We start from the raw sequence: 130860 nt of genomic DNA, 5'->3' as shown, positions 1-130860 counted from the left end.
CAGACTGATAAAGACCAAAGGTTAGGTAGGCTATGCTGGATCACTTACTCTCCAGTTTGTCATTATTTTATTAGAGTGTTGCATAATGGAGATAGGGAAGAAAGCTTTTGACACTGAAAACCAGAAGTAAGCAATAGAATTACTCTTTCTTATCCAGGCAGTAGTCTGCTGTGCTGTCAAGTATTTTAATAACTTCTGATGGCACGTCTACACTGCCCAGCATATTGGGCTAGTGGGTGTGAATTGCAGCATGCACCAAAGTACTGTGCTGTAACTTCCCCGTGCGGACACTACAGGTGCTGCAGTTCACACCCCCGTAGTCCGAAATGCAGGGCAGTGTAGATATGCCTCTGACTTTTCAGTTTACTGTAAGTCAGTGGGGAGTATGTGGTTTAATCTAAAGTTTTCTGTACACTTCTGAAGTTGAAATCAAATACAGTGTAACTTAAAAATACATCTTTCATTACAAATTATTGATGGATTAACTTTGCACTTAAATTGCCAGTAGGTGGCATATTTTAGCTTTTGGAAGCGTTGAAGACAAGTAGATTTTTAATATTGATATTTAAACTGAACTGAATATTTGGAGAAGATGTTTGTATAATTGGAGGAAAAGACCAGGAGCATGAGAAAAACATGCAGCAGTCTTATAGCAGCATCGATTTATCGCATCTTCACCAGATCCACTAAATCAGTGGGAGAGTGCTCTCCCGTCAAATTCAGTACTCCACCTCAATGAGAGCCAGGAGCTATGTCGACGGGAGAGTGTCTCTCACTGAGATAGCATGGTGCAGACACTGCCTTAAGTAACTTAATGTAGTTTACATCGACTTAAGTTGCATCACTTACATCGCTTCAAAGAGCATCCAAGTCTACTTGGTTTAAAATGGCAAGTCCAAGGCAACATCAGAAAGGTTCCCAGTACTGCTAAATAATAGCTTTGCGCGCTCCATGATTTATGTCAAAAAAGGAGGGGGGAGCACATTGCTGTCTCTCTTCAGTACTGTAGATCTGGAGAAGAGTTATTTCAAATTCTTACTCCAGGAACAATATGCCTGGCAACAATGTGTGACACTGCTCCTAAAAGAGCATGGGTTGACTTGAAGCAGGAGGAAATATAGAGAATAATTGCAGGTGTCCTAATGTATAGAGGAAGGATCAATTAATGTAGTTTTCTGTTTTATGTCTATCACGAAGAACAAATGGGTCATTGTACGTTCTCTGGGGCAGGGAATGTTGTGGAGCTGCTGTATTATAACCTAAGACTATTGATCATAAATTTTGTGAATACTCTAGGTGACCTGGTCAGTGAGGAAAGGTGACTGTAGTTACATTGCGTTGTTAGACTTTCCTGTATGACTATATTCATCTAGCTTAGTAAGCGGCAGTTGGAAGACCAAGCAGAAAAGCAACACAATGGCTATATATAAGCAACCTCACAACAAACGCTTGGGGACGCGGGGGGTAATTCCAAGCATGTTCTAGTTCCAGGCTGCAGCCTGAAGTTACACAGCTTTTTGCCAAGGCTGGGTGCCTAGGGATCAAAGAGACACTAAAGTAGCTTTGTGGACCTAGGTGCCCAATTCTTAATTTTAGGAACCATGTAATTCACAAAACTCTTGCTCAGCTGCCACCTAACTCTGTAGGCACCTAAACTTACTTGGTGCCTACATTTTCAGGGTAAACATTCCCAAGGCACCTATATTTCAGCCTGTGAGCATGCACACTTCTGTCACAAACTAGGCATCTGAACACCTGTCTCCGACCTAAGGCCCAGAGTGCCCCACAAGCTGGGGGGAAATTCATGGAGGAGCACCTATATTGCATTTTGGGCCTGATCCAATAGGTGTACTCAGAGACCACCTAGCTCATGGAAGTCCCTTTGTAGATCTGGGCCTGAGTGGCTAAAAGGACTGGCAAGAATGGCAGGTGGGAGTTGAGTGCTGTTCCTGATGAGAGCAGACTGATGAAACAGACACAGGTCCTGCAAGGGTGCCTGAAAGCAATTTGCCCTTCCTTGGCTCCCTGGAAATTTTAAGCCTTAGGGAAGAACAATGATGCTTGGGTTAAGATTTATTTTCTCTGAAATGCTTTTGATCTAAATAAATGATACTTTGTTGTAAGAAGGCTGCCTGGTTACTGGAAATTGTCATAGCTCCTGGTAGGAGCAGAACTATAGTTACTGAACCTAAGCTGACCTGCAGAGGTAATCATGGTTGATATACAGGGGATTGCAGCCTAGGCCCTGGCCTGAGAGTAAGAAAGTTGCCTGATTCCACTTGGAGAGGTGACTGCACAAGGCATGAAACCAGTTCATAGAGACTGGGGTGTATGTCAGAGGTGCAGTTAGCCTAGTAACTGACAGCCAACATGTTCTATAAAGGCACATCTGAACAGGGCTAGCCACCTCCTGAGCATCCTCTTGTGGCTAGAAGTGGCTGTGCAGCACTCTGCCTCAGTTTCCTCTTCATTCAGGCACCTCAATAACACTACAGAAGGGTTTGTCCAATAACATTCCTTCTTGTGGTCTGGTTTATTAACATAAAATGAACTAAAAAAAATTAAGGTTTTTCTGCCCCAATCTCTTAGTGTGCACAATCTCCACTCCACCACCCAGGTCTGACCACCTTCAAATTTCCAAGCTGGTCACAGCTTTTAGGCCCTTCCCAGGCTCTGCTTTGTCACTTCCCTTAATCCACTCTAGACTACTTTAAACATTGCCTGTGCTCTTCTGAGCATTCACTATCAGGCATGGGCTGCAGGTATAAGAGGCTAAGCCTCCCCAAACAGCTGGCCCGCCGCCTCTGGAGTCCGCCACCATTGAAAGGATGCCCAGGCTGTGGCCCCGCCTGCGTTTTGCGCCGAGGCTCCACTCCCACTTGTCCTCTTCCCCCTGAGGCCCCGCCCTTGCTTCGCTTCTTCCCATCCCTGTTCCATCTGCATAGGGGCCTCAGGGGAGGAGGGGAAGAGGCACACGCAAGTGGTGAGTGGTTTGGCAGGAGTGTGGGAGGGCCATGGGGAAGGGTGGGGCAAAGAGTTGCAAGCAGTGGGTGGGCAGGGGGCTCAGGGGAAGAGGCACGAGAGGCAGGCAAGAGGGGTCTCGGGGGAAGGGGCAGGCGGGGGGCTCAGGGGTGGAGCATGGGCAGAGCTTCAGGGGGAGGAAGTTGAGTGGGGGTGGCCTCAGGACAGGGCCACAGTCTGGGCACACCCAGCCTCCCCAAATGGAGGAGTCACGCACCATCCATGCTCTAAGGCCTTCCTACCTGGAATCTTTTCTTTCCCAGGGGAGATCCATCACTCTCTGTGCTGTCTGTTTGTCAGCTTTTAAAGGTCAGCAGGCAAGCATCTCTACTGCTCCCCTGGCCCTGGCCCTGGCCCTCACCCTTCTTCAGCCCTCTGGCCCAAACCCTTGCCTCCAGGCAAAGTTCTCCTACAGGAGCCTTCTGTTTTCTGTAGCCTCTGTCATAACTTCCTCTTCCCCACCAGTGCTTTATAGAGACTATCTGCCATCTGTCAGGCACCATCAGAAGGTTGTTAACGAGACACAGATTGGCTAAACCAGTTCCACCTTAAAGCGCCCTGTGATATATATTCACCACCTTCACAGCTTCCTTCATTATCAAGTTTGATAATAAATCTATTGATATTAACATACTATACCACAGACTATTCTCTCAAGCTCACAAAAATAAAAAAAGTTAGTAATTCAGCCTCTGTGTTTGTTAATAAATAGCTTGGATTAGGGTTGCTTTAGTTTGCACAGGTGACTCACCAGCCCCTGGCTGGCCCCGGAATAGAGGAGCGCATGGGTAGCATGCCTCCACTTCTCCACTCTATTTTTGAGCCAAGTGGAACTCAGCCAGAAGAAAGAATTGAGGCCTGTAAGTTTTGTCTTGCTGCTGTTTTGTAAAATAACGAAGATTGGACTATCAGGCTGCTTTGTTCTGGAGGACTTGCTGTTTGTTTGTGTTATGCATTGATATGTGTCTCCAGAGTTAAATAATCCATCTCAAATCAAATCAAAAGGATTCCCAACAGAAAATATAATTGAGGCTTCACTTTATTATATCCCTGCTGCTTGAGGGATCACACATGAAGCTCTTCCTTAAAACTATCAGATTTACAACGAACATATATAATGTTTTTGCCTTACCTTAAAATTTGAATGTGTAGAAGAAAGAATCTAGGTCTTAGAGCATATATAAGACATTTTATAATGTTTATAAATAGGGAAAACAAAATGCTATATGAGCACCATTTGCATGACTATAATGAAGTACCTTCCAAAGTTCCTATGTTTTCAGTGCCTTCTGTTCTATCTGCATTTTTGTATCGCAACATTTTGTCTGAGCATCCAGGGTTTACTCCTCTTTAAAAAAGAAAACAAAAAACCTCTCTTGTAGTTAACCATCAAAAAAATGCTATAAAATGCACAAAGTAAACACATGGAAAATAGAGTGAAATATTTTTGCTTTTATTTCTCTGTTTCAGAGTGTAAGTGGTTGGTTACTTGTAACGATAGTGGGTACAACATTTTCAAATGGAAAATATTTTTCTCTTAGTTGAGATCAGTTTTTAAAAGTGAAACATAAAGATTTTTTTTAAGGTGTTTTACATGTTAACTCTTAAAGGAGTCACTACTCATATGCATTGAAATTCTCTCCCTCTTCCCTCCATCAAATATGTCTTTAAAAAGTGAATTGTGTGTCTGTATATGTACATTGTGTAGTTTCTTGTGAATTCAGACTTCTGCTATGTAGACTTTGATGTCATGGAACAGGGTACCTAGGAAGCTCTTATTAAATAAGGTCATAAATGCATGGCCCTTTGCTGGTGTATTATAGCTATCTTTAAACAATAAAAGATCTTGTAAGTTCTAAATGTTGCAGTACAAAGACACAGCAAGAGAGGTTAAAGATGGAGTTTCAGGTTAGTGTTTGTGAATTCGATGCTTATCCATGTAGTCCAGAAGTTTTCTTCCACAGAGTCCTAAATGAATGATTTTTGCACTACGGAAAAGTGTTTTCTGGACAGATTTGTAGAATACACTCTAAATATTTCAAGGCACTGCCACTTCAAAAGGTGTATCACTAGAAACTAAACTGTACATAGGGGAATTCCGTACACAAATTCACTGGGTAGGGTGGGAACATGAGCCATTTTTCAAAAAGGCTGTCAAAATAAAAGCAAGTCATTTTCTAAAAAGCTGTTAACAGTAGTTTCAGGCACTGTCTGCTGAGTCCCACTGCCAGTTTTTGTTTTTAATATCACTCTCTCCACACCCCAAAAGCATCTCTCCCCTGTTGCTTTCTAGAAAGTTCCCACATAAACAGAAAACTGATAGACTACATAAGAGAAACGTGGGAATTGACGATACACAAAGTACTGCATAGTGCATCATCCATAAAACCAGAATTAGAGGGTTCTTTCCGCTAATCTCTTTTGGCTATGGTAATATCAGGGAGTACTTGGGATGATATTAAATAAGATATCAGACAGTGGGATGATTACTTTAAGTTGATCCCTTTACATCAGGAGTGGGCAAACTTTTTGGCCCAAGGGCCACCCACATCTGGGTATGGAAATTGTATGGCGGGCCATGAATGCTCACAAAATTGTGGGTTGGGGTGCAGAAGAGGGTGAGGGCTCTGGGTTGGGGCCAGAAATGAGTTCAGGGTGCAGGAGGGGGCTGGGGCAGGGGGTTGGAGTGCAGGGGCGGGTGAGTGCTCTGGCTGGGAGTGGGGCTGGGGATGAGAGGGTTGAGGCACGGGAGGTGGTCAGGGGTACAGGCTCTGGGCGGCTCCTACCTCAAGCAGCTCCCGGAAGCAGTGGCATGTCCCCCCCCCCTCCGGCTCCTATGCAGAGGCACAGCCAGGCAGCTCTGCATGCCGCCCCATCTGCAGGCACCGCCCCCGCAGCTCCCGGAAGCAGCTTTCCCCCCCACCATCCAGCTCCTACGTGGAGGTCCGGCGCTGGCTAGGCAGCTCTGTGCCAGGCGCTGCCCCTGCAGCTCCCATTGGCCGCAGTTCCCAGCCAATGGAAGCTGCGGGGGGGAAGCGCTTGGGGCGGGGGCAGCATGTGGATTGCAGAGCCCCCTGGCTACCCCTATGCATAGGAACTGGAGGAGGGAAGTCACTGCTTCTGGGAGCCGTGCGGAGCCACGGCGCATGTGGAGCAGGGCAAGCTCCAGACCCCGCTCCCCAGCTGGAGCAGGACAAGCCCCAGGCCCCACTCCCCAGCAGGAGCTCCAGGGCCAGATTAAAATGTCTGATGGGCTGGACACAGCCTGCAGGCCATAGTTTGCCCACCCCTGCTTTACATGCTAGTTGTTGTTGTTGTGGTTTTTTTTTTTTTAAATCTCTCTCTATGATGGAGACTGGCATAAAAGTACTGTGGCATATTGTGTACCTGGGTCATGTTAGTCATCTCTGGAGCCAAAGGTAGATAACTTAGAAGATGATTTGAAAAGTTTTCTTTTCAGATGTCTTTTAATAACACTCTGACACTAATAGACCTGTATGTTTGAGGTAGGAAATTGTTTCTATTGCAGTTGAGTTACTTTGTTTCAAACAAAATGTATTTATAGAAATATTATGCCTAGATGAAGATTAACATATTGGAAAGGTCTACAAGGAATTGAAAGGCCCCAATCTGCTCTGATTTATGCTGATTTTATGCTGGTGTAAATTCACTGACTTGAGTGGAATAACTCCTGATTTTAAACCAGTGTAAATGATAGAAGAATCAGACCTTAAGAATCTTAGTAGTATGGCTCTATTTGGTAGGAAGAAAGAATGCACACTTTAAAAGTTGCATCACTGGCCCATCAGAATCTAATGAAACGCTAAGGGCTGGATTGTGGAATACAGTAGAACCTAGAGTTGTGAACTTACCAGTCAACCACACATCTCATTTGGAACCGGAAGTACACAGTCAGGCAGCAGACACAAATAAACAAATGCTTTACAGTACAGTACGGTGTTAAAGGTAAACTACTAAAACAAATAAACAAAAAAAGTAAAGTTAAAATTTTTTTTTGACAAGGTAAGGAAACTTTCAGTGTTTGATTCGTTTAAATTAAGATGGTTAAAAGCAGCATTTTTCTTCTGCATAGTAAAGTTTCAAAGCTGTATTAAGTCATTGCTCAGCTGTAAACTTTTGAAAGAACCACCATAATGTTTGGTTCAAAGTTATGAACAGCCTCCATTCCCAAGGTGTTTGTAACTCTGAGATTTTACTGTATAGTAATAATTCTTTGGGAGCAGTGCAAGTTGTACATTGCCCCAGTGAGAGCTCTAGCAGGCTTTGTGCTTGCTTTAGGAACAATAATCCAGAATTACAAAAGTATTTAGGTGCCTAAATAGGCGGATAGATGCTTAATGGGATTTAAAAAAGTGGCTAAGCATATTAGGTGCTTAACTGCCGTTGAAGTAAATGGGAGTAAGCCACAACACGGGCTTAGATGTTTTTTGTAAATACAGTTAGGCACCTAAATACCATTTTAAATCTGGCCCAATGTCCCTTGGAGCTCCAGTGAGCACAAGGGAGTACAGATGCTGCACCTCCAGTGGAGGCCCTCTCCAGTTTCTGCTCCCCTTTGCATCCAAGAGCTGCTTTTCAGACAGGGGCGGCTCCAGGCACCAGCGCAGCAAGCGTGTGCCTGGGGCGGCAAGCTGCAGGGGGCGGCGTGCCAGTTGCCGTGAGGGCGGCAGTCAGGCTGCCTTTGGCAGTATGCCTGCAGGAGGTCCGCTGGTCCCGCCGTTTTGACGGCAATTCGGCGGCGGGTACGTCGAAGGCGCGGGACTGGCGGACCTCCCACTAGCATGCCACTGAAAGCCGCCTGACTGCCGTGCTTGGGGCGGCAAAATACATAGAGCCACCCCTGTTTTCAGAGGTCATTGCCAGCAGCAGCATTAGTCCTATGGAGTCCTTATGTTGTTTGAGCATAAGGACTCTCCATTGTTCTGGCATCTGCATGAGGTTCACAGGAAGTGGTGGATGGAGAGGCTCCTTGAAGGTACAAACTGGTGGTGCATGACAAGGAGACCACTTGCTACCCGGATACTGTCATTAGCGTGTTACCAAGATGCAGTATGCTTGGGATCTGATTAAGATTACAAAGATCCTTATTCTTCCTCATTTGCATTCATGGTTAATATCTCTAAGTACTGTGAACAGAACTTTAATACTGTTGCATCCATTTTAGAGCAACTCTTTTAGTACTGGCATATTCTATTAATGAAATAACTGCAGAGCTGTGGGGATATAGTCCTGTCTTCATACAGTAGAACTTGATCTTCAGTACACCTTAAGATAAATACACATTCCCTAGAATGTACAGTAACTGTTTCTCATTTGTAAGACACCTTTTTTTACCAGTTGATGGAGATTAAGATTTCCAATATGTTTAATTTTAAATTTCACAATATGAAGTATGTTCTTATAGCTAGTTACAAATTAGGTTGCTTTTCCTTGAAATTACATGCAGTGCTGTGTTGAATCAGTTTGTTTTATGGTAACACAGTGAGTCATTTATAGTATTAACCTTTATTAGCTATTTTATGCATTAACTTGCAATGCCATTAATAATGAGGTCTGAATTTATGACTAGTCAGAATTTTGTCACTTCTGCTAAGGGCCAGCTCTACCATTTTTGCCATCCCAAGCAGAAGCAAAAAAAAAAAAAAAAGCTGCTTGGACTTCCGTCCGAACTGCCGAAGCCAAAAAAAAAAAGAAGTCGCCCCGACTGTGCTGCCCCAAGAATGGATGGAATGCCGCCCCTTGGCATGTGCCGCCCCAGGCACGTGCTTCCTCCGCTGGTGCCTGGAGCCGGCCCTGCTTCTGCTATTTCTGCTCAGTTGGATGCTGCCTTTCCATTTTGATGGTCTTCCATTATTTATGAATTGTAGATCTATTGGCACTATTTTTATAGTGCCCATTATCATAGTATCTAAGCACTATTTTTACCCCCACACATCATCCAGCTACTGAAGGTTGACCTCAGATAGAATTAAAGCATTATGGGAAAGCAATACAAGCAAGGGGGTTGAAGAGATGAGAAATTTCCATACTAGGAATGTTGGTGAATCGAAAGGAAAAAGGTGGTCATATGCCAGTCTTCCTGCTATAGATAGATAAATGGGGCACCTTGAGCATGAGCTTGTGTAACAGCACCTTAATTATGTTGCAAATATTGATCCCAGATTTTTGTCTCATTGCTAAGCACACTTCAGATTAATCTTAAAAGAAAATGAGGTTTGGCTGCAGTTGTGCACCAGAGATGCTGCTCTGAATTGGAATGGAGAGACAAGAGAAAACATTTAAATGGGTTAACAAGTTACTCTGGATTTTGCACTTGTAGAAATTTTTAACTATCAGTTCCCAGTGTAGTTGCACTATGTAATATTATGCTGTGACTTCAAATGTTTGGCCCTCCTGCAAGTTTTTGCTATGGCAGGGCATGATGTGGACATAGGTTAGAAAACCATAGCACTAGAGTTTCTGTGGTATCATGGGTGTTTGTTTGGCCACCCATGTAATGGGCAGAGAGTGTTGACCTCCAAAGTAGGTGCTAAAACCACTTGCTATATGACCATTCTGCTGCAAGCATAGTAGATTTGTAACCAGCTGCAGCTACCATAAATGTTCATCATTGAGGTGACCTTTTAAAATATAGCTCTTATTGGCATGGGAATCATTTGTGCATTTGAAACAATTCTTGTGCATTGCCAAGACATGGATACAAAGGGAGCATGTCTGTCTCTTTCTCTTGTCTTCCTGCCCAAGCTTGAGAATTTTGAAGAGCTCATAAGTTGATGTCCTCACTCCTATACAGGATCACTTTCTCAGTAGTTGCCTGGTGAAATTGACTAGGACTGTATGATCCTTATCAGCTTAAAATGTCCTGACCCCTATGATCCTGGGAAAATGCTATTGTGCAGGAACATAAGTGTGATTGAGCTGATAAGTTTCTTCTGCTTTGAAGAGAGACACTGACCATTAAGAGGTGTTGGATCCTGGCTGGGGAGGGGAAAGACTGGCAGAAGATGACTTCAGCATGACAAAGCATCTAATAGGGTGGTTCCCCACTGGCAAATGTGGACCACTTCCATCCTAATTGGAGTATCTTAACTTCCAGTTGGGATAGAGTACAGCAACCCAGCATGACAAAATTGGCTGCATCAGGATGAAGATGATTAACTGATCCCTCTGATCTGGATCTTTTAGTCAGTCTCAGCCTGTGGAGACTGCCTCCTTTTACCTCCATTACGGCATAGTCGTTGGAGAGTTGAGTTAGGATCAGATTTATTTATCTCCATATCCAGGGCTTTCTACTTCGGGCACAGTAAAGGGTGTAATCAACTTCTTAGGAGCTGTGGTAGAGGTTATATGAATGCTTATTATTGGTTTCCTATCATCACAGCTGCCTGGGCCATGAAGCCATAATGACATCAGTTTCATACATCCCCATTAACTTTATCTGCTGTCAGAATGTGACACAGTGACAGCTTGGAGAGGGATGTGGTGTGGAACGTTAGTTCACTTTTATTTTGTCCAAAGAAAACTGAATATCAGTTGACTGGTGTGTTGGAATGTAGGTCTTGCCATACTAGTGTAGGCCATCTAGTCTATTTTCCTGTCTTGATAGAGGCCATTATCAGGTGCTTCACTGGAAGGTGCAAGAAACCCTGAAAAAGACAGTTATGGAAAATTTCATCATAGAAGAAGTTTCTTCCTAACCCTGGTCAATTAGTTGGCTTATGGCCTAAAGTATGAAGGCTTATGCTCCATCCCCCTTTTTAAAATATCAGCTAATATGTGAATGTTCTCATTGTTCATATAAATATCTAATCCTTTTCTGAATCCTACTAAATTCTTGGCCTCAACATTTAGTGGCAGCAAGGTTTAGACTGTGAAGGGGGAAAAAGTTAATAACAGTTCAATTAATTATTGTTCAGTTTCTTTGGTTTTCCCTTTGTTGTTGTACTGTGAGAAGGTAAATAAGAGCACCTCTGGGTTTCTTAAGTCATCTCTAATCTTGACTAGTGTAAATTAAGTTTTCCATCTGCAAATTTTGCCATCTCGCTGTTCACCGCATCTTCTAAATAATTGCTAAAAATATTTAACACCACCAGTTCTACTTCATATTTTAGGGGCATTCCATTGTTAACTTTTGCAATGATGCAAGTAACTATTTTATTCCTTCTGTGGTGTATCCATTTTCTGATCCATGACAGTTCTTTAACTCTCATCCCATGACTGCTTAATTTCTTTAATAGCCTTTGACTTAGTGAAGAATTCTATTACTCAAATCTTTCTGATATTTAAAATATTCTCCATTCTTTTGTTGAAAAAGAAAGAATTAGAGTATACTGGAGAGGCACACTCTTTCCTTTACAAAAGAAGCCTTTATTTCCTTCTGAAATTTAGGCAGGTAATTCTGTGCTAGCCTTTGGCTCTGCTTCATAACATGTCACAAGATCAGTATAAAGAACAGGAGTACTTGTGGCACCTTAGAGACTAACAAATTTATTTGAGCATAAGCTTTCGTGGTATACTTCTCCTTTACAGTAACCCTCCTAACAAACCAAGAAGCATGTGCATTTTCATCTCCAGTAGCTCAATATTGTTTCTGTAATTCCATGAAGTATATTTTTTGTCAACATGATAGCTGAATATGAAGGTATTAATGGAAATGATTGCATCACAATTATGTATTGCCATATTCCAGAGTAAGATTTAGGAAGTAGGTCTGCTGGGGCCAAAGAAGGTCTCTAAGCATATGTGATATTTTATGGGCCATTGCTATATTAGAGAATATGGGGTCTCCTAACCTCCTACACCTAGGAGTAGGAGGGGAGCACCATGGCTCTCATGAGGGGAATCTAGGATTCATCTCAACTAGCTAAATTGCAGTAAAACTACAGCTTGCCCAGCTTGTGCTAGAGTTTTACATATGGTAGCTATCTCATTGTAAAAACGTACCTTTTCTTACTGTAGACATATCTAAAGAGATGCTGTCCTTAATATATTTATTACAGAAATATGAGCAAGTGGTTGTGCTTTACACTGCTTTGCATTTTGTTTTTAAAATATGTAGGATAGGTTCCTTTTATATTGGTGAGGTACCTCCTTTCTGTTTTTCTTGCAGAAACTTCTTTTTAGTAGGAGTCCATCAATTATACACATGTGGGTTTAAAACAGTGTTAAAATATCTTGTCAAATCTTTTAAACTTGCTCTCTTCTGCTTACGTGCTCCCCACCATTAGTTTGGGTTATGCCATTCTTCACTAGATTAGTCCTTTAGTACCCAATATTTTCTTTCTGTGAAAGTACTCATACACAGTACAGTAGAACCTCAGAGTTATGAACAGTTACAAACAGACCAGTCAACCACATACCTTATTTGGAACCGGAAATATGCAGTCAGACAGCGCGCGCACACACACACACACACACACACACGCAAATACAGTACAGTACTGTGTTAAACATAAACTAGTAAAAAAAAAAAAAAAGGAAAACAGCATTTTTCTTTTGCATAATAAAGTTTCAAAGCTGTATTAAGTCAACGATCAGTTGTAAACTTTTGAAAGAACAACCATAACGTTTTGTTCAGAGTTACGAACAGCCTCCAGCCTTGACCTGGTCTTGGGGCTTTCCCACCCTCTGGCACACTTCACAAGACCAGACATAGGTAGAAATGTCCTTGCCCATCCCCTCCCAGTGGAATGACTTCCCCTTGGTCCTTGGTTCTGTTCACCGCGGCGTGGCCACTAGGGTGATCGTGGGCTAAACTTAAGAGCTTTTCCCTATACTTAGTTGGAACTACCAGCTGTCTCTGAGGATGCCAGTCCTCCTTGTGCCCACCAGAAAGAGTCTCCTTGTATAAGAGTCCTCCTTCTATAACAACCTGGCTTGACAGGCTGAACCCTTTGCTTGCCTGTTCCCCCTCAGGCAGCAAAGAAAAGAAAAGAAAGGGGAAAAAAACCCTCCCTGGTTTTCAAGCAGCCAAAAGGAAAAATGTATCCTTTTAAAATCCTGAGGTCTGTGCTTCTGGTTCAAAATGATCCCACTGCTCTGCTACCATGTCAAGGCTGAATCCCCACTCTGTCACTTTGAGTACAGAAGATGGGGGCCCGCAAGGATTTTAAAAAATAATACTTAACACTTCAGGCTTGTATTAAACTCCCAAAGCTTTTCTTTGACCTTGGCTTGGTAAACGCTGCCACCACCCAAATGCAAAAAAACAACAACCTTGGACCCAGGAAGGAACACTTGGGAATTCCTCCCTGTGGGGTACCCTCAAGCCCTTTCACCCCCCCTCCGGGGAAGAGCTGAGAAAGAAAACAAAGGAAATTAGCTGTGCTACCAGCTAATCAAACAACATGCACAAACCTCTTAGGTGAGCTTGCTCTTTAATAAAGTATAAACAGTTGGGGAAGTGTGCCAACCTACAAGCAGATTATTACAAAATGCCTCTTAGGACACCAAAAATCCAACCTGCTCTTAAAAAAGGTAAATTTTATTAAAAACAAAAAAGAAGAAAATACATCTGGAACTTAGGCTTTTGCTAGATTTCAAAAGAGTAATTCCAAAAATTAAGCACCCAAAATAGCTTTCTTGGGGGTTCAGCTTAAAGGTTACAAGCAAACAAAAGCATCAGGGGTTAGCACAGAGGAGATCCACAAGTCAAAATAAGAAATAAACCTGATTGTGTCTAACCAAACATTCCATATCCAAATAATTTTTTCTAGGTATGGAAGATACTTTTTCATACCTGGTTCAAACCTTACACAGCATTTCTGCTCATAGCATTGCTGCTCCGTGTTCCTGCAGCCCAGAGAACAACAGACAAAGGGAAAGTTTCTTTCCCAATTTTAAAAAGTTCTACCTTTCCACTGGCTCTTTTAGTCAGGTGCCCACTCCTTTTCTTTTATCTGTGGGCTTGTTAACCCTTTACAGGTAAAGCAAGCAGAGAACAGACACCAAGAGGGATTTTACAGCTAACTGGCTGGGTGTCCATAAGGGAGCTACCCCCCGCCCCCATCCTTCGGTTATCACTGCATCCCTCCCCCATCCCATCCTGCCCTGTACCCTTTACACCCATCCTCTCCACCTCATGGAGCTGCCGCCCCCATGTCCCTCACCCTCCACAGCCCTGCACCCCATTCACCTCCATACACTGCTGCACTCCCATTATGTCCCTATACACCCCTGTGCCCCCCACATCCTCATGCACCTGTAACCTTCTGCCTCCCCCTGCATCCCCATCCACCCCACATCCCCTCCTCTCTCCTTCATTGCCACCTCTCATCCCCACCTTGCTCTCGTCCTTGGCTTCTTTCCCTCCCCATCCTCTCTCCTCCACTCACACACCCATCTTTTCCCCTCCAGCCCACCCTCCTCCCTTCCTGACTGGGTGTCTCTGTGTAGGCAAATGTGTGTATGCATGCATTGTTTGTGTCTTTGTGTAGAGAGGTGCGTGTATTGCCGCATGTGTGTATACCTGTGTGAATAATAATTGCAGCCTAACTCCTTCTGCAGCCTAACTCCTTTTATTCCTTCTGGCTTGTGCACAAAAAAAATTGATGGCATAAAATGTGTGTATTTATTTCATAACAAGTTTTTAAAAGAGGAGGGAACTCTAAAAGAAATGTATTATTTCTTAAAAGTGAATGTTGATGACTAATAATTGCAGAAGAGCCAACGTAGCATACGTTTCTCCCCACCTTTGTTTAGCTACATTATAAAGTCTTTGTTGCAGTCTCTCTCTTTTTATGTGTATGTCCAGCACCTACCACCCTGGAGCCCTGATCTTAGTTGGGGTCTCTAGGCACTAAACAATTGTAATAATATGGAAGTATGTGTTAGTGCATGCTAGATGTGTACACATGAATACACGTGTGTATCTGCATGTAGGTGTGGGAGTCAGTTTCTACAGATTTATTTATATAGGTATATGGACAGGTGTGCATTTCTGTGGTTGTGCTCTATGGATTTGTATTTGGGCTTCAGGAGTGGGCCTTTAATGTACCCATTGCAGCTGTGATAATGTATGGTCCTAATTCCACACATAAAATTACAATAACTTTAGTGAGCAAAAAACGTGTAGCTGGTTACAAAAAATGGGAAGAGGGGAGGGAAAGAATCATGAAAACCTTTGTGAAATTTGACCATGATAGGAAACAACTGTAATTACTGTAATAGTAGCTTTTTGACTGTGGGGCCTACTCCCAAAATGGCATTTTGTATTACACAATAGCATTGTGTAAAACAGATGTCTGTTTTAATATTTTTCACTGCATTGAAACTTTGTAATATTGACTTAGTGGATGTACATAGTGATAACATGTACATAGTAATAGCATGTATCGTCTTTCAGTACAGTTGGACATACAGCAGGGGTGAAAGTAACTTAAAGGACTTACCAGTACTCTGGAGTCCTTAGGAGGGGGCGGGGCCTCAACCAGAAGAGTCGGGGCCTCTACTGGAAGAGGCGGGGCCTTTAAATTCCCAGGCACTTTAAATCACCATCAGAGGGGGCTGCCGCTGCTACCCCGGCCTCTGGCAGAGCTTTAAAGGGACCGGGGCTCTGCTGCAGTAGCGGCAGCCGGGAGCCACTGGCCCTTTAAATCACTGCCAGAGCCCTGCCACCACTACCCCAGGGCTCCAGCAGTGGGGCTCGGGTGGTGATTTAAAGGGCCCCGGAGGTAGCAGCAGTGGGAGCCCCGGGCCCTTTAAATCACCACCCGAGCCCCACTGCCGGAGCCCCGGGGTAGCAGCGGTAGCCGGGGGCTCAGGCGGTGATTTAAAGGGCCCGGGGCTCCAGCTGCCGCTACCAACCCAAGCCCTTTAAATCATCCCTGGAGCCTGCCAGAGCCCTGGGGTAGTGGCGGTGGGGCTCCGGCGGCAAGTTAAAGGGCCTGGGGTGGTATTGGCGGCCAAGCCCTGGGCCCTTTAAATCGCCGCCAGAGCCCCGGGGCTCCAGCAGGCTCCGGGGCGGTAGTGGTAGCCGGAGCCCTGGGCCCTTTAAATAGCTGCCGGAGCCCCGCCACCGCTACCCCAGAGCTCCGGGGACGATTTAAAGGGCCTGGGGTGGTAGCAGCCCCGCTACTGCTTCCTTGGGGCTCTGGCGGCAATTTAAAGGGCCCAGGGCCCCAGCTGCTGCTGGGAGCCCCAGGCCCTTTAAATTGCCGCCAGGGGAAGCCAATCCGCCCCGGTACGGCGCACTGGCTTACTTTCACCTCTGACATACAGTCAAAACAGACCCATAGCTGGATCAGTGACATCCTTTGTTTTTTGGTTACCATATAAGTGAAATACATTCAGTGACAGGAAAGTAGCCTTGGTTTCTAAAAATCATAAAATCTGTATTGAAAACTTTGACTTTTGAGCCTTTTGAAACCATTTGCACTGGAAGACACAGTGCATCTGTTTTACCACTGTCTTCACAGAATAGACTATTTTGAAAAAGTTTCCAATAAGACAAAGGAACATCAAATCTACTGTTGGCAAAACATAAACTCCAGAGTCAGAAAATGTTCCTGCATATTAATCTTTGATAGGAGCCATATAACCTTAAAGAAAGTAAACATACTAGGAAAATAACACACTTCAGCAAATCTGCTTACTTATGAAAAATATGTTTAAGGTTATAGCCTCCCTCTCAGTACTGGGAATCCTACCAATTTCAGATCTGTTTTACCTTTTGTGTTCATAGTTGTTAGAGTTGATCTCTGTTTAATAGTAACCTATTTGGATTTGGCACAGATTCCCCATTACACAGCAAATGACAGAGAAAATTTCATGTAATGTTGGAAGGTAAAGAAAGTGTAATTACTATCCTTGCTTGAGTCAAAAGTTTAAAGTATATTTTGAAAATTTTGTTTGTTGTTTTGAGAATACCACCTTCCACAGTGATTTATTGAAACAAAGCCAAATACAAAGCATATTTAACAGAGAATCTCAATATTTAATTATTTTATTGAGCAAGGCATTATTAAGAAATACAGAAGACTTCAGGAACATTTTGAGAATCCAATATACTAATAATAAACCAAACATCAGACACAACAACATGCTTATAGCTTTTTAAAATTAAGGAGCATATCTGATTTTTTTTGTGCATAAACCTATTTCTTTGATATTGGTTCACTTCACTATGTCTTTAAGGATACTTTCAACCTTTAAAAAAATGTTGAACAAATTATATGCAGTTAATCTTAGAGGTCTGATTTTCAGTGTTCTCGTTTCCATTTATTGAACAAATATTGTGAAAAGCTTTAAATTGTTGTTTCCAGATATTGGTGTATAGTAAATCTAAACATTTAGCAGACTTTGTAATGCATACATTAATCTGTGGTGATCATGTGTGTTGGGTAGGAGAAACACAATTCAAAGAAGGATTTAAGCAGCAAGAGAAGGATTTAATCTATATAAAGGAAGCCAACATAGACAGTTGGTGAGCTTGCTTTTTAATAAAGTATAAACAGTTGGGGAAGTGTTCCAACCTACAAGCAGATTATTACAAAATGCCTATATAATAAATATTTTTATATAACTGTAGACCCAAAAATGTGCTAGATGCTGAACAGACATAAAGGAAGACATAGCCCCTGCCTGTATAGTGTGGGGAGGCGGAGGTGAAGGTATTTTAAAGATTTCATATTATTTAAAATGACTTCCTGATCCTTTGGCAAGTGGTTCCTGAAATGCTGTGCAGGCAAGGAATAAAGCTGAGACATGAGCACAGACATTATTATGAAGTGATTTTTTTTTTAAAATACTCTTCTACAAAAGGCTGGAAACCTGAGGAGGAGTGATGATAGACTAGCTGCCAGCAACTGGCGCCCTAGGTGAACCATGCAATCGGCGCCCCCCTCCCCCAAGCCCCAAGGGCAGATCTAGTCTGAGGTTTTTGGTAAACTGGGAAACATTTTGCCCCTTTTTTCCTTTTAATGTTTTTTAAGCGTTTTTTTTTAAACAGAGGCTTAATTATTCTGTTTGTCCGTCCATCTGTCCAACCAATGTTTCTCAGATTAGATAAAATAGAGACACAGAATAGATTTGTACACAACAGCTAGATGATACTTCAGTCCAATTTCAAATAAAAATGCATTAAAAATGTTAATTATAATTTATTATTACAAATCCAAAATCATCTATTACGCTATCCTGCTTTAACTGCCATTACCACCACATCCAATATAGAAAGAAATAAGAAAACTCTTCAATGAACTTTAACCTGTATTTACAAAACACTCTGTGTTCTTAAAACATGACTTTTCTTGCTTTCTAAAACATGCTGTCTTTTGCACCATTGTTGAAAGCAGATATGTTTTTATCAATTTTAACTTTGAGAAGCTACATTCCCTACTAGCTACGGAAACTGGAAAAGTTAAAAGAATGCATAGAGCTATAAAAATGTTTGGAAAACTGTCTGAGAGTTTATTTTCACAAACAAACTTCAGTACTTCTTCAGGAGTTTCTCAAGTCGACTTGAAAAAGCCTGAAGCTCACTACACAAATCTGTAGCATCAATGTCTTTTAAATTTTCATGACTCAATGCTGACTACAGTTTTATACAAAATTTTCTTATCTGTTTTGCTGTTTTCTTTTGCAAGCTGTGGATATCATATAGAAAGCCAAATACAGACTCTAGCTGCCGCATCTGTTGAAATCTTTCGTCAACCAAGTGAATCAAGTATCAAGGACTGCGAAGTAGAAATTCACTTTGAACCTTTCTTTTGGGTTCTGAATGAGTATGTCTCGTCCTTCATACGAAAACTGCTGTTTCTTTTGCCGAATGCGAACTGGCTCTGGTTCAAATTCTGTTGGAAAGTCTATTTCTTCAGCAAGCTCGAGAGAATCTACCAGTGTTCTTTCAAACCCTTCATCACTTCTGAATTCCTCCAGAATATTTTTAGTTTGCCGCAGTTTTTGAATAGCAGAATGTATGTTCAAGTTCTTTTCCTGACGCTGCTTACTAGTGAGGTTAATCTCGAAAAGGATATTATACCACAAAATGAGTAAAGTCACAAATTTGAACTTGGAAAGGCCATTTGCAAGAACTTCTGCATCTAAACGTGCCGTATTGCCAGATGATTCAGTAAAGGTAGTATCATCAGAAATTTCAATTAGGACATCATAAATGTTTCCAAGTTCCTAGCGAAGAGGCTTCAAAGCATCAATGCAACTCTCCCATGTTGTCTGATTAAGTGGTTTCACAGTTAGAGAATTCACATAGCGAGTCAGACTCTCGGCATGTTGAGCCTGAGAAAAAAACATAAACACGTTGCACCAGGTCAAAGAAACTGCTTGCCTCCAAATAGCATCTAGCAGCATCATTGACAATAATTCAGAGAATGCACACTGCAAGGAACAAAAAAGGCCTTAGGATTGATTTCCATCATTCTCCTTTGCACACTATTGTCTTTACCCTTCCCATTTACTCCCATTATCATAGCCTTGGCCATGTAAGTTTTCAACAAATAATGACACTGTTTCAAGCTCTTGTAGAATAGTTTCAGTCATAAATGCTCCAGTCTCCTTCAGTGGTACGAAACCCAAAAAATGTTCCTTTATGAGCACTTCAACATTATCTTCATCTGCAGACTTTTCCATATCCACAAAACAAATGATCATCGTCATTTGTCCAACATGACTCACATTTGGTGTACAGTCCAGTATTATTGAAAAGTATTTTGCAGAATGGGCAGCTTCTACAATTTTCTTTTTAATGGTATTTGCTAGGATTTGAATCAGTTCATTCTGCATATTTTTTCCTATGTAATGAACCTATGTTTCATGATCAGTTATTTTACGTAGATGCTCCTTCATGACTGGATCAAACAAAGCTAGGTATTCAACAAATTTTAAAAAGTTTCCATTACCTGGAGTGTATAATTTTTCATTTCTACTGCAGCTGCAGAATGCTAAATTTTGCCCACCGAGAACTCTCACTAAAGCTCTAATATTTGTTGCCAATATTCTTCTTTTTCCTTGATCACATGTAAATTTTCTTCTTCGATCGTTTTTCCTTTTTTCAATCGTAATTCAAATTCTTTCCAATTTTGAAAACATTCCAAATGTTCTGTACTTCTTTCATGTGAAGAGAGAATTGAAGATATGTTTTTCAGTCCTTCGAACCATTTTCAGTAAGTGATGTACCAATTGCTTGATTTCTAAACAACTTGCAGCAAAAGCAAAACAGAGTCCTTCGACACTGAATATTGTAACCAGTTTCGATGAATTTCTTCCCCATTAATGAGTTTCCTCTTGTAATGCTGAGCAGAGAATTTTCTTTTAGGGAAGGGAAATTCATGAACTTGTTCAGGTCCATGTTCCACGAGAATTTGCTGCACACAGTCATCACATCTGGGCCATGAAGCTGGGTCCCCAAACTGTAACTTGTTGGTAACTTTCTCATCCTTTCTTCCTTCTACTTCATTTACTTCAATTTCTGCATGTAGATTTTCTCCACTTCCATATCAGTCTGATGCTGTGAGCTGCCTTCATCTAGAAGTAAGTTTCCATCATCTTGAATTTCCAAACTGCTTTTTTGTGGATGTGAGCTACCCTCCTCTGCAAGTAAAATTCCTTCATCTGGATGCTGTGAACTGTCTCCATCTTTATTTGGATTAAAGAGAAGATATTTCAGGAAGGATCCCTGCTGTTTTGCTTGATCCTTTTCCTTCTCAGCCTTTTGTTTACGCTATTCAGCTCCTGAGGGTTTTCTTTTTCCTCTTTCTGCCATGGGGCATTTGAATATTATGTACTGTGCTCCCGACTGCAAGCATTATAGCGTTAAGGATGGCTGACACACCCATGACATGGTTGGTGATTTAAACCACGTTGCAGCCATCCCGACACGTCTTTTCACTGCTTAAAAGTTCAGTGATTAGTAACATACTCTCACTTACCTATTAACAGTTAGTGTTTAAATGGAAACAAAATGACCTTTTTCGATGTTCTAATCCGGTTGTTTGGAAAGTAATCCCCTTCCTCACGGTTACCCGCTTAGAGTGTGATGTCATCACTTTCGTAGTCTATTAACGCTGTTACTTTTCTTTTTATGGACCTTATTTATTACATGTGAACCGGTTATAACAAAGAAAAGTTCATAATTATATAGCCCGAGAATAACGCTAAGGTTTAATAACGCTTAAAAATACTCACATTTTGGATTTATAATGCTGAAAGACCATATTCTTTATTCTTTGGCACCAAGAAACACAATTTTCCACAGTATTCGCTCGATTCTTAACCATCTACCTGCAATGTGTGTTAAAATGACCGTTTGACATGTATCAACTCGCGATATCTCTGCTCTACATGAATTTCCAGCTATGCGACCTTGATGTATATTAGAGTTAGGTGTCACTAGCATTGCAGCTCTTGCCGCTGGTGGATGTGTTTCATTGTGGCTTTATTTTTGCAGTAAATAAAAGATTTGACATGTTAATACATTCTCAGAAATGTAGAGAAATGAATTATAATTCATATACCTTCCATATGCGCATGGGAATTGAAATAATGACATCTTTGTTATTTTATTTGTATATTTTTTCATCTTTTTCATTTTTTTTTATTTGATTTTTTTCCCTCGAATTTGGTGCCCCATTTAACTTGGCACCCAAGGTGACTGCCTAGTTCGCCTATATGGACAGGCTGCCCTTGAGCTAAGGCTCTGCACAGGATGTTGAGAGGGTACAAAAGAACATTATCTGCATCCAACAACACAACAAGAAATCTGGTTAGCATTACAGCATACAGGATGTAGCAATATAATACAATTAAAATATTTCATTTAACATACCAGCAAACTGGTATGTTAAATGAAATGGCACTAAGGTGTCTTGCAGGCTCCATGTTTTTGGAAATAGATGGATTAGTTCATTTTAATAATAATGCTCAATCATGAAACAAAAGTTTTACTTTTTAAAATGACCCTTGGGTGCTCTGTTTTGTACTTTAATGAATAATCTATTTTCTCCAATTGTTGCCCATGGTGAAGAGCTGTAAATTTTGAAATCAGCCTGCTGTAACTATTATATATAACTTGTATATGTTTCAGTGTGAAATAATGTTTCTGTCAAGTGTGGAAGTGTGTATGTAAATAGTTCTAATGCTGAAATTCTCATAACAATATGTCTTGCAGCATTGTTTAGCTATAATTCGAGGTATGCAGAGACACTAATTTATTTCACTAGACTCTAATTTGATGCAATATAAAATACAGGGCAAAATATTTGTACTGGAAAAATGTATCAAATACTGAGTGGGAACATAGATTAATCTAACTAACGTCACTTTTTTATTTCCTTCTTAACTATCAACACTTTCTGTCTTTGGTTTCAGGCAAAACATAACATGATTGCATTACATCTTCTGCCAGTGTTTTTCTTAACAAGCTTGAACTGAATAGCAATAAGTAACAGGAATGAGGCAATTTTCTCCCCATATTCAACAATTTGTTCTTAAATTTGAAATACAAATATACCAATTATCTCTAGCCTGCTTCCAGATAAGCAGTTCCTTATGATAATCCCAATGCATGTCTTTTTAGAATAGTAATGAAAAGCAAATAAGGGCTAGCATTATACATTATGGAAGAGGCTCGAAAAACTATGAAGATTACATCAAGAAACCGCAATTTCTAAAAGAAGAAAGTCCTGGTATACTTCAGTGAGATATTGTCCAGGTTAATATGTTAGTACCAGAGCAGGGTAGTGATCCAGTTAATTAAGCAGGGGACAATACATGATGATCCCTTCATGGTTTATTTTCAAGCTAGCTCTGTTCTCTCTTTAACAGTTAGCTTGGGTTTTCATTTGTTTTAAAAACACACAAATAAAGTGCAACTATCTGTTTTACAGTAATATCACAATGGTCCTGACATGGTATAATCTGGCTTTGTAAAGACCAGTAGAAGTAGTTCAGATTTGGATTTGTTAACATACCCATCACAGTTACCAGTGGTATATTGCTTCAGTTTTAAATTTGGAAAATGACTTCAACTGCTACTCTGAAACCTAGCTTGAGAAAGTGACCAGCCATATAAGTACAATAGTATTGTCTGTGTGTACTGAGTTCAAGATTTATTTTATGGTAACTACTGTGTGCTGTTGCCCACATTATTGCTGCTGCATGAGGTCTCCATTTTGCAGTCCTTACATAAGTAGTCCCATTAGTGCTAATGGATGCCCTAATGTGAGTAAGGTTTACAGAATTGTGTAATTCTAGTTGCCTGCATAACTATTTGTTGCTTAATCTCAATTTTTCAATGAAATTACACACAGAATACCATTAGTTTTATGTCCTTGCAATAAGATATATCCCAATTAGAAGCAACTTATTTGATTTATTTCTTATAGGAGTGAATCTAATGAGATTCTAATTGTCCTCCAGATGGCTTTATCCAGAGGTTCAAACTTCCAGGAGCTGGAGTTTTTTATTTCAGTCTTTCCACATGTTTTTCAATCTGTTGTATGCATACTATACTGTGAACTAGTTAAACATCTGTACAGGGCTGTTAGTAGAGATAAGTGGAACTAGTCATTTTGGATAGAAAGGCAAGATTTATACCAACATCTGTGAAGGTGTTTTGGTCACAACTCTGACTTTTTGTCTTTTTTCTTAATGGTTGTTTTTAGTAATGTCACGACATTTTAATTGGGTTATGGAATCCACCACGTTTAGGATATAGAAAATATTAATATCTTATTTTGTATAATTACTTTGTTAACATTGCAGACCCAAAAACCTTGAAGGAGATATGAGGAAATGTTGACATTTTTTGTTTATCTGCCAGGCTGTCTAGTAATTTCTCAAGGTTAGCTTTAAATTAGGAAGGTTCTTGTTCTTGACATGCAAGTTTTATTGCACTTAAAAAAACCCCAACACATTAAGGTCTTGATCTTACACCACTTAAGTCAATGGGAATGGGAACTGTCTTAATTTCAGGTCAGATCTTGCCTCAGCTGACCAGTTTAAATATCCTAAATAGCTTAAGGAGGACAGAAAGGGGGAAACAAACAAAACTAAATGAAGGAATAAAATCTTAATATCTGGCCTTAGGTTATTTCCAGTTAATTAACACCTAATAATTTAATATCCCCAGATTTGGTCCATATTTCATGTGGTCCTGTTTGTTGTCCCTGTCTGAGGGCATTACTGACTGTCAGGATAAGGGGTCAAAACAATGGGGGATGGGGAGATCAGGAAAAACTCTCTTTTTATTTGCAAGTAAAGACGCTAAAAAGAAAGTTGCATGGTTGTTTGTTTTTTTTTTTGTTTTTTAAAGAAAAATATACAAACAATTACTTATTTCCAAGAAATTAAATCTAAAGTCTGCCTGCTACTGATGATTCACTATCTGATTAGGAAAATGAAATGGGTTTTTAGCAGGCAGGTGTGTAGTATTGCTTGGGTCTAGGCAGGGGAAAATGTGCTGAAGTTCACTGCATTTTACCAGTCATCAATCAGATTTCTTTTTTTATGCCTCATCACTTTCACTGACTTGATCATCAAAGAAAGAGAGTTGACATGCAGTTTACAGTGAATTTAGCCTAGGCTTTTTTATTGATTTTGTGTGTGTGTGTGTGAGAGAGATCAATGTGATTTCTTGTGATGATTTTGTTTACACTTCCAAACTTACCAACTTGTTTTGGAATATAAAAATTATCATTCTTCCCTGACAATAAATGAGAAAATAAATTGTTAGCATGTTAGACTTTGAGTGATATTTTCACCTGGTTTGAAAATATATCGTCAACCTCACAATTTTTTTTCTCAGGTTTTTCTTTGAGAACTGGTCTAAAATATTTATTTTTTCCATCTTCTCATTTTAGCAGAATAAAACCCACTGAAAACAATGGCTGTATTTCTACTATATACAATAAAGCTTCAACACTCTTTCTCATTCCACCATCCTTCCCTTCACTAGGGTGTTGGGGAGAAGAATCACTACATTTGTTGTATGTCTGACAAGATAATATAGTAATGTTTATGGCATTTCTAATGCATTTTTCTTAAAGTAACAAGAACAACTGTTTTTCCCTCCAGGTGATATATGCTGTAATTCAGGAAATAAATTTTCTCATCAGTTTGTGTGTACCAAATAAAATCTAACAAGATGAATGACATAACAGTGTCAAGGAACATTGGAACCATCTCACTAGAAAAAGGAATTTTTGCTGAGGGTATTGTATGCTGTATGTCTATAAGCCAGTGTGTTTATTTTTTTATGAAGAGGCAAAGGACAACATTTATTATTAGTTTAGGCTTGTTTAAAAACAGCAACAGCAGAAGAAACAGAACAAAGACTGATCATAGCATAAAACTCCCCCCTCCCCATTTATTTTTATAAATCAAGAACCTTCGTACTGGAGTCAGTCCTGCTGTTAGTGGTCTGGGTGAGATCAGGTTCACACTTTTTTTTGGGGGGGGGAGGGAATTCAGGTAGGGGAGAGGTTCCATAAGGACCAAATTAAGCCGTGATATAAGTGGTGGTGAAAGTTGATCAGAAAAAAAGTGTAAGTCAAAATAGTGTAATGTGCACCAATTTTGCATGCCCTGGTTGTACAAAATAGGTGGAATAGGACTTACTAGGTGAGTGAAGATAAGTAAGGCCCAGCAGGAACACCACATTGGTTCAAGTTACATTGCTTACCATATGTATCCATTTTCTGATCAGTTTATGCTATCATTTATATCACTGTAGAATTTGGCCCAGAGAATTCTGTAGAATATGCATCTAGTAGCCTGGCTAAGGGGATCTCTACAAAGCAAATGCACTCTAGAGGGGGTATTGTTGGTCTCCTCGCTGGAGAAAACTGATCACGGTACTCTGCTTTGATGGGGAAGATACACTCCTTCAAATGCAAGAGGATAATATTCCCCCCGGAGGATGCTATGTGCAAATATAGTACATCCCATCTTTGATATTGAGAGTTCATTTTCATTTAAAAATGATGCTACTCTTGTCCAACAAAGGCTAACTTGCAGATAAGAAAACTGCTACCTACGTAGGCATTAGTGAACAGTTCCGCCTAAGAAATCACCAATCTACTGCTTTTAGCACTCAGAATTTTCCTGGCATGTCTCCCATTTTAAAAGTCCAGTCCTACTAACAATGAGTTTTGCCTGTAACTTCAATGGGAGCCAGATGTGGTGGTACATACTGGTCACTTTAATTGTTCTTCCGCACAAGCCACACCATTTAAAAACTATAAGATGAAACATAGGGTATTAAAAATGGTTATAGTGTATTTTGATGTACTCTGTTAAGCAATACTCTTAATAGGAAATTTAAAACCAAGAGTTAAAAATAAATCTTACAACTTGTTTTAATGCTCTCTCCAAATTTTTCTCTACTTTTGACACAAGTTTGTATGTATGTGCTCATGTGTGCACCAATGAAGAGGACTACAATACTCTTTTAGCAGATAATAAATGAAGACAGAATCTGAAATGGGTATGAAGAAACCTCATCACTGACTAGGTTGTCTTGCTTTAACTGCCCAATCACTGACAAAACAGGACATGATACGGTGTGCAGTCATCATAACCTTTTATACAAGATCATTTCAGTTTAAGATCCCTGCTTCCCAGGTTTTATTTCTGCTTCAATGCTCTGATTGTTTACCTCTGAAGAATAACTTCATAGGGCACATTATACACTTGAAGAGAATAGTGAAAAAATATGAATTAATAGTTTTGTCACTGAAGTATTTATTTGTTAGACTGTCTTTTTAAAAACTTTTCTACTGAACTTTCAATTTTTTATTTTTATTTTTTTCGTCTTAAACTAATTGCTTTGTTTTGTCTGTTCTGCTTTTCTTTATCTTTGTTCTTTATCTATGTTGGAGTAACTAGATTTCTAGAAGACTTTGTACTTCATAGCAGTTAATCTTTGCAGTAGTCTCAAGATTGTTAGGCCTATACATTGACTTATAGTAGCCCGACAGTTTTTTTTATGCTAAAGGCTTTCCCTGAAGAATTCTGAAATGCAGGATTTTTTCCAGGCTGTCCTTGCTCTCTCCTGTCCCTCTCGTCCTGCAGATCTCGTAAATGCTGTGTGAACAGGGCAGAGCTTTCTTTTTAAAAACCTCAGGAGGGCTGTGGGTGGGGATTGGGTGAGAGCCCGTGGTTTGGGTGGTGGCTATTCACTGGAATCCTGTGGATCCCATGAGGTGTACAGGAGAGAATCCTCAGTGAGTTTTAAGAGTGTGTGATGGCAACAACCCTCCTAGAAAGTTTAGTGAAGGAATAGGAGCCCTCCCTACTATGCTTAAGGAGGCTAGTTTCCAGCCCTTGTGTGTGATCTGTTAGTTGAAAAGATTCTTCTGATTTCATTGACAAGTTTCCATGGCAGTTGGGTTACATGTTGAGATGTATACCTCTGCAAGAAAATGTCCTAGAGACTTCTTTCATTTAAAAAACAAAACAAAAACAAAAAACTTACAGGCCAAATCCTTCAGTGCTGAGGTATGGGTGAACAACTTTAAATATAAATATATGGAGATACACCTATCTCATAAAACTGGAAGGGACCCTGAAAGGTCATCGAGTCCAGCCCCTGCCTTCACTAGCAGGACCAAGAACTGATTTTGCCCCAGATCCCTAAGTGGCCCCCTCAAGGATTGAACTCACAAGCCTGGGTTTAGCAGGCCAATGCTCAAACCACTGAGCTATCCCTCCCCCCATTTGGTGTCTGTATCAAATTAAGTGGAGCCAATGTTTTGTAGCAACATTGCTAATAATTTTGAGTTTTGAAATTGTATTTTAATAAACTAAACTTTAGTACTGGACACTATCTATTAGCTAGGGGAATCCAGTAAACTCAATCCTGTCCTGTCTTTGGGGGATAAGGGTTTTTTTTGGGGGGGGAGAGGGGTTTTGTGTGTGTGTGTGTTACAAAGTGGCAAAAGTTAAACTTCTTGAATGGTGGTGAACACCTCTCTTCTTAGAGTGTCAGAATTCATGAACTCCTTTTCAGTTCTTTTCAAATGTCTTGAGATTTTTTTTAAAAAAGTGCCTAATTTGGGGGGAGAGAGGTATGAATTTGAGAGGAGGGCTAAAACTGGACTTATAATAGAAACTCAAGTTCAACCTTAACTATATAGTGGCTACTGTTCTCTAATAACAATACGAGAAAGAGGAGATGGGAGAGCCCTCAAATGTAGGGACAGATTCTGTCCCTTGCTCCCACCACTATATATCACTCTGGCAGCATATAGGGGCTGTAGTTGGCTGGAGGAGCATTCCCTTGGCACAGCATAAGGCTGCTGTAGTTATCATACACTACCTATCCCTTACAAGCCTCAGGGCAAGAAGGGATAGAATCATAGAATATCAGTGTTGGAAGGGACCTCAGGAGGTCATCTAGTCCACCCCCCTGCTCAAAGCAGGACCAGTCCCCAACTAAATCATCCCAGCCGGGGCGTTGTCAAGCCTGACCTTAAAAACCACTAAGGAAGGAGATTCCACCACCTCCCTAGGTAACCCATTCCAGTAATGCCATGACACATGATACTGAGGGGATTCTGGGCTAACATAAATTAGAGCAGCCATGTGCTGCTCTAACTTATGCTGTAGGCTGCTCTGGGGGCCCAAATATCCTATCTGGGGAATGCAAAGATGGCATAAAGCCATCTTTTCCCTACCCTTCCTATATCCTGGGCTGCACATTCTGTGCTGTGCATCTTAGAGGCACAGCACAGAAATGAAGCTATTGCCAAGAGATTACATCTTGTACAACAGTCAAGTTGGATGAGTCTGTCATTTCAGGGGTTTACACTTCATGTGTGTGGTGTGGTGTTCTTTCAACAAGCGGTTTAGAAGCAACACGAATATAAAGGATTTCCTTCAGTGCAGTGTTGTGCATTAAATTTGATTGGTATTGTGAAACAGGTTTCCTCTTTATTTTGGTTTATTCTATGTAAATATTTTTGTAATTAACTTTTAGGTTTTAAAAATTTTAGTTGAGTTATTTTATAGGGAGCATTGGTTTTGCTGTGCAGTTATAATAATTGTAATTTCTCTATGTGCTACAGTCTGCAGTTTACTCAGATGAAGAATGCTTGCAAATAGGCTAGGAAGAATTGCAGTATAAACTATTTAAACCTGTTTTGTTTTAATAACTTGCTACTTGTGGTCTGGAATCCTGATTCTTGGTACCAAGGTATTAATGTTGCAATAACTGGTGACTGCTTAGTTCTATGACAAGTTATAATTTTGTTGTAACTTAATCCTTTTTAGCGTATTTTGTAGAAATGACTAATATTGATATTCTCCTTTCCACTTGGTTTCTATAATTAAATAACTATTCTTTGGAGACAATTCATAACTAAAATTTGTATGCATATGTTTATGAGCCAGGACTCTTAGATTCTACTTCCTGGTATACCACAGACTTTCTCTGTAACCCATAATAGTTATCTAGCATCACCAAAAAAAACCTGTGCATGAAACACACAATGCAGGGGCACAGATTGGTGTTCATATGAACATCATGGGATATGTATGTGCAAATTCCAACTTGCATGTGTGCACTGAGGGTTGCATGCATCCAGGCAAGTCATGCATAAGTTGTTTTGAAGATGTAGGCCCTAACTTCTGAATAACTCAAGGAATAGTGAAAATTGGTTTTTTTTAGGTTAGAAAGTGGAAGGTACTATGAGTGCTAAGTAATACTATTATAAGGTTGCATCAACCATGATAATTGTGGCTAACAAGTGCAGTGGATTGACCCTTGGACAGAATCAAAAGATTAATTTGAAGTGGATATACAGCTTATGATTATTTTGAAATGTGAAGATATTGTTTCTTTTTAAGAAGGAAAAGAAAATTAAAGGAGGAGTTGTATTCCTGCCAGAGGAGACTACCTCCTTTCACCGCCTAAACCCCTTTTGATCAGGGTATCCTCCTTGCTGCTGCACATCACCTCTCCCAAGCAAGATGACTCCTCTGCAGTTGTGCTGCCATTAACTGGCTGCCTTTCAGCCAAGCCTGTGTCCTATCCATTCCTCTGGGGAAACAGCATGAAGTGTCTTTTCTTGCAGAAATACCACAAGGTATAGTGTGGCTACTCTCTCCCTCTGTCCCAAAATATCATTCTGACCTGCAGAACTGCAACAACATGGTGCTCAAGAGGGACTTCCACAAGCTCAGGGGAGATGGGGATGCATCATTTTGTTTTGGCTCTGCTTCTCACTTCTTCTGTACACTAATGGTCCTTTGTATATTTCTTTTTCCTGCCTTTTTTGTTCCCTACCGCACATCACAGGAGAGGGGAACATAGGACCCAAATTCTTTTGATAAACACTGCCCTTAGACTCTCTAAAGAGCACTGCAAGCTAAATACCAGATCAATGTAGAAGTGGTCTTTTTTTCAGCAAATAAAATTTCAAGCACTACAGCAGAAAACAACAAAATAATCTAAATTATTAGTAATTTCCAGCCCTATCTACCATTGCTCAACTTGTCAGCAAGAGAGTGCTATTTATTCTTCACAGGTTGTCAAAGTTGATTAAATTACTGCAGATGAGACTGTTCTCCCACAAGATTTTAATCAATGAAATACAGGTTCAAATAATGTCTTCTGTGGTTTGACATCATTGTGACTGTCTTAAGAAGAATCAATGGAAATGATAAGGATGATTTACCCCTGCCTAATTAATAACATTATCAGTTCACAGGCACTGACTGCCTTTTTTTTTTTTCTTCTCCATCTGTCACATTTCATTTTTTTCAAATTGATTTCCTTTTACTGTAAACTGTTTACATGTTCCAGGCTTCAAATGCTTGAATATCCCTAGAGTTTCTCTCATCCAGAATATTAAGTAACTAATAAATATATTTACATTAAAGTGGAAAAATCATTTTAAATAGGTCCCTTGGGAGTATTATAAAGTTTGAACTTGAATTGCTATTAATACTAATTTTAAAAATTTCTTCTCTTCATTCCAAAAACAACATAAAAACTTACTCCTATTTGTATGAACTTCCCATGATGATAGTGTACCAATTTTACATGTGTGCACATTTGCGTATGTGCACTCAGCTGTTTACAAAGGTATTGTTTTTGTTTTTTTTATAGATGATCCATAGAGTTTTATGCCTATAGGCAGCTCTTCCTCTCCACTAGCATTTGCTCCAAAAGTCAGAGGGCCTGATTCTGGTTTCACTTAAATGGATGTAAATCCAGGAGTAACTCCATTGATTTCAGTGAAGTTAGTGTGTAAAAACCAGTATTATAGGAAAATTGGTCTAAAGTTTCCTAACAACATGACCTGAAAGTAATCTGTTTGTTCAGGCTTTCCCTAAAGGGGTAAGTCGAGTTGGGGGATTGGGGGGGGGGGGGGGGGGGGAAGAGATATTTTATTTCCTTATAGTTGTGTAATATATTTACTTAAAAACTCCTAGAGACTATTATATGATGCTATAATTAGAAAATATCTACAGTATACACACGTATATTAGAGCAGTAAAGGCTGAAATGCGAAATAGAGTTTAAAAAATGGGTGTTGAGTATTACCAAGGTCTTTTTGATTTTTGTTTAACTCAGCTGCATGAATCCAAAGAGCAATGTGATTAGTTTAGCTAGAGCATTCTTAGGTCTGTGCTGCAGAGCTGATTTACTTGGGGCTTGTCTACACATAATTTTTGCATTGATCCAACCATAGTGGTTTATAAATCCATATAATTAAATCAGTGCAACCCTCAGTGCAGATGCAGTTTATATGAGTTCTTCTGATATAAAAATCTTACAATAGCATAGCTTGTTTCTAAACCAATATAGTTAGATTGGTACAAAAACTATGTAGAGCAGCCGGTAATCTTCATCTAGAAATGTTGCACAGGCAACCTTAATTCTGGCATTTCCTAACTTTTGAGTGCTTGACTTTGTAAACTTAATGTTCTTTTAACTTAGTTTTGTGGAGATATAAAAATAAAATCAGGGATATGATTAATTGGTTAGTGGTCCATGGATGAAGGCTGGTCATATGGTACTATCTCTTCTTTCCAGCTAAGAGAATCTGAGTAAATGGGATGGGGAGAAAAAATAAAATATCAAAAGTAGAATAATTGGTTCCAAAGAATCCCAAAATACTTATCACTGTTATACCAAATAAAAATCCATAAACTCTAGAACCATAGGGTTGGAAAGGATTACAAGGGTCATCTAGCCTAACCTCTAGTCAAGATGCAGGTTTTGTTGTGTTTAAACCATCCCAAGCCAGATGCCTATCCAGTCTCCTTTTGAAAACCTCCAGTGAAGGAACTTCCACAACCTCCCTAGGCACTGTGTTCCATTGTCCTACTGTTCTTACAGGTAGGAAGTTTTTCTGTTTTCTTCTTCTACATAAACAATTCCATGAAGAAATTAGATGGTCACAAATGGAAGGGGAAGTCCTCAATTACACCTGTGCAAACTCACTTAGGGTACACAAATGTAATTTAGGGTATAATCTGTAGACCGTGGAGCTACACAGGTACAACAGAGGGCCTGATTTGTCCTGCAGAATCTTTAACAGATAGTTATGCAAGAGGTGGAAAGAGAAGCTTAGGGTGAGTTTGCAGAGCTGACTGTTAAAGAAAACATCTCTTTACTTGCAAATTTAAGATGGAAATCAATGAAAATGGAACCCCATGATGCCAATCTAAAGTACATTTTAGGGTAGAAATGCAAGATAAAAGAAGAGGAAACTTTGGCAACTCTTCAAACTACTAAAATCACGATAGGGCTGAGAATGATGGGAAGAATTAGAACTGCATATAAAAACTGTACACTGCATGCACAAGTAGGAATGGCTGCTGTTAAGATAATTCCCCCCTCCCCCCCCCAAAAGAGATCTTTCTTCAAAGTATACTATTTCTTTCATAGGACATAATCTCTAAATGCTAATAGAGAGCTACCGATTATAGCTTTTACTTACATGGATAGTCATTTTGAAGCTGATAGGTCTATGTGAATAAGAGTTTACAGGATTGGACCTATAATCTTAACGTAAAATTGAATGTGTGCAGTTAGAAATGATAGTGAACAAATAAAGCTGTGTATTGTATAATATTTGCATTTGTGGGTCAATTGGCCAAGGAAATAGTCTCTCAGACCAATGACGTCAATCTAGACAAGATACAGAATGCATGTTTTAAATATGCACTTTACCTATTTTTAATTACTTCTTATCTTGTGCATGGTTCCACACTTTAAAAGTGATGGTTTTCAGTAAAGCAAACCAGTGCTCAGGTCACTTTTAAAAGCCTTGCTCCTGGTTTTGCTTTTTTAATTGGAAAAGAAAATTTAAAAGATACTTGGCTGCAAGTAAAGTTGTAACACAGCAAGGCTCACACTTTTGTAATAAAATCTGAATATTTAATAGTTTGGGTGTTTGTCCTCTGTGACTGGCATTTTTCAGTAGAACATATAAAGAAAATAAAAAGCAACAGGCACCTTTAAGACTAACAGAAGTATTGGAGCATAAGCTTTCGTGGGTGAATGCCCACTTCATCAGACGCAAGTGGGCATTCACCCACGAAAGCTTATGCTCCAATACTTCTGTTAGTCTTAAAGGTGCCACAGGACCCTCTGTTGCTTTTTACAGATTCAGACTAACACGGCTACCCCTCTGATGAAAGAAAATAAACTAAGACAAATCACTAAGACTAGCAGCTGAAAATGGAATATTAATTTCAAAGTTGTGGTCAAACATCCAATTTCAAATCTGCTTTTAAAAAATATGTTGTGCTTAACAGTCAAAGCCTTTTCCTACATGAAACTGGTGTTGGATCCAGGTGTATTAAAGTCAGACTAGCTGACCACCGTCATCATTCCTGGCTCTCCAATCTATAAATAACACTTTAAAAATATAATTTAAACTAAACCTCTATTAACCATGTATGTGGGCCTCAACAGGATATTTCACTAAGGGCCCTCCATTGCCATTGAAGTCCGTGAAAACTGAGGGTGCTGTCTTCAAGCATATCTAGTATTAGTTAAGTCTTTCAACATCCTTCTGAAGTAGGTGGTGATCTCCCAGTATTACAGATGGGTAAACTGAGGCACAAAAAAGATTAAAGCCTAACTTTCAGAAATGCTGAGCACAAGTCTAGGGATCAGAATGAAAATACAAAGGTGATGGTACTCTTCCAGGCTCTGCATGTGAAACAAGTTCCACTTGCATAATACTCTCTGGGCGTGGCTGACTCTCTTTGGAGTCTGAATATATCCATGGGCTCTGCTGGGCTCCTCGTGGTTGGCTTCCCCTCAGAGAGGCTGGGTTTCTTAAACTTGTCATCTCCCCTTTGGGGGCACCTCAGCTGCTCTGCTGAGCTCCTTGTGTTTGGGTCCTTCTTGTTAGAGGGGGTGGGGAAATGTGACAGTTCTGTTACTGGTGGTGCAAATAGCTTGTTTTCCAGTGAGTCTGGGAAGTAATTTAAAATGAGAAGCACTTGAAAAACCCTCAGCCTTTGAATAAGTAAAAAAAAAAAAAGTTTTGGAAATGAATATGATACTTGTCAATGGTTTCTGAGGCTTTGTAATTTGGCTAAATCAACATAATTTTTTAAGGGGGGAGGGTACATCTGATTGTGGGTGGGAGTGACTCTGACACTGGTTGACCTTAGTTGGGAAAGTCATTTAAACACTCTGTGCCTCAGTTTATCCATTTATAAATAAAACAGAGGATACATGGTATTTATTAATAATTGAAAATATCTTTCGAGACTTTCTGATGGAGTTGCATTGCCTGGGACAACTGTGGCCTGGGCTGTGTCTGTGTTTTCTCCTTTAAGGATAAGACTGAAATCAGTCAAAGTCACCTTGACCTTGCCCTGAAAGATTTTGTTTCTAGGGCTGCTGAATCTCTCCCTCAATCACCCCCTGAGTTTTCCCCCATCAGGCAGCACCTTCTGATTACTGTAATATTGCTGTTGTATGCCTGCTGTTTCTGTATAAGGAAACCATACTAAATGATAACTAAAATAACCTATTTTGATTTGTGAAAGGGGTGGAGAGGATGAGTATTTTCAGGACCTAATGTATGATAAGAAAAGCATAATAATTATTTCTGGAATTTAAATGGTTTGTCATCAGGTTATACTCATTCAAAGATACTGGTTTGTCTTTTGCAAAGAAGAATGCATGCTAACTTTATATACTTTGAGAGAGAGTGTGTGAGAGAAAGAAAGACACCATATTATAGAGCTACATAAATCTGGGTCCAAATCTTAGTAACAAGATTGTAAAGGTTTTTGTTTAACACGACTATAAATGCTCAGGCATCTTCTAATAAAAGTCATCAAGCATTTTTTTTAATAATAATATTTTTTGTGTAAATAATGGACTAAATTCATCCCTGGTGTAAATGCCATTGAAGTTAATGAAGTTACATCAGAGATGAATTTGGGCAAGTGTCACTAGGTTTTGTTCATGCTGTTTCATGCTTTGATTTAGTTTTTTGTCAAGGTGGAGTGTCTGTTCAGCTGACTTTCACTGAGCATTTGAGTTGTATTTCTTGCTACATTGATAAGATACTTGTTTATGAAATCTCTTATCAGTGAGAATTAAAATGTCCTTCCTTGTAATTAACCAAGGCAATGTGTGCAAATGACTATTTTCTAATTTTAAGGAACTTGAAATTTAACCTTTTTACATGGAAGGAAGAACAAGACTCTATACTTTTCACAGAAGCTAACAGCACGTTTGAATTTACATGGTTACTTTTGCAAAAGGGCGAACTTCCTTTATTATAAGTAATACAAAGCCTTTTATTTTTGTAAACTTGTGTTTTGTAAGCCAACGTGGGAGCAGAATTAGGGCCTGATCTAAGACCCATTCAGTTCAGTGGGAGTCTTTCCACTGAATTCAGTGTCCTTTGGATTAGTCCCTTTGGGAGGAATTATATGAATAAAGAAAAATTTCTTGCCTGTAGTCCAGATCTTGATGTCTTTTCTCAGGCAGAATTTCCACAGTCCTTATTGGGAGTTTTGCCCAACAAGGATTGCAGGATTTGGCCCTCTTAATTTATTTAGATGCTCCAGTGAAATCCTGCTGAATCAAATTAAGTAATACAAATAACATTGAGTATTATAGCCTATGTGCACATTTTGGCAGGGAGCAGCTTCTTGAGAAACCTCCATTTAGCTAAATATGTGATGTACCAAAGAGGCCCAGTGGTACTGGAGGGTACATACTACGCTGGGATTTAATGATCTCTGTCACTGATTCTCTAAAGTTTTATGGTTCCTTGCAAAATAGCAACTAATAAAAGTACTGTACCTTTGTTTTTGAGATACCTCAAAACTATTAGCACTATATTAAAAACTACATTAATACACTTAACTGAATTCCTAATACATGCCTTGAACACTGGCACATTTGATAAATCTTTGTTTAGGAGTAGTCTGTTCAAAAGTCAAAGAATTAAAAATGTGTGTTTGGGGGCAGGAAATCTGCATAGAAAATTACTAGACTTGTGTAGGGTTAGCATCTGTAGTTAGTATTTGCTGTAAGTTTAATAGTATACATTAAGGAAAGTGTTTTATTAAGAGGTCATGGAGGAGTATGAAGAATATTACTGTACATAATCTGGGGTTTTGTTTTTAGCGTATAATCCAAGTTTTAGTTCAGTGGTTCTCAACCAGAGGTAGGTGTAGCCCTAGGGGTACTCAGAGGTCTTCCAGGGGGTACATCAACTCATCTAGCTATTTGCCTAGTTTTACAACAGGCTACATAAAAATCACTAGCAAAGTCAGTACAAACTAAAATTTCATACAGACAATTACTTGTTTATACTGCTCTGTATACTATACACTGATATGTAAGTACAATATTTATATTCCAATTGATTTATTTTATAATTGTATGGTAAAAATGAGAAAGTCAGCAATTTTTCAGTAATAGTGTGCTGTGACACTTTTGGGTTTGTGTGTGATTTTGTAGTTTGGTGAAACTTGGGGGTACGCAAGACAAATCAGACTCCTGAAAGGGGCACAATAGTCTGGAAAGGTTAGCGCCACTGTCTTAGTTTATAGTAAATGATAGTTTTATAACTTGTAAACTCAAAAAATAACTCTGGGCTTCTGAAACTTGACATGGCAGATTTATAGAGATGTGTTCATCTGACCTTTTGTGCCTGTAATTCAGTAACTGGTTTTCCTCCTTTTGGTACGTGGATTACAATGCACCATCAAAGTATAACTTTTATCTTTAAAAGTAGTGTTAATATCCTATCTGGTTTACTTTTTGTACTAAAATTTTCAATCTTTTATTCGCTTGCTTGTGACTAACTGTTGCAAATTAGATTGTACTTGCTTTTCCAGTAACTACTCTTTAGCAAACTTCTGTTTCTGACGCCTTCAACAGATGTTCATGCATCATATCCTCTTCCCTTCTCCCACCACCCCAAATCAAAGACTCATTTATAGAACTATGCATTTTAGGAGCACAGATTATTTATTGTTATTCAAGCAAACAAAAAGGCACGTCTATATTTTCCACATCAGTGTGTGTTGTGCACCAATAACCAAATTGAGAGGAAAATAGAGGTAATTATATTGATATTTTATATATAATTTTGTCTTAGTCATTTCAGCCCTCAACAGTTTGCCAAACCTCTGATATTAGGGTCCACAATGGAGCTAATTAACAAGCAGTGTTGCTGCTTACCTCAGGTTGCAAATGTCTCATGAGTGACCAAATTAAATCTAATTATTTTGATATTTTATTAAGTAGTTTATGAGCCACTACATAATTACCTCTTCTGAAATTAAAGTGATCTGAAAATTATGGCTGTCCGGAAAATTAATGGATGTTGATGATATTTGTAATAAGAATTATTCTTTTTCCAGACTTTTACTCTCCAGATGTAACAATTTGCTGAGACTTTACTGAATGGAGCTTTTCCTATGTACAATTAAATTTAATTAAATCTGTCCCTTATTATCTTTAACAAATTAATTCTACTCATCTGGTATCTTACCTGTTTATAAATAGGATGGCAAGATCAGCATAGTCTGAAGGAAATAATCAGTAACAATTTAACTTAAATTGTTCTGTTCAAGTTACATCCATAGTGATGTAGATAACTAAATGGGTGGGAAACCACTTACAAAAGTATAAAAACATTCTCACATTAGACAGTAGGTAAAAATAGTACATCTAATATACTAGATGCATAACAAGGGAACATTCTGTACACTTACTCTGTGTTCTTAATACTTTTTTGTCTCTCTCCAGAAGGTGTCATTCTTCTTTGAGTAGTGTCCTTGCGGGTGCTCAACTTTAGGTGCGCATGCACTCTGGTGCCTTTGAGCAGAGATTTTTGGTAGCAGTGCTCATTCCACCCATGCGTGCACCCTACATGTCCTTGTGCCCTGTACTGAGGCTATATAGGGCTGCATAGGAGAACCACTCTCAGTTCCTTCTCAACCATCTTCAGCCAGAGATGGAGTTTACTGTATGCCTGTTCATGTTCCCTCTTGTATTAGTGTTTTAGTTTTTATAGTTAGTTCTCAGCAGTAGTAGATTTAGTACCTTATAGTTGTTGGAATTTGTGTTTTCCCCGATTTTCTTAAAATATACATACGCATACACACACACACACACACATTTTTGTTTTTCTTTTTCCCCTATTGAGAAGCTTGAACAATTTTCTTCTGTCAGGGTTGCCAGGCTCCCTAGGCCAGTGGTTCTCAACCAGGGGTACCTGTAGCCTTGGGAGTACTCAGAGGTCTTCTAGGGGGTACATCAACTCATCTAGATATTTACCTAGTTTTACAATAGGCTACATAAAAATCACTAGCGAAGTCAGTACAAACCAAAATTTCATACAGCCAATGACTTGTTTATACTGCTCCATATACTATACACAGAAATGTAAGTATAATATTTATATTCCAATTGATTTATTTTATAATTCTTTGGTAAAAAACGAGAAAGTAAGCAATTTTTCGGTAATAGTGTGCTGTGACACTTCTGTATTTTTATGTCTGATTTTTAAGCAAGTAGTTTAAGTGTGGTGAAACTTGGGGGTACGCAAGACAAATCAGATGCCTGAAAGGGGTACAGTAGTCTGGAATGGGTGAGAGCCACTGCCCTAGGCTTGGCCTGTCTTGTCAAGAAGCAATCTCTGTTAGTGACAGGCACTCCCAGTACATTCGTTGTTTGGGAGACACTCATGTTCCTAGCAAGTGTAAGACCGGCTCTTCTTTTAAAGGAAGATCCCAGAAGAACAGGGAAATAAAGTACTACCTCTTAATGGTGGAGCAAGTTTTGAGACTGGCCTCTGACCTGAGGGCAGAGACCCCCCACCCCTTCTGTCAGTACCCTGTCATCATCGAGATCACGGTCACCAAGAGCTTCCAAAATGAAGACAGCATTGAAACCCCATCTCCAATACTCCCAGAGTGAGGTACCAATAACAGTGTTGCTGATAGCGAGAGTGTCCCACTGAAAAGAATAAGGAAGGCGATAAGAGGAGCAGACTAGAGAGGTCTTCATTAAAGAATATCCAGTCACCAGACATCTCAGGCCTCAAGAGGACTACTAGTGAGGCTCCGAGTACTTCAGATACCGTGAAGCACACTAAGACTTCCAACTAAGTCCCATACCTCAGCAGTAAAGGGCTCGGTACTGAAGACTACTATTGTCCAGGGACTGGTTTCAATGGAATCCTCAACCCATTCAGTACTGACGTCAGTGCCTCGCACAACAGAAAGACCTTTTGGTACCAAATGAACCTGAATCTTCACTCCTGGCGACCTCTGGACACCTCTTGGTACAGAAGTCAGGTCACCGACTGCTGACATGTTTCCGTGAGACCTACCTCTTTTCTCTATCTTCTGCTATCCAGGAGGAGGGATTGTCCCCTCTGATACAATATGTTGGACAGCATTCTGACTCATCAGACTCGGGACTTTCTGTTCAAGGCTCTCCAATTTATTCCAGGAGACATTATTTCCCATTGCAGATGCAACAAAGGCAGGACATCAGACCCCTGCCTGCCAACATTTGGGATGACTAACACTGGATACCTCCCTCCTCCCCCCATGCCATATGGTCTCTCTCATTGGCCTTACTGGGATCTATGGGCAATGTTCTTCCAGCAATTTTGAGCGGCGTCAACTACATGCCACAGGGAACACAGAAGATCTTGTTCCCCGATACCATGTATCTCTCCTCCCCACTCTGAGCCCAAAGAGACCTTTGAAGGGCAAGAGTAGACAAGGAGGTTACCCCATCTTACAAATATCTCATCGTTGTCACCTGATGAGGCAGTAATGCCACCTCTGCCATCATTAGCTGATGACTTTAGGCAATTCCAGGACCTGATGAAGTGGGTTGATGACACCCTGCAAATTCTGGAAGAAGTCCAGGACTTCCATCACAAGCTCCTGGACATACTGCATACCTTTACCTCAGTGCAGGTAATAGCTGATAATAGCCCACCGTAACTGATTACTCTCATTATAGTTAGTATAGTAACACCCATTTTTTCATGTCCTCTGAGTGTATATATATCTTCCTACTGTATTTTTCCACTGCATGCATCCGATGAAGTGGGTTTTAGCCCATGAAAGCTTATGTTCAAATAAATTTGTTAGTCTCTAAGGTGCCACAAGTACTCCTCATTCTTTTTGCTGATACAGACTAACACGGCTACCACTCTGAAACCTATTTCTAAGGTTTTTGCTTCTGGGTAGCACCAACAAGGTGTTTAGCCAGCACATTGTGAAGGAACTACACCTCTACCCCGATATAACGCGACCTGATATAACACGAATTCGGATATAACGCGGTAAAGCAGCGCTCGGGGGGGGAGGGGGCCGGGCTCCGTGCTCCAGCGGATCAAAGCAAGTTCTATGTAACGCGGTTTCACCTATAACGCGGCAAGACTTTTTTTGGCTCCCGAGGACAGCGTTATATCGGGGTAGAGCTGTATTTGAATACCATGGCCCATTAAAGAACACTTAACTCACAATGGAAGATGCCTTTCTACTCTTAATGGAATTTCCTGCTATGACTAAGCGAAGTCATGCATGGTCCTGTGACTTGCTCATGTGACTCCAAACTCCATCTTTTACCTGTGATTTTCCACTAGCTGAGCTGAGGCCTTTGTCTGAAGACAATGGGTTTCCCTCCACTTGGTAAAAGCCATAAAAGGCCATAGAAACATCTTAATTTTTGCCTCTTTCCTGCTCAAACCTCTGGACTATGGACTTATACTAATGGGAGCATTCTAACCAAGGGACTGAGGACCTTCCAATGGTTTGGAAGCAACCAGAGACTTGACTTAAGCCAGTAGTTTATTCCAGCACTGCTACAAGTGTGAACCAAGAACTTTACAATTGTTGTATGTATTTGATTCCTTTAACCAATTGTAACTCTCACCTTTCTTTCTTTTTATAAATAAACCTTTAGATTTTAGATACTAAAGGATTGGCAACAGTGTGATTATTGGGTAAGATCTGAGTTATATATTGACCTGGGTGAGTGGCTGATCCTGTGGGATCAGAAGAACCTTTCATTTGATGAACTTGGTTGTAAAGAACCACTCATGTTAAAGTCTAGTGTTTTTGGTGGTGATACAGGACTGGAATGACTAAGGAAACTGCTGTTCTGACTTCTTGTTAGCCAGTGTGGTGAAACAGAAGTTTATTTTTGTTGCTGATTTGGTATATCTTACACCTGAAAACTGGCAGTTATTCTCCCTTTTATCTGCCCTATTTCTCAGCAGTTTGTCCTGAATTTGGTATTCTCAGTTGTGACCTGCAAAGGCACGGTGATGGGGGGGGGCATGCTTTCTTCTGATATTTGCTAATCTAGAAAATCCTTTATCGTAGGAATACTGGTATAAACTGTTCTAACAATATGAATTATTAGAGAAGACTTATCTCAACATAATAGTGTTAATAATTGCCTGGAAAGAGATGAAGACCAAAAACTTCTCACTAGAGTTGTGTGTTGATTGATTGAAAGATCTGCTCAAACTTTCAGATTATGAATTACTTTGTTTTATCTAATTTTCCTTTTCTTTTTCACCTACCCTCAGCTGGAAAGACAGATACTGATGCAGAGTCAAATGCGAGAGAGACAGATGGCTATGCAGATTGCTTGGACAAGGGAATTCCTCAAATATTTTGGAATATTTTTTGGACTTGCTGCTGTAGGTCTAACTGCTGGGTATGAAGTTCGTTATGTACTAGAAAATTCAAGTAAATTAGTTGTAGTAATTCCTCAGTGGTCATTGTCTTTCTCTTGCCTGTTCTTAAGTAGGCTTGTCAGAATTTGATTTTTTTAATATATATATTTAATATATATTTCTACAGATATCAGTGTTTAAGTATTTTTTTCCTATTTTTATCTATTTAAATTTTCACAATTGTGGGAAATTATGGGGGAGGTCAGCCAGTAAGTATTTAATGACAGTAAACATTGAGATTCAAAAAGTTAAAGCTTTGTATCAGTTAAAACACAGATTGTCAACATCACATGCCAAAATATACAAAGTAAATATCCTTAAATCAAACTCTGAATTCTCAAACAGCATTTTTCTTACTTTGCTTATCTGTAAATTTCAATTACTTATTGATGAAATTATTTTTTTCTCATTTTTCTGTGTACGGTGAAGTACTGACATTTACTGATTTAAAAAATCTAATCCTTCCAAGCCTATTCTTAAGTAATTATTTTGAAGTGTGTGTTTCTGATCAGAGAAGTAGAAATGGCATTTCCTTCAGCTCCCTGTATATCATATCTGCTTACTTCAGTGACCAAATCAAGTTGTGTTTGGTATTTTTGCTGTTAATACTGAAAGGCAAATATATCTGCAGAGGAGATAGCCATATTCTTATAAAATTTAAGATTTTATATAGTTCTTTACATATTCAAAGTGCTGAACAGACTTATCCCTCACAACTCTGCTATGAAATGGGTGGTAAGTAACAGTATTCCCATTTTACATAAGGGGAGATTGAGACATAAAGGTTATACTGTGCCCAAGGTTACATCAAGAATTAGTGGCAAAACGAAGTTAGAATTTAGGACTGCTGATTAACAGCTTTTGTACTAATTCTATATCACTCTCCCTTCCTGTACTGTTTTACCTCCTGTATCGTCAAAAGTATCATCTCAAGTCAGATTGCAGAATCTTTATTGCTCATTAGTCAGAACTTTTTTTTTTCTTCCTGGCAACTAACATTTTTTCATTTGTAAACTGAAAAGTGACTTTGTAAAATGGACGTATTTCTGTTCAAGTTGGTATTTTGCACTTGATTCTATAGGTAGGCTCCTCTGTCAAATTCAGCATAAAATCATTGCTTACAAAGTTTGTACCACTTTCTTTCCTGTACTATGACTTAATAAGATGACTGTCTATTGCCAAACAGCCCTACCTAGGTTCTCTGGATGACTAAAAAATATAAGTCACTGAACAATGTATATATATTCTCAAAAAACTCTAAAGTGCATAGGAAATGACTGTGTGTAAGGTATACATTTAATGCACACCTATGTGTGTCTTATATTCTACATGTGTGGTGGATCTGGTGCTGTCTAATAATTTGTGAATGCTATATTTCTATAGGTTTTGTGTGTAAGGGGGTTTACTTTATCTTGACAGGCTATTGTGATGTCTACTGTATGCATATATTGAGTTAATTCAATACTGGGATTGTCAGGAAATGTACGCAGGAAATGAGAAGAAAGTGGAACCATATGTACACTTTCCAGCGTACACTTGAGACAAAACAAGAGTAATTCATTTTGATACTCTGCTTGACCTCCTGCTAGGCCTGCCAGACAGGTTTTCCCAGGAGTGACTCTGTCCCTGTGGGGAGGGAAGTTCAAGGCAGCCAGTAGGGATTAAGACTCATGCCACCTCAAGAAGGGTCAGACGAACAGGTTTTTGAGAGCTAAGGTAAATCCACACTTCAGAGGTTAGGAGTCCCAGCCCGGGGCCCTAGCAGCGGCGGAAACTCGCTGCTGTCAGTGGGGATCCTGGCCGCAACACACTGACATAGGCTCTGGCAATGCTGCAGCCAGACTGGGGTCAGCTGCCCCCGGGCTACTTCCACTGTCCCCCTCTGGGCCTACCTGGGGGCTGGTGTCGGCCTCGGGGGGGATCCTGGACCATGGGTTCGTCAGGCCAGGCGTCATTCGGCAAGTCCGGCAACTCCTCTGGGTAGCGGGCGCAGGGCAGGCCCGGCGGCTCCTCTGGGTAGCGGGCGCAGGGCCGCGGAGGTTTCCCAGCCCCGAGCTAGGCTGGAGACGTCTGGTTTCTTCGGTGGCTGGGGCCTGACTGAGTTCTGAGGGCCAGCCTTTATGCTTCCGGGTCGCCGCCTGACCCCCTGAGGGGCGGGCTCAGAGCTCCCTGGTTCCACCCACTGCGGCCTCCGGATGGGCTCTTCCCCATCCGGGGCGACAGGGAACCCCACCGACTCACTACAGTAATAAATAGCCTGTATTGTGAACATCAGACTCTTTTTGTTCCGAAACACACGCATGCTGAACCAGTAGTTAGTAGCACTTTAAACTTTTCTGGAGCACAAGAAAGGTCTTTCATTTCAATGTTTGTTTTGTTTTGTTTGTTCGTTAAATAAATGTTTCTTAAAATGTGCATAAAACAGGTTAATAGTCTTCTGAAACATATTTGGCTCTGTCTCTAGAGTAGCTAAATACCTTCTGTATGATTAGTGAAGCTTTTAGGCTGCTGCTGATCTTACAAAACTTAGTTATTCCCCTCCCCTTTTTTTTTTTTTATGAACAGAGCAATAAAAAACAAGAAACCAGGACTGTTCCTTCCAATGGTTCCCTTAAGCTTTATACTTGCCTACCAGTATGATATGGGCTATGGAACGCTTTTGCAAAGGATGAAGGGTATGTATATGGAAGTTGTTGAGATTTGTAACCAAGCCTAGCACCATTTGGACTACCTTGTTCTTGACCACAATGTGCCATGCCAGTCCCTTTTGCAACTCCTTCATTTCTGTCTCCCTTAAAGTCAGAATTGTTTCCTTCTGTCTGAGCTTCCCCAGCAGAGAGTATTCCATCCTAATAGCCTTCACCGCCAATTCAGGTTGTCTTAAGTAAATACAAAATTTGAGAAAATCAAGAGAAAAATCATAATTAATATTTAATTGGAATGTAAATACAGATGGACAGCTTCTGTTTTGAAATGTAATAAAACAGTCACCCTATGTACGAATGTAAGTGAAATTTACTGGTGCACTTCCCCAGGAAGTTAGTCTTAATCATGTGCATCCTAGAGAAATACCTGATGATAGAGCCTATCAAAAGTAACAATTGAAAGTAACATTGCATATGGTTGGTCTCTTTTTCTACACTATAGAAAAAGGACAATGAGGAGCTATTAGTGTATATTTAGAGCTGGATTCAGAATATGGCTTGTCCTTAGTATATGCAGCCCTTGAATCAAAGTAATGATCAGTCCAGATAACTTTCTGTTAAGCACAGATGAGAGGCAGGTGCAATAACCTCTAATGGAAAATATAAAATACAAAATACTCAGCTATAAGATTTATTTTCAAATGTTATACAGCATTGAGCATATATGTAATTGCACACAAAACTATGTTAAAAGGACATTGTTAAAGTTCCACAGTCAAGCACTCAAAAGTTAGGAAAAAAACAGAATTAAGATTGCCTATTCAACCTTAATTTGGCCCCCTTGTACATATAAATTATGACAGTCATACATGATCTCCAACACAGAATCAATAGTTTTGTCTTTAGAGCAGTAAATAATGTGCAGTAAATAAGGCCTAAAGCCACACAGTGAACAATGAGGATAAACAAAATATTAAATAGCTTGTCATTAACTGAGCATTGTCCATCTTGTGCACTGAATGAGGCAGTGGTCTGTGGGAAAAAATAGTACGATGGTGTAATTAAAGACTGTATTAGGCACATGGGAGCTGAATTAAGATTCCTTAATTCTAGTATTTTTTTTTAACTTTTGAGCACTTGATTTTGCAATCTTAATATTCTTTTTACATAGTGTTTTGTGTGCAACTTCCTAGATTTTTAAAAAAGCAAACTGAAAACAGAAATTCTATCATGTGGCATCATTGACACCCACATGGGTCATCAGCCCGATTGGAACCTTTAAACCTAGTGCACAGAGATCTGTCACTTGAGCTAACTGAGTAAATGCAAGCAGTGATAGGTTATCATCCTTTATGTGGAATTGCCCTAGAGGGGGGACTGGACATGTTGCCAGTGAGTTTCACTGTGTTTGCTGACTGCAGACACTTAGGAATCTTGGTATCCATTCCAGGTTCTGGAGAAGAGCATTCTCAATGGAAACAGATTCTTCTGCCCTGTCCCTTCCAATTTGTCCCAGTCAAAATTCTGTCTCTTCCCCACCCCTGGCTCCTGTCCCTGTCACCACTCCTCAGGCTTCTCATCCCAGCCTCATTGCCCAGCATGTCCAGTTCTCAGCCTCTGGACTCTTTTTGTTCCAGTCCCTATCTCCTCGCCCAGTCCCCTCTATCTCCCTATCCACATTTTACTTGATTGGTCAGTCTCCATCCCCAACCCCACTTCCCAGCTCCTTGTTCAGTCTGTCTGTCTTGCTGAACACATTCCCACTTTTTCTGTCCTCAGTGCCTACCAATCAATCTCCCTCCCCAGCTTCTTGTTCAGTCTGTTTCCCCCCAACTCTTCTCCTTGTGCAGCCGGTCTGTCCCCCCACTAGCTCCTCATCCTATCCCAGTCTGCCCCTCCTTGTGTTGGTTCCCAATCTTCATCCCCCTATCTTCTGCTACCAGTTTTTATCCCCTGTTCTCTCACTCCTCTTCTTGTCTGTCTCCCTGCCACCAGCTCTTTATTTCATCCCAGTCTACCCCCAGTGATGTATTGGCTCCCTGTTTCACTCCCCACTCCCTGCCATCAGCCTGGAGTTAGATCTGTGCCTCCCCTCCCCTGGTTCCATTTTCCAATTTACCCCCCACTACAGGTCTGGCCCTTGTCTCCTCTGTATTCAGATCAAGCAGCTTACTCCTCCACTCAGCCTGGCCTGTCGGGATGGGGTGGGAGTCAACTGAGAGTACAGGAGAGACAGTATCCCTGTTCTCTGTTTTGGAGCCTGGCCCACAGTGGGACAGAGCCATACCTGCATGGAAAGTCCTACTCAGTCCTGGGATGGAGCATGTTCAATATGAACAGAATCGTAAAGAAATTTAGCTGAGAAACTCTAGCACATCTTTGTTGAGCGTGTGCAAACTGCCGTTTTTCAAAGGCTTATAATTTAGCCAAATTTGGGAGAATTTTCCTGGGAATGGGAAAAGCATATCCCTGACACAAAGGACATCTGCTAAATTTCATGTCCTTGCTCCAAAACATGGGGGCACTAAAGCTTCTCAAAGAAAAAGTTGCCAGAATTTTTTAACATGGGCAAAAAAACATTTTTCCTTAGCCTTGTTCTTGGAAATGAATGAAATTTTCCAAACAAATTTAGCCTAAGGCAGACACATGGCATGGAAAATTTCAGCCCAAACATTTGGCAAAATTCTAAATAACTGAAAACAGGGTCTTATAATGAAAAGTGTTGGGCAACCTTAAAAGTAAAGTGGTACTACCAGCCCCAGTTATAATTATTTGAGTAAATATCTAATATTCTTTAGTTATTCAAGCCCTCAAACAAAATATATGCAATTTCTCTGAAAACGTTTTTTTTGTTCTTATAAAAGTGCAAAGATGCATTTTTTTTTTTTTTTTTTTTTTTTTTTTTAAAAGGTGAAGCAGAGAACATACTTGACACAGAGAACACCTTGCTAGAAATGCCAAAAGGAGCCCTCACTTTTGAAAGCCTTGAAAAAGCCAGAAGAGCTCAGAGCAAGTTCTTTATAGAAAAATAAGAAGACTGTAACCACTCAGTACTTCAAAATACAAAATTATTTGTTTGTAATCATGTTGCTGACTTAAAATATGTCAAATTCTTAGTTTTGAGAACATAATCTTTTTAAAATAAAATGAATTCATTTAAAAATAGGGTTTTTTTTTCAAGGCAGTGTTTTTTCTTTTTAATATTTTATGTATTTACTGCAAATATTTTAATTTCAGTAGTTCTTGTTAATCCCCTAGCATGAAACATCATGAATTCCCGCTCTTCAATTCTAACTTTATTATTACTTAGTTTGAAAATACCTCTTTCCTCTATAACCAGGGGTTAAGGAACTGGCCTATCGACTATAGCGACTTTTTTTTTCAAATTTAAGTACCTACAACTGTATTCAGGCACCTGTACTAAACATGGACTAAGTTTTCAGGCATGCTAGAGCACCAACAGCTCAAACTGACATCAATGGGAACTGTAAATCAGGCCACTCTTTCTAGCTGCTGAATTAGAGGCATCCAAGTTTGCCAGATTTGCTTCAAATTTTAGTATAAAAACTTTTATCAAAGTTCAGAAATACAGGTATCACTAGTTAACAGTGGATATGTCAACACAGCAAAAGCTGTGCAGCTATCTTGAATCCAGCTACTGTGGGTAGCAATAGCAGTGAAGACAGCACAGCACAGGTTTCAGCATGGTTAGTACAAGCTCTGCATGGTCCCTGGTCACTTCCCTGCTCTGAAGCCTATGCTGTGCTGTCTTCACTGCTATTGTTACCCACACTAGATTCAAGCTAGCATGGGTAGGCTAATCTGCATCTTCCAAGGAAGATACTAAACCGATACAGGACCCTGAGCCTAGAAAAAGGAGGTGGGGTTGGGAGTGCCAAGCATGACTGCCCAGCATCAGTGTGTGTTGACAGACAGAGAAGGGGAGACACAGAAAGAGAGAATGCTGCGAGAAGGACAGTCTGCTTGTCCAAATTCAGAGATGGAGGTAACTGGGCAGATGAAACATACTAAAGCTTGCAAGGAAATTCTAAGGGTTAGCTATGGAGAAATATGCATAGAGACCCTTACTATTTTTACATTTTGCTCTATGTGCTTTATACGTATAGGTGAATGATGGTTTGTTTTGAAGATGCTGTTTCTGTGACACAGCAAACCCTTCAGGAGCTTGCAACAGTAATTTACAGGTGCCAAAATTATTTTGGCCTGTCACATTAACATGGTTGGAGTCTGTCCTTCAGAGATTCAGTCCCAGAGGGGTTGAACTGCATGATGCTGCCCAGACTGGGGTGAAGGCAGCATGGTCTAGCCCCACAGGGATGCATGTGAGAGGGACTAAAAGGGGTCTAAAATGCAGTTTGCACTGTAACTGACACCACTTTTTACCCCCATCCCCTCAAATAAAAGCCAGTATCAAAAATACGCTGCTCTTCTCACTTTGAAACTCAAATGGTCTTAACTGCAGGACTGCCTCCAACATATCACAGACTGATTTTTTGTTTGTTTGTTAGACAGTGAGGCGATCAACTTGAGGGAGAGGGAAAATACTTGTCCGGGGCCTGACCTAACCTGAGACTAGAACTACCATCCTAATCCTGTTGATTTTTCTCTCCTGTGATGTCTGATAGCCATCCTTCCTGAATCAGTGTCACTCGGTTGGCCGCTCTTCACGGGAAAGCGGGAGGTAAGTCATAATAAAAAAGTTAAAACTCTACCAAAACCTCGCCAGATATTCTGTGCAGGATGTGTCTTTCTTGCCCTCATCAAGAAACTCAATTCTTCCAATGCATCCTGGTTCTGATCCATAGTACTATCTGCTCTAAATACCTCCTGGCTGGTTCAGACCTGCCCCATCACTCCCTACCCATCCTCACAACTCTAGTTCTGACAATGCTCTTTGGGAGCATGGGCTAGGGTTTAGAGGAGGGGCATAGTCATGGCATCTGGGTACTTGATGCTCTCCCTTTTTCTGTGTGACCTTGGATTAATTCTCTCTCTCTCTGTTTTCCCATTTGTAAAATGGGATGACGATTCTTACTATAACTACAGCTCACACAGTGGCTGTGAGAATCAATATTTATAAAGTGCTTTTAAATGTTTAGATGGAAGGTTCTGGACCTCCTAAACAAACATACCCAAACTAGTTGGGCTTGCGTCCCCCCTTTATGATTATTATTTGTATTGCACTTGCACCCAGACCCCAACCAGGATTGGGACCCCAGTATGCTGCATACTGTAGAAACATAAAATAAGACCATTCTTTCCCCAGTGAGCTTACAGTATAAATGGAGGCAAGATGTGACAGGTGGGTGTGGAACACAAGGAGTTGGGTGGAGAGGGAAGATGATGGTTTTTATATTCGGTTATTTTGTCCTGTTTCTTTGTGCATCTTTAAATAAGTGGTATTTCTTCAAGTGATGGTCCCTGTTGTATTCCACTGAGGCATTCCACTGAGGCCTACGTATGCACACCATGTGCCTGGAGTCGGAGATTTTGACATAGAAACCTGTGGCTACAGCAGAGGGAACTAGGAGGCAGTACTCCTAGATTATAAGAATCACAGTATAAGCCATACATTCAAGAGTGGTGAGAATTTTTTATTCCCTCCATGGATATCAATATGTCACTTTCTGGAGTATGGCCTTGTACAAGTGTTTGCCGGGGCTCGACCCTCTCCGGGGCGGCGGGGAGCCACACCGACTCACTACCCACTGGGGCTAGGGTACTCTGTCTGGCTGCAGGGTCTCCCCCGACAGCCCTTGTAATCCTGAAAAGATACCGTCAGCCCGACCCTGGCTCAGGGCGGGCACCAACGTTATGTCAGGGCTCAGGCCCTCAGTCAGGTCTGAGCAACAGTAAGCAAAGTATTTAAGCCCAGGCCCTAGGTCAGGGCAGGGCAACAAACACTGAGTCAAGAGCTCAGGCCCTCAGTCAGGGCTGAGCAACAGTAGTAGGCCTAAGCCTCCACAGGCCTGGGAAACGGGGAGACTGCCACCCACGGATTGGGTGGCAGGGGGAACGCAGGCCCTCCCACTCCACTGCATCCCAGCCCTGGGCCCTAGCAGCGGCAGAAGGCCCGCTGCTTGGTCAGTGGGGATCCTGGCCGCAACACACTGACATAGGCTCTGGCAGTGCTGCAACCAGACTTGGGTCGGCTGCCCCCGGGCTACTTCCACACTCCCCCTCTGGACCTACCTGGGGGCTGGTGTCAGCCCTCGGGGAGATTCTGGACCATGGGTTCGTCCGGCCAGGGATCGTTCGGCAAGTCCGGCAGCGCCTCCAGATAGCGGGCGCAGGGCAGGCCCGGCGGCTCCTCCGGGTAGCGGGCGCAGGGCAGGCCCGGCGGTTCCTGGTGGCCGCTCCGGGCCGCGGAGGTTTCCCAGCCACGAGCTAGGCTGGAGACGTGTGGTCTCTCCGGTGGCTGGGGCCTGACTGAGTTCTGAGGGCGAGCCTTTGTACTTCCGGGTCACCGCCTGACCCCCTGAGGGGCAGGCTCAGAGTTCCCTAGCTCCGCCCACTCCGGCCTCCGGGGCGGCGGGGAGCCACACCGACTCACTACAGGCCTGAACAACCCTTTCTGAGATTCTAAAATGCAGTGTAAGTCCTGTACAGATCAGATTTAGCATCACACAGAGAGATCAATTGGGTAAGAGGTAGAGGACGGAACTTTCAGTAATGCCCAAAGCTACAAAACTCCTTACTAACAGAGATCAGGCTGAGCCCAACTTGATCCATGCTTAAGATATCCTGCAAAACTCATCTCTGTATGAAGGCACATCCCAAATAATGAAGTGGTAGAAAACTCTAGCAGCACTCTCTGAGACGGTAGGGCTGAGGATTTCAGTCCTATTTTGGCTAAAATTTATCATACATAATTTTGTAGTGGCACTTAAGTCTGGGGTAGTGGGAATTTTAGAAATGCTTATAGATAACATTACACCATTACACTTCTGTTTCACTCATGCCATTCAGAATCTCTTCCCCTCAAAACAACATGAGTCAAGGTATAAGTGTTAGAACATATTTGCAAATTTGGTGTGATTATGGTAAAAAAATCAATTACATTCAAATAGGAACATATTAATCATCACATCATCTAGTGCAACAGCTCTCAACCTTTCCAGACAACTGTACCCCTTTCAGGAGTCTGATTTGTCTTGTGTACCCACAAATTTCACCTCACTTAAAAACTACTTGCTTACAAAATCAGACATAAAAATACAAAAGTGTCACAGCACACTATGACTGAAAAATTGCTTACTTTCTCACTTTTTTTTATCATATATTCATATTCTAGTTGATTTTATAATTATTATACTGACATTTCAGTGTATAGGATATAGAGCAGTATGAATAAGTCATTGCATGACATTTTAGTTTGTACTGAATTTGCTAGTGCTTTTTATGTAGCCGGTTGTAAAACTAGGCAAATATCTTGATGAATTGATGTACCCCTGGAAAGAATGTTCAAAGCACCTTATTTGTGTTTCTATTCTGTTTAGGTCCAATAAAGAATAGAGACAACTATACATAATTTTTATTATTGAGCCTGCAAAAACAAACAAACAAACCCTAGATAGATAGATTAGATTATAATGCAGAGGCATTTACAATTACAGTTACAAGGCAGAGAGAGCAGGATGTGAATGGAAGTGAGCAGGACCTTTTCCTAACTTTTACCCATGCTATTGCTTGTTGCCCAGTGGCATTATGTTAATTTTTTCTTCTTATCTCACTACCATATTTCACTGGTTACTGAACATTTTTACTTTGTCAAATCTACCTCATATCACTTTTCCACCTTCTTCCTATTATCTCTGATATACTTTCCTGTGGGGAAAATATAATGTAATTCCCCAGTGCATAGATGTCTAACAGACATGTTGATGTTGCTGAGGTCAGAAAGCACTGAGGTTTTGTATTATGATTGGATGCTGCTCTGTACAATTTTGGAGTATATGGGGTGCAGTCTGTGATTGAAAATGGTAAATTAATGTTAGCAGTTAAAGAAGGATCTAAACTGGACTTTTCCTAGTTTTTAAAGATGGGTGTGGATGGATATTTCTTTTAAGCAGTTTAACAAACCTTTTCTGTGTGGGAGTTTGTGCAAATAAATTATAAGGACATATTCACCTTACCTGATACTTTCTGATCTCTCATCAATGACATGCTACTGGGAAAAGGCACAACTGTTTAATGGTTACAAGTCCCAGGAGCCAATACACAATAGTATAGTGTATTGTATTTCAGAAAGCACAATAATGTTATAGCAAATAAATGTTTTTTGTACACATACTTCCACCAAAAAGACCAGCTGAAACTAATAAAATGGACAACATTATTTTGCAGCAGCTGGCCACTTCTGGGACCACATTTTTTTTTTAAAATATTTTAACTATATTCCAAGATTAATCTTAATAAAGTTGCATTTATAAATGGAGCTCCTTTCTTAAAGAGATAGCCCCAGTGCTGCTTTCCACTACCTATCCTGTCTTTAGCCCTAAAAATGTAAATAAAGGTTGATAAGCAATTGAAAGGAAATGGTTACAGCTACATACACAGATCTAGGAAAGATATGAGGTGTAGCAGTGATTATTTTTGTTTTCTTGGTGGAGTGCAGTCCAACATTAAGTACACATGAGGGTTTTTTCCCTTAAAATTCAAGCGTGAGAGTAACTTCTAAAAAGAATTACTTATACTGGAACAACATACTGACTATACCAGTAACATCTCTACCAGTATCTTACATTTCTCATGAATAAACATAATTTTGCTTCTTTGCTATTGCCTATATAATTCTATTACAAATACTTGAACACAAAAAATATATTACTCTAATTTGTTAACTTGCAATACAACTATTTTAGCTCCTTTTCTTGTGTATAGATTTGTTTTGAACAGCTTTCCTGCCTGTGATTAACAGCTTCTGTGACTTTGCCTCCAGTTAGAATGAAATTAATGGCAAATTATTGAAAGAGTGTTCGTTATGCTTGCTGTATAAAAGTTGATTTAAAGTTACACAATTTATATAGCAATGCTTCTTTACAACGCACTATTCAAGATATGCCTGTATTCAGTGGTGGTTGTGGATGATGCAAAAGTAACTAGGGCAATGTGACTGAAAGGAACATGCTGCGCAGGAAGAGGGTATTGTTTTAACATCACTTGCACTAGGTGGTTATCAATGTCAAGTTACTATCAGCTCTGGCCGATGTGCTCTTTATCGCTCTACTCCACTACCTTTACCAGTGTGATACATTCATTCCCTTGCTGCCCGCGTGCACTATATTCAATCACACTCAGAAGAGCAGGGGGCAGTTTTACAGCCACAGCAAGGTGGCGGAGGTGGAGGAGCAGAGTGCTCCACTGCGGTGGGCGCTCCAAGACGCAATTCTGGTTGATGCAACATGGTCCAGCAGTAGCGCTGGCACCACGGGCGAGGGGGACAGCAGGGCGCCCCCTACTACACGCATCTCAAAGGACGTAGCTGTGCAAAGGCGAGGGTCTGGTGGGACAGCGGCTCGTGCTAGCGCTGCTCCGTTAGGGCTGGTTTGCAAAGGCGGGAGGGAGGGGTCTCCAGTGTGGGTGTGGGGTTATTATGGGAGCGACGGGAACGCAGCGCAAGCCAATAACTCAGTGCGGCCAGGCAGAGGGAGGCGGTGGCTAGCCGAGCTGTGCCCCCTTCGCCCCCGGAGCGGGGCTGTGCTCGTGGGTGACTCAGCGCCTGCCGCGCTCCGCACTCTATATAAGGCGGGAGTCAGCGAGTGCCGGGCGCGCAGCACGAGGCGGGCGGTTGGCGCGAGGGCCGGGGCCGAGCAAGGCGCGCGGCGAAGCGGTGTGTAACCGTCTAGCAGCGGGTGTTAGGGCGGGTCCGGGCCGCGCGCCGGGATGGGGCTGACGCTGCAGGTGCTGTGCGCGGGGCTGCTGTTAGCGGGGCTGCCGGCGGAGCTGGGCGCACAGCGCGCCCCGGCTGCAGCAGCAGTGCCCCGGGGCGGGCCAGGCGGCGAGTACGGGGTGAAGCTGTGCGGCCGGGAGTTCATCCGCGCCGTGATCTTCACCTGCGGCGGGTCCCGCTGGAAGCGATTGGCCCTGCAGGCGGGGGAGCCGCTGCCTGGCGCTGGTGAGTGACCGGGAGCGCGGGGGGCTGGACCGGGCGGTGCGGGGGAGGACGGCGTGCGCCCCCTGCCGCCCCCGTCCGGCTGCAAACGGAGGGGCTGGCACGAGCGGGGCACCGCGCTGGGACCCGCTCCCCCTGGAGCCCGGCTCGAGGTGGGGTGAGCGGGCCAGGCTGGGGCTGGGGCTGGGCGGCTGCTGATTGGACGGGGCAGAGTTAGGCGCAGTCTTGGCTTTTCAGTCTTTTGAAAGCGAGAAACTACGTCGGCGCCCTCCCCCCTTCTCCTCTGCCCGGCTACGGACGATGTCCCTGCCCCTCGTTCTCGGGGAGCCTGGTGCGCCTGCTGCGCCCCTTGGCCCGGGGACCAGCGCGAACCCGACCCGTAGGCGCGAGGCAGGTTAAGACACTAACCTGGGACGTGGCAGCCCCTGCTCCCGCGCAGCCTTCGTGCGGGACCTTGGCGAGTCACTGTGCGCCTCTGTTCCCGCGCCCTTAACTGCGGCCATTCGCGCACGGGGCTGCCCCGGGGGAACGTCATTCACATTCGCGTGTGCTCAGGTGCTACCCTAATGGACGCCATACAAGTACCTAAGAGGGTTACTCCATTTAACAGCTAGGCTCCGGCCACCGGCGAAAGTGGCACGGTTCTCAATAAGTTTCGCTGCTACTTGTAGGCAAGGGCAGAGAGAACTTTCTGCCCAAGAAGGTTGGCTGACTTTCAAGCAACACCTTGGGGAAACAAAGGGCTGCTGTACACCTAGCTTAGGTTGACCTAGCTCTGTTGCTCAAGGGGGCAAAAAAAATTCACACCCTCGGGAGCTGTAGTGAAGCCTATCTTAGCCCTGCTCTAGACACTGCTATGCTGACAGAATTCTTCTGTTGACCTAGTTTCTGCCTCTTGGGGGTGGATTACCCACAGACACAGCAGGTGCCTAACACAGCTGTAATGCCTGCCCTAGCATCTGTAGTGTGGGCAAGGTCCTGTTCAGTGTTATCTCTGCTTAGAATCTAAACAAGTGAAATTAACCCCATACTTATGAGCACACACTTCAGAGAAAGCTCTACTACCTCCCACCTCTTCCATCTTGAATATGGTGGTAGTGGGTTGCAGCTGATGCTACATGGACTGACTGAAGAGCAAGAACAGAGCACTGTCCCAAATCACCTAAAAATCTACAAACACATGGGATCACTTCTACTTTGCTAATGATGGGACATGTTCAAATAAATGCTTCTATTAGTGAAACTTGTTTAATCCATCATCCCAGGAAAAAAAAACATGGAATCATGGCTATGCTCACAGCATTTCTCCAATGCAGCCACCAGGGGCTTTTCTTGCAGCCACAGCCTTCTGGGTGGTGATGGGGGGGAGGAGGGGGGGAAAGGGTGCAAAGAAGCAGCCCCTATCCAGGAGCCACCAACAGTGGTTAGGCTCTGCCCCACTCTGGAGACACACAAGCTGGAGGAGCAGGCAGGCAGGCAGTGAGCTCCCTACCTTTCCGAGGGCAGTGGGGTCAGGCTTCGGCCCTTTGGTGGCAGGCTCCAGCCACGGGGCTCTAGGCTCCATCCCTGGGCCCTGTCCCCTGGCATGGGACTTCAGGCTCAGTTCCCTGACTGCATGGTGACAGGCTCTAGGGCCAAGCTCCCTCCCCCTATCACTTCTGGCCCTCTGCTGCCTCCTCCAGTGCCCCATCGCCTCTAGTGCCTCTGTACCCACCTCCCCATCCAGGGCTTAATTTGTCCCCAGGCTTGCCGGGGGCTGAGTAAATCTGCTGTGGAAAGTGATATTTGTATGTTTGTTAGTATCACCTTTCACAGCACACATAGGAGATAGCAAGTCTTAAAAAAGAAAAAGAAAAGGGAAAAGAAACAAGAACATTCAAAGCACCTTATTTGTGTTTCTATGCTGTTTAGGTCCAATAAAGAAGAGACAGCTGTACATTATTTTTATTGAGCCTGCAAAAACAAAACAAAACCCTAGATAGGTAGATTACAATGATTTGGACATGTATATGTGCATAGTTATTTGTTTTTCCTAAAGTTAATTAAGTATTTTAGGAAAAATTGTCAAAGGGGCCATCAGCAATAGTTGATGGCCGCATTCGGAGGCCACCAAAAATTTTTGAGAACCCGTCTCATAAAAGGTGTATTTGCTTGAACAACAGTGTTGTTGTGTTTAATCTTTAAGTCATGTTAAAATGATTCCTATTGTGTAATCAGAAGTCAGAAATAGCAACTGACTCTAAAGCACTTCCTAAGACTTCTGGATTAGTCAACCTGTACTGTATTTATTGTTAGTGTTTAGGAGTTTTAACAACTAACTGTTGAACGAAGTACACATTTATGGCCATGTCTCTGTAGTCACATTATTTCCTGTTTTTTTTATTGTATTATAGCAGTACCCAGAACCCCCACACATGGCTCAAAATCCCACTGTGCAAGGCACTGCAGAAACATAACTCAAAGACTGTCCCTACTCCCAAAGAGCTTACAATGTAGCTTTTTGATAATTAATCCAGCTAAGAGATTGTCCTGCGTACAGACGAACTGTTATAGTTCATAACTATTCATCAGTTTGATGCGCGCACACAAAGGCATTGTTTCTATCTGATACTTATGTGATATATACATGTACAAACTAATTGATAAACCACATTTAAAGCATTGTTTTAACAATGAAAAAACCTATTACCATAATATTTGCCACAGATGTGCTAATTAGGGTGTGCTATCTTTGGCCACTGATTACACTGGTCTACAATTTTTGAGAAGTCGTCTGCTTCAGAGATAAAATGTGCTATTTATTATGTATTTTGATGTGCTGAATTCAAATATGACAATTAAAACAACTGGCTACTGTTTCTAAGATATTTAAGTTTTTACATTTTATGTCTATGTATATTGTGTAGATAGTAGAATTTTAATCATAAATTGTAAACCTAGGTCTTTTCATGTGTTTATGGTTGCTTTACATGATATTTCACCTGTCCTGTTTATGTAACACTTTAAAAATCAGCAAAAGGGTTATATAAATAAAATTTATTATGAAACAAAAGGCAAAAAACTATTCTGTACATAGTTTAGTCCTATTCAGTATCTACTCGGCACTTCTTGGCTTGTCTCTTGAATTCATTAAATGGAGCATCTCTTGTCACTGTCCAGCAATAGTCTGCAAGCATTGATGGGCTCCATTTGCCCTGATAGCGTTTCTCCATTGTTGCAATGTGCTGGTGAAATCGCTCGCCGTGCTCGTCGCTCACTGCTCCACAGTTCGGTTGGAAAAAATCTAGATGAGAGTGCAAAAAAATGTATCTTTAGTGACATGTTGCAACCAAGGCTTTTGTATGCCTTGAGGAGGTTTTCCACCAACAACCTGTAGTTGTTTGCCTTGTTGTTTCTGAGAAAATTTATTGGCACTAACTGGAAGGCTTTTCATGCCGTCTTTTCCTTGCCACGCAGTGCATGGTCAAATGCATCATCTCGAAGAAGTTCACTAATCTGAGGACCAACAAAGACACCTTCCTTTATCTTAGCTTCACTTAACCTTGGAAATTTTCCACGGAGGTACTTGAAAGCTGCTTGTGTTTTGTCAATGGCCTTGACAAAGTTCTTCATCAGACCCAGCTTGATGTGTAAGGGTGGTAACAAAATCTTCCTTGATTCAACAAGTGGTGGATGCTGAACACTTTTCCTCCCAGGCTCCAATGACTGTCGGAGTGGCCAATCTTTCTTGATGTAGTGGGAATCTCTTGCACGACTTCCCATTCGCAGAGAAAACAGCAGTACATTGTGTATCCAGTCTGCAGACCAAGCAAGAGAGCAACAACCTTCAAATCGCCACAAAGCTGCCACTGATGTTGGTCATAGTTTATGCACCTCAAAAGTTGTTTCATGTTGTCATAGGTTTCCTTCATATGGACTGCATGACCAACTGGAATTGATGGCAAAACATTGCCATTCTGCAGTAAAACAGCTTTAAGACTCGACTTCAATGAATCAATGAACAGTCTCCACTCATCTGGATCGTGAACGATGTTGAGGGCTGCCATCACACCATCGATGTTGTTGCAGGCTACAAGATCACCTTCCATGAAGAAGAATGGGACAAGATCCTTTTGACGGTCACGGAACATGGAAACCCTAACATCACCTGCCAGGAGATTCCACTGCTGTAGTCTGGAGCCCAACAGCTTTGCCTTACTCTTGGGTAGTTCCAAATCCCTGACAAGGTCATTCAGTTCACCTTGTGTTATGAGGTGTGGTTTAGAGGAGGAGGATGGGAGAAAATGTGGGTCCTGTGACATTGATGGTTCAGGACCAGAAGTTTCATCCTCTTCCTCGTCTGACTCAAGTGAGAATGATTCTGGTGCATCAGGAACCGGCAGTCCTTCTCCGTGGGGTACTGGGCGTATAGCTGATGGAATGTTTGGATAATGCACAGTCCACTTTTTCTTCTTTGACACACCTTTCCCAACTGGAGGCATCATGCAGAAGTAACAATTGCTGGTATGATCTGTTGGCTCTCTCCAAATCATTGGCACTGCAAAAGGCATAGCTTTTCTTTTCCTGTTCAACCACTGGTGAAGATTTGTTGCACAAGTGTTGCAGCATATGTGTGGGGCCCACCTCTTGTCCTGATCTCCAATTTTGCAGCCAAAATAAAGGTGATAGGCTTTCTTAACCATAGTGGTTATACTGCGCTTTTGTGATGCAGAAGTCACTTCACCACAAACATAGCAGAAGTTATCTGCTCTGTTCACACAAGTACGAGGCATCTCTGCTCACTTTGGCTAAACAGAAATGTGTCCCTTTGCAAAATCAAACACTGACAAATAAGAGAGCACGACACTGTATGATTTCTAGAGCTGATATAGGGCAATTTGTTCAGCAGAGTGATGTAAGCTTTGTTATGATTGCATCATCCATGACTTCTAGGAATAACATGATGCAATTCATATCATGTATGATGCAATACCAGCTTCAGATTGCATCATTCATTGTTTTGCCTAAAAAGCAAGTACTGTCCAAACCCAGTCATAGATTTATTCATAGATCCAGTCAAATATGTATTTTAGTCATTTCTGGTTTAAATTGCGATCCCTTCCCTTTATAACTCACTTATCCTCCGCCATTCCCAAGTCAAGGGTCGTATATACTGACCCAATAGCATATCTTGAAAACTAGAGCCAATCAACAATTTTAAGCATCATTTTCGTTCTCAGTGACCCAGAATTAGTAAAGTTTGACTACATTTATTTCAGAAGCATTTTGGCTGTAGAGCAGTGTTATTCTGACAGCCTGGTTTTACCAAGTGCCTGTTGGAGCATGAAATACACTTTGAGCTGAAAAACCAAATAATATTACTCCACTGTCTTGTGGTCTTCCCAAACTTATTTCAGCATTCAGCATGTCAAATAGAGAAGTTCCTTTTTCTGTCTAAAAAATGTAACACTGCTGACTTAACTGAAGTGAAAGGTATAAGAGTAACAGGGTGAAATTGCTTTTTTTGGGAGGGCTGTTGAGTGGGGAGAGATGACTAGTAGTATCAGACTCCAAGACTTGAAGACTACTTTGTGGAGCTGAGAATTGGAAAGTGATCCCTTCTTTCAGTAGCACATTCTAGAACAAGTTATATTTGGCCCCATTCTTATTCAGCAGGATACAATTAACTCTTATGGCCTTCAACAGGGTTTACTGTGTTTTGTGGCGAGAGAACTTGAGTGTAAATCCACAAAGGGACTTGTGTGGTGCAAGGCTGAATATTGCAATGCTTAACTTTTTAGGCACCTAGCTACCCCGTGGAATCCTCAGACCCAGAGTTCAAGGCTGCCCAGAGGATTCAGGGGGCCTGGGGCAAAGCGGGGGAGCTGCGGCGCTTGTATTCACCCGGCGGCGGTCCGGGTCTTCGGCGGCATTTTGGCGGCGGGAGGCCCTTCAGTCGCTCCGCGTCTTCGGCAGCACTGAAGGGGCTCCCCGCCGCCGAAGACCTGGAGCGACTGAAGGGCCCCCACGTTGCCAAAATGCCGCCGAAGACCCGGACTGCCGCCGGGCCAGGGCTCGCAGGGCATTTTGGTGGCGGGGGACCCTTCAGTTGCTCCGCGTCTTCGGCAGCACTGAAGGGCCCCCCACCACCGAAGATCCGGATCACCGCCAGGCCAGGGCTCGCGGGGCCCCTGTGGGGCCCAGGGCAAATTGCCCCACTTGCGCCGCCCCCCCCCTCCCAGGCGGCCCTGCCGGAGTTAGGCATCTAGGTTCTGTATACAATGCATGGAAAGAGTTACACACCTGGGAATGGGATCCACAAAAACCAGCACAGTGGTGGTGGGGAGCTGAAGAGTAGGGTGTGTCTGAAGCACCATCTCTTTCAGGGAGTTAGATGCCCAAGCTTGAGCTAGAGGAAGGCACTTAAGGTCCGCAGCCAGAAACCCTGTTCTGATATCAGGCACCTAATCTGTTTCTCGCAAGGACAGTGGCGGTGCACATCTAACTCCACACACAATGGTTGGGGATGGAGGGTGAGAGAGAAATAGGCCAACTCCCTTATAAACTTTAGCCCAGTGGTGAGGGCATCCTCCCAGATGTGGGAGTTCCTGATTCTCCCTGAAGAGGAGGGATTTGGATGGGGGTTTCCCACCTATCACGGGAGTGCCCTGACTATTGGGGTCTGGAATAATCTGCTGTGGCGCTCTCTCAAGTTTTCCTATTGAAGCTTGTCAAGGCTGTATCCCCACTTTGAACTTTAGGGTACAAATGTAGGGGTCTGCATGAGGACTCCTAAGCTTAACTACCAGCTTAGCTTTGGTCCGCTGCCACCATCTCAAGAATTCCCTCCCTGGGAAGCCTTGAGAAACCTTTCACCAATTCCCTGGTGAACACAGATCCAAACCCCCTTGGATCTTAAAACAAGGAGAAATTAACCATCCCCCCTCCTTCCTCCCACCCTCCTTTCACCAACTCCTGGTGAATACAGATCCAAACCCCCTTGGATCTTAAAACAAGGAGAAATCAATCTGGTTCTTAAAAAAGAAGGCTTTTAATTAAAGAAAAAGGTAAAAATCATCTCTGTAAAATCAGTATGGAGAATAACTTTACAGGGTAATCAAACTTAAAGAGCTCAGAGGACCCCCCTCTGTCTTAGGTTCAAAGTACAGCAAAACAAAGATAAACACTCTGGTAAAAGGTACATTTACAAGTTGAGAAAACAAAGTAAATCTAAGACGCCTTGCCTGTCTTTTTACTTACAAGTTTGAAATAGGAGAGACTTGTTTAGAAAGATGGGGAGAACCTGGATTGATGTCTGGTCCCTCTCAGTCCCAAGAGCGAACCACCCCTTAAAACAAAGAGCACACACAAAAGCCTTTCCCCCCCCCAAGATTTGAAAGTATCTTGCCCCCTTATTGGTCCTTCGGGTCAGGTGTCAGCCAGGTTACCCGAGCCTCTTAACCCTTTACAGGTAAAAGGATTTGGAGTCTCTGTACACAGAGAGCTGTTACCCTTCCCTTTATAGTTATGACAAAGCTATTTAATTTTGTATAAATAATTAAATATTGGACCAAAGAGAGTGAGAATGGCTCAGTAGTCCATTGGTGAGGGTACTCATCTGAGATGTGATGAGTGCCCTCACCACTGGACTAAAGCGTGAGGGACATCTACACAGCTTGCCCTTGATCTCCCCACTATGTGTGTAGAGTTAGGTGTGCTTTGAGAACACTTACCTGATTGGGCCCTGCAGGTAAGATAGGCAAAGGACCCCACTGGGATTTAGGCATGAGATTGAGATGTGCACCTATCCAGAGGCAGAAACCATGGGGACTTTTACAGTCACTTCCAGAATTGGTGACAGCTGAGCAGGCGTTGTGAGGATCTCAATGGTGCCTAAATTTTGGAGCTAGGTGCTTGAGTCCTTTTGGTGAACTGGGCCTTGGTCCCTGTATAATTACTCATTTCATCTTTTCCATTCCAGGTATGATAGCTTCCTCAAATTTGAATGCTATATTATTTGGTTACTTAGAGCTGGTCTTCATGAACATTTAGTTCACAGCAAGCTGGGGTGTGAATCTGCCACGGACTAACTGTCCATGTGGACCCTGATGCTATTCATTTCAAAGAGTCAGCAGGGTCCACATGGACACTTAATTTATAGCAGGCTAGTAGGGGGAAGATTTACATCGTAGCTTGTTGCAAACTAAATATTTGTGTAGACAAGCACTTATATGGATTAAGGATTTTATATTTTGTTTAGGTAAAATTCCTTTATCAAAATATAGAATACAAAATAGATCAATATTTACAGCACAAAGTTAAAAAGATGTTCTGCAACACTAATAAGGTCCCATTACTGTATACACTAGATCATATACAGGTATTTAAATGGATGGAGGAGGCTAGACTTGCTCTTCTGTTTATTGGGTTAACTTATTCTGAAAGATCTTTTTAAAGAAAATTGTCATGTAAAAGGGATTAATTGTAAATACTGATTGAATAACAAAATTATAGCTTGAAAAGATTTCCTTTGGAGTAATGCAACTTAAAGAATATTTTATTTACACTAGCCATTAAACCTGTTACTGTAAAAATCAGTTCAAGACACCTACGTACTCTGAACTATAACCAGCATCAGTAAAACAAGTGCTTAAGCAAATACTGAAATTTCTAATAAACTGGGGTGAAAGAGCAGCTCTGCAAATGTGTGCTTGCAACTATGACAAGAGCAGTTCCTTGTAAGAAAGTTGTACAGACTTAGGGCAGTCAATGCAATCCTCAAACATCAGAAAGTTCCTTTTTGATAGTAGGCACCTAATTTATACTGCTGTATTTGAAGTACTCAATATGTTTTTCCTATTTATCTGAGCAGCAGGGTAGAAATGGACATGTACTCTTGTAATAGCTGGATGGCTCAGGAAAATCAGATAATTCGATTTATCCTTGTGTTCTGAAATATAATCCATCAGAAACAGATCAAATCAAAAGAAAAGGTACTTTTTTAAAAAAAGGTGACAGCAGTACATGTACTAGGGCCATCTAGGAACCTTAAACCTATAACTGTTTTATTTTCCTCATAGTCTCCTGCTTTGACCTCTCTCTTAGCTAGAGGCACAGCTATGCTTTCAACAGCAAGTCATCAGCATTCGTGCCACACTAGCTTCTGTAAGATAAAAATTTAGGTAGATAAGGGTTTGCCTCAAAAATATGCCTTCTCACTCCAAACTTGGATGGATGCACTATCATCTAGTATTAGTGTCTCTGAATGGGATTGAGATGGAACTGATCTTGATGAACAGACTGCATCATGAGTGCTCATGGGCTCACAGCATTAATCCTTCAGTGTTCATGTGGACTTTGAGTCATTCAATTTCATGACAGCCATAGGAGCTTTTGTCAACCCTTAAAAGCTAACAAACTCTACATGGTTCCCAAACCCTGTGAGGAAGAATAGTCATAATAACAGCCCATTATCAATAGCTTAGAAGGACATTATAGTTGATGAGAAACTATAGGTATGGTGCTTCCCCAAGTAGTGTGTTAAGTATGGGGGCTAAGGTTCTATTTTGCACCTCTGAGAGGTACACTACAGAACCCTCAGCCTAGAGAAGTGGGGAGGGCAGGCTGAGGTGACTAAGCCACTTTTGTACTTTCCTGCTCCTGGCGATGCTTCAGGGGCTGGAGCAGCTCTGATGTTACTTAGCTGTAGGGGCTTGTTTAAGTTATGGCAGCCTCCCTTTGCTGCAGCACTGCCTAGAAGAGCCCAGACATGCTTCCTACACTAGGGCTTTGGAAGGGGTACTTATGTCTGTCTTATGCAGTCCCTGTGCTGGGGAAATCCTCTGACGGGATACTGAGCTTTTAGGGCCCCATAATACACTCTATCCCGTTTACCCCATGGAAAAATGCTGAAGCAGGGGTGACAGTCTTACCCAGTACACTTAGTTTTTTGCATATCACTCAGTTCTGGTTGGGTATACTCACAAGTTTAAATAATTAATGAATTTTGTTGAAATGACTTGTCTGCAGAGGACTAAGTTCAAGACATGGATGAAGTTTAAAAACAAATCTGTTAATTTGAGGCAAAGCAGCATCTTAACTCCCCCCCCTCCCCAGGGCACTTTTCTGCCATGCTCCTAGTTCAATGCCTGAATTGATTTTGCTGAAATTCTAAAGAAAAACGTTATTTGGGGCCCCAAGAGTAGATAAGAGAAACTGTAATACAGAAGGATTTTGCCTACCATCAAAGGAAGGGAAAATAGGGATTTCACATGGAATGGCTTTTACAGTCTAGGTTGGTGGTGCTTGTGATATCCCCACACTGGCTGTGCTTACACTTACATGAGGAAAACTTTTCATTGATAGATTGCATGAAACAGTTGGTTGTCTTGCTTTGTTCTTTTAGCCACCCACAGAAGTTCCCAAATTGTGGCCTGCACAGAATTGGTGTGTTACTAAGCTACTAGCCTTCCTTCTTTCCAGTTAAGAGAAACAGAGCAGATGGGAGGGAGAAATTAAAGAGCCAAAGCGTTAGCTGAAAATATATAAATACTTTCCTAACATTACCTTATGTAAGGAACTGGTAGTGTCTTCAAATAAGGGAGTGGTTCATGCAATCAAGAATAGTAGTCAATAAGAATTGAAAAGGTGGTCCACACAGTAGGAAGCTTACAAACCTCTAGGATAGTGCTTCTACATAGCAACATTGTTTGATAGTCATTTTGACATTTATACTCCTCACACCTTACAATCATAGATGTATCCGTATGTTCTGTGTCTCCTAAAGCACCTGCCATGTTGCTTAGCGCAGTTAGAGAATGTTGAGTAACTAAATGAGTTTAGAATGGAATGGATTTGGAGGACAAACGCAAATAGGATGCTTGTGGATTCTTCTCCACAACTGAGGGAATCTACTTGCACACAAGATCAGATAGAAAGCTGTTCAATCTTGCAAGACTCAGAACTAAAACCAAGGCTCAGGAGGCCCTTATCTGACACCGCCTCTTTGCTGATGATGCAGCAGTGACAAGCCACACAGAAGCTCATCTCCAAAATCTTATGGACAATTTTTCCAAAGCCAGCCAAGACTTACCCTAAGCCTAAAAAAGACAAACAATGTGCCATTATGGAGTTGAGGAAGCACCCTCCATCAAGATCAACAACTCTAAACTTGAAGTGGTGAATGAGTTCACATACCTGGGGTCCACTATCACAGTCAACCTTTCACTTCAACCGGAACTCAATATCTGCACTGGAAAAGTTGCCACAACAATGTCTAGACCAGTGGTTCTCAAACTTTTGTACTGGTGACCCCTTTCACATAGCAAGCCTGAGTGCGACCCCCTGATAAATTAAAAACACTTTTAAAAATATATTTAACACCATTTTAAATGCTGGATGCAAAGTGGGGTTTGGGGTGGAGGCTGACCGCTTGTGACCCTCCCCCCCATGTAATAACCTCACGACCCTCTGAGGGGTCCCAACTCCCCAGTTTGAGAACCTCTGGTCTAGACTGAGCAAGAGGGTATGTCAAAACAACAAACTGATAGAACACAAAAAGATCTGTGTGTATCATGCATGTGTTATCAGCACACTTTTGTATGGGAGCGAGACATGGACCTTATACTCTCATCAGGAAAAGAGGCTCAACAGCTTTCAGATACCTTGCCTTCGTCAAATCTTAGGCATTTCTTCGAAGGACAGAGTCACCAACACTGAGGTGCTCAAGCAGGCCAGCATACCCAGCATGTAAACACTCCTCAAACAGAGATGCCTCTGCTGGCTTGGGCATGTGTGCCAAATGAATGATGGGCGTAACCCAAAGAACATCCTCTATGGCAAACTGGCATCTGGAAAAAGACCCAAAGAACGCCCAAAATTGTGTTTCAAGGATGTGTTCAAGTGAGAGCTCAAAGAAATGGATGTGGACAAATGGGAAGATCACACTCAAGACCACAGCCTTTGGAAACAAGAGCGTAACAAAGGTCTCCAGAGTTACGAGAGGAAGCCGTCCAGCTTAGCAAAGGAGAAAAGAGCTTACAGAAGGCAGAGCCCAAAGGGTCGAAACATCACTTTTAAATGTGACAGATGCAGCAGACATTGTCTCTCTCAAGTGGATCTCTTCAGCCACAGCTGCGGCTGCCATAAAACCAACTAAGTAAATTCTTTACCTCTCCGGGTGGATACCCATGGTCCTCTCAAGACTGAAGGATACCTACTACTGTGGGTCATAAAAGTGTTCTGGAGGGCACCTACTCAGTTGGACCATTGTTAAAGACCTCATCCCGGATGTTGCAAAAAAACTCTGGTACAACAAATTCTTGTAACCATGACTCAGTGCTTCTGTGGGGATACAAAGTATTGTACTTGCGTTGCAAATTCAAGACAGTCCAATTAACTACCCAACACACACTTTACTATAATAGATGATCCAGCCATAGGGTTAAGAGCACAGCTGTGGATCGCCTTCTCTCAGCCAGTCAATCCCTAGGATAGCTTTTCTCAAACTGGGGTCCACGAGGGTACTCCAGGGGGTCCGTGGGTCAACTCAACTCTTCCCCCCTCCCTTCCAGCGCCTCGTGCACACCGAGGAACAGCTATTCAGCAGCATGTAGGAGGTACTGGGAGGAGTGGGGAGCGCTCAGGGAAGAGGGTGGAATCATGTCTGGGGCCACCAGTCCAGCTGATTAACTCCCCCCTCTCCCTCCCAGTGCCTCCTGTAGGCCAGGGAACAGCTGTTCAGTGGTGTACAGGAGGCACTGGGAGGGAGAGGAGGGAGTGGGGATGGGGTGGAAAGAGGCATGGAAGAGGAGGGGGAAGGGTGGAGTGGGGGTGGGAAGGGGTGTGGCAGGGGTGGGGACTTGGGAAGGGGTGATGTGGGAGCAGGGCCTGGGGCTGAGTGGTGGGTTTGGGGGTCCATGAAAAATTTTAAATCAAAATGGGGGTCCTTGGATGGCTAAAGTTTGAGAATTGCTGTGCTAGGAAATTGCCTGTATCTCATAGCTGCTTAATTACTCTTTATAGATTAATAGCACACAGGTGGTGACTTCCACCTAAAACTGCATGGTGTCCTTGTGGAAAAAGGATGCCTTGTCAAGTGTGTTGCTTACAGCAGCCACACTGTTGTAGTTATGCTAAGTACATGTTTATTACAAAACTAGCCTGTTTAAAACAAAAGTTAAATAAAAACAACCCTATCACCCAGGGTAGTGGGAGTGCTGTTCTTGTTGTCTTGTGTTTAGATAATGATTAAGGCTACGTTTTAGACACGGGTATTTTTAGTAAAAATCATAAAGAGGTCATGGGCAGAAAACAAAAATTCACGGCATGACTTGTACTATACCCCTGACAATCTTGGGAGTGCTACGGGTGTGCGGGGAGGGGGCACAGGGTGCTGGAGGGAGGTGGGGCTGGCAAGCTTTCTATCCGGATTCTTGGAAGCGGCGACATATCCCTCCCTAAGCTCCTAGCTCTGCACGCTGCCAGCTCTGCAGCTCCCATTGGCCGGGAACCGCTGCCAATGGGAGCTGCAGGGGCAGTGCCCAGGGGTGGAGGCAGGAGCTGAGGGAGGGACATGTTGCTGCTTCTGGGGAGCCCCCCCCCCCAGCTCCAGCTAAGTGCTGCCTAGAACCCTCACCCCCTTCCATGTGTCAACCCCCTGGTCCCTCCCACACCCAAACTCCTGCTGCTGCTTGGGGTGGGGCAGCAGTGGCTGGAGACTGCCCTAGCAGTGGCCGGTGCAACTGGCCCAGGGGCTGCCTGAGCAGGGGATTCCGTGACTTCTGTGATCTCCATGATAAACTCGCAGCCTTAATAATGATTCCTTTATTATTAGCTGAATGATTTTGATGCAACTTCTAACCATGACCTTGCACCCTTAAGAACACTATAATTACCCCTAATAACTTTGGAATTAAAAAAAAAATCTTTATTTTTATTTTAACAGATTCTGCTCAAGCCACCAGTAACAAAGAACTGGAGAACTTGAAGTTGCAGTCATTCGTAGGTCCTGGAGTGGAGCAACTGCAGAGAGCCAGCGTACCACTTGGACAGCTGACATTGAGGGATTTGTTTAGTTTATATGATTATAATGAATACGTACCCATGTCAGATGACTTCAGTGAATATGTTCGCCAGGTTGAGGATGCTGCCTGGAAGAACAGAGGTGGAACAGGGATTGCCAATCCCATGGGGTCAAACAGTTTTCCTTGGGCCAAGTATCCCAGAAGAAAACGAGACTTCTCAATGGGGGTGGCAGAAATGTGCTGCAAATGGGGCTGTACCAAAGCTGAGATCAGTACACTATGCTGAGTTTAAAATTGTGTTTCTGTATTTATTTTAGACATATGAACTCAATGTTAGTTGCAGTGATGCCTGATCAAGTACTGCATGTAGGGAGCAAAACAGTCTCAATAACATGGCAATTTTGTCTGCAAGCAGCTGTATGTTACTGTTTTTTCTCTAAAAACTCACAAACTTATGGTAATTAGAACTTTGTTTTGCTGCAGTAACCTTTGCTCTAACTGTGTTAGTAAACCTTTACTTTCTGTGTATTAAGGCTTTGTCTTTAAAATTATAAGACGACTTTCACACCACCTCTTTGTAACACTTCAGGGAGAAACCTCAATGGTAATTAAAGTATATTACACTATATAAATGCTATAGAGTTGTTTTTCCCCTTCCATTGGAAACAATACCTAGAGAATCCATTAAAGAGCTGAGACTTGACCAATTCTAGCTGAAAGAGTGTTCTGTAACTTGAAACTCAAATAAAACCAAGTTGGCTGTTGCACCACTTAATGGAAGACCGTAAAGTATAACTGGCTTCTATGCCACACTAACAGAAGTTAGTAAGAGGATCTAGTACAACATTCAGACCATCTCCATCCAATTACAAAATTATTTCCTAAATAATTTTAAAACAAAATTTTCCTTGTTCAGCTTAAACTTTCCTTTGACTTCTTTCCTACTTGTATATCTCTGTACTGCCCTGAATAATTAATCTCTAGTTGAAGAATTAACATCTCAAGGAATCTAGGTTTATCTTGTGTCATCTGTTCCTCACTTGTTATTTAGCCAAGCTGTTCGATATTTAGCACCCTTAATCTATTTATACTTGTTCTATGAACGCCTTCCAATTTATCTACATTTCTAGAATACTACAGTATTCAATTGTGTGCAATATTCCAGATGTACTGTTGAATTACTAACTACTGTTTCATTTGTCTTCCACTGTTACTTTTCTCTTAATGGTCGTGGTGTCCAGATTTTTTTTTCTTTATCCTCTTCAGATATACTAACTTACTTTCTTCTAATATTTGTAACCATTGGAGGTCCCTCTGAATTCTGGTATTTACAATGCATCTTCACTTATTGTAACTTTGAAATTAGTGTTATAAACCTCCTACTTCGAGACTAGTGAAAATGGCAGTGAATAGTTGCCACTGTAAGTACCAGACCTAACACCAATTGCTGTAGCACTACACTTATTGAAGACTATTTATGACGACTGTTTGTTTAGTCTTTCAGCTAGTTAACAATCCATGTACATTTTTAACAATTAAATTTGATAATTTAAACAAATGCTTCACTAAATCAATACTGTATCTCCTACGTTGCCTCCATCCTCAAATTTTGTAATTATTCCCATCAATTCGATTTTACTGAGTGAAAACTCCATGGTATTTTAAGAGGATAGGAAAAACAGCTGTTAAATTTAGATATTATCATCCTTTAGCTTTCATAACATTTACATTTCAATGGGATGGCAATTTATAGCACTAACTGTTAAATAGGCTTTCCTTCTACTATACACAGCTGCAGTGAATGAGAGATGCTCTGGGAAGGGTAACTGAGTGATAGTGTTGTGTATTCACTGTAGCTCCCACTGCTAGTTAAGGGTGCATTTCCCCCCCTCCCCCCCATTCTAAACCCTGCTTCCAGTCACTCATAATGAATTGGGAGCAAGGGGGGAAGGAGGGAGAAAATTCTCCTTCAATTTCACACTTAGCAGTTCTACTGCAGAAACAGCTCTAGCAGAGATCTGAAATTTGACATAGAAAATAGCCTGTACCAAATTTCTTAAGTGCTTTGAGAAAAATTATTCTAGTTTGATTAAATTATGATCATTTGAAAATTGCTCTGTATGTACCATCCATCTTGACAGAACATTTTCTCTGCTAAACTTGTAAAGTGAAAAACTGAGGAAAAGCTGCACTGTATATATTTACAAACAAGCAGAGTAAGTGACGTACCTGTTCCTTGTTCCAGAACTGCCTTTCAAGTTTATTGGTGCACATCCACCTAGGCACACAGGTGAGCTACCTTTCCTCTTTCTGCCAGCTCCTGCATCTCATGGTGTAAAGGTGTAATTCAGGTGGGCTAAGCTAACTCTTGGACCAAACCATTGGAATTTTCCGTTTGAACTTTAACATTCAAGGTTGCAGACATAGCCATATACATTAACATTATAACCAGTGAAGATATGAAAAAATAAAAGGAAATCTGTCTCACCATGAAATTTACCGTAAGCATTAAGTGGAAAGAGAATTCCCAACACAAGCAAGGAATATTTACGGCTTAACCAAGGCAGGAGGTGTGACTTGCAGAAGGTGCTGAAGTTTATCTTTCACTATTATCCTGGCACTTTGTGAATAGTCTTTGAAGGGTGAAAGTAAACCAACTGTAATGTAAGTACTGAATTGATTAAAATTCACTCACAAATTAATGAATACTATACATTATTGAATTTATCCTCTCCATGCACACACATTTGTTACAAGAATGTGAGGTATTCTTACCAGGGTTCTCTCAGGATCAAGGATGACTAAGATACTGAGTATAGTATCCGAGAGGTAGCATCCAACGAAGTGGGCATTAACCCACGAAAGCTTATGCTCCAATACATCTGTTAGTCTTAAAGGTGCCACAGGACTCTCTGTTGCTTTATACTGAGTATAGTTCTACTTCACCTTTATTTAAAAAAAATCCATTAAGCAACTGATTTTTGTTGGTTAGTTGAATGGTTGTTTAGACATGTTTCACTACAGATATATATTTACAAGTGATTGGGAATGGGTTACACACAGACAAGTCATTAAGCTGAAGTGTTACGGTATTTTCCCTTTGAACATTTAACTTAAAATTGTAAATACATATTGAACATTTAAAAAAACATATGTCTGAAAGCCAGGAACTCAAAAGTAACTTTGCACAAAAACACCACAAGTCAGATATTGAAAAGTGTGGAAATGCAGAGTTTGGAATAACCTAATCACTCTTTGTCACTGGACAGTAGCGTAGTAATAACTTCATTTTCATATACACCAATTCAGAATTACAGGAAATCTTATAATTAAAAAAAAATCAAAGTAATTCAAATCAAAATGTTTCAGATTAGAGTCCATTCTCTGCTTATTTTAACAGCCTGACCATGTCCCTTTAAAATTTTAGAACTAACATTCTGGTACTCCGACATATCAATTCTTATTATTGGGGTTTGTCATCTCCTACCATCTTAGTTATCAATGTAAGAACAACTAAAGATAATTTCTTTATGCTATTACCACATTAGATGATTAAAATTGAATTTTTAAAATTAAGGTCAAGATTTAAAAAAATAACTTAAGGGGTTAGAAGCCTAATTTTAGGTAGCCTGAGAGGCTGGGTGTTGAACGCATTTGAAAGGTGAGCAAATAAGGTCTTGATTCAGGACAGCACATAAGCACACAGTTAACTTTAAGCACACGCTTAAGCACCTTTCCTGAATAGAGATGCTTTCTTGAAGTTGAAGTTTAGGCATACACATTTGAAAATCTTGGCAGCAATGTACTATTTTGTTATAGCATTTAGTTACTTTATACATTTCTTTGATCTTGGACAATTAAAATACTCAAATTTCATGTCTGTGTTCCATTTTCTAGTGCATTTAACATTCAGGTTCTCATGTACTTGCAAAGTTGCTACAGTGCTTGGAATCCAAACACTGCAAGAAAATATTTATTTAAAACAAGCACTTTAATGGAAACATTTCTAAAGCTTGTGTTACAAAAGCTAAGTTTGAGTCTAATATCTGAATATTCCTTTAATATCACTTTGTCTTGGCAGTTAGTTCACTTAGGCCTCATGTTGATCCTTTGCACAGAACTGAATTTCACCTTACGCAATCTATTTTGAGAATTCATGCATCTTCAAGTCTTGTCAGGCCATATATGCAACAAGGGAGAATTTATATTTAAGGCAGGGAATAGAAAAGTTGAAGTAACTACACTAGCAAAGAAAAAAATATTTCAAATGGTATGGCATGCGCAGTGCACATAATTAATTTGCATACGCTACTTTACCTTAAATCACCGTACACTTTAAAGTAACTTTTTCAATTAGTATTTGTCCCAGTATGCCACCTTGTGGCTGGGGTTGGCACTGTGGGTGAACCCCACCTAACTTCCCCCTAACTGGGGCAACATACATTCTCTAAAAAGGGTTCTGGGCCAGGGGGACCAAAAGAAAAACACATTAAAAATAAGTATCTCATGGAAGGAAAATTTGTAACAAACAGTTCCAGAAGCCCTTACCTCAGGACCCGATTTACAAGCTCCTCAACTCAAAAGTCTCTGAGCCAAGCCTGCTCAGGATAGTCTTCTGGAACCTGGGACAGAGATCACCATCCATTTGCAAGCTGAATGGCTTCTAATTCCCCACTCTTTTGCTCAACTTCCTGTTTTTGTTTAAATAGATCAATCCTAGGGCAGAGGAGGGAGCTTCCTTGATTATACTCAGGCTGTTCTGATTGTGAGCTCCTGGGCTGACCACTACAGTGGTAGTTCACTCACTCCTTCCTTTCCTATCTTAGTTCCTCCTGTGCTGCTGACACAAATGGTAGTCCAGCTCCTCCACTGATTACAGGCGCTTGCTAGTTGTGGTACTTCATCCCAGGTGATGCCCGCACATTCAATATCCTCTGTCACTGACTTCTACCAATTCTTCCTTGGCCATCCGTGCTTTCTCTTTCCTCCCTCAGGTATCCAATTCAGCGCTTGCTTAGCATGTCTCCCATCTTCCAGACTGTGTACATGTCTCAACTACCTGAGCCTTCTTTCTCTGAAGATATTTTCTAGCATGTCCTGCTCTGTCAGCTCCCTTACTCTCACATTTGTTTTGTCTTTCCATGAAATGTGTAATATCCTCCTCAGCTGTCTGAGATAGGAGTCTCCAATCTCTTTTTGGCCTCTGTCATCATGCACACCCCTTCTCGATACTTTGACATCTAATTTTGATTGCCAAACACTATCTCATGTCTCTGATCCTGCTCTCAGGTAAACTTTATGTATTTTTTCTCCTTTACACATTCCATCATAGCCGTACTGGCTCAAATAAATCCTTAGGATACTTCTTATCTTCCCCTACGGTTATCAAGGGTAGTTGGTGGGAGGAGGCTGTTATAAAACTATATGCAAAAATTAGAAGAAACTGATTTTTTTAAAATCATTTTAATACTTTTTGAAATATGTTGGTACAGTTATATTCATAGGGATATACAGTAATTGGTGTCTGAAAACTATGGAAGCGTTTCTTAGATACTGTGATTTGTCCAAACTCTCATTAGCTGCTAATTTCTCTCTTTTCTGATTAGGTCATAGCTTTATGGAAATTCATTCCTGTTGCTTATCACATGGACTGTTGCAACTTTTTGGAATATGCTTAAGAATGAATTTTGAAGCTAAATATATTCACAATTAGTGGACCGCAGACCAGTATTATATTTGGAAATAAAAACACATTTGTGTTTGTAAAGACTTTTTACAATATATACTCCATTTATATTAAAATGATTTTTCTTTAAATATAAAAATCTGAACAACAGTAGCTGTAATAAAAATTTCACTTTACTCTATAGCAGCAGTCATGTACGGGTAGGACAGAGCACTTTTTCACAACAAATCACAGCATTATAAATAACAAGAAAATGTGACAAACTGAATGCCAACTGAAGAAAGTAAAATAATTATGGCTTATCTGTTAATGCAAAGACTATAATATAAAAGAAAATAGAGTATATACAGAGCTACTGTAACTAATAGGAACTAACTTGTGAAGTGAATTGATTTTAAAGGTTACTACATTTGGCATTAACAAGTCCAGCAAAGTCACTGCATTTGTATCCTCTTTAAAACCAACAGTTATATTTGTGAAAGTTTTTTTTTTTTTCTGTCTGAATCAATTTTTTTGTCCGTGAGTTCTCAATCTTGCAAGGTGTTGCATAACTCCTGAAGGTGCTAATCACTGCTAGCTCCTAATGATTTCACTGATTACAAGATGCTCAAAAACTTGCAGGATCAAGCCTTTAATACAGACAATTGTTACAATAGATTAATTTACCCCTGTCCAACTGAACAAACAAAATTTGATGTGAATTTGTAGCTTTTCTCTAAAAAGTAAAATGGAATATAAAAAAGTAAAAAAACAGATGCTTTTTAAAATATGTTTTTAATAAAATACAGAACTTCAAAACTTGTAAGTTCTAACACTACACTTATGAAATCAAATAGAGTATGAAATCAGACATACTGTACTAGAACAAGCAAAGGGCTTTTATTCACTTGAAAACAATAGCAGTATGGAAGATCTCTTCATTGCATTACACAAACGTCCCTGAGATTTTTACATAAACAAGCTATATTCTGTGTCTATTAAATATTGGAAACCTACGGTGGGATCAATGAAGGGACTTAGGTGTTGCAACGCTGAGCGTCACAACCCTTATTTTTTAGCGCCTAGAAAATTACAGGAACACCACTGCGATCCACCAAGCAGTTAGGTGAGTTAGGCACCTATACAATCAACTGGGGAGAGACAGGTGCCTCAGAGAGCAAGCCACAAAAGCCAGCATACTTGGCAGAGAGCCACCTAAGCTAGCCAGTGGGAGATACCAACTAGAGATGTCTGTGCTAAGCTCTGCCCCACCCTCTCTTGGAGATAGGCACCTAAATCCAGGTTGCAGGGAGGCACCTATGTCTATGTAACAATCCATTAACAGGAACCTGCTACCTGGAGTTAGATGGCTTAGGCGCCTAAGGTGTTTCTTGAGGGAGTCAGTTAGGCACCCGCCTCGCTCCACAGATAATGGTGGTGATGGCAGGGTGGCACCCACCGTATAACTTCTCAGCCAGTGGTTAGAGCACTCACCTAGGGTGTGGGAGACCCAGGTTCAATCCCCCCCTCTCTGCCAGAAGGGGAGAAAGAATTTGAACAGGGGTCTCCCATAGCCCAGTTATTAGAATGCCTCTAACCACTGGGCTATGGGACAGTCTGAGGTAAGGCTCCCTCGCTCTTTCCTATTGCACTGTTGATAAATAATGATGCTTGGAACTGGGGGACTGGACTCAGAACTTCCTAGGTGCGTGACCCTGGGTCCAGTACTTAGATTTCAAATGGGACTTGATCTGATAAGTAAGCTCTGAGCCTACCTACTGGATCAGGCCCTGCACATAACTTAGGTATCTGAATGCCTGTCTTTCCTTGGTTAGTGAATCACACTGGGGCTCAGATAGGAGACAGGCATCTGGTCAGCTAGAATGAGGCAGCACATGGCCAAAAGAAGAAACATACGTGCCTTGGGAACTTTTACTCTAAAAAACTTCAGTGTCGAGTGAGTTCATGCGCCTACAGAGTTTGGCAGGATTTTTTGAATCGCAGTGGAGCCAAAACTGGGACTTTAAGTGCCTAAACCAGGGACGTAGGCACCTAAGTCTGGGATTTAGGTGCTTATGTACTTGCATGGATCCCACCCGTATGGGTTACTGAGTGTCATACACTGCAATTTTAGATTTCTGCATTTATCATTCCAGCAATAATGCTGTTTAATGCTTGTAAAGCTAGAATATTTTGTTTGGTTACCAAAAAAACAAAACAAAACAAAACCCCGACAAAACAACATACAAAGTTAAGACTCTACAAATGCAAAGACATCTTTTGCACAACTTATTTTAAAATCAAGTCCAAAACAATGTACAGAAATGCAACAACAGGTACTGATTTGAAAAAATGCACTTGAAAAATATACGGTGAAGTTACTTTTTAAAAAACGCTTTAAGTGTTTCAAACATCGTGGCAACAGAAGCATAAATTATTGGTAAAATAATTTCCAAAACAGAAGGCCTGATCCTGCACTTCTTACCCTTGGCAAAATCTCCCTGGTTTTGGTCAACATAAGACTTGCCTGTGTAAAACCTGCAGGAGTGTCCCATAGTGGCACAAAACATTCTCCGACTGGCACCGGGCTAAGCTGAATATTGGGTAAGCATTGTTAGAATTGAGGTACTTTTTAAAAACAATCTTCCTATAAGTTTTACATTATGACAGCACTATTGTGCCCCTTAATGTTTGTGAATAATTTTCCTGTCTCTCTGATTTGCTGTCAATTTATTTAAAAATGAACATTCCACTTGACTAGAAATCTAGAACGAAGAACAAAGGTTGAGTTGTGGTGCTCCTAAAATGAGATTTGCTCAACAAAAACAAAGTTGAACAACCACTCTAACAAGGCAAGTTAGAGTTAAATTTAGTTTACAATTTACTGTATTTTAAGAGAACAAGTAGGATCATATGGCTTGAATTAGAAAACACCACATTCACTGACTTACAGCTAGAGATAATGGGGATCGTGCCCCCAAGAAATATGCATGTAGGGGACACTCCATACACAGGTCTTCCTTCCCTCACAGGGTAGGGGGCCTCAGTTAACCTCAACAGATTGTATACCCCTTCTATGTGGGTCTGCAATGGACCAGAGAGAAGGAGTGCATGGGTCCCCCAAAAAGGGCATTTGAGCCTGGAGCTGTATTTATCTTTTCTCGACAGCTCCTTGATGTATGTTAAAGGGACTGAGGCCAGAACTACTGGAAGTACCGAGCCATGGTACAGGGACTCTGTGCAGGTGGTTCTGGCTTCATGCAGATCCCACAGAATTCTGAGGGTGGGGCCTGGGCCTGTTTGCAGGGTGGCAAATCCTGGTTCCTAAACCTCAGACTGATGTGGAGGAATTTCTGCATGGGAAATCTCACTGATATTTCCTTCTCCCAAACCTGGGGGTTTTATCAAAGGAAAGAAATAGGGGATGGGATGGTACAACTCCATCAGCAAGCAGTCCTGGTAAGATAGCTGATAGTTTTGTTGTAAACTCCTTTTTGGGAGTGGGGGCAGAAGGGCATTGTTAATCCTAATACTGAATTGTGGATTTGGAGGTATTTTCTATTTTTAGTTCAACCCCCAAAGCAGAATCCTTATTTATAGTTAAATTCATCATCACATGAAGGTTACAAAGTCAGACAGACAAAAGAGCAGCATGTAATAAGGTTAATTACGTGTTTAGCATTCTCATTCTCAGAAGTGGCCCACTGAAATCATTGCTTTATCTGAAGCAGCTTCAATTCCACTTGCTGCCTGTATTTTTATAAAATGTGGAGAGAACCCAACACTTCCGCAACAGATACATAGGGGGAAAGTAGGAAAATAGATTGTGCTGTTTTTATGCTTGTCCATTTCAATTTAACTTTTTGGGGGGAGAGGGGTTGCTGTACAAATAGAACTAAATATTTGTTCCCTTTCCCTAAAAATATTTACAGTACATCACACAACAGCCTAACATATACCTCTGCGTGTATCGCTGGCTAATAATGGACTCAAACAGGCACATTGAAAGTTGCTTAGTAAATTATCTAACCTCCTTCAATTTGTTCTACAGAGAAGCCAATTCTTCATTGACAATGAAATTATAAAACTATATTAATAAAGCACAAGCCCTTGTGCAACACACTACACAGGATGCCAAGTTGCTATACATTCAGTGTGAAAACACTAAAAATATATTCTGTGCATCTCCATCTTGGCAAGGAAATGCATTCAGTCTTTTCGTCTCCCTAAAAGCCCTACCAAAGTGGTAAGTCACTCTTTTTTTGCATTGCCAAGTAAGGCAAATACTGGTGATGCTAATTGACCACATATTAGGACACTATTTAGAAAAATAATCCACTTTCTATTAAAGTATTTCACTGTCATGTCCTTGTAGTAGCAAATGTATCCTGATGAAGAAAATGAACAGAATTCCTCACAGTTTGCAGATTCTGATAGGATATTTGCACACACGTTTTGCCCACAATAAAGATAGATGGATGGATGTGTATAATCCACAGCAACCCAAAGGGCAGACTTTGTTCTGTGTTCCAATATGTCCTCTGAACAAACTTCAGTTCTCTTATCCACCCATGTTGTCCCTTATATGATCCACTCGCACTGCAAGCTCCCTAAAGGAGGGACGCTGGCTTACGTTATTGTTCCAGCATTCTGTCATGATGGCATAAATCTGGGGAAGACATCAGAAAAGAGAGGTTACTCACCCTGTGCAGTAACTATAGTTCTTCAAGATGTGTCCCCCTATGGGTGCTCCACTTCAGATGCGGATGCACCTCACGGGCCTTTGATCAGAGGTTTTCATTAGCAGCGTCCATGTAGCTCACACATGCATACTTGTACCCTGAACTGAGGCTATAGCAGGCTGTGCAGGCAAACCACCCTCAGTTCTTTCTACACCACCAAGCCTCAGAAGGAAACTTTGAAGCAGAGGGGAAAGAGGGTGGGTAAAGGAGCACCCATAGGGCCACAATCTCGAAGAACTATAGTTACTGCACAGCGTGAGTAACCCCTCTGTCTTCTTCGAGTAGTGTCCCTGGGGGTGCGCCAGAAGCAGGAGAGAGTTTCAGAACAGAGTCCAGCACAGAGGGAAGAACTGCATTGCCAACTGCCACATCAGCTCTAGAGGCACTGACTAAGGCGCAGTGCCTGGAGAAGGTATGTACCAAAAACCATGTAGCAGCTCTGCAGACGGCAGATACTGGGACATTTTAAAGTAGAGCCACAGATGTAGACTATGACCTCGTCAAGTGAGCTGAACGACCGTAAGGGGTGGAATGTTGGCAGCCCTGTAACAAGCTATAATACACCCAGAAATCCATTTCAGTTGTCTTTGGGTAGAAATAGCACATCCTTTAGAGCTATCTGCAAAGGAAATAAACAGTCTAGGAGATTTATGAAATGATTTAGTCCCATCTAACGGGGTGAAAGGAGCGCTCCATCATTAAGATGGAGCTTGATTTCCCAGTTCTTCTGTGCCTTGGACTTGAGGGCTAAATAGCAGTGACACTTCTGTGGGATGTGTGACTCTCCCAGACAGTGAACGTACTTAGAGGGTCCATTGCTGACAGGGAAAGCCTTTCTACATGTGAGGCAACATTTAAACCTCAGTGAGCTGGACACGCCCCTCACAGGGAGGATTTCTCCAGAGGAAATTAAAGAATATTTCAATAACAAGTAATTAACTACTACTACTAAAAAAATAACAAAACCCTAACTAAACTAAACAGAACGAACTCAGCAACCAGCTGAGGCACTCACAATACTTAAGCTCCATGTCAGGCAGAAGCGTTTGAGAAGGAACTGAGGATGTTCACCTATGCGGCCTGATATAGCTTCGGTGTGGGGCACAAGGATACCAGCAGCGCATGTGTGGGTCAAACCGACACTGCTAATGAAAATCTCCGATCAAAGGTGTGTGGGATACATGTGCACCTGAAGTGGAGCACCCAGAGGGATACTACTCAAAGAAGAATTAGTATTACATACATAGAAACTTCAACTGGTTTTAAATACTTGAAGCGGGTCTGTCACAGGGTAGTAGCTGCCGGAAGGGGATCTGAATTAGTCTTTTGCTTCTGAGCAATGCGGGGGGGTCACACTAGGCGCTGACTTCCCCTGTTTTCCGTGGGTGCTCGACCCCCACTCTGCCCCCGGCCCCACCCCCACTCCACCCCTTCCCCGCCCTCATTCCAACCTCTTCCCCAAATCCCTGCCCCGCCTCCTCCCCTGAGCACGCCATGTTCCTGCTCCTCCCCCCCCCCCCCCCCCGGGCCGGCCAACCCCCCTTTGGGGGGGGGGGGGGGGGGAAACGGGGGGGGGGAGGGGGGGGGGGGGGGGCGGGGCACGCGGGGGGGGGGGGGAGGGAAGGGAGCTTGTCTGCCACTAATTTTTCCCCGTGGGTGTTCCAGCCCTGGAGCACCAACAGAGTTGGCGCCTATGGGTCACAGTGCTGCAGAGACTGAATGATCAGCTCATGTCTCACTAATCACTTTCTTTGATTCATGGAAGCAGAAGCAGTGAGTGAGGGCATCTAGCTTTGCTCTACCAGAGGAGTGATTATAATAGCAGGGCTTTGAGTTTGTGGGGAAAAAAGTTGGGTAGATCCTCGAAGCAGTGAAGACCCTGTACCCATTTCCAAATGGAGTTAGAAACATTCCTTTTAAAAAAAATAGCTTGTAATCCATCAGGGGGCTAAATGGGAGAGAATCACAGTTTCTTACTGTGAAAAAGCACTTGCATCTTGCTCTGGTAGGATATGTAATACCTGACCTTGAAATGTTGACATTATTTTTGAGATAAGTTGGAGAAAATTCTAAAAATGTAATGAATTTTTTCTTCTTCTTTCCTTGAGGCCTGAACAGTTTGAGTTGTGATAGCCTGGCTTAAGAAGTGGAAGGTTACAAAAATAGAAGCAATTAAAATATATATATAAGTAGAATATTTCTAAGACATCTGGCAAAATACATGATGAGTTTGTGTTCTCAGATAAGGGGTTTGCATGCAAAAACAATTAGTTATACAAACAAAAATGCAAGCACAAATTCAGAAGCCACTTCTGAACATTTATTTTTAATGTGTGTATAAAACGAACACAATTACAATACAAGGCTCAATCCTATCAAAAATTATGCACATTCTTAACTTTACGTACATGAACAGAGTTCCACTGACTACTCCCCATGGGACTACTTATGTATTTAGAGTTAAGCAGGTATGTAAATCTTTGCAGAATTAGGCCAGACTCCTCCCTAACAAGTATGTGCATTCCTAAATTTGCAGTGGGAAGAGAAATAATCAAGCAAAACACAAGCTTTTTTTTAAATCTGGAAATTAAATGCAAAAAAACTGTTTAATAATAAGACTGTATAGTTAAAGTCACAAGAGTCATGAAATGCAAAGTTTAATAATACTGTTGAAATCTTAACTAGGATGCTAATATGTAGTATTCTCTATTCCTATTTTTCAGGTTACAATAGGTAGCTTAATGTGTTACCATTTATGTTGTAAAATTTCTATGTGCAATGCAGCCAAGTTAATGTGACTGTGACCACTAGAACTTCTGCATTTCTTGACTTTTTGAGATTTAAATTTTTCAGTTTGAAGGTTGCATTAATAGTTTTTTCCTTTTATATTACAAGATGCCAGCCAGATACATTAATAGACTGTCTGTTAATCTCCCAACGGCCTTATTAAATTTGCAATTCTGAACTTAAGTCTGCTTGTGCATCTATTATAATAGGTCACAGGTAACCTATCCAGAGATATTCAGCAACATTTTTACATCTAGGTTATTGACAGATTGCCATACTAAGAAGCAGGAGCTGAATGTTTGATAATTACTTGGTCTTATAACTACCATAAAATAGCAGCACAATGTTCTACTGTGTTTGACTATGCATCCTGTGTAACTGATGTTTCTTCAATAACCCAGGCATCACAGAACAGAGAGCTTATATTTACTATATATTCACCCTGGCTGATCCAATGTTAAGACAAAAAAATTAATAGTAATACCTCATCAGGACATCCATCTGGTCTCGGCAGCCGTCCATTGTTCTTCAAAAGCTCTATCAAATGGAATACAATCATCTGCCCTTGTTTATCATTACCAATCATGCGCATGAATTCCTGAAACACAAAGCCAACTTTTATTCATGTAAAAGTTATTATACTTTATAACACTTTGAATTGAATTTTTTTTTTTTTTTTTTTTGGTTTTGAAAAATCTATGACAATAGCGTTAAGGATACTCTAGATAAGGATAAACTAGATAAAGGTAGTAATTATGATGCAGATAAGGCATTCCGAAAGAACCAGGATGATGTCTTCATATCTTAGAGTGACAATGAAATACTTTTTATTCCATCAGTAACTAGGGATGATATTGAACAGCAACTATTTAAAGTTAAACATTTTTAAATTTAAAGACAGTGTGCAGCCAAGAGTAATAAAAGACTTGGCTGAGGATCTCTCTGAAGCATTAATATTATATTTTAACAAATCTTGGAACACTGGAGAAGTTCCAGAGGACTGGAAGATGGTTAATGTCATGCTGATATTTAAATAGGGTAAAACAGGATGACTAAGGTCATTGTAGGCTAGTTAGCTTCACATCAACCCCAAACAAAATCATGGAAAGGCTGGTATGGGACACAATCAGTAAAGAATTTAAAGGATAGTAGCATAATGAATGCCAATCAACATGGTTTTGTGGAAAATAGGTCTCATCAAACACATGTAATATAGTTTTTTGATGAAATCACATGTGGTTGGTAAAGGTAAATGTGTAGACATAACAGATAATCTTCTGTAAGGCATCTGACTTAGTTGCGCATGATGTTCGGACAAAAAATTAGCACTATACAAAATCAGCGTAGCCTATATAAATGGATTAAAAGCCGGTTAACTGATAGACTACAAAAATTAATTGTAAAAGGGGGACTAATCCAATGGGGGAGTTTTTAGTGGGCTCCTATAGGGATCTGTGCTCAGCCCACTGCTATTTAATATCTTTATTGATGATTGAAAGAAAATATCAAATTATTGCTGGTAAAATTTGTAGATGACACGAAAGTTGGGGGATTGGTAAATAATGATGGGGACAGTTATACATCCAACTTGGATTGCTTGGTAAGGTGGACTCATGTGAACACCATGTATTTTAACACAATCAAATGTAAGGTCATACCATCTAGAAACAAAGAATACAGGTCATATTTATAAGATGAGGTACTGTATCATGGAAAGCAGTGATTCTGAAAAAGATTTAAGGGGTCATGGTAGGCAACCAATGGAACATGAGCTCCCACTGTAATGCTGTAGCTAAGAAGGGTCTTAGAAATGGTTGCAAATAGCATTAAGATGTGTCAGTCATACTTGAGGCTTTAGTATGGGAAAGTCTGACATTTGAGTATTTTAAAACTGTTTCATACAGTTATGAACCCTAGTATGGCTACGGCTTTTACAGATGTCAGATAATTTTTTACCCCAATTAACATTTTATGCCTTGGTACTAGTGGGTTTTCAGTATATTTCATCCTATAACTGCATGCTGCATTACGAAAATCCAATTCTCAGCATAAAAGGAACGGTAAATAACTATCGATTTAGATCTATGTACGATCTAAATTTTTAGTTAAGCTCATGAGAGAAGGAACTTCAGAAAGCTGTAACTATGCACTGACCGCTGGAGGGCTTTTGCTCTTTTCAATATATGTGAAGAGTTCATACAGGACCACGCCAAAGCTCCACACGTCAGAGGCCACAGAAAACTTGCTCTCTGTCAGAGATTCTGGAGCATACCTGTATCAAAAAGTCATGGGAAACATCAGCAAAGTTAATATAGAAGGAAAAAAGGGACATCCTTCTGCACCTTTTTTTTTTTTTTTTTTTTTTTTAGGATTAAGGCATCTTAATTTGACAAACCTAAAACATGTCATGAGTAGATTTTCTTATTACATGTTTACAGACGTTAATACCTCTGCATTTTATTATATTACCATCACTTGTATCTATGCTTTATTTTACTTCTTAAAAAATTATTTAAATCTTCCTGATTTCGGTTTCTACAGCGGTGTACTCAGAATGCCTTACTTATACAATATGATGAACAACACAAAAAACCCTCTCGTGTGAAGAGCCTGACCCAAGGCCATTGACGTCAATGAGCGTCTTTCCATCAATGTCATTGTGCTTTGGCTCATGCCAACTGACTCTGTTCTCATTTAAGCCCCCCTGTCCCGGTACTCAAGAATCTAATATCTATGTATGTTGAACACATATTCTCAACTCTCTTCTTTAGAGTATAACATTTCTAGAGTGCTTAAAGTTGACAAGTACAGCTCATGTAAATAGCATGCACTCTGCTCAAGAGTACAAGTAAATTAAGCTCTTTCACATAAACATGCATCTATATTAAGATTTCCTATGGTCCCCATCTCCATAGTATCGTAATGTCTACACAGAGTCTTCTCTTTTCCCTTCCCTAGTTAAAAGGAGACTCTGATTCTAGATTATTTTTTAAAAGCATCTATCTGATTATTACAGAAAAGTGTTATCAAAGAGGAGGACTTTGCAGTGTGTCCTGGAGACTCTGGATGACTTAGACATACTCTGAAAACTCATCCCTCACCTGAACATTAGCTTCTACTCTCACTGTCCAGGGAGAAACTCTGCTGAATGTGGTCAGAAGACATGGACCTTGGTATGCAAGAGGCTGTCTAAGATATCAGGAAGGCAGATATGAATGCTCAACCTACAAGTACCTCAAAGGCTGAAAACTTTAAAGCCATGTGAGAACTTCTATCTGGTTACAAGAACTGCAAATCCAGTCCACTGAGATGGGTTTCTTTGGAGAACATTCTTCACATTCCTTTAAAACTTCTCAACCTTTTAGCACCTTTGCTGATCAATACAGTAACTCCTCACTTAAAGTCGTCCTGGTGAATGTTGTTAGGTGCTGAGCAATTAGGGAACATACTCATTTAAAGTTGTGCAATGCTCCACTATTATGTTGTTTGACTGCCTGCTTTCTCCACAGCTGGCAGCCTCCCTACGCCCTCCCCCCCCGCAGCGCTTCCCACCCGCCAGCAGACCCCACAGATCAGCACCTTCCCCCTCCTCCCCCTGCCTGCGTCAATCAGCTGGCTTGCGGCATTTAGGAGGGAGGAGCGGCAATCAGCTGGCTTGCAGCGTTCAGAAGGGAGAGGAGGGAGGGGGGAGGAGTGAGGACGCAGCGTGCGAAGTAAAGGGGGAGAAGGTGGGGGGGGGGGAGAAGAGGCGGATCAAGGGTGGTGGCTTGGGGGAAGGGGTGGAGTGGATGGGCCGAGGGTTGAGCCTCCTGTCCCCGGCAACGTCAGTTCCGGTGCTTGCAAGAACAGCAAAAGGAGCAGCCGAACAATCCATCCTCTTCCACTCTCTGACTCCACCACCTCAACCAAGCTTCATACTCAGCAGTGATGATTGTAGTATTAAATTGCTTCTTTAAAATTGTTTAAAATGTATAGAATGCCTTGTCTGGCAAAAAAAAAATTCCCCTGGAACCTAATCCCCCCACCCCCCTTTACATAAATTCTTATGGGGAAATTGGATTCGCTTAACATCGTTTCACTTAAACTCGCATTTTTCAGGAACATAACTCAACGTTAAGTGAGGAGTTATTGTATTAGAGAATTAAAAAAACAGCTAGAATACACAGATTAACAACTACTTCATGAGAACAGCTTGAAAATATCCACATTTACAGATTTCTATACAGTAACTAAAATCCTGTGTGACACGTTTTATGCTGAGCCAAAGCTACGGACTTTGCCTTTTAGACTCCGCAACAAACAAAAATATTAGTATCTTTCAGTGCAATAAAATCCAGCTCTGTGCACTACAAACACCCGGCCTTGTTTCATGAAGCAAATGAAAACTCACCAAAATATAGGGCTTTCTCCAGGCTCTTTCACTTTGTAGTATTCTTTGTCTTGTGGCAGGACTTTTGTCAGTCCGAAGTCCCCAATTTTAACTCTGTTCTCATTCTCCACTAAGATGTTTCTCGTTGCTAGATCCCGGTGAATGTACCTTTTTGTGCCCAGATACTCCATGCCCTAAGTGTGAAGATAATACACAAATTAAATAATTGTTATTAAAACTCAATAGAGATACAGGGCCAAATTTAGCACTGGCATAAGTGGCTGTAATTTCATCAATTTAAATGCAGTCATATTTGTCTATGGCAGTGGTGAATTTGGTTCAGAGAGTTTAAACGAAATACAGGAAGAATAGCAAGCTTTTTTGTCTGAATGCCTATCTTTTTTGGAGAGAGCTTCTTAATGCTTCAAGGTGCAGTAAATTTCCTTAGCTGAGGGGAGCTGGATTGGACCCTCCTCTGAGCCCAGCAACATTACTCCTAGCTTATTGAGAAGGGCAGCTCCTGTATCTCCCTCTCTGGGGGAGATACAGGTCTGTGCTAGCAGACCTCCAGCCATTAGCCCAGGGAGAATGAAAGCCAGGCTAAGTTTCTGGCATGATAACACAAAGTGCCAACCAAGCCAGCCCCGTCTGACTGCCAATCTTGGCTCTGCTTCCCCTTCTCTCCTTTGCTTGCTCTATCCAGCTCTATTTTATCATCCTTTTTGATCCCCACAACCTGTGTGATCTTCCTCACATCCCCACTAGCATTCACCATCACAAACATTCTCTCTCATACTCCGAGTAGGGACAACCTATGACCAATGCTGCCTTGAATAAGACATTCTTTCTGATGTTGCTGCTCCCCAGATGTCAAACCTCCTACAGGAGCAAGCAGTTTGGCTATGGTGCCTATTCCTTTTGTCACTGATGAAATATGAGAGGGGGGAACATGGGCATAGTTTGGAGGGAGGACAGGCGGGCATTGCTTCCCCCCGAAACTGCAAACCTCAAACAGATGCATAATTTGCCCCTCCACACATAGCCCCTTTGGCCGAACTAAAGATGCCCCCCCCAAGAAGTCAAATTATGCCCCAGACTTCTGTCAATCTTTTTGAACAGATTTTTCCTTATTTTCTTTATACCACTAGATGGCACCATTGTGTACCAGTACTTTATTTGCTGCCAGGCGGAAGGATAGCCTGATGCCCTCAGATGCAAGCTCTTAATGCCTCGCTGTGGATGGCACATTAACAATGTTAGAGCTGGCACTTTTGCCCTAAAATCCATATATGCCCCTTCCATGACATGCCTAGTTTCCATCACAAGACCGGACATCGCTCTCAAATCCTGGCTTCTTCCATGGCTGTCCCGATTCCTCAGTCAGGCCACTGGACTGGGAAACTGGTATTGTTTCTGAATACCACCTTTGCAGCTATTTCCCTATCTTTCAGACACTGTAAATGGAAATGCTATTCTCCTCTACCTCTAAGTCTTCGGCTGAAAACAACCCCATGGTTTATGATTTATAAAATGCACAAGAGATTGATTTATTTGAATCAGGGCTGTCATAGGGGCCTATTATTTATTTGCCACGTAACACCACATGGTATATATTTGTCCAGCGATGTGTCCCTTTTATTTCCATTAATTTTAATGGGAGTCATGCACATATTGAGAGGAAAGTATGGGCCGCAGTCTTACTCTGCCAAACGGAACCTGAATCCAATGTCTTCACTATCTTTTAGCTTCCCTCAAGACTGAAAGTGTCCAGAAAAAAATGTCACTGGTGACAAGATCCAGCATTATATAAATCCATTGACATTTCAGCAGGTAATAAACAGAAAAGGACAAGGAGAAGTAGTTTTGAAAACTCCAGACCAACATTAAAAAAAAAAGAAGTAACTCCTTGGATCTTTTAATGGAATACGTTTTTAGACCAAAAGAACAGCTGCATAAATAAAAACAGCAGGTACAAAATCTCACCCCAGAACAGTAACTTTGCCTACAGTGATTAGCTCCAATCTTTTTCCTAATTAGAAGACAGAGTCGGTAAAGTACGATTTCTGCAGTTCCTCTCTCAACATTGTGTTGCAATCAGAGCCAGCTTCTGCATTCTGGCCAGGGCTTAAAAATAATTGTGCCACCACTCCCCATTCCCCAAACATCCACGACCATCATACCCATGAGCAAAGCGCTGCCTTTCAGAGCTGAGGAAGGGTTAGAGAGAATTCTCAGACATATTCCAAAGTTTATTAACTCATTTTACGTAAAAAGCATGCGTGTGGGTGAATCTGTAGGTCCCACCAGCCTCCTGCTGCAGAAGTGGAGCCTGGACCCCAAGTGCTTGTTCTTTTCAACCTAATAATTGGTTTATATCATCTATATTTGCAAAGTTATCTCTGCAACAGAACTAGCTAGAAGTTTAATTTAAAAAAAAAAAAAAAAGAGAAGATTCTCCTTTATATTTCTAGTTGCCCCCAAATCCAAGGGGCTCATAGCTGGGCTTTGTAGGGCCCGAAAGGCCAGTTTTGGTCACAGTGCTACTGTGTACATCATTTGTTGCTTGCTCAGTGTGGGCTCTTGAAGAGTTTAAATTAAATTTAAGTATAAAGGAAAAATATTCACACTTCAAAAAATGACAAATGGTTCCAAAGCTAGTTCAGGAGAGATCAAAAGTGTATCAAGAACTTCACAAAGCAGGATCCAGAGGAGGGAAACTCACCCAGGGCCAGTCCCCCTCCCTGTTCCGCTACCTCCCAGCACTTTGCAGAACTGCACACAGATTCCTGCACTTTGCCACCACACAACAGGCTCCTGCTGCACTAACTGGCATCTACAAAAGCATCCTCATTAGTCACAAGAAGAGCTGCCTCTGGGAGTGCTGATTTTCATAGCAGAGGGCTTGCAAAGTGTCAGCTACAAGCCATGAGGCTTAGGAAATAATGGGACGGAGAAAAGGGAGGGACAGAAGAGATGACAGGGGAGCAAAGAAACATGGGTTAAAATACTGATGTGAGAGAAAAGATCAGAAAATGGAAAGGATGGTACTATTATAGTTGAACAACCAGATCTTGAAAAAACTGCTAGCACACGATGAATAGAAAGCATACCTAGGTGTCATCAGCTTCTGGAAAATCTAATCTAAGCTTTTATTAAAAAAAAAAAAAAAGCTTCTAGCCCTTATGGCTTCAAACACAAACTAAGTGGAAGTGATGGCATGCTTTCTGTCTGAGTCAGCAGACAGGCAAGCTTCAGTGCTTCTGTTGCAGCTCACATCTTTATCAACTAAAGAGTATACTGGCATGTACTACAGAATGCTTTACTTTCACGCAATAAGAAGCACATAACACCAATATCTAAGAGGACATTTGACCAACCTAGCTTAGAACAAGCAAAAAGGTGATTAGTTTTCTGAGATGAGGGGTCACCCTATGAGAAGGAGGACATCTAGTTACTCCGTTCTACTCACAAATGGTGAACCAGTGTTGACAATGAAAACAAACATTTATTTGCTGAATCAGGCATTTCTAATCAATATAACAATAAACATTCTTTAGAGGGAAGCACTGCTAACAGACTGCAGGTATGTACATTGTTAACAGCATCTATAGGTTTTCTTACCTTGCATATCTGAGACGTATACTGCAGAAGTTTCTTGTGATCCAGCCTCTCCTTGTGTTTCTGGATATAGTCTCGTAAACTTCCATATGGTAAATATTCCATGATTAATCTCAGATTTCTACGACCTTTTTAAATACATACAAAATATAAGGTTAGATTTTTGTCATTTCTTAATACAAATAATTATATATATCTGCAAATAAATTTACTAGTAAACAGTGCTGAAAATATTTAAATATTTCACCCTGAAGGCTCTTCTATTCTTGCTCCATCAGAACATGTGTAGTTCAGAACAGTCTTACATAGCCTGTATCACACCACATTCTTACTCTAATTGGAAATAAGATGGATTGATTTGCAGTTTTAACCTTGGCCCCATCTGCACTATATGTACCACCCTGGTTTTGTAACCAGGTCATGACACCCTCCTCTGACCTAGATACAATAAACTCAAAGTTGAACTATGTCCACAGAGCAGGACACAACACAGTTATGTGTCAGATATGTTTGCACGTTCATACTATCACAATGCCCAACCATGTTTGTATCAGTGCATCCTGAGAAATCTGGAATCATTACGGCACAACATCTCAGCAGGGAATACAAAGTCAGGAGGTCATACATAGAGTGCCACCAACAGCACATGGGGCAAGACACTCCATGTAGTAAGACACCCCATGGAGCTGGAAAGAAGTAGGAGTGACAATCCAGTTACATGGGTATGCTCAGGGGTCCCAGCCACACAGCAAATAAAGCCTCAATTTTGCAATGGACAATGCACGAGCATACCACTGCAACCATGCAGAACTGAAGTGAAGTCAATAGGAAAGAGTATCATGTTAATGAACACAATATTAAACACATATTTGTCCCTGTCTACATGTTTAAAATCACATTAGTAAACACCATGTATTTTTCCAGCGTAGAGAAGATCTGAGAGAAAGAACTTCTAAAATTTGATCGATGTTTTATTTTACACAGTGCCAACATGCCCAGAATGCACACAATGAACTGAGCAAAACACATGGATTTTGTGTGGTGTGTATGTACACATTGTCTTCTATGAATACCTAGACATCCTCTCTCTCTCAAACCTCAAATTCTCAGAGCTGGACACTTTTCTAGTAAAGTAAATAAATATACAAACAGACGCATTCAACCTAGAGCAAACTAATGACTCCATAATTGAAGAAACAGTCACAGGAGCGAAGGAGAATTCTCTATTAGTTTACCAGCAATTTTATACCCAGAAATACTCAAGTGCCTTATCTAGAGTACACTTTAAATAGCACAAGATTCTGCAATAAATTCTGCTAAGCCCAAAAAACTGACAATGAAATAGATTTAGGCCCTTTTTAAGAGGTTCCACAGCAGACAATTTTTCTCCAACTATTTTCTAAGGAAGGAGCATAATGAAAGTTGATCAGTCTCTCAGTTTTACTCTGTTCCATAATACATCATTTGTGAAGTAAATAGCAAGAACACGCAGACTAAAATGAAACACTATTTCACATAGCACACATTCAGCCGCTGGAAGTCACTGTCACAGGTGGACAGTGAGTCAAATATTGTGCCTGGATCACTGAATGAATATTAATGCCCTCTGTAGTTCACAAACTGAGTGTGCCATACTGGCTCAGTTCATTTGTTCATGAAATACACTATCTTGTTCCAGTATCAGGCAATATCTGTTGCTTCAGAAGAAGAAACAAATCTCAATACTAATACACCTACCCAACAGTATGCAGTGCGGGGGGGGGGGGGGGGGGGGGGGGGGGGGGAGGGGGGGGGGGGGGATTTCTTCCTGAGCACAGCAGGCTATCGTTATACTATCATCTTTTAGGAAAAGATTACTAATCGGTTTCTCTCAAGAGAACAAAGACCTCCTTTGCAGGGTAGGATGAGAGGCCACAGACAAGCTCAACAAAAATGTTCAAAGTCTGTAGGCCCTAGGGAAAAAAATTACTCCAATGAGGCAGCAAGTGAGAGCAAATCTACTAAATTCCAACTAATCCTGGTTTTGATTAGAGAAATGAGTGAGCGAAGTTACGTAGCAATTTAGTCCTGCTTTCTTTGAAATCAGAATTTATAAAGGCAATCTTCTTCCACATTTTCATTTACCTAAAATAAATCAAATTGTTACCGCACTGTAATGGGACACAATCACAGAAATGCATTAAAACATTTCTTTAACCCCTGAACATATTTTTAATTAAACACTGTGTCAGTGAATGCTTAGTTATTGTCTTTTAGCCTGACCAGCAATGTGCATTTATCTACTTAAACCCACATTAACATAAATGCAAATTTGTGTACCTACACTATGCTACTGCTGAGGCACAGCCACGATATTTACTTAAGATACATGTGAAGGTGAAGTGGAAATGTTTATTTCTGAAGCAAGAGACTAATACTACCGTATGTCCAAAGTTATATTTGATTCATGCTTTAACTAGCACCGCCAACACAAAACAGAAATTAAGCTTTTAAAGTTCCACCTCGCTACACAGGTGAAGATGGTAGCTGCCATCAAGTTGGTCAGCAATGTTAACAGCTTGAAAACCTTCATTTTGGTTTGAAAACAAGGCTTTTTAAAGCAAAGACCATGGGTGAAATTCTGATGCTACCGATGAGAATGGCAAAAATCCCACTGACTTCAACAGAGCCAGGATTTCACTCCATGACTTTAAAGCTTCTAAAATGTTCCCTGGCTATTCTCCTCTCATAGAGGAAGTCCATGAAGTGGAGTCCACTCTGCTGAGACGGCAGTGAGTCAAAAACAAAAAGAGGAAGAAATATTTAGGTTCCCCCACATTTTTATGGAACTTTTCAGGACTTTCTACATGGACTTTTGTCTGTACTTTACAGTGTAATTAGTTGCAAATAGTTACAATTTTTACTTTTAAAAAAAGCTATCAGAGAATAGTCGTCTATAACTGCAACAGATTAACTAGATGAAATCGTGTCCATTTGGCTTAATGAAGCACTGTATGATGGACACTGATTCTTTTGCTATGCCATCTATAAAAGCTCTGATAAAGTCAGGAAATGTATTCCAACAACATGAAAACATTTAATGAGTTCTGGCTTTGTTTTGATTAATAAGCAGTGAGCGCAAGGAAGGACAAACACCTGTCAAGGATGGTCTAGATAATACTTAGCCCTGCCTTGAGTGCAGGGGACTGGACTAGATGACCTCTCGATGTCCCTTCCAGTTCTATGATTCTATGTTAAACGCTTTACATACCGGCACTGTAGCACACTCCCTTGTACTTAACAATGTTATCGTGCTGCAAGGATTTAAGGATTTCAATTTCCCTTTCAAAGTCTCGTAGGTGCTCTTCTGTGCTGTGTTGTAGCTTTTTTACAGCCACCACCTCTCCAGTATTGTCTTGTAGTGGGTCATACCGGCACATCTCGACACTGCCAAAGTTACCCTAGACCAAAACAGAAACACTTAAAGTAAAAAAGCCCATGTCACAGTCATTTCCTAATTACCTGTGTACAACTGCACCAGGATTAAAGGGACCACATTTTCAAAGTGAAAAACCAGGACACCAGGCTGGGGTGGGAGAGGGGAGGCAAAAGAGTATCACAGGGGACAGTTTAGGTGGGATTGGGGGAGATGTGTTTGGGAAGCATGTTGAGGAGGTGGGAGCAACCTCTGTTCCCTCTCTGCCTCCTCAATTTCTTCCCACTCACACTTCAGAATTAATAGCTGGGACATGTAGCAGTAAAGGGTGGAAAGGGATAAAAACAGCATTGACTCCACTGCAGCCTCTTAACAGTTTTCAGCTATTACTGCACCTTTACAGTATTTTTGACTCTTATCTGTGGGCCAATATCCTGCCCCCGCCCCATTCCCCAATTCTCCTTTATTTCTTGATCTTCTCCATTTGTCTCTCTATTGTGTCCTTCTCCCCCTCCCACCCCCCGCATTTTGCTAACTTATTTTCTATGCCTGTCTTCATTTTCCTGACCATAAGTTTCTGCTCTGTTCATTTCCTCTCCTTGCTAACTAGCTGTTCCCAGAACTATCCCCTGCCTCACTTATTCATGCTCAGTCCAGTGTCTCCCTTCTTCTGCCCGAGAAACCAACTCTTCTGTCTCCTGTACTCTACCACAAACCATCTGCATATGGGGGCAGTGTTACTAGAGTCTCTGATTCCGTGTGTCCAGAATGTTAACATGTGACAAGCATGGTGGGGAGTGGTTCTCAAAAAGCACATGTGCTTAGCTGGGGTTCCGTCAGTTTCATCAGGACTGCTGGCCAGCAGCACCTTCATGCAGCCAGTCTGCAGAGGTCTGCAAAACATGTAGCCAAACACTGGTTTCTGCAGCATAACACTTTCAGTGCCAGCCCCTGTTAACAGAGACATTCTCAGTTTTAAGAGGCACTCAGTTGCCCTATTCAGGATAGTTCAGATACAAAAAAAAAAAATCAGTTACCATGCAGAAGAGCTCAGGAGCAATTTTAAATGAATCTAAGAGCAGAAAATAAAAATGGAAAAAGATAGGTCTATCTAGGTGTTAGTAACACACTCCTGAAACTTTTAACCACTCAGTGCCACTAGATTCAGTGCAGAGATTCCATCCCAGAGTTCTGTTCTGTTTAGTGATACCCTACACAGTGACTGACAGGCAAATCTGGAAGGAATGTGCATTGTGCTTATATCTGTCTGGAACCATATTTACACAATTTATTCCAATAACACAAAGGTGCAATGAAAATGATGTATAAGAAGTCACCAGGAGGAAATTGAAAGGTGGGATTCTTCCAGCCACTTAGGGCTTGTCTACACTTGAAATGCTACAGCTGTGCTGCTGTAGTGTTTCAGTGAAGATGCTATCTACACCAATGGGAGGGGTTTTCCCAGCAGCATAGGTAATTCATCCCCCAAGAGGCAGTAGCTAGGTCGATGGAAGAACCCTTCTGTCAACCTAGTGCTGTCTACAGGGTGACTTAGGTCAGCTTAACAACGCCACTCAGGAGTGTGGATTTTTCACATGCTTGACAGACGTAATTAAACTGACCTAATTTTCTAGTGCAGACCAGGCCTTAGAGTTCAAAACTTCCTTCCAAGTGGCAAATCACCCATAAATGAGAACATGCAAAGTCATCGTAAAGAACCTCAGTTACACCTAAGTAACCTTATTTCTTCCAGTCAGTTAGAGTTCAAAGCTTCCTACCTTGCCAAGTTGCTGTAAGAACTTAAGGTGTCTCTCTTCAAATTGTGTTGGGTCCCTGTCTTCAAACGCCCCAGAAAACCCAAGAGCACCAATCCTCATGTTTGGTAACATGTCATTTTCTGTCAATAGCTCGTAATCTGGGCAAAAACCAAAAAAAAAAAAAAAAATGATGAAAGGGTAAACCTTGTCATTTTGCTGACATGCTCCCCCTTCCCTCTCTAGGTCTATCCAGAGCATAATAGAATATTAACAGTGGATTGAACTCAGTTTCCTAAATAAATATCAGATAGTAAGTTGCTGCCACAAAGAATGAGTTATTACAAACCAGCAAATTGGAGTGACACTCTGGATGCTGCTGGGCCAAAAAAAAGAGACTGGTCTTGACAGCTGACTCATAGTGACCCTTCTCTTAAGAATTTTCAAACATGGATTTTTGCAAACCAATCCTTGCTGGTTTAACTATAACACCTACTGTGCAATGGCCCCTTTTCTAGGGGGCACAACATTCAAAAATCAGAAGGGCATTTGATAACCAGGGAGTAAGTCTGCAGGAACAGTAGCAAGTTTAGCAGTATTTATCCCAGCTACTGGGAGAAAGTACAAGGATCATTGATATAATGTACTTCACTAAGAAGCTAGGACTGCAATCTTGCCAATATATTTGAAATCAATATTTATAATACAATGAAAATGTTTTGAATGATCCCCCAGTAAAATTCACTTTTAATAGCAAACTGGAAAACAATAAAATAGATTCATCATAACGTCTGTTGTTTATGTTGTGGTAGTGCCTTGGACCAGGATCCCATTATTCTAGACATTCTATGGACACAGAACAAAACAGCCCCTACCTCCAAAGAGTTTACAACCTTCTACCAAAAATCCATTCCCTTTCCTTCATGAACTTACCTGGTGTGAACAAACTGTTAAGATCACGTATAATGGCTCTGAAAGAAGGTCTGAAATCTGGCTCATAATCCATACAGTTGTTTATAAGATTTGCTAGTTCTGTCCAGTTTGGAGCAGGAAGCTGGTGCCTATCTTCATAAAACTGTAGCTTCTAGGATTAAAGACAGAAGATGCTTTAGTGTATAATACCATTCTCAGCAGCTTTGTGACAAACATGGTATCTGTGGCAGAACAGCCATTTCTGGTTTAAATGAGAAAGACCAACTTATTTCCTTTGCACAGGTGATTCTGTGCAGCCTAACTAGGATGGAGTAGTAAGAAAGTTTTGCCCACCTGTGGGCTGGCTGAGGTCTGTCTCTACCCTTATTCTGACTATGAGAGAGTGTGGATGAGTCAGAGGGGGCTAGCATCTCAGATGTTTCTCCTTCCAGGTAAGTGTCTATCCAGTGGCTCTGCTAGGAATGTGTTATTAAATGAGCTGATTGGGGGAGCTATTGGGAAATTGCAGTAGCAGCCACAGGCAAGATTAGGCTTTTGTGATGGGTACAAGTGAGTTTGTGTAAAGCTCCGAAAAGGGTTGGATTTCGCGTTTACGGGACTCTCCTGACAATTTTCAAGAGAGATGGACTAAATGTGCCTGCAGGAAAGACCTGCAATATTACGGAGCAATAATTTTGGAAATTTTTAAGTTGTATTCTATTTTTAGAGACATTTTTATACCTGTAAACGCTTCTGCATTGGATAATTTGGGGTTTGGACTCTCTGCAAGACCAAACACGATACTGCACTAAAAATGCATTTTAAAGGTGACTAGAAAGAATAGTCAACAAAGAAACATGGTGTTCACAGATACAGTAACAACAAACTCTACTTGCCAATACTTACCCTGGGAGAATCCAGTGCACTAAGGGGCTTGTCTCCCCCACTGCAGATTTCCCATAAAGTGGTACCAAAACTCCACTTGTCTGTTGCCAAGCTTAGCTGTTTAGGATTTTCAATGCATTCAGGTGGAACCCAGGGTATCCTTTCAAGAAGAACTATGTAATCATGAAAACACAACAGGTCACGAATAATACTGAAGTGTCTACTTTTATCTGCAAATTCTACTTAAACACATTAGAATTAGTAAAAGTTTGAATTTCTACAATTATCTCTTATTTTTTAGAATGAAATACTTCAAACTCTTCTGAAGTTCCTGTTCTTCAATAGTAAATGCTAAATGACACATGCACAAATGATGAGCACTTGTAACTAGGATGAAGTATCATTGCTTCTAATTTTAAAAGTTCATTGACTGTCTTCTCTTTATAGCCCCATGAAGCCAGATTTAAGGAATTTCTACATCATGTTGTTGCTCTGACATGAATGCCCTTTCCCACTACCATCAAGAAACAGTAGTTCCCACACAAGACTGAGAGGGTGAAAAATCAGAGGCACATGCTTAGTAGTTTTCAGATGGGGCACAACATGCTGACTCTGCAACAAGCAGCAGTGTGCATACAGAGGAATTCAACTGTTTGAGTCTTCATTATTTGATCAAAACTAAAACTGATTGGGGTAACGAGTTAAAAGGATACTGTCAGATCAGTTTAGACCCAAGATTTAAGATTTTTGAAATTAAGTTTACAGAAAGACTACTATCAAAAGAAATATTGCAACTTTTAAAAAATTCATTGGAAAGTTCATTGTATAACATTACCATCACACTACACTGCTTACATTCCAAAGGTTGCTGCATCCTGCCAACATATATAAACTATAAAGTAAAACTGATTAAAACCAAAATGGATTAATCTGTTTTCATCTTCCAAACTGAATATAGCAAAAATAAATAAATAAAAAGTAAACAATATCAATGAAGATTAGTACTTTATATTTTAAAAATGCTTCCAATTTGAATAATCTAAGGTGTTATTTGTAACACAGCTAAGGAAACCGGTTTAAGACTATATGAATTTTCACCTGACAGTGTCACTTTAAATGACAAAAAAGGGGAGACAGTGAGAATGGATACATTATATATCCATCTAGTAGTCCATCATCAGATGCATCTACTTGTGCATGTTGTCCTATTAATATTAATATTTTTATTCCATTTGAAAGCATTTCACAGCTTGTAAAAGTGACAGAACAGCAGCATATTATGGATATATAGGTCATCATTTTCAAGAGTGAAGTGATTTCAGGTGCCCAGCCTGAGATGCGTGGGAGATGGTTTTGAAAATCAGGCCCCCGCAGTTTCAAATTGGGCACCTAACAATCACTGGTTACTTTTGAAAATGCTGGGCTTTCCATATGCGCTCAAAACCTCTCACATTACTATGATAAAGCACTTCAATCCTGACCTGCAGTGACTACTAATCCAGCAGTATGCTACAAGTATAGTAGATTGAGTCATGGCACATTACAGTCTGGTCAAACATCCCTTTGGAAAAGATGTTTTGTTTAGAACATACAGTAATCTATGTTGAAATGCCAGTCTTCCCAATGTACCATCTTAACCTGTTTGTGTTTTTGTACAGACTTATTTAAAACCAAACAAAATCACCCAGCAGAAAATTTTGACTTTGTTTTCTATAGCCATTTGTTGATAACAAGATGCAGTTTTAACTGCTGTCTGGGATGGTGTTTTAGGGACTGGAGAAAGGCTGGAGGAGCTTATCACACTAAACAATCAGTAGAATGAGAGGTCTGAGAAATAAAAATACAAATATTTTCAATGTTACAAACAATAGCCAAGACAGTTGACTCCAAGACTTACTGTCTTTTGGCAAAACTGTCATGCTGATGCCAGGATCACTAAGCTTGATAAACGGAAGGTTTCCAGACTTCCTATCTTCTTCTCTGATAAGCAAGATATTTTTTGCACATACATTCCCATGAACCAGGCTTTTATCTTCCTGATAAAGATAAATACATTTTTATGTAAATAAACAGGTAAAATCCAGAAGGCATTTAAAAGAAAGTGTTAGTCTAGGAAATTAAATAGATCACATATTGCAGACAGGAATAAAATGACACCGCTAATTCCTCTCCAACTGGTTAGAAAATTTAAATATTGGTTAAATTATGTCCATTATCTATCTAGATTTAAAATTTGGATAGCTTTAATATATGTTCTACAACAGGGGTCGGCAACGTTTGGCACGCGACTCGCCAGGGTAAGCACCCTAGCGGGCCGGGCCAGTTTATTTACCTGCTGATGTGGCAGGTTCGGCTGATCGAGGCCCCCACTGGCCGCAGTTTGCCGTCCCGGGCCAATGGGGGCGGCGGGAAGCCGCGGCCAGCATATCCCTCGCCCGCACCGCTTCCCGCCGCCCCCATTGGCCCGGGACGGCGAACCGCGGCCAGTGGTGGCCGCGATCAGCCGAACCTGCCACATCAGCAGGTAAATAAACTGGCCCGGCCCACTAGGGTGCTTACCCTGGCGAGTCGCGTGCCAAACGTTGCCGACCCCTGTTCTACAACTAGGCAGACATCAAATAAGGCCTGAAGTATATTAGTAATTTGAAAAAGGCAGCAGCTTTTACTGGTGTTAGCTTTTAACACTATTAGAAGGTAATTTATATTAAGCATAGGAAGATGAAGGGGGGAAATGGTAGGCATGATTCCTGGAAGAAATTATTTTTAAGTTGAGATTTCCAAGGAGGAGAGAGGGGATCATTTGGCAAACAAAACAGGACAAAATAAGAGCTGTTTATGGAGCAGCATGAGAGAAGGAATGACACCAACACAGTAACAAAGAAGTAAAGGATACAGTCCGGGGAGAAGATTTAGAGGAGGGTAGGGAGAAAGCAGAAGCATAGTGGGACACAAGAGGCGAGATTAAGAAGGAGAAAAATTATGTAGAGCATTGAAGGGGCTTGCAAAGTTCTGTCCTTACATATACACTAACCTCCTTGATTGAAATGGGAGCAGCCTGCGTGTATCTGAGAGCAGAATTTGGCCTAGAATCTTGTAAGTGGCTAACTCTCAGATGGGACTAATTCTGTCCCCTCTTCTGCTTTCAAGTCCCTTTTAACTTCAGTAGGAATAATGCTCACAGATCAGCCCTTAATTATAGCAGGGCTGGTAGCACAGTCCATTATTAAGGTTGCCCAACACCTCCCATTATAAGGCCCTATGCCCAGTTGCTTATAACTTAATGAAACTTTAACTGTCAGGGGTGAAATTTTTCATGCCCGATGTCTGCCTCAGGCTAAATTTTCTTGCACAATTTCAGCCAGAATGGTTCAGTTGTTTTTGAGAAGGATAAGAAAATATACATTACTTTGCCCAAGTTACAAAATTAAGACCTTTCACCTGAAATGCTCTACTATCTCTGTGCTTTGGAGCAGGGACTTGAAATTTGGCAGGAGTGACACGTGTATCAGAGATGTATGTACCTTTTGCCATCCTCATGAAAATCCACCCAAATTTGCCCAAGTTATAAGCCTTTGAGAAAAATCAGTTTGCACATGCAGTAAAGACTTCTTCAACATTAACAGCTAAAATCTCCACAAACTGCATCCTCACTGAGCGTGCTGGAGCCTCTCACAGCTCCTAGTGCTGACTAACTGTGCATGCACCATCCCCACAGATTAGCTAAGCATGCTCCGGCTCAGGGTTATGAAGGCTCAGAAGGGCTTTCCCTGTAACTGATACTCTGAACCGTGATGGGGCTGGGAGCTAAAACTGAGAGCAGGGCCTATCTCTCCTATGCCTCAAATGACCCTCCCTGCTGGCACCACAGAGGGGGAAGTCATCTGAATTGCGAGAGAGAAAGGAGTAGATTGGGACAAGGAGTCTGGTGAGACTGGGACTGGAGGAGAGAAACTGGGACTGGGAGTTGGAGGGGGAAACTCGGATTAGTTGGGCAAGGAGCCTGGGACTGGGTGTGGAGAGCAGAGATTCTGACTCAAAGAAAACTCAGAGGAGGAGATGGCTGGGGAAAAAAAGACTGGGACTGGGATGAGAAGCCTGAGGAGTAGGGTCTTGGATTGGGAAGGCAAGGAGATTGGGACTGTCACAAGTAGCCAGCGGTGAGGAAGAGAAAGGAGTGGGACAGGAACAGGTTGATGGGGATGGGACAGAAGAAATCAGCTTGGTGGAATGTGCAAAAGTCTGTGCCCACTAGAACACACTCCCCTCCAGAGCCTGGAATGGAATCCAAGACAGCTGAGTCTCACCAGTCTTCTGGTGTCAGCAAATATCTGTGAAACCCACTATCAAGGTGAGTGTCTCATCTCCCTTTAGTGCTGGTTCACACAGTGGATGACAATCTACTAGAGGTAGCAGTTACTCCGTTACCTCTAGTGCCAGATGTCTGTCAGGTGGATCTAAAGATTCCAACCCTACAGAGGAACCATATGATGGCATTTCTGTTTTTTCAGTTTGCTTTTCTTTTTAAAAAAACCCTAGGAAATCATATACAAAAGGCTATGCTAGAAGAATATTATGAAGGTTGCAAAGTCAAACACTCAGAAATCAGAAAATACCAGAATTAAGGCTGCCTGTGCAACCTTAATTCAGCTCCCTTATTCGTATGCATTATGATATAGTCTTTAATTACATAAACACATACTTTTTTCCCCACAGGTCCCCTGCTTCATTTAGTGAATAGGATGGATCTGCTCTGGGCATGAATCAGGACTTCATGGTAAAGGAGGCTGCTTTTCGTAAGACCTCTGCCCCATTTGTTGCAGAATTTGGAAGGTGTGTAGTGAATGAGGTAGGGGATTGCAGAAAATAAAGGGAGGGTCTTGTGGTTAAGACAGTTGAATGCTGCCCTAGTGGACACTTTTGACCTCTCTCTCTCTGTGCCACAGCTTCCCAGCCATCAAATGGGGATAAGGATGTTGTGAGGATAAATTAATTAACGTTTGTGACGCACTCAGGTACTATACCAATAAGCCAGGGGCAGGCAACCTGTGCCCTGCACGCGGTCTGTCAGGGTAATCCGCTGGCAGACCGCGAGACAGTGTTTACATTGACCGCCCACAGGCACGGCTGCCCGCAGCTCCCAGTGGCTGTGGTTCGCCATTCCCGTCCAATGGAAGCTGTGGGAAGCTGTGCGGGCTGGCTGCTGCTTCCCGCAGCTCCCATTGGCCGGGAACTGTGAACCGTGGCCACTGGGAGCTCCGGGCAGCCGTGCCTGCAGACGGTCAATGTAAACCCTATTTTGTGGCCTGCCAGCGGATTACCCTGACGGGCCGCGTGCAGCCTGTGGGCCTCAGGTTGCCTACCACTGCAATAAGTGCTACAGAAAAGCTTATGACAGAATTAATAATGCTGTCTTCAGAGTAGTATGAACAGTGTGCAGTAATTAGGCCTACATCCACAAATTGAACAATAAGGAGAAAACAAAATACTGAATTAGCTGCTCATTCACTGAACACTGTCCATTCTGTGAACTGAATGAGGCATGGATCCTGAGGAAAAAATAGTATGTGATTATGTAATTAAAGACTATCTTCATGCGTACTCACAAAGGGGCTGAACTAGGTTGCACAGGCAGCCTTAATTCTGGCATTTCCTAACTTTTGAGTGCTTGACTGCATAAAAATCTTTTAATGTAGATTTTTGTGTGTGTTTGTATAATATGTATAGATAATAAACCAAGCATATGAATTTGACCATCAACTAAAAAAGAAAAAAATTACTTACCAGAAAATGCATGGCCAATGCCAACTGTTTGGCAACTTCCAATTTCCACAAGATATTGATAGAATTTTTGTTTTTTTTCAAATATGTGTCCAAGGATCCGAATCTGACATACTCCTGCACCAGGATATCTGATTTAAAGTGTTTAAAAGGTAAAAAGACTGTTTAATTTTTCATTCTTGTTTTATAAACATACTGCTACTACTAAGAAACAGATCCAATTTTTAACACCTCCCCCTACCTTGTGACAATAAAAGTAATGTGGTTTCAAGTTAGCATCATAATGTATAAGTGTATCAATGTCATATTGCATTAATAAAACAATCATTTCAACTCAGTCACTTTGCAGTTGTTTACAAACTTTCTTCTTCTTTTTTTAAATCTAAAGTTTCATCCTGCTGAATTGAAGTGTTGTTGGTTCTGCTATTGAAACACATTCTTTGTTGGAACAACAGAAGTTCCCCTCTGAAAACAAACTGTGCTAACAGCTTATCTTGTGTAGGCACAGCCATAAGAAGAGGCCCTTTCCCCACAGCCTGCCTGTATTAATCTGGCAACACTTGCTTAAACAGTCTTCTAGTCAAGGACCCAGGAAGCCATATAGCACAGCTGCATGGTTGCCACTGTCTCAGTGGTTTATTTTTTTAGAAACAAATAATTTAAAGTGAAGTGAAATGATCCTGAGCTTCTGCTTTCAATTGTATTAATGTTCCTCATTTGGACTCCAAACACAATGAAACCTATTGTAACCACAGTGTGTTTCCTGCTTTATAATGCAAAAACTGGCTTGCAACTTAGTCTTTTAGAGAACATGCAGTACTTTCAGAACTATACAAAATAAATTTTACTCAGATCTGTAGCAGACTTATCTGAATTAAATGTAGTTGTTGCTAACATAAGGGACTGGCCTCCTCTCAGTGGACTAAGGAAGTTACCTATGTAAATCTCCCATATCTTTAGAAGTAGATAGACTACAGAGTCTAATTATGAGTTTAAAGATAAATTACTATACTTATAAACAAGCTGTCTGAAGATAAAATTCCCTACTGATACAGTACATTATACAACAATTGAAGTGTCTATGCTAACACCACCACAAGTGAACTGGGAAACCAAGGAGAATATTTACTGAATATTAAGATACAGCTACAAGAATGCTATAGCCAGGGTGCTCGGAAGTATAACAATACATATGTAAAATTATGTTACAAAATGTGAAAGCTAATCACAGAAATCCCAGAAGGTTTCTACTTCTATTTTCCAAGGACAAGCACACTTGAAGACAGATCGTGTAAAACATTTATGTTTTAAGTAGAGGCCTAATAGTAAAAGGACGTAGGGTGTGTTATCAGAGCAATACAACTAGGTAAAGTGGAGTCTACCAATCCTCACCCTCTTGCAAGAAAACCTGCTTCTGTTCTTAGGAACTTTAGAGAAAAACATGTGTATATGGAGATGTTTTAAACTTTTGTTTATTTCTTAAATGTTGAAATGGCAAACATCTTTGTGAAATGTATTCTTACAGATATGTTAGATAAATGCAAAGCTCTTAATACAGCTTCTAATGTCATTGCTATTAAAATGGTAAAAAGCTTTATGTATTAGCATGGAATCTAATGATCTTGCTAAAGTAGTGTAAAAAGCCAGTTAAGTACAGAATATTTATATTATAGGGGAATTAATTACTGGCAGTGGCAAACCCTCAACCAACTTCAGAAGACCAGAATAATCATTCCGAAGTCAACACCTTTTAATTATTTAAGCTCAAGACTCTGTAAGAGTTATTTAAATTTAAGAAGACTATTCTGACAACTAAAAACTTTTCTATAAAAAAAAAAAGAAAAAAGAGTATATGGACTTTTTAAAAAAACAGAATTTAATTTCCTGTTAAACTCTAAACAAAACTGAAAGACTCTCTCAGAAAACGGACTGAATAAAAAGAGTTAAAACTAATTAAAAAAGTTATCTGGAATAGATCTTCCCTGTCCCAAGAAGCACAAAGGCAGGAAGAAATGCTGCATATTCATTAGGCAGACTGCACATTCAGGAGCTGAAGGTGTCACCTAAGCCAACCCCCAAGGTATGAAGCCAACCAAAGAGCAACAGCAACCAATTTTGAATCTAAACAAGCCTGAAAGAGGAGCGTTTTCCTATAATGTCATGAAAATTGGAAGGAGAAGGGTATACAAACTCTGAAGTGAGCACCCTTTCCATCACACGTATCCTCGGCTATCCTGCTCAAAATAGCACTCCACAAGCAAGCTGCCACAGACAGAGAAGACTCAAGAATAAACCAACCCAAGGATACCTCCCCCAAGCCTTCAACATCGACTGGTGAGAGGAAGTTAACTAAGACTCTAAGGGATCTTGTAATAATTGTATTGGGATAGGAAAATACTGGTGTAACTTAAATTACTGTTTCTCCTATGCAGTGTAGTTGTAGCCATGTCGGTCCCAGGATATTAGAGACACAAAGTGGGTGATGTGATATCTTTTATTATTGGTCCAATAGAAGATATTATCTCACCTACCCTGTCTGTTTCTCCTGTTAATCACCAGATGGTTAGACCATGTATTCCTGGACAAGAGACTAATTTTGGGAAACAATATACTTTGGTCTTAACTTATCAAGAAGAAAGCACCCCCCAAAGGTGATTGACTCTCAAGGATTTAATCTCTGTTAAAAACTCTATACGTCTATCTGTGGAGATGAGTTTGTAATAGAAGTCACTAGTCTATCACATGTATTCTGTCATTTGTATTGTTTTGTTTAATGTTTCTTTTCCTTTCTTTAATAATAAAACAACCATAGTTAGTGATTGTGATTTTTTGCTTGGTCTTGATCATGGTAGCCAGTAAGCTACATACCCTCCACCCCACCCCGTGCGACTAAGTAGTGGGAGTCACATCCCTTAGTTGGCAGTAAGAGAAACAGTTAGTAAGAGCTGGCCTACCATTTCTTGTTTCCCTGGACTAAATATTTTTAGTAATTATTAAAATAAAATTACTGGACATCCAACAATTTAAAATGATCCCTTTCCACCCCACAAAATGATGTTAAAATAACTTTGAGAATCAAACACAAACATAAGGGCCATTGTTCTCAACCGGTGGAGTCCTGCCCTCCTACATTGCTAAATGGGATAGTGGGTCGCAGTGTAGAAAAGGTTGAGAACCATTGATTTATACTATTTATTTCATGTTGTTTCTCTCATCATGAAAGCTCTAGACAAGCTGCAAAGCAAGGATAAGGCTTTTCTGAGCAGTCAAGGAAAATATATGGGTATTTACATTTTATGATGCAGATAAGTAGGATTTAGGATCTTAAACAACTTTGCTTACAAAATCATTGCAGATCCCCTTTAACTGAATTCAGGGGACATCTTGCAGAATGTTGAGCTCTTCATTACTCCCATGATCAAACAAAAAAAGGGATTCCGACACTCACTGTTACCATAAAATGTTTTATTTTGTTAAAAAATGGGAATCTCAGAAAGAAAACAATATGATGCTAAAATAACTTAGAAAAGCCACATGAAAAACTAAAACAGAAAACCAAAGTTTATTTAGCAAAACCTGGCCTCTATGCCTTTGGTCTGAGTAAAAGGAGTGGAGGGTAAAAAATGACCCCAAGATAAGGGATCTACTAACACTAATCTACCTTAAGACAACATACACATACAAAAACAGGAGAACTAGCTCATATAAAAGCCTGGCATATGAGGGAATACATAAATAAAATCTAGAACAACAATCTGAAGTTGCTTTAAAAAAGTTACTAAGGACATACTACATACCCATATACAGTTCCTAGGATGATTTTTTACTGGAGGGAAGGTAGGAGGGGGACAGAGTTCTGTTGAAATAAGGGGCCACATTTTCAGAACTAGTTGCCTAAACTACACCTTCCAAAATTGTATTTGTCCCCACAAAAATCAGCATTTGGTCATGTGCAAAGGGTAACAGTCAAGACTTTTTGCAGGGCAAATGGTGATTTGCTTGAACAATCAGGCACCTACGCTCACCATTGATCACTATGGACATGCAAATGCAGGTGGACAAATTGTGGAAACCATTTTGTCAGCTGATTGTGAAAAGCTGGCTCTTAAAAGCCTTTGCCAGTCTCTACAGATGTATTAGCAAATCCTTCACAAAAGGTTACACTGCATATTCCCACAACCAGTTCAAATGTCCTATGATGCTTGCTGATGTCACTTACTCCTGAGTGACAAAAAATTAAAAATTCTGCACCAAAAAATTAAAAATCTGCACACATTATTTTAAAATTCTGCAAATTTTATTTGCCAAATAAATGTGGAGGCCCCAGCATGGCATTGGGGAGCACAGGCCACTGGCTGCACAGAGGTGGGAGATCACTGTGCAGCTCCCCACCAGGACACGGACTCAGCGGTGAGGCTGCACCCAACCCTGAAACCGCAAGGACCGGGCCTGCCCCAAGAACACCCGAGGGCCCTGCCCCTCCATGTGGGCAGGCAGGCTCAGCAAGGCAGGATCCAAGTGTGGAGGGGCTTAATGTGGGGAGATCCAGATGTGGGTTGAGAAGGTTCTATGAGGAGTAATCTGGGTGCGGGCGGATCAGTGGGGCATCCAGGGGCGGGGTGGATCTGGATGCACAGGAGCTTGTTGCGGGGTTCTGGATGCAACGGTAATGGGACTCTGCAGGGGGTCCAGGTGAAGCTGGTTGGGCCTAGGCATGGGGGGAGGGTCTGGGTGTGTGTGTGGGGGGGGTATAGAGCTCGGCAGGGGGTCTGGGTGTGGGGCCTCCGTGGGGAGTCCAGATGCTGGGGGAGTGGGGCTCATTTGGGGGGAGGTTCTGAGTGAAGGGGGGGGGGTGAGGCTTGGCGGGAGGGTCTGGGTATGAGGAGGTCTGGATGCACAGGGGTTAGGTGGATGGGGGAGCAGCTCCCTGTACAGGGATCCCTCCCCCTGCAGCTGAGGCGCGGTGGGTGCAGGAAGCAGGTGGAGTCTGCAGAGCTTCCTGCAACCAGGGGAGAAATCTAGGGGTGGGTCTGACCCCGCCCTGGATGCCATGCAGGGGAAGAGGAAGGCCCATCCTCCCCAGCCCAGCTGGGACTAGCAGCTGAGCCCAGCACAAGGTAGAAGCCACCAGCTGGGTCTTCCCCAATCACACCTCCTGCCCCACAGTGATTTACCTCTCTGCTGGCTGCCCTGAGCATCCAAAACATACTGCTTGGGAGGGTTGCATGACCGCTCTTGTGGCTTCCCTTTGCTTCCCTGTCAGAAAGTCATTTTTCTGCAGGGAAGCAAAGAAATCTCAAGTGGGCATAAATTCTGCGCATGCACAGTGGCACAGAATTCCCCCAGGAATAACTGTCACTCTTTCACAAGAATGCCTGCTGAGCCACCCCTGTACAACTAGGATGCAAATAAATTTTGCAGCAGGCTTTTACACAATATCAGGAACAGAAACTGTAATGAGAGCTGTTTGAAATTATATAAATATAATTGATTTTACTCACTCTCCTCCCCACAGACACATACTCCATAATTCAATACCAAGTGCTTGTAAGAAAGCTGGCTCATCATGCTTGCTGCCTCAAAGAAAGACTGCAAGTGCAAGGCAGAGAGAATGATAATCAGTGAAGAAAAATCAACTGTTAAATTATTTGGAATTAAACATATTAAAACCACCCACATTTTCACATTGCTTTAATTCCTAACTTACTGCAAGAAAACTGCATAACTGATTCCATCTTATTGGCTTGTGCAGTGACTTTTTTTAGTAACTGTTTTATCCACAGTGCATACATGGTTTAGTCAGCAATCTAATTTCTTGGTGATAGGAAAAACATCTGTGGACAAGAATGTTTTATACATACAGAAAGCAAGCAGCGCTCATAGGGAATCTCTTTTAACCTATGGCAGATATCTGAACTCCACAAAAAGATGGCCATAAACAACAAATGGAAGGTGGTTGACTGCTCACAAATTTTGAACTAGAGTATTTCATTGCATTTGCATATAGTGTATTGGATCAAAGGTGAAATCTGGGGCCAAATTCTCTCCCTGGATCCAGCCCCTTTCTGCTGCTCAGGAGGTGCAAAGGACCCTAACACTCGCCATATTTGGTCAGCTGAGAATTCCCCCCTGGGTGTGGGGGGGGTGAAGCTCTCAGAAGATGTGAAGCCATGACAGCTGGCCCCTGCACCAGTCCCCTTGATCCAAAGTGTAGAGTACCAGGGGTAGAAGTGGGCAAAGCTGGAACACCGCTGCATTCTGGCATTTCTCAGCATGTGGATGGATGTGGTCCTTTGGGGACCACTGTCAGATGGTGTAGGTTAGTTACAGCAGTCCCTAGGCCATAGCCTGAGGTGCAGCTGTGCAAGGCAGAAAATAAGAGAGCCTTAAACTGGCTTCCTGACAGCCTACTCACCTCTCCTGCACAAAATTATGCTTGGTGCAGGAAAGAATCTGACTTTGGATTAAACTGAACTGTAATCATCTACCATATAACACCATCTTAAGTTGTTCATGGTAACAAAGAACAGTAATTGTTTACAGACAACAATCAATAAACATATTACCCAAGAACCAGACAAACCTCAGAGTAATTTCTGTGCACTTTATCCAGCACTTTTAAGAGGACTTCAGTTTGATGGAGCTCGCCGTAGTCTCCCACTTCTTTCCTTACACCTTTGAAAATCTTAGTAAAGGTGCCCTGCCCAAGGCTCTCATTCTAAAATATAAAAAAGATAGGGGTAACAGGGAAGGAGCAGTCAGACAACCTTCTCTGTCAATTCTGATCACTTAAAGTTCTCCATAAATAATGTATGTAGAAAACTTTTAAAGCTAATACAATCAGTTCAAGAGTCAGATGACCGGGAGTGAGGAATAACTATACTGGAAAGAGTTTAAACTAAATATTTGATTAGATGAAGGTTCCCCTCCCCCTTGACTGTTTGGGGACCTCTGGGGACAGGTGGTTGCAAGAACCCATAGGGAAGGAAACTGGAGGCTGGGAGTATAAAGAATTTGGGCCTCTGTAGGTGGAGAAAACAGTGGGTGATGCAATAAAAAGGAAAGTCATTTTTATAAAAACAAAAACTTTGTTTATTATTAAAGGGACGTCCACATTTAGAACTTTTTTTTTAAATTCTCACTAAAGAACTACTGTAGCAAAATGTGTTGCTGCAATTAAGTCTCTTTTAAATGGCATACAAACAGGAACTAGCTTCTCAGAACTCTGTGTGCAACTGTCCATGAAAATGGCCAGCTAGATGCAACTGGTGAACTTACAAATATCAAGTCCTCATTCCGGATTTTGTGAAAGACCATTTGGTTGACATTATTGTGTCTCTGCAATGTGGGCGATGTAGGTACATCAGAAATACCATTGCTCCTGAAGACTAGAAGATTTGACTTATCTGGCGGGGGGGGGGTGGGGGGGGGAAGAAGGTAGGAGTGGAAGGAAAAAAACAAACAAAAAACAGAGAACATCTCTGTTAAAAGACTTATCACAATGTTGTTTCAACAGAATTATTAATTTAAAGTGTAAATCTACTGTGATAAGAAGTTTAATCTGGATACCATAGCAGGGAGAGAACAATTTGTTTAATAAATAACACAGTATTACAGGACTTAAACAAATGTCAAACCTGGATCTTTCTGACTAGAGAGAACACTCTGGGTTCTCTTTCTTCTTTCTCCTGATTATTAAAGCTTCTGAAGCACTCTTATTTTTGACAAGTACAGCATTACAATGCAGAAAACATTCCACACCACTTTTCATGGTACATCATGTGCATTTTAGAATAAGAAATGGCAAATTTAGCAGCTCTTTCATGATACAAACCTATAGCTAAACACTTGATCAGATAAGAAATGCCGTTAAATGCAATTTTTCAATCATTAAGAGCCCAGTTTTACTTTCAGTCGGGACAGCTGCAAGCTGGGATGGTCATGCTTTGTGGAAGGGGATCACAGCATTGTGAGTAACTTCTTACAAACCAAGGCAAACCCAAGCTGACACTAGCACTGAAATCTCAATGACTAAGGAGATGAAAATGTCTGTCGGGCAAATATACTGACCTGCTAATTTCTCTTTCAAAAAATCAATTAGCCTGAAAATAATTAGACATGTTTGTGTTTATAAGTCTTACCTTTTGGTTTTGGAGGGCAGCATTTGGTAAACTGGAAAATGATGTTGTCTGAACGGACCGTTTCTGTCTGATAGCAATTCAACAGATCCTTAAGGTTACCAAAACTTCTCTTCGTTCCACTAAGATTATACTCTCCAGTCTCATTTTTTGTTATTAAGCAGTGCTTATACTCAGCGACACCATCCCGCTATAGAGATTTTTAATTAGAAAAGGAAAGACCAACACATACAATTTAAAAATGTAAACAATTTATGTACACTCAATTTATTAAAAGAGAAACATTCTCAAGTAACATGTTACTGTCATTTGATATTTTAATCCCAATATCTAGTAAAATGAGAAGACACTGATAAAGCTAGTAAGGGACTATTTCTATCACTGGAAGTGTTGATTAGCTATCGGGACTGCAACCAAGAGATTTAAAAGCAAAGAGAGTGAATGGACCCAGTTATAAGTGAGTCCTTCATTACTACTAACATAAGTTACATCATGCAACAAAAGTGATGAGGTGGAAATGTAACGTTGCAAGAACCCTCACATCTTGAGTGCTCAAACAGAAAACTTATTAGCAATGGTGAAATGTATTTTGTAGTGCTGTGCACTGATGCAGGTATAGTTCTTATGACAGGCACCTTACAAAGACCTAGGCTAGATTCCTATTTTTGTTGTTTACAGCATAGTTCTAACTCCAAGCTGAAATTTGGCACACAGTCTCAACACACAGCACATTTCTTTAAGTCAAACTTTCAAAATGTCCAGTTGTCCATTTCTAATTTATCGAAGCTCCTATATTGCTGTCACATGCCGTTTCTTTACAACACTGTGGAAAACATACCAATGAATACCAAATCACAGCAGCTCTCTAACTGTTTGCTTGGAAAAACTAAAGCAAGAAATGATACAAACTTGCTCTGAATGGCGGACGATCTTACCAGATCAGCTAAAAGAAACTCTCTTTCAGAAAGGAAAGCTGCGTGTGAAAGAAAAGCCTAAATATGCTCAGTGAATGAGCAGTGCAATTATATAAAACATTTCTTTCTCCACTGATTATATTTCCCTGAGGTGGCAAAGATTCCTATGTTTCTAAGACAGTAGTTGATACTTTTCCATCTACGCAGCAGCATTGTTGTGGTGTCATCTGCTGAAATGTGCACAGCTTTGAAGGTATGTGTTACAGTAGCTAACTAACTGCTGCAAGCCAGTATGAAAGCTCACACACTATTTTTTGGTATACCTCACCAAAGAAGAAGCTACTGTTTTTTTATATTTTTGAAATTTTGGTAGAAGAAGCCGATGTACTGATAATTTTGTGATTTTTTCATATAAACCAAAACAAACCAAATTATACAGCAATAAATAGCATGTAAATAAAAAAAGTATTGTGAACCGCAATGACATTAATGAATAGGAGAATACATAGCTCATGTAACAGAAGATACAAACTCAACGATTTACTGTATGTAAATGAAAAATAAATCATGCAGCAGTGCTCTCTGCTTTAGTGCAATACAGGCTACAGTTACTGCTCAGTGCAGTACACTGACCTCTATGGCAAAGGTGAGGAAGTATTTCTTAAAATCTTTAGGACTGCAACGAAGAACATAGTAGCCAGTCTGATTGCCTGCTTTCCTCAGTTTATTGGTAGCAAAGTCCATGCTATAATAAAAAGAAAAAATGTTTACTACTGTACAATTTCAGAAAGCAAAACAGCAGAGATTTTGAGCAATGACACCATTATTAGAAAGCATTAGTTATGTCAACAGCGGGTATCTAATAGAAGGACTGTATCTATCTATGTGCTATGGTGTTTGCTTTTTAAAACACCAGGGCTTTGTTCTGTTAGCAACAGTATTATATGCGGGTAAGGAAACATGCCTATCAAGGACAAGCAGCTCACAGGAGAAAGAAAAACTGGTAAAAAAAAAATTTACTGAATCATCCATCAATGGAAACTGATTTTTCCTGGGAAATCAAGTAACTATATAGCATCTTTGCTATGGATTATCTAACTATCCATGTCTTGTTCGAAGGATTATGAATAAGGCTAAGATTTTGTCACATAAGTCACAGATTCCGTGACTTCCAGAGACCTCCGTGATTTGTGCCCGTGGTGCCTGGGAGCTGCAGGGTCCCCTCGCCACCTGTGGTGGCTGGGAACTGTGGGGGCCCCGAGCTCCCGTCACAGCAGGTGATGGGGGTGCCCCACAGCTCCCAACTGCTGTGGGCAGTGAGGCCCCCGGGAACTTCCAGCTACTGCGGGCAACGGGGGTGCCCTGGAGCTCAGAGCCACGGGTGGTGTGGCTCCCCATTTTCTCATGCGTATTTTTAATAAAAGTCACGGATAGGTCACAGGCTTCCATGAATTTTTCTTTATTGCCCGTGATCTGTCCGTGACAAAATATTAGCCTTAGTTATGAATGGCATTGCTTGAGAGGGTCTAGGCCTAGCACATAATTCAATGCAGTCCTAAAAAGTCAACTTTAACATCTGACTCTATTGTTCAAATTCGTAAGTTTCCCTCCCCATGTCCAAAAAGTCAACAGAAGGCGCTTAATATATTAGGACAGGTTTCACCCATGTCTTTTGGAAGATGTAGATCACTCCTTCTCTTCCCCTCATGTTAATGAAAAATTTCCAGAAATATGCCTGATTTAACTAGGTGGCAGACTAATTTTTTATTATTTAAATATGTATACCAAGTACATTGGTTCTCTTGTTTAAACTATGGGGAAAAAATCAAATGCAGTACAATCTGCTTACTTACATTCTGGTTGCCCATATCCTGAGCTCAAACAATAACAGTACTGTATGAAATGTTACAATCAATAAAGGTACCAAATTGTTTCTCTAAAGAACTGGAGAAACTGAACTAAGAGACAACAGCTGTACAAAAAGCAATTTGATAAATTTACTAGCTAGCAATTTTCTGCGTTCTCCTCACAATGATTGAAGACACGGGTATCTGAATTTGCCTTTTTTTCCCTTGCAACCTAGATTCTAATTCTGCTAGATCTTTTAGTGAAAACATTATGAGAGCCTCCGTTTATGACATCATACACTGTTGCCATGGTAATGACTACAATGTCCTAAATTCAGCATTATGTCTTTGTTGCATGACTGGGTTGGAGGAAAAAATGAACTCTGAGTGGAGGAAATATATTTTAAGTTCATCTGTATTCATTCTTATGATTTACAAAAAAAAATTCAAACATGAAACATATCACAAAAGGTATCATTCTACTCTCACTCTGCAGGTTTTCCCAATAATCTCAACAGGAGTTTCATATGGAGTTTCCTCCAACCCAGTCATGCAACAAAGACATAAAGGGGAAGTATATAGTGCAACGGTGTTACAAAACAGGACATCCCTCATCAGAAAAGGAGTGCACTTTCCCTTACAAAGTCTACTCCCGGGGGAATTCTGCGCCAAAAAATTCAAAATTCTGCACACAATATTTTAAAATTCTGCAAATTTTATTTGTCAAAATAACACTACATAATCATGCCTGTTTCAATTATTTTGGTAATTTATTTCAAAATACCTGTCAGCAAGTATGTCTCTAACAGTACAGACACACAAAATTCCCTCAGGAGTAGAGAGTTAAAAGAAATCCCTATGACAACCCAGTTCCTGTTTCGCTGCCTCCCCTCCCCAGAACCCAGCTGGGGGACCAGACAGCCACAACCCCTCCCCCCAAATCCAGCCAGGGGGTCCCCTGCAGCTAATACACCCAACCCTTTCTCCCCACGCCCCCCTCCCCCCCGGCAGTGTCTTCTATGTGAGAGCTGGGCACTGCTGGATCCAGCTTCCCCTAGTGGCGGCCAGCAACACTGCAGCCAATTTTGGGGGGGGTGGGGGGAGGAGAGAAACCCATTAATTTCTGCAAAAATCCGCATTGCACAGTGGCGCAGAATTCCCCCAGAAGCAAGTCAAAGGGAACCCCCCCCCAAAAAAATGTTTTGCCAAAGGAAAATTTGAAAAAAAACACCCACCAAAAACCTATTTTTTCTATAAATACACATTCCAGTAACTATGCTTATGTTTCACCCTTGCTGAAGCTCATCTTTCAAGACTCACTAAAAGTGCCTTGTCATATTAATATAAGAGCACTGCTTACGAAATTGGTCCATGGCAGTTGCTTTGGATATTTTCAAGCACTGTTGGTGGTGCTACTTCTTTACAGAGGTAATGGTGAGCGTCTGCAGTTAATCTATAATATCCATCAATTAATGATACAAAAGAGAGAGCTTCTCTTAACGAATGAAATTCAGCCTCCTGTAAAAGTTGGGAAGAGAGAGAGAGAGAGAGAGAGAGAGAGATACAAGGTTAATTTATAATAATTAACACAATCCTTAGATAGGTATTTTTTATATATACTGTTACCATACCCAACACACACACATGCATAGTATAGACAGGCCCAGATAGTGGAACCCTTATTCATACTGATAAGCACTTACATCAGTAATTGATTTCCATTGGAATAACTGTGTATGTGCTCAAAAATGGGTGAAATTCATTCTGAGTATTTGGGCTCTATGGATGGGGTGCATTCCCCAAACCAGGGCATAACTAAACTAGTAAAAGGATTTTAAAAAAAAGTCACCATCTATTAAAGGGTACCAGGACACCATTATGTATTCAGCTACATTCTTTATTTCTGCATTTTGAGCCATCAGATTGTGTTGGGGTTTTGTTTTGTTTTTTTAGTAAGAGCAAAATGAGGTAAAAAACAAAAGGTTTCTTCTAATCTCTTCTTTTCATAATTTGCAGGCTCTCTGATCTTGAAAGGTCTACTACTATAACTTTCTGCTGGTTTGTCTACCACAATACTAGTTACTTATGGTTTATAGTATTACTTTTTAATACCAACTGTCTGAAGCATGTATTATTCTTAACAGTGTTCTCATCACTAGCAACGCATAAATCAACTGAAAGGACAACATTCCTGCAGTAAGTCCTAGATTTGGATGCATCTGTTTTTAAAACAATTTGTATATGCGAGCTGGATGCCATGGGCCTGATTCACCATGTTATGTGCCAATGCACATCTACTGCCACATCAGCCTCAGTGGTTCTCCCTGTGGCATGTGGGTGAGGGATGAAGGCTGGAGTAAATCAGCCCTTCTCTCAGATGTTGATAATTCTTAACAGTAGTTTATTTACAATTCTCACAAGCAGGGGCAGCTCTATGTTTTTTGCCGTCCCAAGCACGGCAGTCAGGTGGCCTTCGGTGGCATGCCTGTTGGCGGTCGGATTTGGCGGCGTTTCTGCGGGTGATCTGCCGGTCCTGTGGCTTCGGCGTACCTGCCACCAAAACCGCAGGACCGGCGGACCTCCCGCAGGCACGTCGCTGAAGGCCACCTGACTGCCGCCCTCCCAGCGACTGGCAGGCTGCCCCCTTCCCAGCGACCCCGGCAGACTGCCCCCCACAGCTTGCTGCGCTGGTGCCTGGAGCCGCCCCTGCTCACAAGGTATGCCTCAGTGGTTCTCTTACGCAAAACACACACACACACACTCACTCACTCTTCCTTGCTTCCACCAGAGCAGTGATGCTTATTGTGCTAGCTCTTGGTCACCTGCACATCTCCAAACAATATTGAGTTTACTATTTCCCCTATAGAGAAGAGAACAGCTCTCCCCCTAGGAGAAACGTTTTTCTCTGCTGCCTCCAACCCTTCTGCAGTTTGTGGATTGTTCCTTGATCCTTCTTCCCCTCTAGCTCCCCAGAAGAGGTTTTTAAAGGTCATTGGCAGCCCTTAATTGGGCTCAGAGATCCCTAATTAACCTGAGGTAAACCCTTTTCAGCTCCTAGGAAAGAGGACTTTAACCATTCTAAGGCTGATATACCTGCCTTCAACCACCCTTTGAGAGTGGTCAGGTCTGACTTTGTCACATATGTGCCCCAGCTCAACATTATGGGGTTGGGCTGCATGCCTGATTCCTGCCCTATGCTGCACTTTGAAGCAGAAGGGTTGTAGTGACAGAAACTATCTTGTTAGTGTTGCATTTTTTTCTGGTGCATTCACTTCAGGGGAGCATGGCCTGTAACATGCGTAAACCTCCATCCAAGCAGATAATACCAGAGGATTTCCACGGCCCATTTTACCATGAGGCATTCCTTCTCCACTATGGCGTACTTCTGTTCTCTGGGGAGAAGTCTTCTATTGAGACACAAAACTGGGTGGTCTTCCTCTGTAGCCATGAGAGAAACTATGGCTCCTAACCCTACTTCAGAGGCATCTATTTGTAATACAAACTCCTTCTGGAAGTCTGGGGCTACTAGCACTGCTGCAGAGGGCTATTCTCAGATCCACAGAAGCTTCTTTGGCTGCACAGGTTCATTTTACCATGTCTGGGACTTCTGGCCTTTATGAAATCTGTCAAAGAGTATGCCCTGGTGGTGAAGTGGGGAATGAATTGTCTGTAATACCCAACTATCCCCAGAAATGCTCTGCCCTGTTTCTTCTTGATTACCCAAGGCCCACTTTGTATTGCCTCTAACTTGTTCAACTGGGGTTTCACTACACCTCTCCCCATGATGTACCAGAGATATTTCGCTTCCATTAGCCCTATTGCACATTTGGAGAGGTTAGCAGTGAGACCCACTTTCCTCAGAGTATGCAATACTGCGTCTACTTTTTCTAGGTGCATCCCCCAGTCTTGGCTGTGTATGATCACATCATCCAAGTAGCTAGCTGCATACCTGGCATGTGGACATAATAGCTATCAGTAAGTCACTGGAAGTTTGCTGGAGCCTCTTGTAATCCAAAATGGAGGATAATGTACTGCTATAAGCTCTGTGGCATAGAAAAGGTGGCCTCTTCTCCTTGGCCACCTCTGCCAGAGGGATTTACCCATACCCTTTGGTCAGGTCAAGGGTAGACAAGAATCTTGCTTTTCCCACCTGGTCAATTAGCTGATCTATCTGAGGTATGGGGTAGGCATTGAACTGGGACACCTCATTTAATTTTCAAAAGTCATTGAAGAACCTCATGGTACCATTTGGTTTAGGAACCAGAACAGTTAGGCTGGTCCATTGACTATGGGACTCTTCAGTGATTCCCAACTCCAGCATCCTCTTCATTTCTGTATTGATCTCTTTCCTTTTAGCCTCAGGGATCCAGTATGGTTTAACCTTCTCATTTATTCCTGGATCCAGGACAATGAGCTTCCACAGTTTTGCCTGGCTTCTCTGAGAACACATCATGGCTTCATTCCATCACCTTGATGACCTCTGTCTTGCCGGGGCTCTAACAGGTTGATGTGGTAGATCTGTTCCTGCTTTCAGAGATCAGGTTGTCGAATCTTATAGTTAACCTCTGCAATGGCCTGTTACTTCATATAGCCTCTGCCATTTGACCAAGGGCTTGTTTTCTGCTGGGGGTCCCATCACTATTACCCAATCCCCAGCCTGGAATTTCAGAACACTTGCTTGTCGATTATAACTGTTGGGCTGCTTGTGCTTTTTCCATATGTTCTTACACTATTGGGGTGATGGGTTATTCTGTCCCATGTGCGTCACATGTTCAATGATGCTCATTTCTTAGCGAGGCTGTTCCTCCTGGTGCTCCTTGGCAATGTTCAATATGCCGTGGGGTGGCAACAACTTGGCAACTTGAAGGGGGAAATCCCTATGGAAGGCTGGGGAACCTCCATTATAACAAGATTCCAGTAGGGTAGCAAGGTATCCCAGTTTTTCCAATCTCAATTCACTATTTTCCGTATCATGCTCTTCAGTGTTCCGTTGAAGCGTTTGACCAAGCCATTGGTTTGTAGGGCCCGTATTTGAAGCAGCACACACAAGTCCTTCATCAACTCTGCCATGAAAGGAGTCCCTTCATCTGTCAGAATCTCCTTGAGTATTCCTATCTGAGAGGATATTTGGATTAGCTAACATCTTGGACACTGTGATTCCCAGGGGTATGGCTTCTGGATACCAGGCAGCAAAGTCCAGCACAAGGAGCACACTCTGATGAGCTTGGGCTGATTTCTCCAGCAGGCCTATCAGGCCCATCACTGTCCTTTCAAATGGGACTTAGATAACTGGTAGGGGCACTGAAGGGGCCATTAATTGAGATTGTGGGCTGTGCAATTGGCATTCAGGGCAGGAAGCACAATAGTGTCAAACCTGCATATAGATTCTTGGCCAAAAGAACCTTCAAAGGATTCTATCTAGTGTTTTATTCACTGCCAAATGTTCCCCAAACGAATGACAATGGGCTATGTCGAATAATGCCTTTCTGTGTCCTTGGAGTACTAGAAACTGTTTCAGTTCTTGCTCCTGTAGTTAGAGTATTCTATACAATAGGTCCTTTTTTTAAAATCACAAAGTAAGGCCCTGGACCTTTGGTTTTCCCCTCTGCTGGTACCTCATTTACCTAGACTACTAGTTTTCTAATATTCTGGTATAGGAGATCAAGCGTCTGAAATGTCCAAATTCAGTTTTACCCTGAGGGTTGGTCTCTGTGGAACATGTCTCAACTTCAGGTTCGGTAACTGAGTTGTCTCCCTGCCTGCTGGATGAGACTGCTTACCCAGAAGCACCACCTTCTGATTCTGGGCCAACATCTTGGTCCCCCGTCTTCAGTCTGCCCATCTTTCTCACATAGTCTTCTGGGACTTTGAAAACAAGTCCGGGGCTAATTCAGAGAAGATGGAAGGCGGGCTATGTACTGGAGTCATGATATCAGACATGGAGTTATTACTTTCCCCCATTCCTTTCACTGGGAGTAAATTTCCAAACCCTAGGAAATCTTGTCTTATGAGCACAGGGTATGGAAGTTTAGAGATTGCAGCCGCCACCAGCCTTGTTGTGCTTCCCTGAACCTCTATTTGTACAGGAATGGCCATTTAATAATTAACTTTCCCATGCATGCAGGTTATTCCCCTGCTTTTCAGACAGTTCATTCTACCCCACCAGTTTCCCAGAGACCAGTGTGACTTCACTTCCGGAGTCAATTAAAGCAACCATCTCTATACCATTCAACTTGAACGGCCACATATATCTATGTGGAGTTAAAGCTATTCCTGCAGGATTGATTAAGCACGGTCTCTCACTGTTCCACCAAGTTGCACTGCATGGGCTCCTCACTGTTAGGACATTGATCTGCTCTATGTTCTAGCTCCCCACAAGCATAACATTTATACATAGCTCTTGATATCTCCCTATTCTATGGTCTATTAGGCCTTACGCTATGGCCTTCTCTCCCCGGTTCCCCAAGTCCCTTCCCAGCCTCAGGTCGCACTTCAGCATCCCTCCTCCCCCATATAGTCATACCCAAACTTTCAGAGGTATAGGCCTTTGGGACTGGCACATCTCTTCTCTGGCAGTCCTAGAAAGCTCTCTGGCTATTAAGTGTCTCTCTACGAAGGCAACCAAATCGTTGTAGTCAGAAGGGTCATTTTGGACAACCCACCTTCACAGGCAGTAATCCTTTCAGGAACCTGTCCAAAACCAGGAGTTCTACAATCTTTTCCATACTGTTGGTCTCAGGATGCAGCCACTTCTGTGTCAGATGGATCAAGTTGAACAGTTGTGGTCTTGGAGCTTTGTTATCCTGGAACCTCCACTTGTGGAATCCCTGGGCCTTTATAGCTGTAGTCACTCTGGATCTTGCCAGGATCTCACTTTTCAACTGGGCATAGTCTTTGACAGTTTCCGCTGCCATATCGTGGTAGGCCTTCTATGCCTTCCCACACAGGGAGCAAGGATACTGACCTACTGGTCTTGGGGCAAGGCCTCACATAGGTCTGTTCTTTCAAACATGAGAAGATAAACCTCAACATCTCTCTTTGTCATCATCTTTTGTAGGTAACCGCTAGCCTTTAAGATAGAGTTCCCTCCTGGTCACCTTCCAGAGTAATCAGGGCCTTCAGTTGTCTAACTACTTCCTGCAGTGTGTCTTGGTCTTGTATCACCTGATTCATCAGCAGTTGGTTAGTCTCTTGTTGTATTTATATCGATTCCTGCTGAGCAGCCATCTGTACTCTGGTAGCCTCCTGTTGTGGTGCAGTGGCCTGCACCAGCATCCTTACCACGTCGTCCAATCTCAGGAATGATTTATCTTGCCTCCAGGAGAGTCCGCTGTATGTGATCCCATCCCTAACACCACATGTGGCAACACACCTCTATTGTCACATCAGCCTCAGCAGTTATCCCTCTGGTGGGGAGCAGAGGCCTAGAGGAAATCAGTCCTTCTCTACAGTTTATAATTCTTAACAGTGGTTTAGTCACAGTTTTCACAAGGTAGGCTTAAGGGTTGTCCCAAGTGGTTTTCTTAACAACCTCCCTCCCCACCCCCCCAACACACACACAAAACCATTTCCTTCCTCCCACCAGAGCACTGACCCTTATTATACTGGCTCCTGGCTGTCAGACCTTCCCCAAGTAGTAGTAAACTCGATATTTCCCCTATGAGAAGGAGAACAGCTCTCCTAGAAGAAACCTATCCTCCAACCCTTCTGCAGCTTGTATCTTGTCCCTACTCCCAGCTCTCTCACCAGAAGAGGTTCTAAAGGTCACAGTGGCCCTTAACTGGGCTCAGGTGTCCCTAATTAACCTGAGGTAACCTCTTTTCAGCTCACAAGAAAGAGGCTTTAATGGGCTGATATACCTACCTTCAACCACCCCCCTACAGCTATCAGGTCTGAGTTTGTCACAATCCAATTTTATGCCAGAGTAACTCCATTGGTTTCAATGGAGTTGCATTGGTATAAAACTGGAATAGCACAGTGGTGATGCAAACCCCAAGGTATGTTCCTCCCCAGTCTGGTTTCCAATACCAGCAACTCAGTTCAACTCAGAGAAAACAGACTCTCCACTGGCTATAGCACCAGCGAGTGTATTTTCTGCTATTTTCTAAAGTAGTTTATTTGAATAACCTGAGCTATACACCAGAAGTTGAGATCTCAAGGGTTTTTTGAAGAGTCATATAGTGAAACATGATGCGGCTGTCAGAAAGGTTGTTTAATATGCTACACAGCGTAACTTTACATAACATGATTCTCAATAAAACTGATGTATAATAAATATTTTAAAATACTCTGGTCATGATTTCTTAAACTTTATTTAACACAAGAAAAGCTTGTACTTAGGGCTTGTCTACAGTTATTGGGGGTTCAACGTGCGGTGATCGATGCATCGGCGGTCAATTTAGCGGTCTAGTGAAGACCCGCTAAATTGACCACCAATCACTTTCCTGTCAACTCCTGTACTCCACCTGAATGAGAAGAGCAAGGGGAGTCGACGGGGGAGCATCTCCAGTCAACATCGCGTAGTGTGGACCCCGTGGTAAGTAGATCTAAGTACGTCAACTTCAGCTATGTTATTCACATAGCTGAAGTCGCGTAACTTAGATCGATCACCCCCCGTAGTGTAGACAAGGCCTTAATCTATGTCAAGCAGATTGTCTACAGACTCACTTGGTTGGGATCGGATTACACCAGCTCTAATATTAAATGCCTAAAACTTGACACACTCTGGTTTTTCACCTTTTCTTAAGAGATGCCCTTTAATAAAGCATTTGTGCTGAACAGAAACTCACACATACTTCTAGGCTGCAGTAGTATGATGCAACTGCTGTATTTATGAAAACGAGGGCTATAGATGCTGCACAATGAATGGGTAAAACAGAGTGCAATATGGACTTAATTTTATTTCGCAACAAAAGGCTTTATCAGTATAAAAAAGGAAGAACAACATTATACAACATCCCTGATAGAAAGACAAAAGGACAAACCATTTAGTACGTACATATGAGCAACCTCTGTAATTTTTTTTAAAGGTCACGACTAGGAAAGGAGGTGGGGAGGGTGAGGAGAGGGAAAAACCAACCACCACATATGTTTGGTTTTATTCAAATCAATATAAATAACTTCAAACTACAACAAGTTTTTAATTCCCATATCTTTCATGCACCCTCTATGCTCTGCCTTTCCCAAGATTCCTCTTTTTTGAGAGAGCTTCACAAGTTTGTTGGGATAATTTCTGGTAAATAAATCCTGTAAAGGTAACTCCTCTCCCAATATGGTCCTCGCTCAACAAGGAGAAACCAAAGATGTGAAAATTAACAGTTCTTCCTGGTAGATAATAGAAAGACAGCAAGAGGAAAGTTGGGCATCTCATATTGAAAATACTTCTTTCCTTATTTTGTGTCAATGTGCTCCAATCTATGGACTGTTCCTTCATTTCCCTCCCATTTCAGATGAATCTTAACTACATTATACGCTGTCCTCGACCAACCACATTTCATAAGAAAAAGGGGTTGAACTACCTTAAAAGAAAAGTTGAACATGTTCATTACTGAAGCTGAAAAACAGCAATGAAAGACGTAATGAAAAGAATGTTCTTTAATAATCCAAAAGTGAAAGTGCTGTAATAAAGAACAAATATTCCTCACGCATGCACTTCACAGGAAAAGACTACATTAAAAACCATTTGTTCCCATTGGCTAGCTACCAAAAACACAGCTTAATTATCTACAAGTGTAGATTCTATGTGACTACTGAAGAGTAAATTATATCAAATCTAATATAATTCTGAAAAACAGTATCATTTTTAAAGGCAGCATTAAAAACAGAAAATTAATTCATTCTCATTCAAATGCTTTTGCAGGTTTTGGATTTACTTTCTCCAGGAAGGAAGAACCATTTTAGCAGTACATCTGTCTTGTGTGCCAACAAGTTGTAGATCTCTGATCAGACAGGAAAATGACTGAAACAGGAAATCTGATGTTACACAGATCAGTAATGTGGATCAAGAAAGAAACCACTACACCAAAAGGTTATCTCATACAGGAAATGGTGTTGCTAATACAATGCTAGGATTAAAAAGATGAACAATTGTGGCTTTTTAGTTCACACACAATATATTGTAAAGAGAATTTGTAAGTGACTTGTTTACATTGTCAGACTAACACTTTTCAAACGAATGCCTCACACAATATTTTAAATAATAACAGCTATACTATTAGTTTTGTACCTTTTGTCTAGATGGATGTATATAGTTCTGTATATCTTTTTCCCTTCAGGCTAATCTCAAATCCCAATCCTGCAGTTGTGTGTGCGCGCACACAGACGGACTGCTGCGCCCATGCACAATGAATTGCAGGATTAGGGTCTAGGTTAAATTAAAATTACACAAGTTTAATAATTATTTAGCTAGGCACAACGAAGTTGGAGAATGAACTGCAGATAAAGTGTCAGTGTTAGTTTTAAATATCCTTGTTTCAATTTCAGTCTATGCTATGGTGCTTCAAATACATTAGCATCTCTATGTACTGATATAGTGATCACTGTTGAAATCTTCAGTTTTTACCTTTTGCCTTATTAACATCTGAGTAATTGTTTACCGCATCGTAGGTTTAGTAGAATATTGTGAATACTGCCGTATTCCCACCGCATGATCAAACCAATATCAATGTAAATCAAACAATAAGAAAAATAAACATACCAGATTCTTGCTGTCCTGCTTATGAATGGTGACAATTCTACTCTCACTGGTGACAATTCTACTCTCACTGGAGCCTTCTTGGTTTGCTTGTTTAATGCTGACATCGATTATATCAGGAAAATCACAATATGTTTGTAATTCCTGTAATAAATGTTAGTTATGATTAATACTAACATAGTAAATGGTTTTTCAACGTATAATTCAAAATTAGAGAATTCTGACAACCCTAGATAAATATTTTTACCACCTTAGGAATGATGATGAATTCAAAATACTGAAGATCAAATAATCACAAAGTGGATGCTGATTTTCACAATGAAAAATGCACACACACTTGTGCATCCCTGACCATGGTAATCGAAGGCACAAATCACAATGGGAGCTAGAAGCTTGGGTGAATTTTGACTTGAGTACAATTCAGGGAATTTTTGAAAATTTGGCTCTTTAAATTCTGACCTCAAACTGAATTCTTAAAATATCGGACAGAAAAAGTGAGACAGTCAGTTCTTCCACCAGATGGATATGGTACATCAGTCAAAATGTTATACAGGTAATGGCTTTTTTGTTGGTTGTCTGTAGCATTTTAGATAATACAAATCATTATTTGTTATTTCTGTAATTCAAGGAAAATAACAGTCTGATAATAATCTGAGTAAGAATTTCTAGTTTCTATTATTTACTGCAACCTTTTTGCAGGTGTATCCACGGTTACACCGGCACAACAGGTCTTCACCCATGCTCTCCATAAAGATACTGGGCCAGATTCTCAGCTGGTGTAAATCAGCTCAGCTGCACTAAAGTCAATGGAGTTATGCCTAGTTACTAGATAAGAATCTGGGCTGGCAAGACCATCTATCACAGCCACTGCATCACCACCACTTCACCAAAATAAAAATAATAATATCTTGCTCCAAGCAAGTGGTTGAGTAAAGTTTTGTGATGCTGGTTTGCTGCAATAGTCAAAGATACAGCTAGCCTTACCTCACTATTAAATTTGAGCATGCAACCCTTTGTACAAATGCAGAAACTGTCCACAGGTAAATGTAGTTAATCATCTTACATTAGACAGAGTTGCCTAATGGTCAGAGCAGAGGACAGGGGGTCTGGTGACATGATTTCTATTCCCATCTGCCCCTGCCTTCCTCTATAACCTCAAACAAGATACTTAAACTCTTCATGCATTTGTTTCCTCATCTGTAAACTGGGGACAATAATGCTTATTCATCTTGGAAAAGAATTTTGAGAATTTCAGAGGAAAAACAATAAAAATCCTATATATTACTCTTGCTATTAAAGGCTTGATTGGCATGCACAAATGGTACAGCTGCATACACAAATTTCAGCATGTGCAAAGTTAGAGGTTGCTTTACGAAAACATGGCTCAAAGAGGGCAAATTTTATATATGAATTAATGTACAAAAAGTGATTTTAAAAGGCCTGTTTTTCTATAAAATAACTCCAGTCATATCATCATTAGAACAGTCTCTTGAAGGCTGCTTTTTGCATATGAAGGGTGTCTAGTAGGAACATTTAACATTAAATCATCAGAGTTATACAGATGATAACTATTGGCCCAATTATCCAAACCTCAGCTCAGTCTGCACTGTTATTAATAAGCACACATGAAGAAATATCAAGATATTTACACATACATCGTTATATATTTTAATATGCCTGATGATTAAATACCATATCATAAAAGTGTCATTTTACATAATGGCCTGTGATCACTTGTAAACTATCTGTTAACCTCAATTTGCTTTACAAGGTATTTTTCACATTATTGTTTTGATCTAGTCTGTTATCTATCAGGAAATGTATATGTATTTAAAAATGTAAGGTCATTTATTCATTTTAAAAAAGGAGATCACCTCTAATACTCCTCCTTCAAATTTCCCTATGGAAAAAACCCAGTCTTATTTAGATTATAAAGAAGGGTTATACTAGAAGAAGGGTTGTTTCATCTATAGTCTGTAAAGCGATGAGTAAAATTTTAATGCTATAGAAATGTTTCACAATAATATTCTGTTATTTAAAAGCTATGTACAAAAAATAAGATATACTCCTGAAATGATACATCGTCTTTGGGATAACAGTTTTCCTGACCTGATCTGGGTACGTTACACATTAGCAATGGAACAGGTGGGACTTATCAAAGCTAGACTTGGTAATTCCTGACAACCAGTAATTCATTTCCTGCTAGCAACTAGCATCAGATAACGTTAAGTTCAATTGTTGAATATTCAGATGGAAAACAATGTAAAAAAAACAAAAACACCCAGATAACATCAAGAATAAAATGTAACTGCATGATTATAACAAATGTTTGAATCATTTAACTTTTTTAACTCTTAAATTAGGCGGAGCTGTTACTTTCTCATATCAACTTTTATAATAATTCTGTTTTAATAGCATGAATGACAGAGAACTGCACTCTTCATTTGTCATCTAAGTACTTTAATTGCTTAGCCAAAAGTTATTTCTCTTATAATTTATATAAAAAAATCCACCTAATTTAAAAAGTCTTGTGCTGTTTGGTTCAAGTCAAACCCCATTCATACAGAAATCACAATAGAACTATTAAGTCAAAGTCATAATTCATTCTATAGTACTACATTAGAATTAATCAGTACATGTAACATATGACCAAATTACTCTGTTACCATGTCCATTTGCAAAATCCTTAAAATAATAAAAGTGACGCCATATTTACATGAATTACCTGTTCTGTCAGTGGCTCACTGTCTTTATGTTTCCCTCTTGAGCACTGAATTCCACCATTTCCAGTTATTATAATGGTTGCAAAACTCTCTTCACCTCTGCAAGGCTCTTTTACTTCAAAAATCTCTGAATAGAAGGCAGGCTGAAGGGATTCCAGATTTATAAGATATTTAAGTTTCAAGTTTCTGGCAGTAGCTTTGCATTGGCCAAACTGCTGGATAAATTTGCGGAATCTGTACCTTATTCTCTTTCGTGTCAAAATATGGTAGTCTTGGATTTTTGCCCGAACACATTTAGGCAAAAACATCTTGTAACTGTGAACACAAGATTAGCACATAAATTCCAAGGTTTATCTATGAAGCCTAGAAAAGGAAATTATTTCTGTATGCTAAATAAATACAAAGTCAACATGAAAATACTTTATCAAATGAACTACGTACTGTGATTTTAAAAGATATTGTGGTCTTTATTTCAGTCTTCAGTAAAAGTTGTTGAAAATGAAACCACACTTATCGAGCCATTTTCTATTTTTCATTTACTAGTTGCAAAGTATAGTACACTGCTGTTTCCATAAACCTGGACATTTCTGATTTAGTCATTATTATGTGGGGTTGGGGAGAAGTCCAGTCAGCCAGGATACATTGATAAATTCCCATAGCTATGCCAATGTAGCAAAATCCTGATCTTTCTAGATCATTCAGATTTGTAAATACAGACACAGAACCACATATGTCAAGTTTAAAAAGATAACCAACAATGCAATTCTACACTGTATCATGAACTAAGCCTTGTACTGGGAGGATTTCTTAACTTTTGAGTGCTTGATGTTCTTATAACTTAATGCTCTGTTAACATTTTCTCTGTGTAACTTAAAAGAAGATGCCAAAATCTAAAGACAATATTAAAACAAGTTTTATTTAATCAGTTACCACTTGTGGCACTGGCTCTAGTAGTATCTTGTTAACAAGGTGATTAAAAATGAAAATATAATGTTTTAAAAGTTATGATATGATGAAGTTTAACAAAAGAATGGACACAAAAAAAGGAAAAACTTTCAAAACCAGACTCACCAGAGTGGAAGAAAAGGTGAGAGCGAGAGAACATGTTGTCTAGACAAGAGGTGATTACCTCAGAAATCCTCCCAAATAAAAAATTTAGTGAGTCAACATTTTAAAGAGAAAAGAAATATTTGAGTAATTGGTCTTCCTCCCAGCAAATGAAAGAGTCCTTGCTATCTTTAAATTATGGTTTCCAGATATCCTGGGTAGCATATGGTAATATCAATGACTTAATATGGTATAATGAAAATGATGCTAGTATTGAAAAGAGGGGTAGGGCATAACAATTTCAGAAATATGGCACCAGACTATTTTAAGCATTTACTCCTGCACATCTGATTTCACTTGTTCTCTTTGGCCCCTTATTCAGGAACACATATGTATTCTGGAAAGTACTTGAACATGTGCATAACTTTAAACATGTACTTAAGTGCCATTCAGCACTTTAAAAGCATGCTTAAGCAATTTCCTGAACAAGGCCTTTAGCAGTATAAATTGATAAAATACAGTGTAAAAGCAAATTCTGATAACTGAGTGAATCTGTCTATGTACAGCTTAGGAATTCCAGTTTGATTTTATGAACTGTCTATATCCTTCTGTTTTATGGTTGTCCTTTGCTGTATTGTTGCACCATCCCTCTTATGCTGAGGAGGCAAGAGGGGTGCAGGTGTGTCTGGCTCTGACTAGGACAATTGTGAGATCTAGCCATTAGCAGAATAACAGGTAGCTGTAACCTGGATGGAACCAGTTCAGCCCAACTTGTCTAGCATTTGGAGAGTGGAATTTCCCCAGAAGCAGGACAAAGAACCAAGGTTTTGATACTACCCTTTAAAAACAACAGAGACTGGGTGGGTTGGAGGATGAGACAAAAGGAAGCTTGGGCAGGAGGGGACATACTGTTGTAGCAGAGGGAACTTGCTTAGCTGCAGGATCAGCCAAGGAAGAAGGAAACTGGCTACAGACTACAGGGAGATACTCCAGGATTTGGAGGGAAAGCCTAGACACTTTAGAGGACTCTGACTTAAGCCCAAAGAATGTTCAAGAGTGGTAAGGGACATGAGGCAGGGAAATGCATATACACAGGTTATTGTTTGTCTAGATCTGTTTACGTCTTGTGCTAGCAAAAGTAAAGAGTGATACATTTTTGGATACCTTACAGAGCCTGTGTGTCTGTTTGGTTCAAGTATCACACACACCTGAAGAGGTAACTGTAAACCCAGAGCTCACACAAGGTCAGATCGCTGAGGAATCATAGAAGATTAGGGTTGGAAGAGACCTCAGGTGGTCATCTAGTCCAACCCCCTGCTCAAAACAGGAAGGGTGTGCTTAAGCTACCGGGGAATCTTGGAGCCTATGGCAGCTAGACTGCGAGGTCCCATTTTTGTGAAGGGATAACTGACAACCTGTGCCCAGAAAGTGTGTTGGGGCAGTTCTGCAGCCTTCTCACACCAAAGGAAGCTTAAGAGCACATAGGCCCAGTGTGTGAGGCTCAAATACAGTAGCTTGGTGACCATCCAGACAGTAGGAGTGCTATCAGGGCTGTGTGACACAAATACATGCATAACAAAAGTGAGACAACCCCATTCTTTAGGACTCAATAATGTTGCAAAGTTGTGTGAAATTTAAGTCTTTCATACTTTAGAAGCTCTCTGTTAAAGCAAAGAACATTAAACAAAAATTACTTATTCTTCCTGACTGCACCCTGGAAGCTCAAAATTAGAATATGTTTGCACATATGTTTACCTTCAGTTGCATGTGCACTTTAGTCTATTATTTTAAGATTGTGTATAGGTGAAGTGATTCTTTGGATTAAAAGAGCATAGACAAATATATGTCGTGGAAAATAAAGTTAATAGTTACATGGACTTTTCAGATATAAAAAGAAAAAGGTTTTGAAACTGAAAAGCATGGAAAAATTGCAGATGGATGGGAAGTTCTAGAGCAGCGGTTCCCAAATTATGGTCCATGCACCACCCGCAGCCCACAGAACACTTGACAGAGGTTCACAGAGAACTGGTCACATAGTGTTGATTCCTCCTTGTTTCCACCTGCTAAATTTCATTAAAAAAAACAGCTAAAAATACATTAATTACTTTCCTAATGTTATTTTCTATGTAAGCAATGGCTGAAGTTGCCACAAGGACATTGTTCAATTGCTAACGGAAAGGGAAGTAGTCCATGCGATCACAAAGGTAAGGGGAGGATGTCATGAGATAATCTCTCTACGTTTGGGAATCTCTGCTCTGGAACAAATCTGTTGCCAAAAATTGTGTCTGTGTCCAGGTGCTAATTACTTGGGTTACATGAAAGAGAAAGGCAAAGTGAGAAAACAGTAAACTAATGAGTCATCCTTTTACTGTATGTAAAAGTAACATTGTTCTGAAGTAAGGAATTACCTGACTGAATTGTAGATAGCCAGGGGAGTTTGGTCCTTTTCTTTGGCCACTCTCATCATATCAAGAACAGCCATTCCAAGGCATTCTTCCTGTGTTTCATGAGTAACAGGCACCTTTACCCATCCATGCACAAAATCATCTCGCCACTGAGAGAGAAAAGAGCGTAAGCA

The 130860-nt window shown here is 41.1% G+C and overlaps 3 protein-coding genes across 4 annotated transcripts in view; 2 read left to right on the top strand and 1 right to left on the bottom strand.

Moving 5' to 3' along the window:
• Positions 1–11664: 11664 nt before the first annotated feature.
• PLGRKT (plasminogen receptor with a C-terminal lysine) lies at positions 11665–48022 on the top strand. The gene is made up of 5 exons (XM_026652333.1): positions 11665–11732; positions 29924–30080; positions 42063–42193; positions 44778–44887; positions 47768–48022. Exons 1-5 carry the CDS (start codon positions 11665–11667, stop codon positions 47887–47889), a joined length of 588 nt encoding a protein of 195 aa, XP_026508118.1. The 3' UTR covers positions 47890–48022.
• Positions 48023–54763: 6741 nt separating this feature from the next.
• On the top strand, positions 54764–69598 carry LOC112119479 (relaxin-3-like). Its single transcript, XM_024218158.2, has 2 exons — positions 54764–54995; positions 68917–69598. Exons 1-2 carry the CDS (start codon positions 54764–54766, stop codon positions 69279–69281), a joined length of 597 nt encoding a protein of 198 aa, XP_024073926.1. The 3' UTR covers positions 69282–69598.
• Positions 69599–76195: 6597 nt separating this feature from the next.
• JAK2 (Janus kinase 2) overlaps positions 76196–130860 on the bottom strand; it is a 139966-nt gene continuing 85301 nt past the window's right edge. For both annotated transcript variants that reach the window (XM_026652354.1, XM_026652355.1), the window contains exons 5-24: positions 130691–130836; positions 127238–127550; positions 124516–124656; positions 115180–115337; positions 112606–112717; positions 111062–111248; positions 110199–110326; positions 109504–109638; positions 108422–108509; positions 102924–103051; positions 99040–99178; positions 97164–97315; positions 96279–96429; positions 95370–95506; positions 93427–93616; positions 90180–90304; positions 86580–86752; positions 84344–84461; positions 82674–82787; positions 76196–79329 (exon numbers count right to left, since the gene is read on the bottom strand). In XM_026652354.1, coding sequence (XP_026508139.1) covers positions 79222–79329; positions 82674–82787; positions 84344–84461; positions 86580–86752; positions 90180–90304; positions 93427–93616; positions 95370–95506; positions 96279–96429; positions 97164–97315; positions 99040–99178; positions 102924–103051; positions 108422–108509; positions 109504–109638; positions 110199–110326; positions 111062–111248; positions 112606–112717; positions 115180–115337; positions 124516–124656; positions 127238–127550; positions 130691–130836 — 2943 coding nt within the window. In that variant the 3' untranslated portion in view covers positions 76196–79221. The remainder of the gene's footprint in view (positions 79330–82673; positions 82788–84343; positions 84462–86579; positions 86753–90179; positions 90305–93426; positions 93617–95369; positions 95507–96278; positions 96430–97163; positions 97316–99039; positions 99179–102923; positions 103052–108421; positions 108510–109503; positions 109639–110198; positions 110327–111061; positions 111249–112605; positions 112718–115179; positions 115338–124515; positions 124657–127237; positions 127551–130690; positions 130837–130860) is intronic.

The sequence above is a fragment of the Terrapene carolina genome, unplaced genomic scaffold (assembly GCF_002925995.2).
Source record: "Terrapene carolina triunguis isolate 2854851 unplaced genomic scaffold, T_m_triunguis-2.0 Scaffold113, whole genome shotgun sequence".
Lineage (NCBI taxonomy): Eukaryota > Metazoa > Chordata > Testudines > Emydidae > Terrapene > Terrapene triunguis.
The sequence above is the reverse complement of the archived record's forward strand: the minus strand, read 5'-3'. Positions and strand labels throughout refer to the sequence as shown.

Coding starts and splice junctions, on each gene's coding strand:
- PLGRKT (XM_026652333.1), top strand. CDS start 11,665: ATGATAGCTGAATATGAAGGTATTAATGGAAATGATTGCATCACAATT. Junction 42,194..44,777: donor GCTGTAGGTCTAACTGCTGG/GTATGAAGTTCG, acceptor TTTTATGAACAG/AGCAATAAAAAACAAGAAAC. Junction 44,888..47,767: donor GCTTTTGCAAAGGATGAAGG/GTATGTATATGG, acceptor TTTTTTTAAAAG/GTGAAGCAGAGAACATACTT.
- LOC112119479 (XM_024218158.2), top strand. CDS start 54,764: ATGGGGCTGACGCTGCAGGTGCTGTGCGCGGGGCTGCTGTTAGCGGGG. Junction 54,996..68,916: donor GGAGCCGCTGCCTGGCGCTG/GTGAGTGACCGG, acceptor TTATTTTAACAG/ATTCTGCTCAAGCCACCAGT.